The sequence below is a fragment of the Alligator mississippiensis genome, chromosome 15, assembly GCF_030867095.1.
Source record: "Alligator mississippiensis isolate rAllMis1 chromosome 15, rAllMis1, whole genome shotgun sequence".
NCBI lineage: Eukaryota > Metazoa > Chordata > Crocodylia > Alligatoridae > Alligator > Alligator mississippiensis.
This window is the reverse complement of record NC_081838.1, coordinates 17,938,154-18,056,649: the sequence shown is the minus strand read 5'-3', so window position 1 is coordinate 18,056,649 and position 118,496 is coordinate 17,938,154. Positions and strand designations below refer to the sequence as shown.

The 118,496-nt window shown below is 50.5% G+C and overlaps 4 protein-coding genes and 2 long non-coding RNA genes across 9 annotated transcripts; 4 read left to right on the top strand and 2 right to left on the bottom strand.

Moving 5' to 3' along the window:
- Positions 1–10,187: 10,187 nt before the first annotated feature.
- On the top strand, positions 10,188–37,103 carry LOC106737568 (nuclear receptor subfamily 2 group F member 5). 2 transcript variants are annotated; one of them, XM_059719414.1, is made up of 4 exons: positions 10,188–10,292; positions 11,126–11,676; positions 26,583–27,110; positions 35,980–37,103. In XM_059719414.1, the coding sequence occupies exons 2-4, from the start codon at positions 11,298–11,300 to the stop codon at positions 36,252–36,254; spliced, it is 1,182 nt and encodes a 393-aa protein (XP_059575397.1). In that variant the 5' UTR covers positions 10,188–10,292; positions 11,126–11,297; the 3' UTR covers positions 36,255–37,103. The 2 variants fall into 2 exon arrangements, with proteins under 2 accessions (XP_059575397.1, XP_059575398.1); XM_059719415.1 differs by lacking the exon at positions 10,188–10,292 and adding an exon at positions 10,526–10,620.
- A 4,016-nt stretch (positions 37,104–41,119) lies between these two features.
- LOC109282925 (uncharacterized) lies at positions 41,120–48,106 on the top strand. Its single transcript, XR_002089959.2, has 2 exons — positions 41,120–41,310; positions 44,672–48,106. It is a non-coding gene; the product is annotated as an uncharacterized LOC109282925 (long non-coding RNA).
- Positions 48,107–57,565: 9,459 nt separating this feature from the next.
- Positions 57,566–60,348, bottom strand: LOC102558322 (heat shock 70 kDa protein II). Its single transcript, XM_006266479.4, has one exon. It carries the CDS (start codon positions 60,210–60,212, stop codon positions 58,296–58,298), a length of 1,917 nt encoding a protein of 638 aa, XP_006266541.3. The 5' UTR covers positions 60,213–60,348; the 3' UTR covers positions 57,566–58,295.
- Positions 60,349–62,636: 2,288 nt separating this feature from the next.
- On the bottom strand, positions 62,637–78,771 carry LOC109282926 (uncharacterized). The gene is made up of 2 exons (XR_002089960.2): positions 78,455–78,771; positions 62,637–63,663 (listed from the first exon to the last, which is right to left on the bottom strand). It is a non-coding gene; the product is annotated as an uncharacterized LOC109282926 (long non-coding RNA).
- A 4,749-nt stretch (positions 78,772–83,520) lies between these two features.
- Positions 83,521–97,358, top strand: HJV (hemojuvelin BMP co-receptor). Of its 3 annotated transcripts, none has more exons than XM_019486462.2 (4): positions 83,521–83,760; positions 93,335–93,497; positions 94,137–94,639; positions 95,314–97,358. In XM_019486462.2, the coding sequence occupies exons 2-4, from the start codon at positions 93,404–93,406 to the stop codon at positions 95,932–95,934; spliced, it is 1,218 nt and encodes a 405-aa protein (XP_019342007.1). In that variant the 5' UTR covers positions 83,521–83,760; positions 93,335–93,403; the 3' UTR covers positions 95,935–97,358. The 3 variants fall into 3 exon arrangements, with proteins under 3 accessions (XP_019342007.1, XP_006266511.1, XP_014460120.1); XM_006266449.4 differs by lacking the exon at positions 83,521–83,760 and adding an exon at positions 85,526–85,794; XM_014604634.3 differs by lacking the exon at positions 83,521–83,760 and adding an exon at positions 90,870–90,939.
- A 10,732-nt stretch (positions 97,359–108,090) lies between these two features.
- TXNIP (thioredoxin interacting protein) lies at positions 108,091–114,033 on the top strand. The gene is made up of 8 exons (XM_006266450.4): positions 108,091–108,664; positions 109,745–109,817; positions 109,922–110,069; positions 110,459–110,561; positions 110,843–111,099; positions 111,398–111,554; positions 111,780–111,931; positions 112,297–114,033. Exons 1-8 carry the CDS (start codon positions 108,415–108,417, stop codon positions 112,330–112,332), a joined length of 1,176 nt encoding a protein of 391 aa, XP_006266512.2. The 5' UTR covers positions 108,091–108,414; the 3' UTR covers positions 112,333–114,033.
- Positions 114,034–118,496: the final 4,463 nt, after the last annotated feature.

The following is a 118,496-nucleotide window of genomic DNA, read 5'->3' as shown; positions in this document are numbered from 1 at the left end:
GGATCATACCCACCAGCTCCCCGTTTCGCCTTGCTTGACGATCTGCTGATAGGCAGGACACTCTTTGACCACTAGGCAACACTGTCTGATGCATGGGGCTCCCCGGAGTGGTCCCTGGTAAACAGCACAGACTGCAGCTGGGGCTCGAGCTCAGTGGGAACCTGCTTATAGCTCAATTTTTTTGCAAATGCTTCCTGTTGAGGGCAGGGATCCTAGTTACTGCGATGCCCAGGCTTTCATCCTGTCCCTCTACTCCCACTTCGGGGGAAACGTGAACACAATCCCAGTGAAACTGGGTTCTTGGTTGCTGGGGTCCAATCACAAGTCCCTCTGCATCCAACTGTCCCTCCTCCTCTCTATGCCTGGGGGCTATGTCATGTTTCCCCTTCCATGCCTCAGTTTCCCCATATTTCAATGGGCAGCTCCCTCCACCAGCACCCAGATCAGCCCCGGGGAGGCGGATCCGAGTGCCTGGGTGCATTTGCAATGGTACCTCTTCCCCGTGCTGCCTTGGCCTGTGGTCAGACCCGCCGGTGGTAAATACAACTGCCCCCTGGGTTTACCCTGCTCCTCGGGACCCCTGGAAATGGCCCTTCCAGCCGCCCGCACCAGCCGAGGGCTCACCCGTGGTGTCGGCCAGGGCTGTAAATTATAACCGATCCCATTCTCCTGCCTGGGCCTGACCCTGCCATGACACTGCCCTCCCTCTCCCAACACTCGTTGCCGGTGGCTGCTGTCAGGCACGGCCCCCTGTTTTTTGGGGAACAAGCCAAGGGTTTGTTTTTCTTCCACCGGCGCTCTGTCGCCAGGCAGGTCATGGGGGCAGCTGGCTGCAGAGGGGGTCCGTGCCCTGCCCCGCTGTCTCCCCAACCAGCAATCTTCCGGGCATTAAAATACAGGGCACAACATGCCCCATCCATCAGCCCACACATCCGACAGCGCTGCTCAGGCAGGAGTGGGGGGGGGGGGGTCTATTTATAACTGGGTTGGGGGGGCTGAGAAGTCTCACGTGCCTGTGTGCTTGGCAGTGGAGGGGCTGGAGTGGGGCGGAGAGGATTCAGGCACCTCTCTAGTCAGAGGGTCTGGCTGGAAGTTGCTTCTCTCACCTTGAACCCAGGTGCTGAGCTGGGATGGGGGGCAGGTCTCAGCCCAGCTCTTTGGATTCAATGCGATGCACAGCCACGGCAGAGAGGGCGAAACAGCCGTGGAAATGGAGTGGTTGGCTTTGCTAGCCCAGAGTTGGCTCATTGGTGGGGTGGGGAAGCAGACCCAGCCCTTCCCAGGCTGTGACGCTTTCCCCGGGAACAGTGGGGATGGAGCTGAGTGGCTGGCGCATTAGCAGGAGACCTCGGGGCACCTGGGTTCTCTCCCTTGCTCTCCTGCCCAGACCTTTCCACCTCAAATCTATCCCCTCCTCTGAGCTGCAGGACTTGAACCCTGCTGGGCTGCATCTAGACAGCATCAGTACAGAGCGTGGGTGATGCTGGAATGGCACGTGAAGCCTCCATGGCAGGGCGGCCTTCTAGGATGAAATCCAGGACCCACGCAGCTCAAGCTCCAGCTGTAGTCTCTGCTGTTTACCAGGGCCCAGTCCTGGAAGCCCCACACAGCAGAGCACCTGAAAAGCACCCTTGTCTACACCTGGGATCTGCACCTGGGCTGTGATTCAGCTGGGCCCCCCACACCCACAAGCAGCCCCCCAGGATGGGGGTCCAGTCCCGTCTTCCCTCCACCCGCCCGTCCCCATGGGGCTATCAATTTTCTCCTGCACTATGAACGTGTACAAGCGCCCTATGAGTCCCGCGAGGCCCCGCCTGCCCCGAATACATTTGCGTTTCCCATTTGGCAGCTCCCCTCATGCCTATTAGGCTTTGCCGTCGCACGCGCGGCCCGCGCGGTCTTGGAATGAGCCGCGTTCGCCGAGATCAGACATGGTGCCGTTTGCCCGTCAGAAATAATGCAGCCGGATTCGTTGCGCGCTGGCTTTTGAAGCGGACCCAGCCTGTTCGCCGCCGCTCTTTCCCTCGGCTTGGCAAGGCCGAGGTAATAGATTCTCCTGCAAAACCGCGGCGGGAAATACATATGCTGCTTGCTGAATGCCTCTATAAACCGTGAGCACAACAGCTGCGACATGGTACGCCTGCCTGGGTTAGACCCTGGAAAAGCTAATCAGGCATCTCCCCTCGCTGCTCTGACAGGCCTCGGAGGCGCTAGGAGTGCTCAGCTGGCGGAAAAAGTGCTTAAGAGGGGACATGAGAGCAGTCGGCAAGTACCTGAAGGGCTTCTATAAAGAACAGAGAAAGCATCTTCCCTCTCTGGCCGCAGACGAGGGCACGGATCCATGGCTGGAAGTGGCAGCAAAGCAGAGGTTTCCATGGGATCTCAGGAAAAACTTCTTCCCTGTTGGAGCAGGGAGGGAATGAAGACCCAGGGAAGCTGTGGCCTCTCCGTCACTGGAGGGGTGCAAGGAGAGGGTCGGGCATGATCTAGGCGGAGGGATGCCTGTGCTCTGCTATGGGGATGTCCCAGGCTTCTGGGCTTTGCTGGCTGAACCCCCACCTCCTTCTTGCTTCATGTGCCAGGGGGTTTTTAAGGCACTGGGTTCTGGCTGCAGCCCAGGCTGGGGATGGGGACTGGTGCCAGTGCTGGGACCGACCCCACAGGGTCCTGGCTAGAGGGTCTTGCCCCTCCGCTCAGGGTCAGACTGATGCTACATTTGGGGTCAGGAAGGAATTTTACACCCTGGTCAGACTGGGGGTGGTTTTGCCTTCCTCTGTAGCAGGGGCATGGCCTCTATCTGGGATCTAAGTGTATATTAACAGTCTTTAGTTTAATAAACGCAGGACGCCAGTGGCTGCGGTCCCCCTGCTTTCCCTAGAACAGGTTCAGGTGTGATGTCTGGTGCTGTGTCAGGGTTGATGGTCACTTTACTAAGAGGTCCGATTAGGGTTGGTCTGGGATGGTTTGGACAGGGCTGATCCTGCCTCAGGCAGGGGGCTGGACTCCATGTAACCTCTGGATGTCCCACCCAGCCCTGCTTCTCTATGATCCTTTCTGTAATCCAGGCCCTAAACAAGGGCACTTGCACACGAGGTGTGTTGTTTAAATACACATTACAAAATAGCCCATCTTTTAGTTCCCAGAGTGGACTTGGCCATTCTCTACCTGAGAGGAACAACTCCATGGCAAGCCCTGCCTCTTAGCTAAATGCTTTAATGAAGGGCAGGGATCTTCTGCAAACCCATCCCATCAGAGGGGTTAAGTCGCTTGAGCGATTCCCTCCAGCATAATTTACAAGGAAGGGGAACAAAAGATTCCCTTTTAATTGTGACGAGATCCTAGCTGTTCTGACCTCATAGGGTGTTTGTACACACCACATTTTTTGCCCTTTCTTGAGCTGCAACGGCACAAGGCACTCTTCCTGCACCTGCTCACATGCACAGGGAAGTTTCTGCACTTCATCTGCAGCTCTGTGGATTTAAACCCTTGCCTGTCTCCGGGCAAGACTCTCTAGCCAGCAACCTCCAGGTTTCAATCCCAGCAGGAGCACAGGCACAGCCCAGTCAAAATCCCCAGCCTGGGCTCAGCCAACACCCAAAGCCTTGAGGAAAGCTTAAAAACCCCCTGAAACATAACCTCCTTGGGACATGATTTACTGTATTTATGTGCATGCCATGCACGCTCCCCCCAAATAAGACACACACTTTATTTTGGGGAAAGTGGAATGAAGAAAAAAACAATTGTTCCTTTAACCGAACTGTCCCCTCATTTAAGATGTGCAGCCCAATTTCTAATGGCTGATTTTAGGGGGGGGGGAAGGGTGAATGTGATATATGACTAAAAAAGTTAAGTGTAGTCATAACTTTAAGCAAAGTTAACTGCATATTTCAGTGTTTTTGGGGAAGGAGGGGTGGGGCTAACTTTTCGAAAGGGGTCAGAACAAAAGCGAGGTTCATTATTTTGCAGCCAGTAAGTTACTCGTTCAAAATAGTGGTCCATTTGACCTGCAGACAAGGTCAAATTTGACCAAATTAAAAAAAAAGAAAAAAAAGAAAAAGTGAAAATGTAAAAAACTTGACATTTTTGGAACCAATCACTTAAATTTTCCAGGCTTAGTCCTAAGGGGGTGGGAGGGACTGTGAGCACAATGGAGGGGAAAGAGGAACAGCTGGTTTTGTTCACCTTCTGACACATTTTTATGTGGATTCTCCCAAAATTTCCCATTTGCGGCTGATCCACAGACCCGTGTTTTTAGAACGGCCAGCGAATAGAAAGGTCAGTTATCCACGTGGCCCTAAACAGAGCCACACATCAGGGCCTGAAGAGATTCTGTTTATATTTAACCATCAGATGAAGTCCTTAATTTTTCAGGAGAAAGTTATTTGAAAATGCTGGGGAACACTTTGAAAGTGAACCCTGGGATCTCTGGAAAAGCCTGCCCTTTGGAAAGGAGAATGGGATGGGGAGAGACTAGTCCTAAGAAGCAGAATTAGAAAGGCAGTGGGAAAAAATCAGCTTTTGCAAAGTCTCAAGTTCCTTTCCTCCCCAAATTAACTCAAAGTCCAAGTCCCACTTGAGAGAGTGAATAATCCAGAAAGTGGAGATCCCCCTTCACCCCTCCCGACTTCATAAATCACCCAGAAGCTCTTGGACGCTGTGACCTCAATACATGGATTTTGTCCCGTCTCGAGGTAAAAGGTAATGAATTTTTCCTAAAAGGGAACCCAACGCGAATTTATGGGCCTGGCGGACCCTTGGCCCCGCTGGGAATGAATAATGAAATTTCAAGTGAAGGGTTTTATGAGCAATTATAGGAAACAGCTTATTTACGGTCTCCTTTGACCAACCACATAGCTTAAAAGGGTCTGAGATGTGTGTGTATCTTAGAGACATCGCTGGCTAGTGACTTCTAGTCAGTCTCGTGCTTTCTTAAAGGGCTGCACAAACTTCTCAGGGTAAACTGATATAAGTGTGTCAGGGGAGAGTTTTGCAGGTCACGATGTTTGGGCCCAAAGAAGCGGGAGCCATCGTGTACGAGCGCCCTTAGATCCAGGCTGGGTTTGTTTCTTTTAAAGATCTGGAAAAAGCCAATGGGAACAGAAGGGTTTACATGACATGTTCTGTACATAGCAGTGACCCACTCGCTGCAATTGGATCCAGGCAAGGCAGACACCCCCTCTCCCCCCGCCAACCCCGGATGGATACAAAGCCCCCAAGAAATGAGAGAAGATACAGATCAGATCAAAGAACCGAGGCAGTGGTTTGGATCCCTGCCTTCCTGGAAACCTAAACCCCATAGAAACCAGGGGAGAGTTGCAGAAAGCAGCCAGGTTGAGAGGCTCATCCATGAAGGAAGTCCAAGAAACGACCCACTTGGCCCTACAGAATCCATCATCTCAGCATGTTCGCTTGAGCCCAGGTGTGAATCTGGGCGTTTAATCAGTGCTTCTAGCAGACGGCCGAATGATGCCCCTTTCTGTCGAGGGTCTTAGACATGATCTCTCTCAACCGTGCCCCACGTGAATTCATCCACGTATGTGTGGGCTGGGGATGGGGGGAACCGTTGGGCCCGGGTGTCAAACAGTGCAAGGCAACGATAAATTCGGCCTGCAGAACCTTCATGCAAAGAGTTTCCAGTAACTATGGACACAACCCGTATAATTATCAGCCACTTGGAGATGCAATCAAGACATTTAAAGCAGAGCTAAATATATACCGAGCCATATGTGTGTATTATCCGCGTACATTGGCTGGACTGCCAACTCCGAGTTCCTTTTCCCAGCGCTAGGAATGTGGCTGGTTTACCAGGCGAGACCCCTGGATTTCCCGTGACCTGGGAGCACGTATGCGTTGTATCCGGGCTCTGCACCGAAGCGAGAGCTCCGCACTGTGATTTACAGCCGAAAAGGGGAAGGTGAGGGGCAGCTCTAAGTTAAAGGGATAGCATTTCCATTTCAGGCACAAGGGTCAGCATGGAGCAGGAAGGGTCTGATGGGGAGTAGAAGCTGCCTTGCAGCCCTGGGAAATCTGTTTGAAACCTCCTAGGCCAGCCAGCCAGAAATCTTGCATGGATGCTGGTTTCTGCTGTGCCCCTGTGTAATAATACCAGAGTAGCAATGCCCTAATAATACCTCTGGTAGCACTGCTGGTAGCATTGGTATGGGGCGCCTGTACACGCCATGGCATTTCATCCTGGAGATCAGTTCAGAACACCCCAGCATGTTTCCATTTGAAAAAGAAAACCTATTACATAGGTATTTCCAATGTGCCCATCACCATCGTGTCCGGCATCATGGTTACGAAGTTAAACAGAATAAGCCCATCTAGTTCAACAGCCTGTTCCGGATGGTATTTGTTATTATCGATAACAGACAGGGAAGATGGAGATGGGCTTTTCTCTGTGGCCATAAAGGACAGGACTAGGAGCAACAGCCTCAAGCTGCAGCAGGGGAAATGTAGGTTGGTTGGAGATGAGGAGGAACTTTCTGACCATGCGGGTGCTTGAGCATTGGAACAGGCTGTCTAGAGAAGCCATAAAATCTCCAACCTTGGAAGTTTTTAAGAGCCAGTTGCGTATGTACTGGCCTCTGGCTGCTTTACCACATCATCCAGGAAGAGCACAGACCATCTGCAGATGCTCTCTCAGCCTGATGAAGGGTATTTGTATCCAAAAGCTTGCAAAGAAGAATTTTTTCAACTACTTGAGTTGGTCTAATAAAAGATATTGGATTTACCCAAGTTACCTTGTCTGCCTAAAAGCAGGTTGGACAGACACATGGCTAGGATGGTTTAGTTGGAGCTGCTCCCGCCTTGAGCACGGGGCTGGGCTGGACGATTTGTGAAGTCCCTTCTAGCCTGACTTTCCTATGATCCTACGATCAATGGCTTCAGAGCAAGAAGCAAGAAATGACTCATTTTATCAAGCAGGTCGGGTGGCTAAATGATCATGATTACAATGGGTGATTCCTGCTCCATGTAGCTAAAAACTGTCTCCCTTCTACTGAAAAGCACCACATGTGGTGGCCTTGCTGGCTGGTTTCTCACTGGAAAAGAAATACGTAATCTAAAGGCTGGGAATTTTCATAGCGCACATCAATTGCTTTTCAGTCTTGAAACAAGGATGATCACAATTACATACTGGTAAGCCCTTCTCTTGGGAAACCCAGGCCAAAGGATATCATCCAGTTCCCCTAAAGTGACTCTGCTCAAGAACCAACTCTAGCGAATATATTAGAGCGGAGACAGAAAGAGACAGAGAGTGAGGACGAACACTTTGACTGCTTGCAAAAGCTTCTCTTAAAGAATCTGCATCATAATACCAAGAGTGTGAATTTCTTCCACTGCTCACAGTGGCCCATATATAACACCCCCCCTTCTAGCACTTCCCATAGGAACACAACCCTAGAAACAATGAACACAACAGACCCGAGTGGAGTGCAAAGAGCCTTGATGTGATATACTGTGACCTCTGCTTACTACTTACCGAGGAAGAGAAATGGGTGCATCTCCCATTACCTCTAGAACCCCTACTCTTACAGCTGCACCATTTGGTTCACAAATATGTTTCATTCCCTCTTTCTTCCTTCATTCTCAGGAGTTTTCCTCTTGTGTCTTTGCCCCCCATCTCTACCCTTCCCCTTGCAGCCACGTGGCGTTGAAAACAGCACCCGTCTGACCTGTAGCAGCTCAATCACCATGATTTTGGAGAACAATGATTGCTTCACCCCAGTTCTTTCCTGAATCCCATGAGGTCAGGCTAGTTCCTGAGGGTGAGATTTTGGAGGGCCACAAACCGTGTATTAATCCCCAAATTTAACTCCCTATTTGTCCAGGGAAGAGAGACTTGCCCATCCGTTTAGATGCCTTTGAAGGCAGGCTGTGAGTATCGTCCTGGAAAGAAGGAAGGGTGTTTCCCTTTTGTGTGATGTGTGGCTTCAAGAAAGACACTTAAAATCTCACTTGGAATTTTTTTTTTTTCACTCTTTCAAGTTGTCACATCTTGACAGGCTGCGGAGAGAGATTCACGGCAGCTGAACAATGGGTTTTAGCTTATTTTTGTTTTAGGAAGCATGTGGTCAGCCTTTCCCGGCGCCTTAACAATTGATTAGCTTGAATTCGTTTCCTTAGTTAATAACATCTCGCACCTCCATCGCCTGCCACCTTTGCAAAATGTGGAGCCAGCCTCAAGGCTTTTTCTTCTAGCACTGGCATCGCTTTCCCTAGTCTGAGTGTTAAATCTGTGGTTTCAGTCAAGGATACCACTGGTTCGGGCACAGTAGCATGGCTGGAATAGTTCTGGGTTTTATTAATTGTGTATATATGTTTTCGATAGTTCTAGGTTTTTATTAATTGTATATATATGCTTTCCCAGTGCATGGTTTGATTTCTGAATCATGTCTTTATGTTGCCTTTTGCTCCTCTTTCCTTTAAAAAAAAAATCTAAAAATATGAGCCGTGTCACATCACATCACGTCATGTCATGTCATATATCCAACCCAATCTAACAGTAGGACTCATCCAGCGTCCCTGTGAACTCTTATTTTTCATAATCTTGCCTTTAGTGCCGTCAATTAAACAGAATTTCTACCATCCCAGGCATTAAGCATGTATTAGGACAGGCTGGGAATAATCCTGTGGGTAAAAGCATTGGAAGATCTTGTCAAGAGACCCAGAAAGAAACAGCCCTCTGTCTCTAGGGGCAGGGGTGTAGTGACATCTTCCTGCTGGGTTTGTGGATGTAAAAAGGACAGTGGAATTTGGGTGGCAGATTAGTATTACTACCAGCAACAGTAGTGATGACAATGGTAATGATGGTGATGATAGTAATTCTTCAACTAAGCCATCTGTTTTTGGGGAGACTACACACACACACATACTCTCTCTCTCCATATATATACACATACATATATACACATATGTATATACTAATGTATAATGTATGAATATTAATATGGTATTGTAGTAATATTAATGTTTATACAAAATATTTTATGTATGGTATATAATGTGATTGATAGATTCCATTATATATATTGCAATACATATACATATGGAAAAAGTGTAGGTGTACACACACACAAACACACACACACACACACACACTGGTTCCAATATACATAGGAAGGTGTCCGCATGTGTGTATACACACCTACGCCTTCTCCATATGTTTATTAGAACCATTAGAAAATATATAACGGAGAATATGTGCACACACACACACACATGCGTGCACACACACATATATATTACAATGGTTTCAATATACATATGGTGTGTAGCATACACACAGACACACACACACATATGCACATGCACACACACACATATTCTCCATTATATATATATATAATTTCAATGGTTCCAATAGACATACTGAAGTGTAGATGTACACACACACACACACACACACACACACACGTGAACTCACACATATTTTCCACGATATATATTTCAATGGTTCCAATATACATACGGAGGTGCAGGTGTATACACACACACACACGTGCACGCACACACATTCTCCATTATATATAATCCAGTGGTTGCAATATACATACAGAGAAGGTGTAGGTGTGCATATCTACACACGCGCGCGCACATCCCAGCGGTTCCGACGGCCGCGTGACACAGACCCCCGCGCTTGTCTCTGCCCCGCTGCAGCCGGCCGGGCCCATCCCGGCTCGAGCCCCGGCCCCGGCGCCGCAACAGGTGAGCACCCCCCGCCTCCCGGCCGACGCGCCCCTTTGTCCCGCACCCATTGACCAGCGCAAGCCGCGCCCCCTTCCCCCGGCCCCGGCTGCGCCGCACCCAATCAGCGCCCCGCAGCCAGCTGATTGGAGGGGGCGGGCTCCCAGCGTTCTAAAAGTGGCAACACCCCCGCAGCCCTTATATGGGCCGCCGGGCCTTATAAGGCAAGTGTCTCCATGGCCACCTTGTCAATGAGTTCGGGCCGCTGTCAGCGCCGGCCGCGCTCCACGTGATCCGGGGGAGCCGCGGGGGGACCCGGGGCGCGACCCCTGCAGCCCCCCCTGCCCCGGCTGGGGCGCGGGGCCCGGGGGAGCCCGGCGCGGGGTCTTTTCTGCCCCGCGGGACCGAGCCGCAGACACACGCACGGCCCAAGCCCCGGGGGGGGAGGGGGCGGGGAGGGGGAGGGGGCGGGAAGACAAGAAAATCCCGAGAAACGCGCGGGTGATGAATACTCGGAGCCGGGGGGGAAGGACGCGGGCCAGGCGCTCCGCCGCTCCGGGCCGGGCTGGGGGACCGCGAGCCCGCCGCGAGGGACGGGGCTCGGGGTGAGTTGGGGGCCGGCTCCCCCGCTGCATAAGCGGGATTTCTTTTTGCAATCCAACAAGATGTTTCGGGGGGGGGGGGGGGGGGGGGGTCGCTGCTGGAGATCGGCCACTTTTGAGTGTCTTCGTCCTCGGCGGGACCCGGAGCGCGGGGGGAGCCGCCTGGGGGGACAGAGGCAGAGCGGGCGGGATGGCGGGGGGGGGGGGGGTCTAGGCAAGACACACGCGCACATACGGGCACACACATGCACACACTCGGGCACATACACACACACCCATGGACACATGCAGACTCAGAAGTTTAGGGCTGGAAAGGAGCTCGTGAGATCAGGTACATGCACGCACACATACGCGCGGACAGACATGCACACGCTCACACACAAACACGCACACACCTTTACACGCACACACAGACACATGTACACACGCACAGACACATGCATACACCCTTACACACGCACGGACAGACGCACACACACAGACACATGCATGCACCCTTGCACGCACGCACGGACACTTATGCCCGCGCGCGCGCGCGCACACTCACACCCTTACACACGCACGCACAGACATGCACGCTTACACACTCGTGCGCGCGCGCACCGACGCATGCACACACCCTTGCACACACGCGGGCAGACATGCACACTCACACAGACACATGCGCACCCCCTTACACGCGCAGGCCCACGTGCACACACGGGCAGGTGCCCGGGCGGGGCAGCCCCCGCGGCGATGCTCGGCCCGCGCGGGGCCGGGGCCGGGGCCGGGGCGGGAGGCGAGGGGCGCTGCCGGCCGGGCTGACGGATCCTTCCTCTCTCTTTTCTCCCCCGAAGACCCTGGAGCGCCGCTTGGCAGCAGCCGAGCCCGGCGGAGCCGCCGCCCGGCGCGATGGAGCCGCGGAGCGGCTGAAGGACCGCGCGCCGCGCCGCTCCCCGCGCTGAGCGCCCCGGAGATCCAGCCCCGCCGGGTCCCCTTGCCCCGCGGGCCGGAGCCCCGGCGGGGAGCATGGCCATGGTGGTGAGCCAGTGGCAGGAGCAGATCCCGGGGGGGCCCCCGGGAGCCCCGCCGCCGCCCTGCGCCCCGGAGCCGGCGGCGGGCGCGGCCCGGGCGGGCAGCCCCAAGGGCGGGCCGGCGGCGCCCGGCCCCGAGCCGGCGGACAAGGCGCCCAGCGTGGACTGCATGGTGTGCGGGGACAAGTCCAGCGGGAAGCACTACGGGCAGTTCACGTGCGAGGGCTGCAAGAGCTTCTTCAAGCGCTCGGTGCGGCGCAACCTGAGCTACACGTGCCGCAGCAACCGCGACTGCCCCGTGGACCAGCACCACCGCAACCAGTGCCAGTACTGCCGCCTCAAGAAGTGCCTCAAGGTCGGCATGCGCCGCGAAGGTGAGCCCGGCCGGCCCTTCTGCCAGGCTTGCTCTCCTCCTGCTTCTCTTTCTTCTTCCTCCCTCCTGGTTTTTCTTCTATTCCTTTTCTTTCCTCCTTCCCTCCTCCCTTCTTTCTCTTCTTCCCTTCCTCCCTCATTCACTCCTTCCTTCCTTGTCCTTTCTTCTTTTTCTTTCTTCCTTCCCTCCTTTCTTCTTTCCTTTTTTCTTTGCTCCCTCACTTTTCCCTTCATATTCTTCCTACCTTCCTTCCTTCCCTCAGTTCTCTCCCTCTTGGAAAGTCAGAGTGCAAAACAGGAGGGGGGAAAAAGAAGCAGAAGGGGAGAGTACAGAGAGGACTTTTCCTCTCTTCTTTCCGCCCGTCTCGCCCAAGGGAGAGGAATGAGAAGGAGAAGGGCAGAGGGAGCTGCCGGCTTTCTCTTCCTCTGCCTGCTTCCGTTCTTTCCCTTCTTCCTCCTCTTCTCTCTCCTTTCTCACTCTCTCTCACTGGCCCTTCTCTCACCCCTGTCTTTTCTCTCTCCCCTTCATCCCCTGGGTCCAGCCTCTCATTTCCCTTTCTCTCCTCTCTCATCTTTTCTCTCTTTCCTTCTCTGCCTCCCTCCTTCCCTTCCAGCTCTGCTCTTTATTCTCCCCAACTCCGGACCCGACCAAAGGCGACCGAGTCCTGTGCCCGCAGCATCTCCCGCCCTGAGAGTCCTCTGCCTGCTCCGTGTGTCCTCTCCCTGCCCTGCTGCCCCTGAACCAGGCCAGAGACCCCGGTCGCTAGTGGCAGGTGGTGGTAGGGACATGGTGCGCTCTCAGCCTCACCCCCCCCACACGCCCCGTGCATTCCCCCGTAGCCAAGAGAGTCCCAAATCCCACCTCTTAGGGGAGATCAGGAGCAGCGGAAAGCCTGCAGGCTACAAACATGTCAGGGTGTGTTGGGGCATGGGGGTGGGTTCCTGACTCATCTCTTTTATACTTGCTGATCCCTTCCTCTGAGGCAGGTTGGGAGCAGACTGCTTTTTTCAATCCAGGGTTAGCTGTGCAGCGGCGCGGCAGGCCGATATTACCCCGCCGGCCCAGCGCTTTCATGCAGTGCTCAGATCTGCACAGAATCACCCCTCAAATTTGCTCCTTCCTTTTTTTTTCATCCTCATTCCCCCTTCGAACTCCTTGCATGTTGATTTCCCAAAGCTGCCATTTTCACCCCCTAAATACCCCCAGTTGGTTTTTTTTTTTATCTTGCTTTTAACACAAGAAAAAGCAAGATCCACAAAATCCCCCAAACCTCCAAAGTATCCTGTCTCTTTTAGACTGCGTAATAACCCTATTCCGTATTTAACCTGACTGGGAGGGGGGATCGATCAGTGCAATCGATCTTTTGGACCAGTGAAGTTCTAGTTTCTTTTTGGATTTAAAACAGGGTTTGGGTTATAGGGAAATCTCTCTGCTGAGTTGGGAAGGGTTGTTTCCACACACCCCCCCGCTCTTCTCATATAGAAGGTGCTTGGGATGAGTTGGGCCGAACTGTAATAGTAATAATATAATAGTAATAATATAACACTTGGTAACAGGAATCTACCAAAGGGCTGGCATGAATTTTACAGGATTTACCCTCCTTGTATTGCCAGGTTTAAAATCAGGTTAGGATTTAGCCGGGGAGATAACACGCACTGTTATATGAATAGACTGAGTGTGAACTGCAACGTAATCACAGCTTGCAGTTTTCGCAGCCCCTTTTCCCGGCTCCCCGCTCCCTTGAGAAATGTTTCCCTGCCTTCAGCTGTCCGTTTGGGTGCAGGGAGGATTGAAACATGGGCCAAGGGCTCGCTGGTTGGGATTCTGGGTCTCTTTCATGAAGTCAGGTAGACCAGGTTCTTTGGGTAAATGCGGTATCTTTTATTAGATCAAATAAATAGTTGGGAAAATTGTTCTCTGCACGCTTTCGGGCACAAACGCCCTTCTTCTTTCATGAAGTCACGGTGGGCAAAGCACCCCGGTGTGTAGCACACTCTGCACTGCTAACAGTCCCAAGTGCTGATGATACAGAAGTGGAAATACAGTTACCGGTACATTACAAATCATGTCATGGGATTTATATCAGAAAAACCTGTAGTTCTCTCAGGGAAGGAGCAAGTTATAGTGAGTGGCAAAGTTCTGATCTCATTTATGTCCCTTTGGAAACATACCTAGGAAAAAAAACCCCAAGGCAAGCTAATTCCCTGAGCAGGGGCGTTTCTTCTTGAAAACTCTGCCTTGTCTTTCTAGTGAAACGTCCAGCCAGTCGGATGCCGTAATGCGTTTGTGGCTTTAATCTTCTTTTCGTGAAATGCTGACTGCTCTGGATCTTAGTAACGGATCTGGAGGGCATTAGCCGTTCTTACCAGGCTAATTGTAAATATATATATATATTATCCCATGCTGGTGAGATGGAGGTAAGCTTCTAGCAAGTTTATTTGTCACCATTAGTCTCAGCAGGGTAAAATCCTTATTTATAGCAGATCAAGCCGTGCGGTTCAGTCTATTTCCTTCCTTCATTGTTTGCCTTCAGTTGTGTGCATTCGTTCCTTTATTCAAGCCCCCTGTCAGATCTGCTGCTTAATCCTGCTCTGATCCTGGGCCTGACTTGAAGAGAAGGAAGTTGGAAAGGGGGGACTGCTTTACATCTCTTTCTTTCCCCACCACGGAGCTCCTTACCCAGTTCATCCTGAAGCAGGTTAGACAGTTGGATAGGGCCGTATTCACATCTGGAAGCTGCTATCTTAACCGATTAGTCGTGAACGTGAAATAGATGAAACAGCTGCAATTAGCAACCGTCTTTGTAGCATAATTTGACACACGCCCCTTCCAGTAACCAGATCTTCCGCTGCCAAATGGCTCCGGGGAGGTCAAATGAGCACGATGCGGATTTACGCCTTCTCAGACTTGGACAAGGTCTATGCATCATTTAAAAGAAACCAGTTCGTGAACCCCAGATCTGTGTCTCGTCGGGCTGCTGAGTTAAAGCTGGTGTCTTAGCACTGAAGTCAGTGCTGCCAGAGTCTTGCCCTTCAACAAAAAAAACCTGTTGTCCCCCATTCATTGAGAAATACATCTTCATCACGCAGGATGAGCTACCTCAGTGGATTCTGAGATCAGACATGCACAGAGAGGCTACTTTTTTTAGCCCTTCTTCAAAATCTGAAGCAACATCTGTGCTGACAGATTCCAAACAGTTCTCCTCCATGCATTCTCATTTTTTTTTTTTAAATGTCGATTTAACCCGGGATTTTTTTTCTGGGTAAATATTTGTCCTAGCGAGAAAGATTCTACTCTAGGACAAGACCTATCGATTGACTGTATCTCTCAAGTTGGTTCTGATTTTAGAATCAAACATTATATCGTTTCTTCCCAGCAGTTTAGATTTAGGAGCTATCTATCTATCTATCTATCTATCTATCTATCTATCTATCTATCTAGAATTTTATTCAAAGGGCTTCAAATTGAAGATCTACTTAGGTCCCTTCCGACCCTACATCTATGAATCTATGAAATATGGTTCGAATGATTCCCCTCCTCCTAGGCAGAACACAGACATGGTTGAAACTGCCAAGAAAAGGTTTTGAAATGTTATTTTAATTCCCAGCCGTTTATTAGCAATGGGGATTGGGTCCGGAAAAGATAGTCACTGTCCACAAAATCCCATTCATGGAGCGACCTCCCCCCGCCCCCCCCCCACCTAAATCTTCAAATATAATTTACAAAAAGTCTCCCGTGGAAAAATTCCTGAGTGTATGAAAGAAGGACAAACTTTACTGTGAACAGTTTTCTTTCCAGGGGATGTTTCTAATTGCTTCCCATTATCTTGGATCAGGAATATTGAGGGAAGTTTAGTTGCAGATACCTTTCTGCCAGCCTAGTCTGAAGGGTAATCTCGCTTTCAAGACGTGACGTGGGAAAGAGAGGGGAGGTGAAAAGGATCCAGAGTATTTGCTGCTTTCCCGAACTTTCAAACCACTTGATTCTGCTTTTGAGTTGCATCCGTGTTGTTTTGTAGGCGTGAAGGCGCTCGGGGTCTTAACGATACTGCCCGATCTTGAAATACATTCATTCCCCTGACCCGTTTCGCAGCATCCCCCGCAGTCATGGGCTTTTGTTAGTTATTCTAACGATCAGGAGAAATCCCCGTCCTCCACTGAAGCACCTTTGTCCCTTTCCGTGGAAAGGCGGCAAGTAATCTGCTAGCCAGCTCGCTGCTGCTACTCTGTCGTTTAACTGCCCGGTCGAAAGGCTTTGCCGTCAGGGCGCTCAGCGTGTGGAGGTATTACTAAGCTCGTTTCTAAAGCATCCATCATCGTAGACTGTTTTTACGGACTTTAACACTACAGAACCGATGCAAAAATCTACCGCTAACCCCCCTCTTCCTTCAAGGGAGGATGTCAGATAAAGTTGGGCCCCTTATTTCAGGGGTGTTGGTAGTAGCCGCCTTGTTCTAAGGACATAGGCGGACAAGGCTCTTTGGGGAAATGTGATATCTTTTATTAGACCCATAGGCCCCTTATTTAGATTTTATACAGAAAAACAAAGAGGCGTGTCAGAGGGAAAAGTTGTTTTTTTTCCCCCTCCCCAAAAATCAAATGCTTTAATGGGATTTATTTTTTTTGTATTTAATACCGGCGAGGAGAGGGCTCCATTCTTCCACCAAATAAATAGTCTGCCCTGGATTTCTCCAGGAGCGAGGGCCAGAAAGTGAAACTTATTTGAATCAAAAGTGAAATCAGTTATCACTGCCCTGAGAAGGCAGCCAAAAGCCGGCCGTTCTTCCTGGCCTAAGTCCTGGAGCCGCTGGAGTTTGCAAAGCACTCGGCAACCTGCATCTCCCACGGAGAAGCCTTTAGGAAAATCCGGATAGCTTGCTTAAACTATTGCAATGAGGACCACGCTGGTTTGAAAAGCTGGCTCCTAAATCACTTTTAATCACCTTGCGGTCGGTGTCTATTTATTTTTCAAGTTCGCTTGTTTGGGTTTGTTTCCTGTAATTAGACACAGTCCATATAAACCTTTGATTCTCAGAAAGCCACCTATTTTCTAAATAATAAAGCGATTACCGCAGGCGATATAAAAATCCATGTTTTTGTGATAACCGCTATTTGGTTACCAATTGCCAGACATTAGCAGCAGCACCCTCAAGGCCTGTTAGAGAAGTAGCAGAATCTTTTTTTTTTATGGAGATCACATATCTTTTTCAGTTCCCAGATCTGTCTGCGTGCTATTATTACTTATAGTCGCTGTATTCCCCTAAATTTACACGGTATTTCGCTGACAAAGAAGGAAGGCACCTTCCTCCTGATGGAAATTTTGTGATCTAAGCAGAGATACAATGCTGTTTTTGTTCTCAAAAGCCAAAATAAAATCCCCCCCACCCCCCCTGCCCATCACATTACACAGGGCATCAGCACTGATTCTGAGCTCAGAGGCAGCATAAATCTTTTCAAGTCGAGGCAGTTGCTTCAGATTTAGGCTGGGGACCAGGATCAGGATCTGGCCTTCTCCTAATTGGTCCCCAGATTTGTCCCTGCTGGGTTATTGAGTCTAGTGTTTGCTATTGCAGGCATCCATATATTTATTTCTCTCTCCATATTTATTTTTAAAGTGTGCAGTTTCTCAGCCAGTGGCTTGCGACTTGGGCCTGTTATGTGATGGGTTAGCTGTAGGGGATGGGTTAGCTGTTTAAAGCGTTGCTCCAAACAAATGCGCTCGGGGAGACTTTTGGACTTGCGGAAAGTAGATGGTTAATAACAGACCAGAAATTGAACTTGTACGAGTTTGGCAGTGGCAAGCACTGGGTCTAATCAACCTCCCAGGAAGGATGTTAGGCTTAAATCGGTAGTTTTCAACCTGTGGTTTGTGGACCCCTGGGGGCTGCAGACTATGTCTAAGGGGTCTGCAAAAAATGACTGTGATCAATCCAAAGTATGTGAATACCCATACTTAAAATTCAGATGGGTCTGCACCTCTGTTCAAAATTTTTGGGGGGTCTGCAACTGAAAAAAGGTTGAAATCCACTGGCTTAAATTTTTAGTGCTTGTAAGCTGCCTGGAACTGCTTTGAGATGGAAAGTCCCAGGGGTTTTGGCATCTATAGCCACATAAGCACATACATATATGTACATCTGTGTGTGTGTGTGTGTGTGTGTACATATATACCTACATAGACACACATATATATACCCACACACACACACACACACATATATATACAGTCACATAAACACACACACATATAGCCATACACATACACATATGTGACTGTATATATGTGTGTGTGTGTTTATGTGATTGTATATATATGTGTGTGGGTATATATAACCATGCCCACACCTGCGCATACACCCCCCCACACATATATACCCACACACATACAGATATATATACCCACACACCCACACGCACACATATATATCCATACACCCACATGCACATGTATATAACCACACACGTAGACACACACACATATGTACCCACACATACACGCATATATGCCTACACCCACACATAAGTGCATACCCATATATGAATACATGCATATACCCACATACATACATATATCTATATATATCTATATATCTCCATGCCCACACTCACACATACACGCACACCCCCACACATATACCCACACAGGCATACACACACACATATGTGTGTGTGTGTGTGTGTGTGTGTGTGTATTTGTGTATATATATGCAGATCAGCTGGTATGTGGGGCCCCAGCCCTACCGTTTCAGTGGCGCATGAACAAGTGACACCAGCTGTGGTTCTGCTCCGTATAGAAGTGCGCATGGATGTGCACGCAGGGGACTATTTTATGAAATCCCCAATTAGTGAGACTTCAGTAAGGGGGTTGGGTGGGGTGGGGGAGATCTATACACGGAGGGGCAGCAGAAAAACCTGTCATTGCGCCAGCAAAATCAACACGCTTTGGCCGCGATCGGTTCTGCTGGGTCTTGCAGATCGAGAATTTACAAGGCGGTGTCTATGTGTCTGCTTAGCAGGGATCAGAAGACACCCCTCCACCCCTCCTAGCACCAGGGGTCTTTGCATCTGAGTCACCCAAACTTCCTAAGCTGCAGCTTGCCCTGGGAAAGTCACTGCAGTGCTTTGCTCACCCCAGCCTGAGCAATCCCATTGATAGGAGCAGAGTGACTTGCACGAGGAGCTGGGGATGGCAATGGTAGGAGAATCGCTTGTGTTTCCCTTAAACAAAGCCCCACTTTCCCCCCTGCCAAGCTTTTGGGGGTGCCGTGCACAGTGTCACCCGGCTGCACTGCGCGTGGTGGGAGCCCAGAACCATTTACAGCGAAGCAGGAGAAAAGACTCGGGTTGTTTGCAGCCGATTATGATTCCATATTGTCTCGACACCGCTAATTCCATGCCTCGTCTATAGTGTGAATCCTCTATTCCATCCAATTTCAACGGCGTTCAGTGCCTTAGTAACAATGAGCTGGGGGACCGGAGGGGTTGGCTGCAGAGAATCTCTGCTGGGGAAGGGATTTTTGCTGCATACACAGATTTTCTTCTCCCCCCACCTCGGGGACGTGAAAAACAAGGCCAAGGCCTCGCTGCGTTGTTCCCCATCTCATTTCACAGCATTAGGGAGGCGGCTTTAACTCGCGGAAACGCGCGTTCCAAGACAGCATCGTTAGCGCCATCGTCAGCCTGAGAGAGGCACACGGGTCATGTTGCTGATTGAGTCTGTGACTGCCCCTCACCCCCCCACCCTGGGGGGGTAATACCCAGTCTGTGCCTCAGTTTCCCCCATCACACCGGGGTTGGTCTTTTAGAGCGAGTCGTCGGGTTTCAAGGTGGAAGTTCAGGGTAGACTCTTGAGACCGGGGCCCTGTCTAGGCTGGGAAAGCTCGTGATGGAAGACCATCCCTGCCCCTGAGGCTGGGAGGGGGAGACTTAGAGGCAGTGAATGGTGTTGTTTCACTCACGGAGAGCGGCTCTGTGCTAGATCGGGGGTTCGGCTCCAGTCTCTCCAGCCCCAGGTAAAGGCCTCCCCCACAGCCTTGCACCCAGCCCTGTCTGCAGCAGTCCCTCCCACACTGCCGATCAGGATGTGATGGGCTTTCACTTACCCCCATAAAGCCCCCAGACCCGTGGTCTTGGTGACACAGGCAGGGTCTCACCCCCCTGCAGCCCAGGTGGGGGACGATTTCCCTAGAAAAACCTTTGCCGGATACAGACTGGAAGGTCGGGTCTTATATCCCACTGCAAGAATCTCCCGTTGCCCGATCTTCTACGGGTCCCAGGCAAAGCTGGGGGCAAATGAGCCCTGTCTTCATTTACAATGGGCCTTTGCAACGGCTGAGATTCGTGCCCATTCAAGGCTGCTTTCCCACCACCCAAGTGGCCTTTGGGCTTGTCTATAGGAAGGCCCTGCCTGTTACACTGCTCTGGTTATATTGGTGTAGGTAATGCTTTCATGTGAACACCTGAAAGGCCTTGTTTGGGATAACCCATGTGGACATATGCAGATTTTGTCCTGGCATAACTCCAGTGCCACTTCAGGGTGTGATTTTCCTTGTCAGTGCAGCCAAACTGGCACAGACCCTAGTGTAGATGCTGTTATGGGGTAAAGAGGGGCTTTATCCTAGAATTTCCCCTTCCCTTTAGGTTTCATCGGTGTTAGCATCATAACCCCACTCACTGCAGGCTCGCTGGGAAACTAGATCAGCACTGCTCTGTGGGTTGGGGGTGAGCAGAAGTGACCCCTGAATGGATACAGCCATGCCAGCAGAAACCCCCAGGATCAGGGCCATGATACCAGAGAAACTGTGTTTTGACCAGTGCAGCCTGTTTTGCTCGTGAGGATGGGAAAAAGCCACATCAGCAAAAAACTCAGGCTTCTTCCTATAGCTCCCATCTGCACTAGGAGTTTTTGGATGATAGTGCATATTCTATAAGGCAGGGGTGGGCAAAATACAGCCCACAGGCCAGACTCAGCCCGCCAGGCCATTCTGTCTGGCCTGCAGGGCCCCTAACAAAATTAGAAAAGTAATATTTATCTGCTCCTGGCTACCTGTCAAAGATGAGGTGTGTAGCACGGAAGAAAGGGTTTCACTCAGTGATTCTCAACCAAGCGGTGCGAGATCTCTTTAACGGCATCACCAGATCTGCACAGTCTTAGTACCTCCAGCTTGCAGGCCAGATCTAGAGCCACGTCATCCGGCCCCGGGGTCCGGAAATTTAGTGTCAGGGGGGTGACAGCAGCATTCATTGCCACTCCTCTGCTGCCAGTCTCCAGACCTGCCAGCCAGATGACATGGCCTTGCGTGGGCAGGGTCGGGACAGCCCATGGCTGGATCAGGTCAGGCTCGAGGGGACTGTCCGTGTGCTGGATCCAGCCTACAGACCTAAAAAGGTTGAGCACCACTGATTGAAACCAACAGCACTATCCCAGAATAACCCTATGTGCATGCTTGTATTCTGCTAAGACACCCTTTTATTCAGTCTAGTTTATCTCACTCCAAAAGGGAGAAGCTGACCCCCAAATGCCAGTGTACGGGCTTCGCTGCATACAACCCTTGTCATAACCGAACTGGGCCTGTGCATCAGGTTGTTGTATCTGCAGCATCTCCGAGCCTGGCGCCAGCGAGGATGGCTTGGCTAGGACTGATCCTGCCTCAGGCAGGGGTTGGGACTAGATGTAACCTCTGGAAGTCCCATCCCAACTTCTCTAATGCAAGAAAGGGCAAAAAATGTTGTGTGTACAAAAGCCTTAGGATTTCTATGATAAGCCAGCTCTGCACAACCTCTCCTAGAGCAAAACAACTGGTAAGCAGACAGGGCTGCTGGTATAATGAGGTAGTAGCTGGGATCTCAGTGTTGGGAACCAAACCGAGCGTAAAGCCCTAGTGGGAAAAATTTTCCTGCGTGGAAAATACCTTGACATACATGGCAGTCAGGTTCCCCGTTTCTACCTTGTGGGATCACCGCTTTGGCTCAAGCTGCTGGTCAAAGCTCAGGGCTGAGCAGAGAATCAAGTCCCTTGCCCATGGTGCTTGTCCTCCGCATTGGGATAGAAGCAGGGTTCAGCATTTCATGCTGGCTTCCTTACTGGCTAGAACTAGTGTTGATTAACCTGTGTATTCCCAGCTGCAAAACCACCTGGATTTCTTTAGAGCTCAGAAACCTAACCTCTGGGCAAGACAGCTGGCCACCGTCCCTCCATGCCATCTACCCCCCAGCGCGGTGACCGCCGAGTTTGCTAATTCCCTTTGCTGTCTCTCTCTCAGAGATCCGTCGCGATCGCGATCGGAGCTGGGGGGACGACTGATTCCTACTGTCCCCGCCAAACAAATGAAAATGAAAACAGAGAAGGGAAAAGGGTTTATTGCCACCCACCCCACCACCCCTGGAGTCTTGCTTTGGTTTAAAGGAAAAAGCCTTTATAGCCTGGCTTGAATTCCTGGTGTTAACCTTCACATTGGCTGAAAATACACGTAGAGCTGCATTTTGGTCCAGTGCGGTTTGGAAGTGAAAACCCAGAACCTGGTGCAATGCAATGCTGGGACTATTGAGGCATTTTGGGTTCTGGGAGGATTTTGCCCTGCAGTCTTTGTCTTGTTGGCCCCATCTTTGCTGTTCATCCAGTCAATTATAGTTGGTGTTTTCCAACGAACAAAATATTCCCCGCTCCGGCAGGGTCTGCTTTGAGCGAGCCATTCACGGCCCTCCCGGCTCCCCGCTGCATTCCCGACCCCCCCCAGCACTTGCACAGATAAATGGTTCCCTCCCCCCACCCCCGCAGACTAACAGCGGTGATTCTTACCTGGGATTCACAGCACCCTGGGGTACTATGAGATCCTTTTAAGGGTGCCGCAGCAAAAACTGAGAACTGGCCTTCTCAAAGCCGGGTGCGGAGTCTAAATAGGTTGAGAACCACTGGCCTGATTTACCCCATATTTTGTGCAGGTGAGGTTGGGGTCTTGCACTAGCGTGAACGATTGTGCAAGGGGCAAGGCAAGAGGGAGCTCAGCTCTGTGACGTTTCCACGGTCTCAACTCAGGGATTTAATTATCTTACACCCAAAGGTGGGAGAAGACAAACACGGTGGCCTCTCCAACGGCACCTAGTGAAACCCGGCTGGGTCCGGCAGGCTGTATCTTAGCTGGTAGAGATGGCGGCGTGCAGATCTCACTCCTAGCAGGACACAAATGGAACAGGCACAGTAGGATCCCAGTTCTCATCAGAGCCTCTGGGCAAGAGTTTTCCTTGGATATTTTCCTACCCCCGTTATCCAGCGCCCTGCAGCATCTGAGCTCTTCATACTCTTTAGCAGATGGGGGACTCAGTGCCCCACCTTGAGTGCAGATCTGGGCATGGAGCAAAGACAGACACGTGCCCAAATTCCTGAGGAAACTGGTCCCAGTGGAGGGCATTGAACCACCGGGTCCGATTAGGACGCAGAGCAAAGATCTTAACGGTGCAGGAGAGATCGGTGCCACCCGTGAAGAGACAGGGGTCAGGTGGGACTTGTTCACAATTAAGTCTCTGTTAATGAGTGCCCCAAGCCAGACCCCCAGGGCTCATGCCCCCTCTCCCCAGTGATCTGTGCAAGAGGCTGGATCTATTCTATACAGCTCTTATCCTGCCGGAGCCCAGAGTCTTCCAGCCTCTGCAAGACTGATGAACCTCTCGGCTCCCCTTTAGGCGTTGAAAGCAAGCGGCCTGATTCTGCAGAGTGTTTTACTCTTGAGGAGAACAATAGGAGCTGCCAGCTGATGAGTCCTTTTGAAAAATCGGTTTCCCCCATGCTTTCTCCCCTGCTCCCTAATCTCCATCTCTGTCCTACCCCAAGCCTTTGGCCCCACCAGCTCAGAAATGCCTTGGCTGATTTGTCTAGCTCTGGCAGACCGGGAGAGGAAGCGTTTTAGCAGAGCAGGGGAGGGGGAAGGAAAGTAGACAGGGACCAGGTCATGTCCTGGGGCCTTGATTCTGGCAAGGCTGTGAGATGCCTTGCGGTTGTGCTTGCAGAAGCTGTGGCTGTGGGATCGAGCCCACAAGACCCCTACTTGGCCCCCCCGAATATGGGGGCTGGAGGATGGTGCCATCACCCCCCTCCTGTTTCACCACAACGTTGGGTGGAAGTTCGCCAGCTGTGGCCGGGTCCAAAGACCTGCCGATGTGGAGGGTCTCGGGCCTTTAGAGCAGCTTGGGTGGAGGATGCGGTGGACGGGCAAAACCTTACTACAGGGTGCAAGGTGACAGCCGAATTGGAAGGAGCCGTGTCTAGACTGTGCTTGAGATCTCCTCCCCAGCTCAGTGTGGCTTCTGGTCAGCTGTATCCGGGGCTCTGGACAAATGCATGTCAGTGCCTGGCCCCGAGAGCCGCAGGTGCAGGAATGGAGCAAGCCCCCAGGGTCTCAGCCCCTGCTCAGGAGACCAGAGACCCATCCGCAGCTAATGGGGATTTGCTTCAGGGACTGAGGACTGGATTAGGCCCCTTTTTTGGCCCCTTTTTTTCCTCTCTTCCCAAGAAACCAACCAGCTCCTCAAGTCCCTTCCCCTTCCCACTCCAACCCTGTCCAACCCTCTGTGTCTAAGGGGAGCCAATCCTTAGATCAGCAGAGACCCCAAGTGAGATGCCACGGGGCTGAGATGTGGTCCCAGGGAGGCAGGAGAGAAAAGGGTATAAGGCAGGGGAGACCAGGCTGGATAATCCTGTATTGGATGGGGAGAGACCACCCTGCACATGCCCTCAGGCTGGCTGGCACCGGGCACCTGTGCCCCCAAGCTCCTGGCAGGAGTGAGCCCTGTGGGAACCGCGGCTTCGGGTGTGGGCACAGGATGAGTTCCCATGGTCAGGGGCTCCATGCTGTCTGCCGAGGTCTGCTGGGAGCTGTAGGCAAATTGTACTGGGGTCTGGACCAGAGTCTGAGCCCCAGCAAACTCAGCCTACCCACTGGCTGTCCAATGAGCAGTAATGTCAGGGAGACCTTGACCTTGCAAAACGTTCTTGGTCAAAAGAAAGGACCAGGCCCACAAACCACCCTCGAAGCAGTGTGTTAGAGTGCCTTAGGGCAAGGAGGGGTCATTTGTTCTAATGCCACAGGTTTGAGGGGACCGAAGATGGGTGGAGTCTGCTCCCCCACCACCTGCAAAGGTCCCAGGGCAATGGGGAATCAGGGCATCCTGGCTCTGCTTCTAACCCACTGTGGCTTCTTGCAAGGCCTAACAGTGCCCAGCAAATACAGAAGTCCTGAAGTGCAAACTGAACCCTCCAGACAGCTCAAATCAGGAGGGCTGGGAGCGATCAGGAGGAGAATGACTGTCGGGAAGAAGTTAGCCCATGGATGCTCAATGCCAGCATCAAACGTAGCAGCTGCCCATTGCTCGGGGTGGGATGCTAGGTCTAATCTAGTCTGGCCGTTTCTAACTGGACCATGCAGATTGGCTTCTCTAAGTAATATTATGTTCTGGATCCAGTGATACCAGAAGCTCCCAGGAGCTGAGCATGCTCTCAGCTTTGAAAAGGAGAAGCTGTGTCCAGGGCCTGTTAGGTGCAGTGACCTGATGAAGTGACAGGGAGCTCATGAAAACTCCACCTCCTGTTCAGTTAGCCTAGAAGGTGCGTCTCTACCCTGCTTCTGGGCCAGGTTTGTCAGTTTGCTGGTGATTCAACATAAAACACAAATGGGGAGAAAAAACCCCACTCCATTTGTTTCCAGCTGAACCAACCCCGAAACATTCCTGTATTTTTGGCAACTGAAAAATCGGGAGGAAAGAAGACCCATTTTAGATGAAGTCTAAAATGTTTCATTGAATCCAGACCGACATAGTGTCATAGAGCAGTGGGGCTGGGAGGGATCGCCACAGGTTGTCTAGTCTAATGCAGGATCAGCCCTGTCCAAACCATCTTTCTCTATGCATTTAGCACTTTTATTTTTAAATGATTTCATTTCCCTCCTCCCTGAGGATGTTTCTTGGGGAGAAGCTGCTTTGAACGGAAAGACTGAAACATTTTGATTTAAAAAACCCCCCTGCAACAAGACCTTTGATTTCTCCTTCTTTTGCACTGGGTGCCCGTCCCTGTCCCCCCCACTTCCCCCCTGCAAACAAGCAGTTGGGTGAAATGAATGCAACTATGCAAAACAAGACGGTACCGTGAAATTACTATTTCCCACCAGCACAGAAACTAGTTTTCAGTCCACAAAAAATATTCCACCCTGCAGAAGTCTCTGGAATGAGGTGTTTCTGAGGCCAGGGGTGGAATGACTTTCTCCAGAGGCTGTTTCTTCATCGATTCCCTGTCTCTCTCCATTGGTTACTGGCAGCTTTGCCTAGAGATGGAGAATTTCATAGGCCTGATCATGCCAATGCCATCACACCATGGTCACCGTCCACCTGCCTCATTGGTTCCTTCTTTCCCTTGCTTTCGTTCCTATGCTTTCTTTTCCTGAAGGCTGGGGGCATATGTACACGCCACATTTTTTGCCCTGTCATGCACTGCAACTGCATGCCACAAGCACGATTTCCTGATGCTTTAAAAGTCCTTCTTAGATCTGGGTCCTGTTTCTCTGCATTACACATCTTCAGCACAATATTAAAACCAGGGACCTCGGTCTCCCTTGACTTTAGTTCTTCTAGACCCAGGCATGCCAATGAGCTGATCCTTCCCCAGCCCAGGTCTTTCTGGAGGGGTGTCAGAAAGGTGCGTTGGTAGGAGGGCTGATGCCACAAGAGCATCCCTTGGAGCCTGACATCGCTTAAGATAGAAGTCCCAGTTCCATCCATAAGGGGGCAACCTCCTGGGTAGGCCCACCAATGGGAGACAGCCCTGCCTTAGCTCCGCCCCCAGCACACACACCCTCCCATGACTCCATGCTTTCTTTTGACCTGATCCTGTGTGTGTGTCTCTCTCTCTCCTCTCCCCCCGGACCAGCTGTACAGCGGGGCCGCATGGCTCATACACAGAACAGCCCGGGCCAGTACCCGCTGAACAACGGGGACCCCTACAATGGCTACTCCTACCTGACGGGCTTCATCTCCCTGCTGCTGCGGGCTGAGCCCTACCCCACCTCCCGCTACGGGGCCCAGTGCCTGCAGCCCAACAACATCATGGGCATCGAGAACATCTGTGAGCTGGCTGCCCGCCTCCTCTTCAGCGCCATCGAGTGGGCCAAGAACATCCCCTTCTTCCCTGACTTCCAGCTCACCGACCAGGTGTCCCTGCTGCGCATGACCTGGAGCGAGCTTTTCGTCCTCAACGCTGCCCAGTGCTCCATGCCCCTCCACGTGGCCCCTCTCCTGGCAGCCGCCGGCCTCCATGCCTCACCCATGCCGGCCGACCGGGTGGTGGCCTTCATGGACCACATCCGGGTCTTCCAGGAGCAGGTGGAGAAGCTCAAGGCCCTGCACGTCGACTCTGCCGAGTACTCCTGCCTAAAGGCCATTGCCCTCTTCACGCCAGGTGAGGCGGGGTCCGGGGAGCAGAGTGAGGGTGGGCCTGCACCTTATTGGTGGCTCCTGGGTGAGGCCATTGCTTTGTGTAGGGCAGGTGAGTCAGGCTGAGGGGTGGGACTAAAGCAGGGCTGTCCCTCATTGGTGGCTTTTGGTTGAGGTCATTGTTTTGCTCATGTCAAGTGAGTTGGACCACCGGGGTGGGGCTAAAGTAGGTCCATCCTTCATTGGTGGCTTGTGTTTGAAGTCATTGCTTTGCTCATGTCAAGTGAGTTGGGCCAGGGGGCGGGGCTAAAGTAGGGCCGTCCCTCATTAGTGGTTTTTGGTTGAGGTCATTGCTTTGTTCATGTCAAGTGAGTTGGGCCAGGGGGCGGGGCTAAAGTAGGGCTGTCCCTCATTAGTGGTTTTTGGTTGAGGTCATTGCTTTGTTCATGTCAAGTGAGTTTGGCCAGGGGGCAGGGCTAAAGTAGGTCCGTCCCTCATCAGTGGTTTTTGGTTGAGGTCATTGCTTTGCTCATGTCAAGTGAGTTTGGCCAGGGGGTGGGGCTAAAGTAGGTCCATCCCTCATTAGTGGTTTTTGGTTGAGGTCATTGCTTTGTTCATGTCAAGTGAGTTTGGCCAGGGGGCGGGGCTACAGTAGGTCCGTCCCTCATCAGTGGTTTTTGGTTGAGGTCGTTGCTTTGCTCATGTCAAGTGAGTTTGGCCAGGGGGTGGGGCTAAAGTAGGTCCATCCCTCATTGGTGGCTTTTGTTTGAGGTCATTGCTTTGCTCATGTCAAGTGAGTTGGACCAGGGGGCGGGTCTAAAGTAGGTCTGTCCCTCATTGGTGGTTTTTGGTTGAGATCATTGCTGTGCTCATGTCAAGTGAGTCAAGCCAAGGGGCAGAGCTAACGCAGGTCTTTCTTTCATTGGTGGTTCTTTGTGGAAATCATTGCTTCCCTCATACCAGGTGTGTCAGGCTGGGGGCGGGGCTAAGGCAGGCCTGTTTCTCATTGGTGGCTCTTGGTTGAGGTCATCACTCTGCAGGTGAATCATGCCAAGGGGTGGGGCTGGGGGCGGAGCTATGGGCAGGTGTTCCCCTCCCCCCCCATGGCCCAGTCTGGCTCTGAGGCCACTGGGAGGTCGGGCTAAGCTCCTGGGTCCTGAGGACAGGTCAGGAGGGTCAGGGGATGGGGAAGGAGCCTGGCCTTCCCCCCCTCTCTCAGCAGCTCCAAAGCAGAGGCTGGAAACGGAGCAGGGATCCAGCGATTCCACATCCCCGAAAGACCTGGAGACCTCTGATCCCGGCCACCCCACAGATCTGATGGGGCGGGAGTGGGTGACGCTCTCCTTGCCAAGACAGGTAGAGACATTTCCCATTGCAAGGGATCCCAGCGGCACCATCAGTGCTGCAGTGGATCTCTGGGTTGATCTGTTGAGGATCCCCTGTCTTCCCAAGCTCTTATCTGGCCCCCTGAGCCCCACAGAACAGGAGGGAGAGAGGAGGGAAGGACAGACGATCCAGAACGAAGTGCCCCGGCTGCACCCCTCTGAGAATCGCCCAGCGCTTTAAGGCATTAAAGCATCCCTTCACATGCCTAACTGTACACTGCATCCCACCGTTTCCAAAAAAGGCGCCTGATTTTCCAGTAAATTAAAAAAGAAGGGAAAATATTTGATCCTTTTTGTTTTTCATTTGGGAGAATTCTCATTCTCTCCATTCCTTGTTTCGCAGAGAGATGGGGGCAAATACAAGGAACGTGCCCCCCCCCTCCCAAATTATTTTATTTCAGTGAAAAACAGGCAACTGTTCCCATCCCGTCTCATCAAGTGTTCGAAGAAAGCACTGGGAGGGGTTTTTTTTAATCCAATTGTTTCACTTCATGTAGTCAGAGCGGTGGTGTTCGCTTAGACTGGCACAGGCCGGCAGAGGTATCTGTGTCTGGGTGGCATCCTGGCCTATGGCGTGGATACGCCTGCTTAAGAATCACCCCTCTACACTGCTGATTTCCTGCAAAATATCAGTGAATAGACCCAGGTTAGGGGAAAACAGGCACTGCGGCATGTCTGGTGGGAGGTTAACAAGCCCCGGCTGCGAAAGAACAAGGCAGGAAAATCGATTTCTGAACAGAAGGAGTCTTCCATTTCCCACAGCGAGTGGGAAAACTGATCTGGAAGAAGAAGCAGTGCTTGGATTGCGCGTTTTAAAGGTGGTGGTGATTGGGAATGAAGGGTTTCTGCAGGGGTTGGATAATTTAGTGGCATTTCAGCTGGAGCCGATTAGGGAAACTATGGAGGTTTCTCTGCAAAGTTTTGATGTTTTTAGTGGAAGATCAGAACATTTAGACAAGCCTTCCTACTTACTCACATATTCTGTTTTTACCGTAGACAGACTTTTCACACACACACACACACACACACACACTTAATCAAACGCCTGACTTTCAAGAGAAACATTTCTAACCTGTCCGAGCACCAAAAAAGTGCTGTGTACAAATACTCTTTGACTCTTCAAGGAGGGACTCTCTCAAGTGAAACTCCCTGCGCTAAAAGAGGTATAAATCCACATGCCCCCGTCAGGTAGATTTCTCCCATCATACTTCTTGCTGGGTTTCTCTATTGCCAAAGTATTATTAAAGGGAACAGGAATATTAAAAGCCATACGAATGTAACAAAAACACTGTTAAAAACAGACCACCTCGTTTTAGGGGTTACTCATTATACCTGAGCTCATCAGGGCTAAAGGAATTTTTTTCACAGAGCTGCGTGTGTGTGTATGTGTGTGTAATATAAATATGTATGTGTGTGTCTGTATATCTACATACATACACATATAGATAGGTGGTATCTACATACACACACGTATGTGTCTATAGATTATTATAATCTGTGTGTGTGTGTAGATAGATTGATTATATATCTACATACACACACACAATACATAGATGGTATCTACATACACATGTGTATGTAGATAGATTATTATAATCTATCTGTGTGTGTACATAGATTTTATATATATACACATACATATACATACATACATACATACATACATATATATATATATATAAAATCTATCTACATACACACACACACACGTGTTGTGTGTGTGTGTGTGTGTGTGTGTGTGTGTAGACAGATAGATAATATATATTTATATGAAAGAGAGAAAGGTGAATATTTTATTTGCCAAGAGTATATAGTTTTGAAGGATAACATTATTAAACAATTACCTTTGGATGAAAATAAATAATTTCTCAAAAGCCCAAAGGCTTCTTTTCAGTATTTTTAAAAGCACATTTCATTTTGCTATTTCAAAAACAACATTTTTACTAAAAAAAAAAGAAAATCTTCATCATTCATCTTAAAAATAAGGTTAAAAAATGGGGGGGGAAGCCCATTAAAAATTAACAAAAGCATTTATTTATTTATTCATTTATTTATATATTTGGGGGGCGGGGCGTTGATTCGATTCACAACGACTTTTCTTTTTCACTTCATCCAGAAAATGGAAATGTTTTTATTCCCAAGTGAATAAAACTGAAAAGAAAAGGAAAGAAAGAAAAAAAACTTTTGCCATTTTAGTTTTGTTCAATGAAACAAAAGAATAGATTATTCTCCCAGCCCCTTTCTGCAGCTCTTGGCCACGCAGGTAGGAAAAAGAGAATCAGACTTCATTTCGCACTCGAGAGAGAGGCAGGAGTACGAGACATCAGACAAACTGGCAAACTTGCTAATTGCGCTCTTTACCGAGTAATTTGTCTCAGTGTAGGCTACGATGAAGACTTCTCTGCACAGAAAAGTTACACTGTATTTAAATATATATATATATATATAAGGGTTTATATAGGTTATAAAGGTTTACCTTATACAGCTCATACTGTATATATATCTATATTGATATAGATATAGATGTATATAGTACAAGCTATATATGATATATCTATATAGATAATACAGATATAGATATACCTTATATAGATCTAGCTATATAAGGTATATGGATATAGATATAGAGGTATATAGTACAAGCCGTATACGGTATATCTATATAGATAACACAGGTATAGATATACCTTATATAGATACATCTATAGATATACCGTATATAGATATATCTATATAAGGGATATAGATATAGATATAGACAGTACGAGCTGTATAAGGTAAACCTTTGTAACAGCATGTTTTGGAGGGGATTTAGGCTACATTAAATAGAGCCTATTCCTGTAAACAAATTAAGAGCTACAAATTATATCAAATTAAGGCTACAGTGGGGTAATTAGACCAGGATAATTTACCAGTGTGGCTTCTCCTCCAAGGAGGTAACATCACAAGCCATCTGTGGGGTAAAGGAGCGGGTTATAGCTCAAGAGACCCAGTGAGAGATCCCAGCTCTGCTACTTACTCGTTGTTACCCTGAACAAATCTCTGGTGCCTTGTGTGGCTCCTATAGGGCTCATATAGGGCTCTTGTACACAATGTGTATTGTTTAGATACACGTTACGAAACGGTACCAGAAATCGCCATTTTGCTAGGTTAGTTGCATGTGAAAAGACTATATGGTCCTGGAGGCAACGATTCTCTCTCACCGTGTGTCTGTCCAGCGCCTGAGTGCAAGCTCACAGCCCCAGCCTCAAAATGCTACAAATCAACTCAAAACCATTGCTACAATCTGCATTGTCGATTTTGCACAGTAAAGGTAGAGTACTTAGACATGACCAGGCAAACAAAATATATTAGCATCACCAAAAAAACGCCAAGTCCATTGCTTTCTTCCCAGATATTTAAAATCAAGTCCATTTTTTTTTCAATTTATTTTGAAGAAGCATTTGAATAAAAATTAAAGACTTATCAAAATACGAATAAAACGAAACCCCCAGATCTGGGTGATCAACATATTTTGTTAAAGCCTGATACAAATCCAGCTAAAAGATGTCATCGAGAAAAACGTTGCTAGTCCTTTCCAGTGACATTTGTTTTGTACTTTTCAAGAACAATGTCATTACTTATGATTTTCTGGGGGGAAAAAGGGGTGAAGGAGGCAGAACTGGTTGTTTTTTGTCCTTTCGGCTGGAAAATCCCAACTCGCTGAATTAGCAAATGGAAGAAGAAAGTTTTATATATAAAAAAGGAGCTAATTAACCTTTCATCTTCTATGCCATTTTGCTTGTCAAGATTTTCAGTCCAGCCTCATTAGTGAAACTGGCAATAATCCCCCAAAAAACAAAATATGAAAATTTCTCTATAGCTGGTTAACACTTACCCCCCCTCAAATTTTTAGTCTCACAAGAGGATTTTATCAAGTATCAGCAAATATTCCGCCCAGCACTGGATTTTCCTGAAGCTGCCCCTTTTTCCACCTTAACTGTTCAATCCCCAAATTAAAACAACAGCGCAGCAGAGCAGATCTGGGGATCTGATGACGACTCTCAACATTGGTGTCATTTATCCTAACCCTCCAGACCCTGGTTGTTTAAGGAGACCATTAGAAATAAAGCTTTTTATTCTTTTTTTTTTTTAATCTTAGCTCTTCAGGCACCAGGAAAAAAATCCATGAAAACAGGATGCCAAAAGGGCAGGGAAAATAAAGAACCCCAAATGAATTGTTTTAAGACATCTTGATGGTATGCTAATTTCTGGCCATTTTTAACAGGGTGTACTCAGGAATACATAGGCTAGTTGATAGTGTTATGTCTCTGTCATGTACAAGCGCCCTATGTGGATAGCTCTCAGCTTTTTCAGACCCACGTCCTGCCTTAGAAAATCCCAACTCTTAGTTTTCCACTCGTTTTTTGACTCCAGAAGAATAACAGAGTGATTCCTCTGTTGCAAAGCAGAGCAGGGTTTGATGCTCTGAATTGCTACTGGAAATCTCTGGGGTTGTCTCGAGGTTCATTGTAGCTGCTGGCACACCTCACCATGCTAGCAGCGTGCAACACCCCTACAAGGGTCCCGTGGCACTCTGGTTGAGCATCACTGAGCTAGACAGCCGCAGTGCAAAACAAAAGCCACCGAAACGGGTCCAGAGTGCAGACTTCAAAGCCTCGTCTCCACGGATTGGGCAGTGAGCAGTGTCTGGGCCTGAAATTAAAATTTCTTCTTGTCCTTTCCCCGTCTCAGAAACCCGGAGTCTCTTAGGCATCAGGAAATGCTCACAGCACGCTTTGTTCTCAGTGGAAACTGCTGGCTGAGAGTACTAGGGAACGTAGGTACCAGGATGTGCCGCAGACAGTGCCGTGGAGGCGTCCAGCCCTCGCCCTGCTTCTTGGGTCATCATTTGTATTAATTAAAGACCCATTTGTGGAGTGAATGGGCCCCAGCGCTGTTCTGGCTGGCAGGGGTCTGGTGCAATGGGGCAGGTGGGTAGTGACCTGGCAGGGTATTAGGGTACCCCTGCGAGCCACTCTCCTTGCCCTCTGTTCAGGTCAAAGTGCCCTGCTCCGATTCGGGACAGGAAGCTGGCATGGGCCAGGAGAGGCCGGGCCTGGCCGAATGACTGATAGGGCCGTTCTGGTCCGATTCTCCAACAGGAGCTCATGATTCATCACGGCTACAAAGCAGCTTGTTTGAGCAGAGCCCAGACATCCCCCTGCCCCAGGACCCCTGGGTAAAGAGCAGAGAGACCCGCGGGGACTAATATGTCACCTGCAGTGCTTGGCTCCCACAATCTGGGTGTAAAAGGGGCCACTTGCATGTTGGCCTCACCTTTAAATACAGGGAAACTGAGGCACAGCAGAGGAGAATGATTTCTATTATTCCAGGAGAATATGGGATCAGAACCCAGGCGCCCTGGTTTTTAGGCCCCATCAGGCCTTCGCAGTATGTGACCATCCCATGCCAGCTCCAAATCTGGAAGGCAAAGGAGCAGGAACCCCAATTGTATTATTACCATACTCTCTCACAGATAGCATGCACTCCCCCACCCCCAACCCAGCTGCTATAAACTGGGCTGCGCATTATAGGCTGGTAAATACGGTGAAGGCAATTTCTGCCACTTCAGCTTTGGCTGGGGGAGAGCACAGGACTGGGGGAGAGCCCCATGTTTGGGTCACAGGGACCCATGTTTGGGTCACAGACTGGGCTCCCTGGCTGCTGCTCCTCAGTTACGTACTACAAGGAGAGAGATTGTCTTCATGCTGCCTTTCAAAAACCAGGTCCGTGCCTTATTCCAGGGCACGTTGTAGGCAGGAAAATACGGTATTATTATTTTTGAACCCCAAGGGTTTTAAGCCTGGCTCGCAGCTGGAGGAGGGGCAGGCTCAGAGCATCTAGGGACCCGGCTGTGGCTGCCCCAGGGGAGCAAAGACACCTCCGAAAGACGTCACAAAAGGACAGAAAGATCCTGGGAACGGGGAAGCGCTGGAAGGAGCCGGACAGGGAAGGGCAGATCTGGAATTATAAGAGGGGACGTCTGGGACTGTCCTGGACACGACTGCAACCAAGCCTTCATTGAGCTGCGCTGCCATCCCCCGTGGCTGGGAGTCCTCCAGAGCTGCCCTGTACAGTGCCTGGTGCTAGGGAGCCCCAATCCCACATGGGGAGCACCCAAGGCACTGCCCCATGCCCCAGTGTCCCTTCCTTGTTTTTGCTCTAGTTTGTTTAATTGGCAAAGTCCTGCAGAGCGGGGTCTGATTTCCTGGGAGAAAACCCGTAGGAATGAGTTGAGATAGAGAATGGGGCCGATTCTCCTTGCCGTGTCCCAGCCCCCTCGGTGGCCCGGCCTGCTGTATGGGCACAGGAGCTGGCCACGCCAGGCCCATTCTTTGAGCCTGGGGCTAAGTGTTGGTCTAACAGCCCTGCCTTTTCGGTGTTGGTGTAACAACCCTCTTGGATCAACCAGCCGAACGGCTCTGCTCCCCACGAGGTGGCCGCTGCTAGTGTGGAAGGTGGCGGGGTGGTCGCAGCGCAGGAAGCCCCTGCAGAAGGGCAGGGGGAGAGGAGCCCCCCACGTAGCCAGCTGCAGAGAAACAGAGGGGTGAGATGCAGTCAGGTTCGAAACGGGGATTTCTCAGCTCAGCTGATTTGGGGGGGGATCTCCTGGAAAAGAAACAGGGGCCAAAACGTCTGGTTCCCCCAGAACAACACAGGAGAAACCTCATCCGGGGATGCCCCCCAGCCCTGGTGGATGCTGTGGGGACCGAGGGCTGCAGCCGCGGCTGGGGAGGGTTAGCCAGCTGCAGCTCGAGCAGCGGGGCAGACTCCCATGGAAAGGCCAAGTGACCCTGCCGGGCACGGAGGTGGCCGAGGTCAGGAGCGATCGCGTCTGGCATGAAACAAACCTCTTCCCTGATCAAAAGGAAGCTGAGATAGGGAGGCAGAGGAGCCAGGACACCTGGGCTCTATTGCTGGCACTGGGCGTATAGTCAGGGTGGGAGGCTGGGAGCCAGGACAACTGGGTTCTTCTCCTAGTACCAGGTAAGGAGTGTGATCCAGTGGTTAGAGCAGGGAGTCAGGACTCCTGGGTACATTTTCCTAGTAAACCAGCACATTGTTCAGTGGCTAGAGAAGAAGGATGAGGGAGCAGGGTGGATAGGAGTCGGGACTCCCGGGGTCTTTTCCTGGCACCAGGCGGGAGTACAGTCCAGTGGTTAGAGTAGAGAGGCAGGACTCCTGCGTTCTTTTCCTAGCACCCAGCACATGGGTCAGTGGCTGGAGAAGGAGGGCGAGAGGTACCGGCAGGACTCCTGGGTCCTCTTCCGGGTGCCAGGAGGGAGTACAGTGCAGTGGTTAGAGTAGAGGCAGGACTCCTGGGTCCTTTCCTGGTGCCAGGCAGGAACATGCTCTAGTAGCTGGGGGGGTCTTTGGGGACAGTCTCCCGTCTCCTCGTGCAGCCCCAGAGATCCCCCTGCACAAGGCCGCGTCCCCTCACCCCGCTCTGCTGTGCTGTCCCCGCAGACGCCATGGGGCTGGCGGACCTGGGCCACGTGGAGAGCGTCCAGGAGAAGTCGCAGTGCGCGCTGGAGGAGTACGTCCGCACCCAGTACCCGAGCCAGCCCAGCCGCTTCGGCCGCCTGCTGCTGCGCCTGCCCTCCCTGCGCATCGTCTCGGCTCCCGTCATCGAGCAGCTCTTCTTCGTCCGTCTCGTGGGCAAGACCCCCATCGAGACCCTCATCCGGGACATGCTGCTTTCCGGCTCCAGCTTCAACTGGCCGTACATCCCCATGCAGTGAGGGGGAGCCCCGGCCCCTTCTTGATACCCGTTCCCTCCGGCCTGGGGCAGGAGGGGACACAGTGATGCTCTGGCTGGCGGTTGGAGGACTCACAGCCGGACAGTGCCTGGGGCACGGCCTCCGGGGAGCAGAACTGATGCTGGAGAGGAGGGGTGCTGAGTCTTAAAGGACCCCCCTGTCTGGCCCAAGGGGCTGGCATAACCCCCTCGGCCTGCCCAGATCCCCGTCGCGTGGAAACCCTGCCGCCGCCTGCATCCTTCGCTTCTGTTTGCTCTGTGTGCCCAAGCATCTGTTCCCCTCTCCCCTTCCCCATGCAGCCGCCGCATCCGACACCCCCATCTCCGTGCAGCTGAGACCCCCGCGGGGAGCGGGCACCAGCTCCAGCTCCTCCATCCCCCGTCTCTCCTGCCGACTGCATGGTTGGCAGCTGAGAACAGAGAACTCGTTACCCGAGTGGCCTTGATCATGGGACAAAGTTGATTTCTTCTTTTTTTTTTTGTTTGGTTTTGGGGTGTCCATCAACAAAGGGGGAGGGTCTGGACTGGAGAGAAGAGACTCCCCCCTCAATAAACCAGTCGTTGCCTGTGTGTTGGGGCTTGGGGAGGTGGGGGGGGCTGGGACGGACACGGCCCCGGGAGCGTGGACTATTTATAAAATAAAATAAACCTCTATTCTATGCGACTTCTGTTGAAATGAATGTGTATATCCCTTCCCCCCCCCCCCTTTTTTAAGACCCTCCCTTATTGTTTGTGAAGAGCCGTGGCTGTGACTCGTGGATTTTGCAGGGGGAAACAAAGCCCCCCTCTGCCCCCCCTCATTGGCGTTATCATTAAAATGACGATTGTTGAACTGGGTCCAGGTTTCCTTCTTCGCGCTGGAACGCCCCGGGGCTCGGCACGCCGGGCCGTCTGCGCCGGGAGCGGACAGATGGGCCGGAGAACGGGCCCGGCGACGACTGGCAGGGGGCGTCTGGATGGGATGGGTGGGGGGGATGCAGTTGGCAATGAAGCCTCTTATGTGCCTCCGTGTTGTGGCGGGTAGGCTTGAGGCCTGGGTGCGGCGATATGGGGGTCCTCGTGCTCTGCTGAGCCTGGATCCAGCTCCTGCGATGCAGCATCTAGGGGACTTAGGGATTGTTCCTGCTGCACATCCAGATCCATCGGCCCTGCATGTCCACGGCAGGGGCGAAAACACCACGGCTGTGCCACGGATGTCCCATACCAGCAGCACCGTGTAGTACAGGTAACACATGTGAGTGATGGAAGAGCTGCCACAGACTGGGTCAGACCCTAGGTCCACCTTGCCTGGGCTCCAGTGTTACACGGGAGCAGAGAGCGGAGGCTGGAAGGGAGGGTGACCTGGTCTGAGCAGGGTTTACCCCAGGGAGTTCGGATTCACAGGCCATGCCCCTCGCTCCTGTGCTAGCTCCCAGTGCCCCTTTCCTGCAAGAACAGGTCCAGCCCCTTTGTGAATCTGGCTACACGCTCAGCTTCCACCACATCTGGTGGCAACAAGTCCCACCCTTTAATTCCACATCCCTATTAGCCGCATCGCAGTGACCGTGATAATGATATGGGGAGATCAATGTGGCCATAGCACCCAGTGGGGCAGCAGAAGGGATCGGGGGCCTGATTTGCGAAGACACAAAAAGACCAGCTCTATCCTGAAAGATACAGGCTTGATAGACACCAAGGCTGGAGGGGAAACTGAGGCACGCAGTGATTTGCTTGAGGATGCCGGCAGATCAGTGGCGAGAACCCAGGTGGCCCAAGGCTCAGTTCAGTGCCTCCTTCACTGCTAAGCAAATGCAGGGGAACAGCCCCGCTCCCAGTCCCAGCTGGAGAGGCAATGGATTTTACCACAGCAGAGCTCAGGATAGAGCCCAGGGCAGACAGACATGGCTGCATGGCCCTGCCCCCTCCATCCGGCTGCTCACTAGCCATCCTGCTCAGGGCCCCAGGGGCATAGAGAAGCCAGGTGGGAGGGTGCTGGGGTCCATCTAGCCGAGCCCCTGCCCTAGCCCAGCTGCTAGCATAGGTTGGCACTCTCAGGCTTTGACCCCAGTCCTCCAGCCATCCGGTGCTGGTGAGGCAAGACCCCCTCCAGAGCCCACAGCCCTGGGATTCCCTCCCGCCCCTCATCCCCACAGCATCATGTGTCCCCATACGGAGCTCAGAGACCCCCCAGTGGTGGCCAGGCTGACCCAGACCAGCCCTTGAGATGGGACCCAGGATGCCTGGGTTCTTCCTCCTGCCAGACCTCAACTGAGCCCCTGCCCTTCTCCAGACCTCAGCCCTGTCCTGCCTCCGTCCATGAGCTTTCAAACGTCCCTCAACCATCCCGATCGCCACTGGGGCCCCCACATGCTGGGATTTCTGCCTCAAGTCGTCTCTGCCTGTGGAAGCTGCATCCCCATAGAGGTAGGGCTAGTCAGTCTCCCTGTATCAGCAAGCCCTCCTCAGCCACCCCTGGCCTGTCCAAAAGGTTGAAGGGGGAAACTGAGGCATGAAAGGTCACCGGAAGATCAGGGGCATGAACCCAGGTGTACCAGGTCTAACTGCGCCCAGTGCCTCCCTTGCCCTTCGCACACTGCTAAGCAAATGCAGGGTAACAGCACAGCTCCCAGGTTCCCAGTCCCGGCCGAAAGGGCAATAGATCTTACCCCTCAGGGTAAACCTGGGGGCAGCCTGGGCTGGCTGTCGTGGCCCTGCCACCTTCATCTCCCTCCCCACCAGCATCTGAGAATGTGCAGGGATTTGCTAGGATCTCAGGAGGGGTGGAAAGGCCACTAGCCCTCATGCTTTAGGGCAGCACCTCCTAGGAGAGGTCAGGAAGCAACGGCCCTTGCAGGCGGGCTGTTCATTGCCCATTTCGTGGGAAGCAGCTGGCACTGCCTTGTGCCAGGGATGGAAAAGGGACTTGATTGAACCCCCCGGTAATCCAGTCTGGTAGAACAACGGTGCCCTTGCTGCCAAGAAGTCTAATGACAAAATGGGTTGCACTGGTAGACTGAGGGCAGCGATTCTTCCCCTCTATTCAGCACTGGGCCACGCCACGGCTGGAGACCTGTGTCCAGTTTTGGGCCCCCGCTACAGAGAGGATGTGGGCAAGTTGGAGACAGTCCAGTGGAGGGCAACAAAAATGGTTTGGGAGCTAGGGGACATGACTTGTGAGGAGAGGCTGAGGGAACTGGGCTGATTTAGTCTGGAGAAATGAAGACTGAAAGGGGATTTAATAGCAGCCTTCAACTCCCTGCAGGGTGGCTCCAAAGAGGATGGCACTGGACTGTTCTCAGTGGGGGCAGATGACAGAACAAGGAGCAATGGGCTCAAGCTGCAGCAAGGAAAGTTGAGGTTAGATATCAGGAAAAACTTTCTCACTAGGAGGGTGGAAGCACTGGAACAGACCCCCAGAGAGGTGATGGAGTCTCCATCTTTGGAGGTGTTTAAGGCCCAGCTAGACAAAGCCTTGGCGGGATGATGTACTTGGGGCTGGTCCTGCTTTGAGCAGAGGGTTGGACTAGATGTGACCTCCTGAGGTCCCTCCAGCCTGAATTTCTATGATTCTATAACAGGTGAGATAGAAACCTGCTCCATCCCTTTTTTCTTCATCTTTTTCCCAGTGAAGCAGCAGGAGCAAAAGACACAGTTTTCCTTGAAACCCAAGACAGGGGTGTGTGTGAGTGAGTGTGTGTGTGTGTGTGTGTGTGTGTGTGTGTGTGTGTGTGTGTGTGTGAGAGAGAGAGAGAGAGAGAGAGAGAGAGAGAGAGAGAGAGAGGAGGGGGACATTCAGGAGCTGACGATATTTTATTACAGGTTTTTAAAAGCCCATTAGAGAAAAGTCAAAAATGGCCTTTTCAAACCAAAGGACATGGGCCCGGCTTCATTTGACCCTTCTATAAATAATGGCCAAGGGAGGGGGGAATAATTTTAAACAAACATTCAAGGGCTTGAATTATGTACGTTCCTCAGATCAACAGGAAGAGAGGGAGAGAGAGTCAGGCTGGAATGAATTCAAGGACAAGCTGGAAAGGCCACTCGAAAAGTTATCGCCTGCGGAGAGAGAGATCTGATCCCTGAACGCAATCATCATCTGTAAGAAAGAGGGAGAGAAATAAAAGAAAAAAGGGCTTGATACTCAGGGAAGCTACAACTTCTTGACACTTGTTGGAAGTTGTCTTGATGTTTCTTGGCCATGCAGAAGGATCCTGGTATCAATGAGCATCACACCCAGAGAGTCTCAGTGCTGGGAAGTTTGCACCTAGTCCCTCAAGGGACCTGTCCTGTAAAATTAGTTGTCCCTCTCCTTCCCGCTGCCAGAACTCAGATCTAATCCAAGAAACAAGGAAGAGCTCATCCTACCAAAACTAAGTACTCACAACCAGAAAGGTAGATGGATTTTATATTGTTTATTTCACTATTAAATTGGCTATTAACTGAGCAGGAGGAGTAAGGCATGTTGAGCACCTGATGAAACCAGTGGTTCTCAGTCTTTTTTGGACTCAAGGCACCCCTCAGAAAATGCCAGATGGTAGTTTTCCCTTGATTTTTGACTATGGAAAAAATACAGCATGTCTTCTGTTGCAAAAAAACTCAGAAAGGCCACAACAGGTCTGAATACTTTTAACCCTATGGACTCCTCTTTGAAATCTCTGAGTTTATTTTGCGAATCACATTTGCGCGCTTGACCGACCGTGCTAACCTTGTGTGGCATCCTTGAGAGGATCTCATGGCACCCTTGAGAGGGTCACTGGGTTAAACATTTATAAAGTGCACATTTATCTAAATGCATAACATTTCTGATAGCCAATCAGATTAAGATTCATTGGCTTTAAAAAAAAAAAAAAAGGCTCTAACAGGTGGCCCAGCCTGATAGGGTAAAGGATTTGTCTCTTAGCTTTCAAATGAGGCTTTAAAAGAGCTTGTGTCTTAGTTCATCTACAGATGGGCTGCTCGGCAAGGACTGCAGTTGGAAGTTTGAGAGAGAAGATTCCAAGATGATCCCTGATTTTATACTCTGTGGCTTGGCTAAAGTATCAGAAAGCTTCCTAAATAAGGTAAAATATATATTACACACACTATTTCTATCTATACATGCACACACACTATATCTGTCTGTCTATCCATCCATCCTCACACAATATCTATCTATTCTATCTATTCATGCGCACACATTCTATACCTGTCGGTCCATCCATCCATCCTCACACTATATCTATTAATCCATCCATTCATCCATCTGTCCATCCACACACACACACCAGATGTGTCTGCCTATCCATCCATCCTCATGCTATAACTATCTATCTACACACACACACTATATCCATCCATCCATCCATCCATCCATCCATCCTCATGCTATATCTATCTACACACAGTATCTATCTACACATCTACACACACACTATATCCATCCACCCGCACTATATCTTATCCATCTGTAAACATGCTATATCTAGCTATGCACACACACTTTATCTAGCTATAATATTTTGTATGATATATTATAATAACTTTCCTAATAGGTGCTACTCTAATTAGAATTCATCTGCTTCTTCTTATGCCCTATATAAGCTATATCTTATCTAACATTAGCCTTGTCTGGCATCAGACCACTAAATGCACTCAAGGCAACCTTCTAACCTTGACCCTAGTTCTTTTCGATCCATCTTCCTTATGCTATCTAAAAATGGCTCACATCTTGCGACATCCTCTGGCCTAATCACTTCCTTTGCCTCTTCTTCTCTTACTCCAACTTTGGTTCAGCAAATGCTATCCCATATCACTGCTAAGCAACTTAAGGCCTACTGTAGCCTACCCAGGAGTTATCATAGGGGAAGGGACCTCAAGAGGTCCTCTTGTTAGCTGTGTTGATCTGAACTCGGGTAGAGACCTCCAGCAAGGGCCAAAGGTGGCTGATGAGTCTTTATAACAAAAAGATGAACCTCCATCTTTAGACACAAGAAGTTCCTTCAGCTCATGTGTCAGGTAAAGCGATCACATTTCCATCAAAGTCAGCTCCATCAAAGTCAGTGGAACGGAGGTTTTGCCTTGCAAACAAAACAGAGAGCCAAGTGTGGGGGCGGGGGAATTAAGAGATAAAAAAGCCACTTTTAAATATTCAAGTGCCTATTAGTAAAGTAGAAGGGGCTTTTTATTATTATTATTCCTTTAGCGCACATCAAAATGCATTCGGGGTTTGGTTTTTTTCTTCTTAATAGTTGATAATATGTCCAGAGAAAGTATAAAATTGCCGTCTTCTGCTATCCACCTGGGGCTGGTTGAATTGTCAGCTCCCCAGTGTCTCCTCAATTTGCATCTAAAAGCAACCAACCTCTCCCCGTGGCTTGTCAGCTCACGCAAAAAACTTTGCTTCCCTTCGTCCTAATGGTCCCTGTCAGGCTTTTATGGAGCTGGCTCTCGGCGCCAAGCAATAATAGAGTAACCCGCGCTCATAATTAGCACATCTTCAGGACATCAGAAAGGAAGAGAAGGATAGAGAGAGAGAGAAGGGAAAAAATACCCATCAAATAAACACGTGCAATTTCAGGGAGCTTAAAAAGCCTCCATTTGATGCCTTGCAATTGCTCAGGTGATAAAACGCCTGCAGGAAGGCAGCATTATCCATCCCCAGCACTGGGCTGGAGAATTGGGAAGGGGAAGAAGGGCAGCTCTGCTTCGGGATCTGGTCCTGGATATGAAACCGGGAACATGCCAGGGTTCAAGCTGGATGCGGAGGATGTGCAGATCCCCCTGGGTCCTGTACCCAGCACCAACGTGGTGCTTTGACCGTACGTTCTCAGCGTTGCCCGAGTCCGTGTCTTTGCATGTTGTATTTATATCACAGAAGGGGGCTGGATGGGCTCTCCAGAGGTCACAGCTAGTGCAGCCCTCTGCCTGAGGCAGGACCAGCCCTGTCCAAACCATCCTCTACAATCCATCATCTAAAACTCTTCGTAAAGCTGCCGTCAACTGACACAACACAAGCCATCACACCCGAACCTGCCACAGGCAACCAGCAAAGTCTGGACTATCCCCATAGTAGAACATAGGCTTTGCTACACCTATATTGTCCCAGCTGGTGGCTGTTCAACCCCTTGAACCCCTCCAGTGATGGAGAGTCTACAACATCCCTGGGTATGTATTCCCTGCCTCCCTGCTCTAACAGGGAAGAAGTCTTTCCCAAGATCCAACTGCTTCACCACCACTTCAAGCCACTGATCTGCCTCCTGCAAATAATACCAGTGCTATTACCCGCACTATATTGATGGAGAAACCAAGGCATGGAAACCATTAGCAGCATAAATCTGGGAATGCACCTCAGGTGTCCCGACTCCCGGTCATCCACAGCGTGGGCTTCCAGGTCCAATAATAACCAATGCAGCAAGAGACAAAAAGATCTCATGATTTGCTTAAAAAAAAAATCTCAGGATTTTTGCAAGTCCAATACACCATTTTGGAAAGTTTGGGGCTGGCTGCACTGTTAACCCAGCACCTTTCCCCCAGGATCAGCTGCTCATAAGAATCAGGACTCTCAGTGTTGCTGGGAAGATGCTCACAATGAAAAAAAAACCTCCAAACTTATTGAAGCCAACAGTGAGGCAGAAAGAAATAGGCCTGACTGTCATCCCCTCCAAAATCAGCCCAGCTCTTGAGATGTCCAACAGACAATTCAGAAATGGATTGATTCCCCCCCATCCAAGTACACTAATCATCTCATGTCCTTTTGTCCCCAGTCTCTTCTGTTTGTTGCAGGGAATAATAATAATTAATAATAATTCATAACAATGCCATACGACTCCATGAAAGTCCTTGAATCCTCCCAAACTACTGAAGATTTCACTCCAGTCATTAGCACAGAAACTCAGCAGGTTTTAAATCAACCCTGTACCCAATAAATACAGACTTCATAATGTTTCCAACAGCAATTTGAGGCTGCTTTACAGCCATTAGCACGTCTGGGTTTCTAAATGAATTGTAGTGCGGAATGGACATTTACTTCCCATAATGTTGCCGCAGGTTTTAACGCAGTCATTTCACCACTCATTTATTCCTGGAAGACAAGAGACAGGCAGGACTGATACGTACAAAGTTTCCCGACTCTAAGGCAGGGAGATCAGCAATGCCGGAAGCACGTGGGATATCTTTCCCCTCCCAAAAAAATTTGCAAAGACCAAGATCAAATCAGACCCTAAGCATCATCTCTGGTCACGGGCTGCTTAATATTCAAACTCCTGCTTGCAACAGCTGGAGCTGAGCATCTCTGTCAGGGGAAAAAACACCCAATTTTAATTTAAAAAATGGCCAGAGAAGGAGAAAAATCTATTGCCATCCTCACTGGTCAGCTGCCCTGAGTGTTAACGATTTACTTCTTGCCAGTCCAGGTGATCGTCTAGCCTCATCTCTCGTTAGCAGGTGTCACAGCTTCATCTCTGCGCCCGAAAACTTTCTGCATCCATAGAAGCACAGACAAACAAGGCTGGAGGCCATAATTGCCGTGGCAGCCTCTGATGTAACGGCCCCATGCCCCAGCCTTTCCTGGGTGAGCTAATCCGGAGTCCTTTGCCGAGACATATTTTCTGGTCTCTTTGATACTCCAACCCCACAGCCCTTCTCTGAACCCGTCTCTACTTTCCAGGACAGGATACGTCACAGTGCTCTGGGAACCAGACCCTGGTAGATTAATTAATGAAATGGATAAGAGGGGCCAAAACTGGGAGGGGAAACTGAGGCACAGAAGGGATGTGGCTAGAGTCATGGTCAAGCACATAGAACCAGACCCTGGTAGCTTAATGACATGGATAAGAGGGGCCAAGAGTGGAAGGGGAAACTGAGGCATGGAGGGATGGGGCCAGAGTCATGGTCCCAAATACAGGGGCCCTGAATGGCCTCCCTGGGACACCATACCAGGTTGGAGGGGGAGCAGCTGGGATCACACCTGGATTTGGGGCCTCTCAGGTTTGGCAGCAGCCCTTGGGCAACAATCCCATGCGCGGAGCCCCAAGAGACCCTACAATAACAAGTCATTGCATGCAACTGGGCATTTCCCAGAGCCCCTGCAACAAGCAATGCCTCGGGCAGGAACAAGCCAACAAGCATCTCCAACAGGCAGCAATGGAAGCAGAACATGCCCCATGGGCCATCTCTTTCCTTCCTCCCCAGGCTTCCTGCCCTGTTCCTACCAGGCAGGATGCTGAAGCCTCCTGCCCCTTCTGCGGCTCTCCGCATCTCACGTGGCCCTTCAGCTTGGCTTCCTGCTGCATGCACATGGATGAGTGTCTACATTGCTCGGTGCAACCCAGAACAACACCAAAGCGGGGGTTCTCTTGGGACCACGGCGCCAACTGTCCCCAGCTGGGCCTGGGCACAGCACAAGATTAACCGTCCCGTAGCAAAGCCGTGGGCTCACAACAACCCGAAATCACCCAGCACTTTTGCCCCTACAGCTGGGCTCCTGGAAGGGCTGCAGGGGAGGGAGGAGATCTCAGGCCTGGCTGAATTTGCATAGCGACCTCAGGTGCAGCAGTCCCTGGAAAGGAGCCACAGAGCTGAGTTGACCCCTGCACTGGGTACAGAGGGTTTTGGTGCCATCAACAGGAAAGCTCCTAGGCTGGGATCCCCACAATGCACCCCCCGACCCATATCAAAGGGATTTAGGCACCTGGCACCCTGGGGGTGTCTGGCCCCTTCTGGATTAAACCCAAAGCAAAGGCTGGTCCATCCATGATGGGGCCTCTGCACCCTTCTCCAGCAAAGGGGATCTTTATTCAGCCCCCCAAAATCAAGAGATCAGGGTTAAAAGTAATGAGCTTGTTTTCTTGAGCAAAAACTCTGGGGTGTTCTGATTTGTCTGCTGGGGCTGCAGCCGTTCGGGTCCACGCTTTCGGGCTTTTCTCTGCAACGCAGAGGGTGAAAAATTGACTCTTTAAAAATAAAAGCACAGCAGGGAGCAGACAAGGTTCTTTGGGTAAATGTGATATCTTTTATTAAACAAACTAAATAGTAAGAAAAAACTGTTCTTTGCAAACTTTCAGGTACAAACACCCTTTTTCTGCAGGGGATTTCTGCTCTTCCTCAGGAAACGCGGGGTTCGGAGTCCAGGAAGTGTTGATTTCCCTGGGAACATCCTGGTTTTTTCCCCTCAGTCAAAACCCAACAGGTTTAGGTGGAAATACTGTGGTGGGCATGGCAGCTTTCCGATTCTTCTTGCCGCCCCCCCCCCCCAGTCTCCTCCCTAGCCACACTCCATCTCCCATCATGCACCATGGTAGAAGACTCCCATGATGCTCTAGCTGCTGCCATGGTGCATTGTGGGGGATGTAGTTAACCTAGGCCAAGCTGGGGGTGGGGACATGGGGTCCCTGTCCTGGTTGGGGGTGGCGTTCATTTGTATGTGTGATGGAGTTAGCCTACGGAGAGCCTGACCTGGTCCCCGTCCTGGATGGGGGGTGTGCATGGGTGTGTGTGTGTGCGTATGTGCACGTGTGTTTGCACGCACCTTCTGCCGACGCGAACATCAAGGCATTATCATGGGACACAAGTTATCTGCTCAATGCTGGGAGCATGGGGTGGGACGGTTGGGTCTGTGCCAGGCAGGCGTGTCTGGCTTCTCCCATGGTCCCTCCTGCCTTTCAGCTCAGTGGATCCAGGCACAAATTTGGTCCTGACACAGAGATTCAAGCCAGGGCTTCAGGCTCCTAAATAGCCAGGAGCCAACCTGCAGCTTCTCCACCTAGGCTGGAGCTCCAGGGGCAGGGACAGGACCCTCTCTTGCTGTGGGGGGCCTTGGTGACCCTGCGATGGACGTGTGTTGGGAGACCCACGTGGCAACTTGGCTTCTCCTCAGGGATTTTTCTGCACGGCGCACCTCAGCTCCGGCCTCACACACACACGTGCACAATTTGTACCATGCACAGACATTGATGCACCCAACACATCAGATCCTTAGCACCACAACCCCTGCCCTCCGCACTTGCGTGCCATATCCCGCCACCCACCTGACGTATCCCGTTACCCACACTCCCACCCACCAACAACCCCCCCCCCACACAAACACCGTCACCCGCATCAGTCCCAGTGACACCCCCCTGCCTCTCCCGCTCAGGTGCGAGCTCCCTCTCCCCTGCACAAAGCACTCCCCAAAAGCCTTCCACTAATGCATGAGCCATGGGTGTGCACAAAGACATTGCACACACAACACACACGTACGCACAACAGAACCACACCCAGGCATGCCCACGGCACCCCTCCTCCCAAAACACACTTGCAATGCCCACACGATTCCCATTCACCCCCTTAACACGCACACTCCCACACACACACACATGCACCCATGCAGTTGGTCCAAGAAAAGATATCTCCCCCCAAAATCTTTGCCGCTCGCATATTTCCTGGACCATCGCGGCTGCATCAGCACACATACACACACACACACAACACCCACTCGCTCATGCACACGTAAATCAACAACACTGATGGAACATTTCTCCTACGGGCACGAAAGAAAGAGAGGCCCGGAGGGTGTTGGGGATATTTCTAATTTTAGATGCTTTGGAGATGATCCAAAAACCCGTCGGCCATGGGAACACAGCACAGCGGATCGATGAGGCTGACGTTTCGAAGTCAGCGGCCTTCTGCCTGGATCCTAGCAGTGGTCAATCCTGGCTGGTTTCTCCTTGTTCCTCATTTGGGCACAGTGACTCTATACCATCTGCCAGCGAATTTACCGACTGTCAGTGAAATTGAGAAAAAAAAAAAAAAGTGAAAATTGCCTGTCAGTAAAATCTGTTAAATATAAATTTATATGTCAGTAAAAAAAAAAATTAAAAATAATATGGCAAGATTCCCTAACGAGATTGTTATCTCCCCTCCTCCGGATGCTCAAGAGGGAATTCAAAGCGTAGAGATCAGCTCGTTGCTGACCAGGAGTGGCAAGTACCTCTGAACCTGGCGGATGCTGGGTGCGAGAGTGGGGCTGTTGTGTGTTGCTCACGTTGCAGGCCAGAACTGGTCGCATGGGGCGATGGGTGTGATGGTGTGAGGAGCGATGCCTCCTTCCAACCTTGGGCTGTGCCGCTCACTCGGCGCTGGCCCCTCGGTTTATTTTGGGAGCTCCGGCGCGCCGGGGAGGATAATTAACGTTGCCATCTGTGAGCTCCAAAATGGAAAGCCGCCCTCTGGAAAGAAACGTGGTGACGGCATTGCCCAGAGGTACCCGGTGGAGGCGGGAGGGGCCCGGCATTCGCGGGGCAAAGTTTGGGGGAGTTTAAAAATAAAATTCCCTGAAAGTCTCCCGCTGGGCCCGCAGCCAGAGTTGGTGGAGACGGCTTGGATTGTGATCGGCTGGGTGTCTGCATAGGTGGAAAACGCTGCCCATAGGAGTCCCAGGAGACCAGATCCAGATAGCCTGCAACACACAGGGGCAGAGGCCCCGCAGTGCCTCCACCTGGCACTTTCAAGGGGTGTTATATTAGCGTGCAATCCAGACCTGCTCTGGACTCAGCTTCTGGGACAGGATCACACCCTAACCTCTAGCTTTCGAAACCACAAACACGCAGCCCTGCTCCCAGGACATTCACCTTGCAATATTTTCACCCCAGGACCAAGATCTGTTGGCAAAGGACCTAAATGATCCTCTTCCTTGGGGACTTGTTGACCTCAACACCTTTGCTTCGCTGGTCACTGGGGGTTGTGGCGTCTGGCTTTGGCCTGATGGGTGCAGCTTTGCACCCTGGATGGTGAGGATTTTACTTGTGGAAGCTGCCTTGAAGGTCTGTGTTGATGCCCCGTGTCCAGCCAGGCTCCTGGGTATTAACAGGGCAGAGCAGTGCACTGGTGGGAACACCTGGCTTCCCCTGCCGCGCTCTCACGCGCTCCCCAGTATCCCACGGACACGTGGCACCAGTGGGTGCAAAGCACCGTGTCTGTCCAGACACACACCACTCCCACCCCCCACTCACACATGCGTCACACCCACTCACAACGCACCCACAAGAGCACACAACGCCCCATACATCCCACTTATATGCCTAATACCCATGCCCCCAAATCATGCACACAACAGCTGTGTTCACAATGTACCCTCAAAAGACCCAATTGCCCAGACAATGCCCTCGACTAACACACAACACGCACAGGCTCAAATATACAACACTTCCACCCACAACACGCCCCCCCCCCCCGCTCCCCCCCGCTCATCTACATGCTCTTGGGCACACAACATCTGCACAACCTCTCCTCTTCGTGCATGTCCCACCTTCCTAGACACACACATCCTCTGTCTTCAGTCACGCACAAGACACATCTATTAACAGAGGCCCATGGCACACGCAGCCCCCCCAGGGACACACATCAATGGGTACAGTGCATACACAGACACACAACACCCCTCCACACATCAAACATCCTCACACAGACACTCAGCGGGTGGTGCACCACACACACACCCAGACAACATCCTTACACAGATACACACTGCCCAGTGCACCACACAACACTACCATGCAGACACAAATTGACAGGTGTCTTGCATGCCCCCCCAGACACACAATACACTGTTACAGAGGCATACACCAACAAGCACACACACCCCCCCCAGACAAACAACACCGTTGCACGCAACACCTTTCCACAGATACATGCTGCCCAATGCACCACACACACCCAGATGCACAGCACCACCATGTCTACACCAGCAGGTTCACTGCACACCCACCCAGACATACAATGCACAACCCCTTTCCACAAGACACGTACTGGCAGGCACACATCCACACCCCAGACACACAACACCCTTCCACAGATACACACTGCCCAGTGCACCGCACACCCACCCAGGCCCACAACACCACCGTGTAGACACGCACCAGCAGGTTTACTGCACACCCACCCGGACATACCATGCACAACACCTTTACACAGACACACACTAGCAGGCATACACACAACACCCTTACACAGATACATGCTGCCTAGCACACCACACACCCACCCACCCAGACACACAACACCCCTCCATACAATGCACAACACTCCTGTGCAGATGCACACTGGCAGGTGCGCTGCACCTCGCCCCAGGCACACGGTACACAACACCTTTACACAGACACACACTAGCAGGTGCACTGCCTCCCCCCCCAAAATACATGGCACCCCCAGGCCGATGCATAACGCACAACCCGTCTCCCAGGGCTGTCTTCCGCTGTGAGCGCAGGGATTGGGCCCCAGTGCCCCGTGGGGAGCGGGGTGTTGCCAGAGGGGTTGGGGGTGTTGCTGGGGCAGCCGCAGCGGGGGTAACTTTGCGGTCAGTAACTAGATGCTATGTGAAAGGCGGGGGCGAAGCCCCGGTGCTTAACCCTTTGTGAGCTGAGCACGGGAGATGCTTTCCTTTGCCCTTTCCCATCTCCTACACTGTGTCTCCGGCACCGGGGGGGGGGGTGTCCTGGTCCCCTCTGGGCACACAGGGGGGCTCCATCAGGCCCTGGAGGGAGGGAGCGGCTGCAATTGGAGCCCAGGCATGTGGGCCTTGCAATGTGGACCCCCGTCTCCGGCGTCTAACAGGCATTTGCTGTTGCAGACCCAGACCCCAGGCAGGGGCTAGAGCCCTGCCAGGATCAGGTCTAGGGGGTATCCACCAGGATTAGGGCCTGGATCCATCCATGCCCTGCTTCTCAGGCAGCATGAGCACCCTGGTTGCAGCCAGCAAGCTAGGGCAGGGCCCACAGCTCCTTCAGCATTCGCCTACCCCAGCCCAGGAGAGCAAAGTTTCCGCCCCCCCACCACCCCGACCCCAATGCCACGTACCAAGGGGTTGTCTTGGGTGATCAGCTGGGGACGGCACTGATTCCCCAACCTGCCAGCCTGGACCACAACCCTATGACTTGGGAGTCAAGACTGGGGTTCAAACAGCAACAGGCTCATTGCAGAGCAGGCCGGCGTCACTGAGGGAAACCGAGGCACGCCTTGGGACCGTGACCAGCTGGGCCCAGGTGCTCCCTCCCCTGCCTGCTTTGCCCAATCACCACCCCCACCCTGCTAGCATGGGAGCTCCCCGCTGAGCCTCCTTCAAGGTCGCCCAGCAGCCGGGAGCTAATTTACAAGCCTGACATTAAGGAACCAGACGAACGTGGCACCCGCGCGCCAGGTGGCTTATATACGAGGCCGGGATTTATCGCCCTGTGCAGGAGAAGCAAAGACCCCAGCTTCGGGTTGGAGCTGGGCAGAGCAAAGGGTTTTACCTGCTGGGGGAGGGAGCACGAAAGCAGCCAGCTGCTTTGTTCCAATGTTGTCCGAAGGCTCCCTGGACCCGGGTGGCACCGGAGGGGCTGCAGGAGAAGCCCCTCTCCTGGAGCTAACCCTCACCTTGCCCCACCTCCAGAGCCCAGGCTGTGTTGATCCCTGGGCCCAGGGAGGCCGAGGCATGTTAGAGCAGCCACGGAGCTGCTCTAAGTTGATATTTTCCCACAGCTCCTCGAAATTCAGCCCCCCTCCAGGCTCAGGTCTTGGTGGGGGCTGGCCTCAGCTCTTTGGGAAGGGGCAGGACAAAGGGCATGAGGTGGTGTGCCATCCACGACCCCGCTGGCATGGACTTTTAATGGGGGAGGGAAGAATCAACCAGGGCTGGGCTCCATTAGCAGATGAGCGACTCCATCAGGCAGCTTATAAATTACTGCATGTCATGCCCTGAATTAAAGCATGGAGGCATGGACACAGCCCATGACCTCCCCACCCACCCACCCCCATTAACCACTGTCATGTTGTCCAGAAGGTGTGAGGGGTTTGCCAAGCACCACGGGCCCAACCGGGAGCAAAGCACCCTTAAAACCAACCCCCGAGCTATGCAAGAGAGGTGGGTGGTGGTTCCTGGAAGGGGCAGGCAGCTTGGACGCCTGGGCTCCACATCCAGTTACGGGAGGGAAGAAGGGTGCAGCGGGTTAAGCAGATGATTGCAATCCAGGACACCTAGGTTCCCCTTTCAGCTCTGGAAGATGGTCCTTCCCTCCCATGAAAGTGCATGGCACCCTCGGCCCTGGAAAAGTGAACCCACGGTGACCCCCGGAGCCGTGAGTCAGAGGGGGCTTGCGCAGCCCACCTGCTCCTTCGCCGCCCCTCGGCCACTTCCCATCAGCCCAAATCCATCACCTGAGTCACTCGCATTGGACACCGCAGCTTCTTCCATTTGAGACAGGTCGTTGAGCGGCACTAGGCTGCCTTTCTCCAGAGCTCAGCACCAAGCGGTCCCCTCTGCTCCCACAGCGAAGCTGAGAATTAAGAGGCAGCTGTGTCCACACAGGGCCAGAAAGAGGCACAGCTGTGTGCAGACAAGGAGATTTTGGGGGTGGCTTTCTCATGGGAGTGCTTGTTTTTTGACGTGCCAGAGGTATAGCAGTTCTGCAAAGCAGCTCACATCACCCTAAGACTGCAGCCTAAAAGGATTGGTCCACCCTCTGCTAAAATGCAGCCAGCTCTGGGTGGGATACCCTCTGCTAAAATGCAGCCAGCTCTGGGGTGAGTTTCCACGAGGGTGGCTCCCCAGGTGTCATGATGCAGCTGGGCACAAGAGCTGCCACGCAGCCACGTGCAAGGTGGGATCTGGAAGCGCTTTGTGCAGATATTGCATCTCCCAACACAGCCACCTCCAGGGCAGAAGGCAATGGCAGAGACCGCTTGTGAGATACGTCCACCTTTGGGCAGCCGAGAAGTGATCAGCTCTTCAGTTTGCAAACGGCTGGCAGGAACATGCCGAATCCTGCCCTCCCTAGTGAAAAAGGGTCACAGTGATAGTGAGCACCAGTGCATGCGGGGCAGTCAGAATCATGCACTGGGCACAGACTAGTCGCACAGGCCCAGTTTCTCTCCCCTGGATACGTTTGGCTCTGCTCAGATGTGAATATGGAAAGGGGAAGAGGAGCCCTGTGCTGCAAGGGAGGGCCGTAGGGGGGCCTTTGACTTGGTGGGGAGCAGAGCTGCTCCCAGCAAAGCCAGAGAGGAGCTCCCAAGGGGGCTGCCAGACATGCAGCCACAGCAGTGCAGCCCAGCCCTGCCCCAGCATCTCATGGGGTCACAACCTGCACAGGTTATGTTTAAATTGGCTCAGAGCTCTGGACCATCCCAAGAGGGGCAACAGAGATGTAGGCAATGTGAAAAGCAGCCTAAAATCCTCCCTCATCACTCAGAACTCTGTGGGCATCACACAAGTCACCATGTATCCCTCTCTGCTACCTGGCTACTAATGCCCCTGGTCCCCTCTCTGCTACCTGGCTGCAGCAGCATGGGGCAGACAAGTGCAGCACAGGCTGGTTCCCAGAAGGGCTCCAGGTGGCACTTCTTGGTCCTGGACCACAGCACTTTTAGGACTCAGTGAGCGCATTAATGCGCATTAGACTAATTTAATGCACATTACGAGTGTGTGTCTACATGTGCATGCCCTTTACGTGCATTAAAAATGGTGAAATTAAGCTAATCAGGTTAGAAATTAGGCAAATGCAGGTATCAAATTTAGGCGTGATTAGTTAAAGTGTTTTAATCCACGTGTTGACATGACCCAGCTCTAACTTGAGTGCCGGGTCTGCCCAGCCACTAGGAGCACATGGCTGGGCTGCAGGGGCTTGGCACTACCTTCAGTGCCAAGTGCACTAACTTTAGTGCCAAGTCCCTGCATGTGTAGACACCTGCCAAAAACCACTTAATGCACATTAGCTTAAGGTGCATTAAATTTAGTCTCACTTAAATGCATATGTAGATGGGCCCAGTGGGCTCCTACTTGTCTCTCCTCTGGTGTTTACCTCTCACTGCAGGCAGGCAGCTGGGTGAGGGAGGGGGGTGCCTTGTCCAGTAGCGTTGTGGGAATGGGCCGCGGGGGAAGCAGTGCCTACAGCTTCACAGCAGTGAGGTCACTCCCTTGCACATGCACCTACCCCTATCCCTCCATAGTGGTGAGCTCGCTCCCGTGCACATATATCACCCCCTGCGCCCTTGCACGCATGGTCACACATCTGCACAAGCTGCGTTCACATCCAGGGTTTTGATGCCCTCTCAGTCCCACCCAAGACCCTGCATCTTTGCAATCAAGCGGGGCTGGAGTAGGCACCCTGGGAGGCCCCGGAGGGTGAGGGGGTGGAAGAAAGCTGCATCTGGGCCAGGCCTCGGCAGGGAAGGTGTTAACGGCCGGCTCCCAGCTGCCATATTCCCTCCGGCAGCAGTGATCAATGGAGCGGTGACCTCGCCTTGACCTTCACTTTGTGCTGGATCCTGATCTGAGCCAGGCCCAAGGCCGGGGTGGGGGGGTACGGCAGAGAGAGGCAGGGGCCAGAGACACTCACGCTCCAGCATCCTCTCAGTTCTCTTAAGCACGGGCCTCCCCCTCTCCTCCCCATCACCCCACATCCAGCTGGCACGACAGCCCTGGGCCTGGGCAAAACCTTGCACACAGGCCACGTGCTGCCCACACATACATGACCATGTGTGTGTGCCCCTCCGGCGTGCGGGAGCATGTCAGTGCCTTTGCTTCTGACCCTAGAAGCAGGGCAGCATGTGGGGAAACTGAGGCACGGGGTGTCCCAGAGCAGGGCAGCGGCAGAGGTGGCTTCAGCACCCTAGCTGTCCCCAGTCTGAGCCCATCCTGAAGCTCTGTTGAGCTGGGGGGCAGCATATCATCCCTCCATGCAACTCAAGAGGCAGAGGAGGGGGAACTTCGGAGGGTCCCGAGGGTGGAGCTGGCTGGGGGCAGGATTCGGGGCGGTTGGGGGGAGGATCTTGCTGCTTGAACCGCAGGGAAAGGTGAGCTCATTCATTATCAGCGCCGGGGATTTTATTTATTCGCCTATGACTAGCTGTTGTTTTGCAGCTATAAATTATCGCCGGCATAAAAACCACTTGAAGAGTGAACACCAAGACTACAAATTAGCAGCAAATTTTTGTGATCCGCAGCAGCATTGGAAGAGTTCTTTAAAATGCCATTCTGTCTGGCATAATTGTATAGTAGGTATTTCCATTCAAGCAGCGAAAACGCCTCCTGAAAATATGAAGACTTTGTAAAATCTAATTGACAAGGAGAATAATAAGGGTTCAATGCCAAGCTGTTAGAGAGGGGAGGATTAGACAGGGGGCTTCTTCAGAGGGGTAGATTGAGGCACAAAGGGAACAATCACATGCCGGCATTTTACCACATAAACTACAATAAGGCTGAACTGAGGATGAATACAGAAAAGGGGGAGAGAGGAAAGAGATAGAAGGAGAGAGAGAAAGAGAGGGAGAACAAGTGTGGCCAGACGGGGTGGTAGAGAGAGGGATGGATAGACAGAGAGCTGGAGAGAAAAGACAGAGAGTATTATAGATAGATAGATAGATAGATAGATAGATAGATAGATAGATAGATAGATAGATAGATAGATAGATAGATAGATAGATATCAGAGTGAAAGACAGAGTACAAGAAAGTGAAAGCAGAAGCAGGAGAGGGAGTGAAAGGCTGGAGGGAAGAGTCCCTTTTCCCAGTGCGTTCAGGTGGTTTGGGAGCCTGGCTTTGCAGGGACTCAGCTTTACATTTCACCAGAAACCTTGGGATTGTGCAAGTTTGGGGCAGAAACGAAGAACTTTGACATGTCCCGCTGTGAAAGTGCCCATGTCGCTTTGTCTCCATTGAGCTCCATTGAGGCCCGGTCCAGCCCCGACGATGCAGCGCGACGCACTGGACCAATCACAGCCTGTGTTCTGCGTTTGAAAGGCTGGATTTCCACGAGACAGCATTTTCCAGTCTCAAATTTGCTGCTGGCTCTACTTGGGAGCCTAAATCCCATTGACTGGCCTCAGGGCTCCTAAGTGCCTAAGTCACTTGTGCACAGTTGACTGGATCTTCTCAACCAGCAGGTCCAAACACCCTGGATCTGAAGGCCCGGGACACCCGGAGGAATTCTCCCATCGACCTCCTTCGCTCTGAGACATCGGTCACGTGGATCATGGTAGCGCCTTGGAGCCCCATCCCGGACCTGGACACCCAGGTGCAAGGGGCTGTACAACCCCTGCTCAGGGCTCCCAGGCCAGGGCCTCACCCACAGACTCCCTTTCTTCCCGCTTATAAGGCACCACTTCTCTTCCACCCCACCCTGGGCCAGTCTCCCACTGGGGTGCATGCTGATTTACACCCCCAGCCTGGCTCCCTCCCACACCACTCCCTAGGTCCTCTCCCTGGGGGGTTGCATTTGGCCCCTGGTTCAGCTGAAAAGGACAGAGCCAAAGGCAAAGCCTCCTTTTCCCCCAGCCTGAGGATCTCTAATAAGCTTAATTCCCTGTTGACTCAACAGCATGCATGGGTGATCTCAAGGCAGCTCAGCCCTTCTCCCGGGCTTCCTGTCTGGAGGGCTCCCCTCTGCCTGGCTGGGCTGGGGAGGGGGCTGTGAAAGAGCCTGTTAACCCCGCCGGACAGGAAATCCCCTGGCCTTTCTGTTTGTGTTGGAGATGAGAAAATCCCTTTTTCTTCTCCCTGCTTGACACCCATGTCCAGCCCCTGCAGGGCAAGAGGCTACAGAGGAAGGAGGAAGAAGGCACCTGCTGGAGCTGGGGGCTGGGCTTGGAGTCTGGGGTGGAGAGTTGTGGAGGGGTGGGGGGGACGGAGCTGCAGGGGTGAATTGGGGCCTAGGGAGGAGTGTCCGGTGGCCCTGGGTTTGGGGAGATGGGGGGGGGGGGGGGTCGGTCGATGCCCATCTCTGCTACAGACTCCCTTTGTGGCCTTGGGTGCATCACTTAGCCCCCTTCTAGCTCACATCTAACAGGGCTAATGGGTGCACAGTTTCTTAATGTGGTTAAAGGTACGTGGTGGAAAGTTTATGCTAGATGCTGTGTGTATATATAACTATATATACTTCAAAAAACCTCTAACAGGGCTAACAGCACAGCCTGATTGCACAAGGGGAGGCAGGGCCCAGTTGCTGGGGACAGACAGGCACCACCAAGGATCCTGGGGCTCAAGCTGTGGGAGGAAATTAGGGGCCTGAAGATACTGAGGCTCTGTAGGGCCCCTGCCTCTGCTACTGACTTCCCAACCAGCCTTGACCAAGTTGCTCTGTGGCATTATCATCATCACAGTGCCACATGGGAGCCTTGTGGCACCTGGCGCTGTATGAGCAGACAGCAAAGCAGGGCTGGCAGCCTCTGTTTCCCCACTTGCCGCCCAAGGGCTGTGGTGGATCCCAGTGCAAGTGGGATCCACCACAGTGGATCCACCGCCCCGGGCAGGGCCGGGCCAGGCCGTCTTGGCCAGAGCTCTCCGGAGAGATCCATTTTCTGCCCTGTGCCCCCCTGTCCAAACCCTCCCTCTTCCCATATCAATTAGTGGATCACAGGGCTTCAGCGCTCGGCGACTCCCCGGTTTCTGGCCAAGGGAGGGTGATGGGTTAAGTTGTTGCCTGCCTTTAGCAGAAAGCACTGGCCAGGCTTCAGCCCAGTGGTTCCTGCTTCCCCAGCCTCAGCAAGGTGAGCCAGGCTGGAGACGACGGGTGGGAGGAGGTAGCTTATCCCGGGCATCTGGGTTTCACCCTCCCTGCTTGAAGGCAGCCAGCTCTGGGGTGGAACATGGCAGGCATTAACTGAGCAAAGGCAGGTGAGCATTAAGCTCACAGGCAGGTCCCATCCAGGCCCATTTCTGGCCCCTGCTCACATGAGAGGCTTCTAGACATGGCTATTCTTCCTCTGGGCTCCTCTCCCCCTCTCAAGCCTTTGCTGCCTTTCCACGGACAGTTCATGCCCAAACACCCGCAGGGAAGGAGGGGATTGTCTCCTGAAGAAGGCACAAGCCCTGGGGTCTAGTAGCACTTCCAAGGGGAAGTGTTATTGAGTGGGTAGAGCAGAAGCTGGGAGTCTGCACCCCTGGGGTCTATGTCCCCGTCTGCCACCAACTCACGGCTTCACCTTGGCCAAATCACTCCCCCCATCTCCGGGCTCCAGCTTCCCTTCCCATAGCAGCGGCACTAAAATAGGAGGCCACACAGCTGGGATCCATTTCTCCTTTTAATGGGCTCTGAAGCAGGGGGCAGAGCTGGGTCTCCTCAATCCAGGTGTTCCCTGAGCTCCTCCCTAGCAGCCGCCCCCTCCTGCTCCTCTGGCTCCAGCCTGGGCTCCCCTCCCGGGTTCAGTGTGGAGAAGGCTGAATCCCAGGCTTCTTCCAGCTCCCTCCGCCGCTCCTCGTACTCCTCCTTCTGAGCCAGCGGGCTCCCCTCCAGCCACGAGGCCGTCTCCTCGCACAGAGCCAGCACCCTCTTCTTGGCTCGCACGTCCACCCCATGCCCGCCCTCGGCCGCCCGCTTCAGCTGCAGCGCGCACGACTCCAGGGAGTTCATGGCTTCAACGGCCTCCTGCTGCACCCGGTCCTGGGCCTTGCATTCCTCGGCCTCCTGCACCATCCTCTGGACCTCCTCGCGGTCCAGCCGGCCCTGGGTGTCGGCGATGGTGAGCTGGCTGGTGTTGCCTGTGCAGGTGTCCCTGGCGGAGACGGTGAGGACACTGTTGGCGTCGATGGAGAAGGTGACCTCCACCACGGGCTCACCACGGGGCGCCGGGGGAAGGCCACTGAGGAAGAAAGTGCCCAGCAAGTGGTTGTTCTTGCTCAGGGGACGCTCCCCTTCGTACACCTCAAACACCACCGTGTCCTGGTCGTCCTCGGCCGTGGTGAAGCCCATGGTCTCCTTGGTGGGCACTGGGGAATTGCGCCGGATCACGGTGGCCATCACGCCACCCACCGTGTCGATGCCCAGGGACAGCGGGGTCACGTCCAGAAGCAGCAGGTTCTGCAGGCCCCGGGTGCGGTGGCCGGTCAAGACAGCTGCCTGCACAGCCGCGCCGTAAGCCACCGCCTCGTCAGGGTTGATGCCCTTGCTGGGCTCCCGCCCGCTGAAGAAGCCTTCCAGCAGCGCCTGCACCTTGGGGATGCGGGTGGAGCCGCCCACCAGCACCATGGCATGGATCTGGTCCGTGGTGAGGCGGGCATCTTGCAGCGCCTGCTGCAAGGGCTTCAGGGTGGCTTGGAAGAGGTCGGAGCAGAGGTCCTCAAAGCGGGCCCGGGTGAGGGTGGTGTAGAAGTCCAGCCCCTTGTAGAGGGAGTCGATGGAGATGGTGGCGGTGGTACCGGAGGAGAGCGTGCGCTTGGCTCTTTCACAAGCCGACCGGAGCCTCTGCAAGGCTTTCTTGTCCTGGCTGAGGTCCTCCTTGTGCTTCCTCCTGAATTCCCGCACCAAATGCTCCACCAGCCGGCTGTCAAAGTCCTCCCCGCCCAGGTGGGTATCCCCAGCCGTGGCCTTCACCTCGAAGATGCCGTCTTCCACTCGCAGGACAGACACATCGAAGGTGCCACCCCCCAGGTCGAAGACGAGCATGTGGTGCGCCTCACCCCCTGGGCTCCCGGTCTCCAGCCCATAGGCAATGGCAGCCGCCGTGGGTTCGTTGAGGATCTTGAGGACGTGGAGGCCAGCGATGGTGCCCGCGTCGATGGTGGCGCGGCGCTGGGCATCGTTGAAGTAGGCCGGCACGGTGATGACGGCTTGGGTGACCGGGCGGCCGAGGTAGGCTTCGGCCGTCTGCTTCATCTTGGCCAGCACCATGGCAGAGATCTCCTCCGGATAGAAATCCCGCTCCTTCCCTTTGTGGGACACCCGCACCTTCAGCTTCCCCTCCTCGTTCACCACCCGGAAAGGCCAGTGCTTCATGTCTGCCTGCACCCCCGGCTCCTCGAAGCGCCGGCCCAGCAGCCGCTTGGCGTCGAAGACGGTGTTGTGGGGGTTGAGGGCAGCTTGGCTCTTGGCAGGATCCCCGACCAGGCGCTCGGTGGCCGTGAAGGCCACGTAGCTGGGGGTGGTGCGGTTGCCTTGGTCGTTGGCAATGATCTCCACCTTGCCGTGCTGGCAGATGCCGACGCAGGAGTAGGTGGTGCCCAGGTCAATGCCCACGGCGGGTGTCTCGGCCCTTGGCATGGTCGGTGCCGGCGATGTTGGCAAATGAGAGAGATATCAAGCTGCAGCCATGAGCTGGGTCCTGGCCCGGCTCCTCTGCCCCTGCCCTCAGGGGCTGGTCCCCACCTCTGGGCCTTTGTAAGGGCCCCCCTGCCCTCACCATAGCGCGGGTCACAATGGGGCCGAGACAACACCAGTTTACACTGCTGCTGGGCCCATGGATGGTGGCAATACCTGGCTCAGATGCCAGTTGCTTTGGGGCCGGGGTATTTCCAGGAAGGGCATAGGGCATGAGACAAATCTGTCTGGATTGGGGCCGCTAGAAGGGGAAGAGATGACCACAGCTCCTGGCTGTTATGGGAGGGATGTCATCCTTACGAAACCCCCAATCATTTAGGCTGCCTATGCCGATGGGATGTAGAGCAGGTCACTCGCAGGCCTGCTGCCTTCTAGCTGGGGAAACTGAGGCACGGGGGAATGCTGGGCTCCCTTCAGTGGATTTCACTGCCGGCAGTTTCAAGGGAAGGTGGCACCTTCCCGACCCTGTCTATTCCCTTTCTCTGTTTCCATTGCCTCCCATGCCACGGTATCAGCAATAAAGCCCCAGCTCCGGGAGTCCTGTGATTGTAGGAAAGGCTGGGTCTGCTTTTGAAGGGGAAACGCAGCGAGACGTGGTCCCTGCCAGCTATGAAATGGCGAAGAGCCGGTTTTCATCTCGCCTGCAGCCCATTTGGGGTGGCTCTGCCTCCCCGATCCCCACCCAGAGGCTTCCCAGAGCAGAGCTGCAAGCAAGGAGGAGGCTGGGATGGAGGGAGGGGGTTCCCAAACCTTCCTCTCCCCCAGCAGTGAATGAGGAAACTCCAGTTCCAGCCACTCTCATTAAAACCCTCTTCTTTCTCCTTTGATCTCTCTCAACCTTCACTGGGTCACTGGTGAGTTAAGAGACATATTAACTCTCACATGCCCACGCTTCGGGGCGGAGGCGGGGGGAGAACTAGGGTGGGTGGCTGGTGTTAAAAGGAAACTGTTGACGATGGGGGAAAAGAAAAAGCCCCCTTTTTCTCCATGCCCCCCCAGCCAACACAGATGACAGCCCCCCCCCCACCTCTTTCTCAACATGGATCACATTAAAACCCCGAGACCTGGTCAGGTTGGAGAAGGAAAAAGGATACTACAGCTTTACAGTAGCGTGAACTATAGAGCCACTGTTTCGGCAGTGACCCCAGGGGTCAAAGGTGAAGGGTTTCCCAGGAGTGTCTTTGATGAGAGCCATCTTTGATGAGAAAGGAACCTCTATACAGATGTCCCATAATTACCATGAGAATGTGTAACACATGGTAGCGAAACGCAGCCCCGAAAGGGAGGTTTAATGGAATGTAATTAAAACGGGCCTGCGCTGAGTTCTCTCCCTCGCTCCCCGTTAACCTTTTCGGGGCTGGGTGCATGACAAGCGTCGCAGAGAATAGCGCTCCCTCCCTCCCCCCAGCACCGCCAACAAGGACCGGACGGGTCCCAGGCTCCCCCGCGGCCCCGTGCCGCGTGCTAACGCCTCCCCTCGGAGCTGGGCTGGTCCTGGCCCCACCTCCCGTGACCCCTTCCCTGCTTTCCCGGGGCTTTTGCCTAGGCTGGAGGGGCTCTCGGGAGGCTGTCGGGATAGGGGGTGTTTGCAGGGTAGTGGGGGAAGGAGAAATGGGACCTCTCTTGCCTCTAGGGGTCGGAGCAGTGCTGGATTCGCACCCGGGGTCTGTGCCATGGTCAGCGGTCCCTTCTCCTCCCATCCGGCCCTTCCTGAGCGTACAAGGCAGCCTGGCAATGCTGCATGGTGGAGGGATCGGAGCTCCCTTCTCACCCCTGGCAGGGGATCCTATAGCGCCTGGTAGCAGGGCTGTGGGTATGTGGAAGAAGCCTGCTCGGCCTCTTACTTGGGGGATACACAGGCACTGAATTCATCCCCTTTTCCAACCTGCCCTCTCCTTGCTTTGTGTGGGGATACTGGGAGGTTCAGGACCCTCCTTTTCCTTATCTTCGACTTCCTTCCAGCCTCTCTGGCCCCATCTGACGAAGTCTTGCTCCTTGCCAGGCTAATATATCTGTAATCTGCCTTTGATACACTGGCGAAGCAGTGTCCTGGCCCTGAGACGGCCCAAAGACAAGGCGAGGGGTTAATCTCCATGAAATCAGCCCTTCAGCCCTGCTATTATCCCCGTGTCAAGATGTCAGGGGCAGAGAGATGCTAACTTAGCTGGCAGGTGCATTCCTCCCGCTTATTGTGTCCCTGCCGTGGACTCTGGGCTTGGCTGCAATGAAGAGAGGAAGGCAGGGCGCAGCACTTTCTCCCTGCCCTGCCTTCTCACCCAGGAAACCAGGGATTAGCACCCTTCCCAGAACAGGATTTAGGGTGGACAGGTCATGCTGGAGGGGGAATTTAGGTCACTGAGGCAGCTGCATGCTTGGCTTCATTTATTTATTTCATTACAGCAGATCCAAGGTCCTGGAACAGGGGTGGTCACAAACAGCAGGGCAAGTAATTTGATCGAGGTACCACTGGGCATCTGCATCTCAGTTCAGTGCTTCAGAAAGATTGCAGGCCCCAGAAGCTACTTTCTGGAGCCTTTATTCTCAAAGATGCTGAAGGAGTAACCACTTAATGGCCCCATGTCCTCTCCAGCCCCATACTTCTCGCCTAGGAAGCCCCTGGTGCCGAGATCCTGCTAAGGGGTGGGGGTCTGGCACAGCTGACTAGGTCTAACAAGGAGCTGGAGAGGAGTCTCAAGGCTGTTTCTATGTTTTTAATGCCTTCAAAGAAGACTTTGGCCCTGCCCCTTCAATAACCATGAGGAATGTGGATCAAGGTGATGAGCAGGGTGGGTACAGGGACCTGTCATCTGGTGGGAGAGCAGGAGACTGGGGAGCCAGGACTCCTGGCTTTTCTTTTTTTCAGGACTGGGAGAGAAGGGCAGGCTCGGGGTTAGAGTCGGGGACTAGGAGTCAGGACTCCTGGGTCCGGGAAGGAGTGAGGTCTTGGTGATCTGCGACACTGGGGCACTTTTGGAGTCTGTTTCTGGCTCTGAGAAAGGGGTGGGGGCTGGTGGAGGGCACTTGTGGGTGCTCCAGGTGGAAAGTGAAGACGGCTGAATCCCAAACCCAGCTCAGAGGCTGTGGGGCTGAGGAAAAATCCTTTCCCTTGACCTCTCTGGGCCTCATTTTCCCGATCAATAAAATAGGGATAAACCTCCCTGCTCCCCGAGGCATTTGTGAGCTTGAGCATTGGGGAAGTCTCCATCAGAGTGAACCACATGCTCCACCATAACTCTTGTTGCACAGCAGAGATCAGGGCCCCGCAGTCCTGCTCCCAGGAACCGATGTCCCCTCCTCCAAGGTACATTGGTGCCTAAGCCCCATGTCCACAGGGGCTGTCTTCCTTCTGGCACCAGGCGCTGGTTTTGAGAGCTGTTTTCAAGATGCTGCAGCTCTGCTAGAGACAAGAGAAAGGAGAGTGGTGGGCAATATGCTCAAAAAGAAACTAGAGCTAAGATCCCCTTTACCCTTAACTCTGACCTCTTTTGGTCTCTCAATACCAGTGGTTTGCAGACTTTTTGGACTCAAGGCACCCTTTGATAGCCTTGAGGACCCCTCGGAAAATGCCAGCTCTCTTGTTTTCACTCTTTTTTTTTTTGACTACAGAAAAATAATAAAGCAATCCTTGCATTGTAAAAAAGTCAGAAAGATCACGACAAGGCAGAATGCTTTTAACTCTGGTTTCTCTTGTCTCCTGTCTCTCCCCTGTTCCCCAGGAGCTTTATGCTGTTCCCTTCAATGTTGCTAATCCCCAGAGCTGGCGGAGAAACAGATCTTTTCCTCTAGCAAATGCTGAGTTCATTTTGTTTTTCCATCTCCAATTTCTTGCCAAATTGGGAAGAAAAAAGGCAAAATTTTGATTTTTTTTCACACAGCCCAATACAGAGGAGGGGAAAAAAATCCCAACTTCGGATCACTAGAAACCTGTTATTTTAACACATTCACATGTTTTAGTTTTGCTTTTTATCCTGTTTTAATTTTGAAACAGCTGAGGACGAGGTTCACCCCTTGGGAAACAAATTTTAAAACAAAAACCCTCTTTAGCATGTTAATAATGTTTCACCCTAACTCTAACCTTAGCCCATTTATTTCTCCCCCCAAAAATAAATTTCATCCAAACGTTGAAGCTATTTCACCAAACTATTCCATCCTTGGAGGTTTTTAAGCCCTGGCTGGGATGATGTAGTTGGGGCTGGTCCTGCTTTGAGCAGGGGTTTGGACTAGATGTGACCTCCCAAGGTCCCTTCCAACCCTCAATTTTTATGATCCTATGATTCAAAACGATGTCGTCAAAGAAGAGTTTTGCACTGCAAAATACATCAACAAGTTTCCCCCTGGTATTAACACCCACAGGTGAAATTCCACAGATGCTCAAGGATTTGGAGGAAAGAGACTGGAAATATCAGTGCAACAGGCACAGTGTGGGCATATGATCTAGGGAGGCAACATCCAGACAGTCCAGCATGTAATGATGACCCAGGCTAACAGGGAATGTAATTCTCCCACCACTGATATCCCCTTCCCCCTCAAAAGATCCCCCACAGAATAATGTCACCCTGAAATGAATCACTCGAAAAGGGGGAAATGGATGGAATTAAAAAAAAAAATTCCAAACTGCAGAGATTTTACCCCGCAAAGGAGAAATGGGCTAAAGATACTGAAATCCACTATGATCTTCATTGTGGCTATTGATTCTACGATGTGGAAGATGCCCAGAAGCCGTGGGCAGCCTTATAAAACCCTCAGGCCTTGTCAGACAAGGTTCTTTGGGTAAATCTGATCTCTTTTATTAGACCAGCTCAAATAGTTGGAAAAAAAATCTTCTTTGCAAGCTTTCAGGCCTTGTCAACACATAAAGGTGATGTTGTTTAACCATCCAGTGTAATAACAGTGGTACCTTCCACTGGTTGGAGACTCAGTTTTCCCAATGCCTTATACTGGTATAGCTATAACAGGGTGGGAAAGGGGATATACTGGTCTGGTACAGTGCATAGAGCTGCACCCAGACCAGGGATTATCCTGGTATTATTATAAGGAGGGGACAAAAATCACACCCCTAATGCACATAGTTATAGGGTTAAAAAGCTTTACGTTGATCTAATCTAAGATTACACAGATTGGCTCGGACTGATGCTGGATGGAGATACACAGGGACGGACGGGTGATCTATATGAGGAGAGATACGCAGTCTTACAACATGCCCTTTGAAGAAAAAGATTCTCATACTACAGTCCGACAGCTTGCAAAGAGGCTTGCAAAAAATCATTTTTCCAACTATATGAGTTGGTCTAGTAAAAGATATTAGATTTACCCAGAGAACCTTGTCTGCCTGTGTTAAACCAACACGGCTACAAGCTACATGCCACAGCGAACACTTTGAAACTCATGTGCATAACTTAACAGTCCATGGTCCATCTTGAGGTGTCTAGACAAGGATCCTTGTTTTTAGAAGTGAAATCACAGCGGAAGCGATGGCCGCTGCCTACACTAAGCATGCGGCAATGTCCAGCTCCGCTTATTTGAAAAGCATTGGCCTGCATTTTTCCTGGGTTTATCCATGCTGATAGGACTGCTCTTGAGAACAGTCCTATATGACAAGCAAATACAGGGCTTGATTCTTGTTCCCATTACAGCCCATTGCTTGAGCCTTTGTGTGGGCCTCTGTGCTACCCTTGATAGACGTCCCAGCAAAATGCAACTCTCCCCATTGCACAGACTAGATGGAAGAGATGATGTAACTCAGAGTCATTCAGGACAGGGACTTGAACTGTGCTCCCTCCAGCTGTGGGCTGGTGTCTGACCGCTGGCCCAGCCTTCCTTCAGGCCCACGGCGCTGCGGGTCCTCGAGGGGGGTGCGAATCACAGCAGGTGGCTGCAGCACCGCTGAGAATCGCACCTCACACGTATTTGTTCAGGACCCACTATCGCTTCCCTCAACAAGACGCCTTGCCCTTTGCGCTAAATCCCGGGTCGGGCATCTCATCCATTGAAATGTGAGCAGGCATTAGGAAGGGGAGAAGAATATTTGCTTTTAAAAAGCCTCCCCAAAAACGGGCGATTTCCTTGTTAACGAAGTTCCTGGTTTGGAGGTGCTCACACACACACATGCACGCACATGCGGCGTGCCTCCTGGCCCCTTTCCATTGTCAGAGAAAGGTCAGCCCCTGCCTAGTTAGTTATCATTAGCTAAGGCCAATTAAATTGCAGCAATTGCACATAAATCACTCAGGACAGACACAGCACTTTAGTCCCCCCACCCCACCCCCCTGGTCTAAAAGGTTGACGAATCCCTCCTTCATCTCCCTCCCCCTCCGGATGAAAATGCACCCAGGCCTGGTGCCCGCTCGGCCCCCTCTTTCAATTGCTGTAGGGCCTTGTCTGCTTCTCCAAATATTAAAGGACGTCATAAATCACCAGGCTGTGACCATCCATCAGCCTGTCAGGCTGAAGATCAGGGTCACGGGTAAGAAAGATCAGAGGTCGTGCGGGAATAGAGCGGGTCAGGAGTGGAACAGCCGCGCATTTGCTTAGAACAACTTATTTTATGTCGCTCCGCCGGCCAGGCGGGGGGCGGGGAGGAGGGGCTGAAGGATGCTTTTAGCCGGCATGGAGGCTGCCGCATGAAAGGCTCTGCCCCTGACGTCCGAGATGTTTGGCAGGGACGTGGGGTCTGAGCTGTACTGAGGTTGCTGGGGCTCGAGCACACTCCACAGCCTACTCCTCGTCCACTGGCCTCCGCGTATCACCATGGGCATCTGGGACTGGGCTAGTGCAGCTTGCCAGCCCCGTACTCTGGCAAGATAGGGTCAAATCCTCTACTGGTGCACGTGAGCCATGTGCCGCTGAAGTCAAGGCACTAAGTACCAGCTGTCTCCCAGCACCGATCTCCTGGCACTCCAGCCTTGAAAGCTGGCTGTGATGGTGATCATGATGCTGGGAGATGAGCTCTGGGGGTTGTTAGACCAGAAGGCAGAGAGGGGTTTTTTTCTTCTCCGTGGGAGGACAGAGTTCAGCTGACAGTGCAAGGGAAGCCTGGAAAGTGGGATCATTTGCAATAACCAGGAGAGAAATACTGGGGCCTGGGGAAGTAGAAGCATCGCAGCGGCCTGGGCAGTGTCGTGGGACCCACCAGGCTGGTGATAAGATCCAAGGATTTGGCAGAAAGCGGATCCCATCCCATGCTCCCCAGTGCCTTGATCTGAGATCGACCTGCATGAAGTCCACCTGCCCCACAAGGACATGTAGGGTTGCGGGGTAAACCCAGATGGCTAAGGGCAGCTCATGATTGCGGTGGATCCCACGGCGCTGACGCCTTTTTCTTCTGCAGCAGTCAGCACTCATTTTTTTTAGAGACAACTCATGGTTGGTGCGATGCCCCCAAGCCCTCCTGACCCCGGCCCTTGGGGCTGTACATGCACAGCACCGAGGTGGTGCCTAAATCCAGGGCAAGAGATGATGCCCGTGGCACGGGACGGTGAGGAGCGGCCGTCATGGCACGATGCATGGCTGTCCCTCGGGGGACTCAGCCGAGGAGGCCAAGATGAGCCCCGTACATATCCATACAAAAATTGCAAAGAAGAGACAGCTGCCTGTCAGGAGGGCCAAAGATGTCTCCAAGCCTCCGCGGGTCTGCAGAAGCCCGCAGCCCGCGCCAATCGCCCGCTTCGGGCGTTTGTACACGTTATGCGCCTAGACAGCTTTTGGGCAAAGGCACAGTGTTAAGGCTAGAGATTAGCATAACCCGCTGCCCCCCCAGTGGAACAAGGATCCCACTGCTCCGGTTCCCCGGGGTCCCCAATCCTCCAGCCCAAGCACAAAGGGCCGCGCAGGCGGCTGGCAAACTTTTTTCTTTATTTCCCCTCCTTTTTCTCCTTCTTTCTTTTCTGCTCTTTTCTTTCACCCTCTTTTTTTTTTTTTTTTATTTAAATCTAATTGAAACGGGGTGGTGGCAGCGAAGGGAGGGGTATGTGGGGGGGGGAGTTTGAAAGATAAAAGCTGCCAGGGCTAATTACACCTCATTATTCCCAAAGATCTCTCACGCCTCACTTCTCCTCAAACGCCAGCAAAACTGCGGGGGAGGGGACGAGGCTATTAAGGGAAGGGCCTGGTGGAAAACAAAGTTAGTTAATTCACACGGCGCGGAGAAAAAAGCCTGGTGTGTGGGGGGCTTTTTTTTTCCCCTTCTCCTCTTCCCCTTGACCGGGGAGGGTTTTTTTAACTCGGGCTCCGCGAGTTCCCGGCCAGAGCGAGCGGCCCCAGGAAGGCTTTCCTGCATGCCCAGGGGCAGAGGGGACCTTGACCCTGCAGTCTCGGTGCCAACGTGGCCCAACGGGGTCTTCGGTTTGATCAGCCCGGTGCTGCACGCCACAAAGTGCCCGTCCTAAGCAAGGGGTGCGTGGGTCGGGGGGCAGAGCAGGATCCCAAACCAGATCGGAGACCCCCTGCGTCCCAGCTCCTCTCCCCCATGGGTGGTGCAGAGCTGTGAAGAGTGGGGTGCAGGCGTCCCTTGGGTGCAACTCCGGGGGGAGCCCGGCCCTGGCTTGCCCCGCTTGGCTGGACATCACAGGGCGCTTGTCTTGCCAAGGCCAGAGATGCTTAGCTGGCACGGGATAGCCCCACTAATGGCTCGCAAAGGCATTGGGGTCTCATGGATCCTGGGCTTTTTCCCCCACTGGCCTGTGAGGTGATCGCAAGCCCCGATTCGTGCCTCAGTTTCCCCAGGGGGCTGCCCTCTCTAGTGAAATGCTGCAGGACGCAGCCAGGAGACCTCGCCGTCCTCCAGGCGAGTGGTCCCTGAGCCTCTCCCTCCATCATGGTGCGGTACCCTCGGGTCCAATCCTGCACCTCTGCTAGAGGCACTGAGGGAAGGGTCCCCATGCTGGGTGAAGACTGAAGTGCCCCAGAGGGGACTGGGAACGTGGCCTTTTCGAACCCCCGTGGGGCTCAGTCAGGTGCATGGCCAACCGGGAAACACTCATCGCGGCCCAGAGAGGGGACTGGGTAGAGCTGGGTCCTATTCTCAGCTCATTAAGGTGCAACAGGCAGGAAATCCCAGTCCATCTCTGTGCTTTGGTTTCCCCATTTAAAAACAGGGGAAGAAACGCACCCATGTGGCAAAGGGTCATTGCTGTCTGCTTTGAGAGCCTCAGGGACGGGCAGTGTGAAGGGGCGAAGGTTTGATGCTTGATCCAAAATAATTTCAACAGATCTGGTCAGAGAGACATACATCCATACAAAGCCCATGCCACTGGCACACTACATTGCTTTTATAGCAAGGAGTATTTTTCACAGGGAAATCTGCAAAAAAACCCCACCAGGATTTGTCATACTTCTTCCCCAAACAGGATACATCCCCAAGGCATTTATTGAGCCGGGACTGGGATGGGTAAGACCCCAACCAGTAGCCGTGGGATGCTTTATGAACACAGTATATTACCCATGGAGATTTCTGATAGCAAGTGGGGGAAAAAAAGACACTAAGCGCAAATCAAACTTTTTAAGGAACAAAGATTTAGCTTTCCTGCAAAATATCCCTGGCTGTGATATTGGGGGGGGGAGCATGGTGAATATCCAAGCACAGCAAGAAGGTTGATTATTTCTGAGTCAAATGTTTTGCAAAGGTTTCCACGCAATTTCAACATTTCTTTAAAGCTGTCATGTCGGGGTGGGCTTTTTCTTTTTTTTTTTTTTTTAAATCGTTGAGAAAAAAAATTGCAAAGAGGAGACAGCTGCCTGTAGATTTCAATTATGATGTGTTTGGTTTTGATGTTCTGACAATTAACATGTTTCTCTGGAGCAGTTTAATACGGAAAGAAACCTCACCTGTTCTAATCCACCTACCAGCTCATCATAACCACACTGAAAAGACGCTCGGAAAGTTTGAACACTTTGACAGAGTTCAGAGATCCGTCACACGCTCTGAAATAAAGCATTTGTGGGGCATTTTTGCTGTTTGGCCCCTGGGTTGTTACCCTCCAAGAAATGGAAAGTCTTATCCAGCTGGGATAAAATGTCTTGCAATTTATGTATTTTTTAAAGTGAAAAATGAGAGTCTGCTTTCTGTCTGGATAGCATCGCACATCTTTACAAACCTAATACACTGACTATATTAAAAGACAGCTCAAAGGTATAACGCAACTTCCGAACTCTGCAAAAAGCAAACTCGCCTAGAAATGACATTATGATTTTGCTGTACGTTTAGACATGAATATGAGCAGTTTTATACTCCAGACAAAGAAAAATGACCTGCCATAGTCCGTGGCTTCTAAAGATCCACTGCGTTGTTGCTATTGCAAGGGATTTTCCTACGTTCACAGGAAAATAGAGGTTATCATTCATGCTGTGTCCGTGAGGAAATGCGGGATCTTTAAGGCAGTTTTGGTCCCCGGTGATCTTGTGTGGTTTTGCTTTTGGAAAATGTTCTATCTTTGCTGTTTCTTTGACAGCTCGGCTGTGAAGCAGTTTACAACCACACAACGTGCGTGTGCAAAATGCTGTGGCCTGCACACCCCTTTTTCCATTTTTTTTTGCATATAACTGAATCTTGTTTTAGCACCTGGCAAATTGGAACAATTTAAAAATGTATACTCCAATTCTGTGACGTAGAGGGAAAAGTACATATTTTGTCTACAAAATCCCACCTCACACCCCCCAATTTGCTCGCTGCTGCTAAATTACCTCTTATATTTTATGCATTTTTTTTTTAGAGAGAAAAATTCTCTTGGAAGGAAATATATCAAATGGTTCTGTATCGCCCAACTTATTTAAATCCAATAACAATTGATCCATTGACAGCAACAGGACTTAGATTGAAGCCCCACTAATAGTTTTGGATGAGGCATATATAACCATGAAATCATTTCGGGAGACTAGGTACCAGTCAGTTAAACGCTGAAGTTAAAAACATGGATCAGTCTTTCTTTATGGATTATTCTATTGGGCCATGGGGAAGAAACTAACACTTTTGGAAGGACCCTGTGAATGTTAAGGAAACAAAATTAAACCAGAAACGCAGAAGAGCACCATCTGCCGTATAGTCACACCTTGCTTTGGAAGATGACCGCAGATCTTCTTGCTAAAAACTGAGCTGCTCCACAGAAAACTACTTTGTTTGGCACCTTTACATGCTGACATACGTACACAGATTTTCTGACCTTTCTCCCATCCAACTATGCACCTATGGATCTATCTATAGATCGCCAAACAGACTGATAGATTAGAGATATAATTTAATTATTGGTTGCCTAGGTACCATGGCGTCAATGCACTAGGAATACCTAGGCAGATAGATTTAATTTGCCTTAACATTTAGTTCTTTAATATAACTACTACAAACAGGGTTACTTAAACACTTTTTTAGGCGATGCTACAGAAAGTGAGATCATATAGCCTGTTCTAAGGAAGATATAGGCACCCATAACAAAGGGCTAAAATACTTCAGCAAAGGTTCATTTTAAAATACCTCCGGGAAGAAAATTCTCCTGATCAACCTTATCTATTCATTGTCCAAAGCCATAGGATAAAATTGTACCAGCTTTACAGGCACAGCCAGCAAACCTGCCAAAACCTTACAAAAGTTTTTCTTCCCTTTGTAAATATATTGATTTGCATTTTGCACAGCCAGATCCATCCTTATATATTTGTGTCCTTATCCATTCCCGTATCTCGATATATTATGCCGAGAAATGTTGACATAATTGTTGCTTATACATAAAGCCGAAGGAATTCCAGTTTGAAACTAAATAGCATCACAAAAGCTCATTCTTTGGTTCTTGTTTAAAAGGATTCAAAAGTCCCTGCAGCTTTCTATAAATCAGGAGGCTGCTAAATGAATGTTTGTGTGTACTATTTGTACCAGTGAAAAATAACATTAACAAGACCCATAAGAAGAACTGATGGAAGATAATTTAACTGCAGACTGGTTAAAGTATATACCTGTAAAAAAGAATGATAAAAAAAAAATGACTGCCTTATAAGGTGGGAGAAACAGCTTTCATCTAAGTTTAAAAAGGATGTGTAGCTCCTCTGGTGACTTAGTAAAAAAGGAAATTATTGCTAAGGGTCAGAGGCATTTAACAACTATACTTCTCCCTGAATATTTTTTATGCTGCTGCTCTTAAAGTAACCCCTGAGACAGCTGTACTACAAAACTGGAGACTAAACATTTTTTTTCTTTAATTAATTTATTTTCTTATTTTGCTTATCTGACAGCACTCTGAGTGGATCCCTTTTTAACTTTTCCCGTGGGTAATCCATACATTATTAGGATTTTTTTACATACCAACATGGCTACGGAAAAAATAAGAATAGGAAAATGTAATCATAACATCTCGACTTTGACACAGACCAAAGGGTCGTGTCAGAGGGACACACAATTAGTCTGAATTCATTTCTTTTTTCTTTTTGGGGGAATTGCCTAGGTCTGAAGTTCATGGCGTGTGTGGAGGGGAATTGAGATGCATGGCTGTGGAACAAACAGAACAAGTCAAATTTTGGAGGAAGGGGGTTATTTGTATAGTTAGCAACACAGTTTTCCTTTTAAGCAATCTTTTCTTTGCTCAGAAAATAAGGACTAATTTTAAACATCTGATCTTTAATATCTGAATTTCCCCTTTCCCTACCAAGAAAACCCTGTTTTTTTCCCCTTCCCCCTTAGATAGTCCAAGGGACTGGCTACCTTCTTTCTAAAATTGTTGGCATGAAATTATTTAAAAGTGATCTTGCAAAATTGTTAACCTTTCCCCCTTCTTAGCCTGCACAGATCTTCAAGCCGGGCAAGCAGTGAGCGGAAGAAAAAAAGAAAGCGCTGGAAAGCAAACGAGAAAGGAAAGATTACCGTCAATATTACGTGGGGCTCGGCTTCATTAATTTGGGTTTTTAAAAGGCTTTGAGGGGTCTTAAGCAAATCTCATCTGGGTCATTATTCGTACACCTTTACAAGTCCCCTGCCACGTAGGGGAAATTCTTTTTATCCCCAGCGATCCCTTCCATCATGTTGCAGAACAAACCAAATTAGAACAATAATCCAATAAACACGGGCACGCCTATTCTGGAAAACTTTGCCGGCTGCTTTTAGCTTTAAAGCTCACTTGCAAAAGTGAACAAAGCCTGTTTGAGGCGCGGAGGGTTTGAAACACGGTGCCTAGACTCCTGCTTCCTCATTAAACAAGGTTTTGTACCTTGTATTTTCTCCCTCTCGTGAGGGGGTTTATATAGTCATCGCAATTATTACCAAAGGTTCTTATGTTCTGTATTTTCCCAACAGCATGTAGTTTAAGTTGCAATCGCTATTAATTGACAATTACCTTATGCGGCTCAAAAACTTTGGTCCTCTACTTGCGACAATCCCAAGTTTTTTTGTTGGTGGGGGTTTTTTTTGTTTTGTTTTTTTTTGCAAAGATTGAGGCAACTTTCTGGAAGGTAAAAAGTAGCAAATTCTTCAGCATGAGCGCGGCGTGTCTGCGCCGCTATCTTGCAAAAGAGCATAAAAGACCCCTTGCTCATAAATACTATTAAGTAGGATTTAAAAAATCAAGCAATTGAAGCCAGATAATGCCCGACATAATCAACTGGCTCTATTCTCCCCATCATGGAAGGTCCTTGTGTGCCTGGGGTATTTAGCATGTCCTTTAACAAAGCTGAAAGATTTGTATTTAAATCGGACTTCGGGAGCCTCATTCTCCGCCTGCCCTGGATTTTGTTTGCGCTTATTTACACCTTAGCCAAGCCGCAGGGGGGGAACGCGGCTGATTTGGCTTACGCCTTCCTCTCCTTGGTGTAAATGACCACACAGGTACAAATCAGCAGAGAAGCAGGCCCAATATTGCAGGATTTGGGGATAAAACGCCTTGAAGTGAATGTGCTTCGCTGGGAAAGTCCAGTTCATTTCAGGGCCAAATTCTTAGCTACCTCAATGCCTCTTTGCACTTTGGCAAGACCAAGGGACCCCAAAGCAGGTCTGAATACATCAGTTATGCCTATTTCAAGCCTTCTGTTGCACCGGTATAAATGGGTTTTAATCTAAATTAGAATCAGGCCTTAAACGTCCACTGAGCAACATGGATTTAGGTGAGTTCCTCTTTTATCAACAAATTGGCCTATTAAAGCAATGATGTTCGCAGTATGGAGAGCAGATGTGCCGTGTATATAGTAGATCCCCTGAAAAATTCACCTAGATCTTCATTTGCTGTGTTTTTTCAAAATTGGCAATCTTTGCCTAAACTTTCCTCACCTCTCCGGAGGCAATATCTCAAGCTTAGCGTTAGTAAAATCATCGAAGAAATTAGAAGGACTCTAAAGCTGGCCATGGCAAAGTGCAGTAATATCTTTAGCTAGAGAAACCCGGTAACATGTACAAGTGCCCCAAATGGGCTTTCTGCAGTGGTGTGTCTCTGGAACAAGGTGTATTTTTGGTGCTCAAAGGATTTGGATGAAATAGGGTCAAAAACAGCGTTTGATTCTGTGTCTGGACATGTGTCTGAATTGGCTAAAATGGACAGATAAGACCCAAAATGAAAGATGCACATGCACAAATTATTCCTGAAAGAAGTTGCAAGTGCTTTGATGTCTCTCTCCTTTGGGAGAAAACATCTCTTGAAAACCTCCTTTTCACAACTGGGGATTTCTCATTGCGATTAGCTTCTGCAATAAAAGGGAGGGGATCTTAATAGATGTGGAATGTACTTTTGGGACTGAACTGAACAAAATGAAACCCACTTGGGTGATATAGGTCCATGCCAGGCGTATACAGGAACGGGACTAGGTTAAGAATAATTAAATAACAAGCCTGAGCATTATCAAACCAAAGGCAAGAAGTTGGTGCAAGGGTGTACATGGATTTGAGAAACAAATGGATGTATTTTCTACTGAATTACTACGAAAATATATTCATGTCCTGAGAAATGCTACGAACTTTTGAGGACCAGCCGCTTTCCAAAGGGATTTTGGAGTTAAGCTATTTATTCCTCTCTAGAACAGTATTTCAGAAGCACAGATACTGCAGAGCCTTTTCCCACATTCAAGGAAGTTTGGATCTGATCCGGTTTAAGCAAGTATCACTTCATCAATCTGCAAATAAAGTTCTCTCAGCAAATAAAGGCTGTTGTTATTGCCATTGTTATTACACCCTGGGCAATATTTTCCTTTTCTTGCTAAATCACTTTTTTATCCCTTCGTTCCATTTCTTCGAACGGAATCTGTTTCCCTGTCAAGACAATATATTTGCAAAGCTACTTAATTGAGCGTTATCCAGAAGAAATGATTGCCTTAGAAACTCTCACAGAGGGGGGAAAAGAAAATGATGAATCCAGACGTAATGCAACCTATTTGGTTTTGCTTATTTTTAAAGATGACTTTTCTCTTTTGACTGTGAAAGCCTGCCAGCAGCTGAAATGAAAACCATTCAGCCCTGAGAAAGATGCTACCTGGCTCAACATAATTTATTTTGTATAATGTCTTTTCCTGCTAAAGTACCTTTATGGAGCGCTAGACGAGAGTGCTTGGGACGTGGCATAAATTACAGAAAGCTGAGATTCCTTTTCACAAGGAAATTGTCACAAAATCAGTACATCTGGTCCAATTTTAGGATCAGTTGCACGAGTGATATTTCCCCAATGTATTTAGTTGCCTGAAGTGCATGTTTCTTGTAAAAGGAAATATTCCCCTTTATCTTAAGGATAGTGTTTTAAGGAAGCAGGATGTTCACAGCTGGGGATGTTGTGGTTCTTTGGACCACTCTGTGGCGTGCCCTTTACAAATCAGATGTGCTCTGTGCTGCCTTTGAATCTGGAAAATATGGCTTGGCGGAAAACCGAAACTCAGAGTGAAAGCCAGTGAGAGAGGGTGAGACATCATCCAGCAGCCTCGGGAAAATATGTCAGACTGGGTGAAGCATGAAGCGAACGTTAGCGCTTGGTGCTAGGGAACTCAGCACCTTTATTCCCATGTAATCATAATGACATGTCAGCACCTGCAGGATCCGGCCCTTCTTTCTGCATGTGGCTCCAGCAAGCTGCTGCCTGGATATGTTATGTATGTCATGGGCTGAGTTCCCCCATGATACAGCTTGACTAGCTTTGTTGAGGTTAAGAGGCATGAATCTGGGTGTTCGGTGCCTTCCTTTCCTTTTCCCCTTGGCTGCGCAGCCAGATCTGTGGGTTTTCTGCCCTGCTGTCATGGAGGCCCCAATCCTGAAAGCATGCGAGTCATCTTGGTGGAGTCCGTAGGACCAGTCTCAGGGTCAAATTTCTGAAGATTGGGCCTGTGCATGGAGTGACTAGAGCAGCCTTGCCACAAGTCAGGCACAGGTCTCACCCATCTTTCACCCTCCCATTGACATATATATTTTTTTTACTCATACATCAAAAGCTCTTATTCCACACAGGTGCATTGGATTTTGCAACTCTCGTATAAACAGTGCATCTCTCTTCTCTGCAGCATCTCCTCTCGCACGTAAATACACCGTGGCGTGGATTCACACTGACTTATCACACTTAAATACACTGCTATTAAGGCAACCCACTGCGTTCTTGCTATCAAACATACCTCTGTGCAGGGAATATGCGGCCTTAATATAAATGCCCCTCCGCACCAATCCCCTCAAGACGGCTTTGTATGGCTCTGTAATAGTTAGACTGGTATTTGTTTAACTCGAGAGAGAGAGGGTGTCTCTGTCTCCACTGCCCCAGTTGCCTCTGCACTTTTAAAAAGCAACTAAACCCACTTACTGGCTAAAGAGCATCCCGGCATTTTCCCCTTTGCAGAAGCGCCTGTTGCTTTTTGCTTATATGCGAGTCTCCTATTTTAATTTAAAATGCCCACGATCATTCATTCTTTGCAGACCGGCTCAGACCAGCTCCCATTTCTACGGCTGCCTTGGTGATTTTAGAGTCACTCTGATACAGATTTTATACCTCTGACTGTCAGGTTCTCCCTCTTTAATTTGTTTTTCATCTCTATAATGGTCCTTAAAACAGGAGATGTCAACACAGCCCCTGGAAACCCCCACTTCCCCATGGCTTAAATTAAACTCAGCTAAGATACAGCTTCGTCCTCGGGGTAGGAGAGCTCCACAAACGGACCCATGAAAGAGAGATTATAAACAGCTGAAAACAAACCCAATAATGAGCCTGGTATTTTTTTTCCCCCTAATGTGCAATACATTCTTCTTGGCTTTGAAAATTGCCATTGCAGTTTATCTTTTTGTTTCTCTCTCGCTGCCTATCGATATATCTTATGTGCAGTGCTAGAATGACTCCTGTATAAGGTATGATGCACGGTTTGGCTTGGCAAAGGAGGACTTCTACAAGAGTTTGCAGGTGGAAGGGCCCAGAAACATGACGTGATTGACAAGTCTATTAAATTAAAAAACCATCCATCACGAGGAAGGGCTAGATATTTGATGGATGTGCTGTGTCTCGCTGATCATTTCCATATTAACTCTTTGCTGTCCTAGTGCCATGAGAAACCAGCATTAAAAAAAATAAATAAATCTGCTGTTTGCGTAGGTTTTTAGCCCAAGAAAAAGAGTAGCCAGAAAAAAAGCACAGCTGAAAAATCCCCTCCGAGCGATTCAGTTAAAAGTTTCGCGAGGCAGCCAGCAACTTGCTACAGCACAAAGCAACCGTGGCAATGCGGGAATGATACAGCCTCTTCCCATTGTTGCACTCGGTCTGTTGTGAGACAGTGATTTGTTAACTGATAAATGTGTCTTTCAAAAGCCGAGCGTGTAATTTGCACCACTGTGTTTATCATAAGGCGCGTATGAATATGAGCTCGTGAGCATCACTGTTCCCTAGCGCCGGGGATGGCGTATTTTTTGCGGCAGTGATACCCCTGTATCCCATCCCCTTCTCTTCAAAAGGCAGTTTCATCTGCGAGCGATAGCCCAGTTTTGGAGAAGATACAAAGCTCCATTTCTTTAAGGATCAAGCAAGGCAGGTTCAAAATAAATTCCTAGCTTAAAGAGTAGCTGGGAAGGGACTCTGTTCCAGCTGGAAATATTCAGAAGCAGAAAAACAGCCCCTTTCCCCCCCCCCGACACATTTTTGACTACCAAACGAACCCCAACACCAGGAAGATAAAATCCAAACCATGCCAGGGTCCAACTGGGAGCTGCCGGCGACTTAATATAAATTCATCAATTCTCATTCTTAAAATACCCGGGAACTGCAAAGCAAGTGTCTTACCCCAACAGATCCTGCTCATCGAAGTCTTAGTGTGGCTTGCAAAAGGAATGACCAATTTGCATAGCAGGGCTCCAGAGATGGACTGGATGAAGGGGACAGTCTGCCTTTGCAGACCTTGAATGGCATTGTAGGAAAAAAAAAAAAGAAAGAAAGCCCTTTCTAAGCTCACTGAATTCACGCGCTTTTGCAGCCGTCCCTGTGGCCAGGCCGGGTTCATATTTACTCCTAGGTGCCCCTTGCGAACTCTGACATGGGGAAATGCTGGAGGGAGGGAAAGGAGCTTGAAATGCCTGGGATGATTTTGGTGCAACTGGTCATTCCAGTGAAATGGATTCACGTGCAAAATATTTGTTCTTGGATCCTAATAGAGGAATATGTTCTAAACATAGCCGGGGAGAGGTCTTGCTCGGTTAATAGGAAGCCTGCGGTGATGAGCTGATTTCCCATAGGGATCTCAGAACAACAGCTCTTTTGCACGTGTGTTTGGAACAAATGTCCGTCTCCCCAAAAAGACTTGGTGGATGAATTATGCTTTTAAATGCTGGCAGCAGAGAAGCTTCCAGGTGGAGAAGTGTCTCTATGGAGATGGAGATGTCTGCAGCCCTGATCCTATAGGCACTTTGCACTTGCTGAACTTGAAACATGGGAGCAACCACATTAAAGGGACTGATCTGCAACCATGAAGTGAAGCAGGTGCTTGTCAGATTGAGGCCTGTACCTCCACACACGCATGCACATCTGCCTATCTGCACACACTTAATGTACACACAAGCCCACATTCCCCTTGACATGCGAAGGGCATACACATGCATCCTGCATGCACGTTGTACACATGTATATGCACCCTAGATACCATGCACAGACATGCATCTGTGTACCTGCCTATATGCACACAACATAGGTGTACAATTATTTGTTACGTATACGCACCCCCTCTACTGTATACACACAGAATACATATGTACCACACAGTTCATGTATTTCTAGATGCACAAAAAAATACATATATGCACTTATGCTTATCTCTGGACACTTTAAATGTTATCGTCACACACACGACAGACACATATGTACACACAGACACTGCTTTTATACATGTGTACCCTGCTTTGTATGCACATCCCATGACAAAAAGCCCAGATACACTCAAATATTTGCATACAATAGCTATATTTGATAAGTGTATATTATATCACAGTATGTATGTGTATATTATTTCACAGTGTGTGTGTGTATGTGTGTGTGTGTGTGTGTGTATAAAATATATATATATATATTACATATGTATTGTGATATAATGTGTCTTGCACTGTGGAGTGAACCAGGTGAAGATGAGAAAACTAATTTCCCCATAAACTCCTAAAGCCAGACCTCTACATAGTCTAAACCACCCAGCAGCGGAGACATGGAGACTCTTGTGTCCCCTACATGTGGTTAGATTTGACTGAAAGGGGAAGATGTCAGAATTTCTTATGACTTCCAGTCTTCCCTGCTCCCCACTGTGTATGTATCTTTATCATTTTTAGGACAACAGGGATGCATGCTGTGGTATAGCAAGGCACTGTGTGTTATATTCAGAGCTGCTGTTCTCAAGATCCAACAGTCCAAGCTCCTGAGAGTGGCTTTAAAAATCCCCAAATCTCCTGATTTATGAAATGAGGCCTTGAGAAAATCCTTCCAGCTATCAAGAGACTTGCAAAATATCATGTCAACTGGTGATAATGTTGATGTCAGGGCACATCTATACCACATGTAGGTGTGTTCTTGACTTGGGTTAGTGAAGCAGTCAGCTAACTCCAGTTCAAATAGCCATGAAGACAGGGCATCTTGGGTTTTAGCTCTGTTTAACAGCTCAGGTTCAAGCCCTGTTGTGCCTCTACTGACTTGAACTTGACCTGCCAGCCTGGGCTGAAGATCAAGTTACCCTATCATTATTGCTTTTGTAACCCAAGGTAAGCATGTGCTTATCTTGGGTGTCAATGCATCCCGGTTATACCAGCAGAAATCTGGAGTGACACCACTTGCATGGGCTAGCCCCGTAGCTACTATGAGCCAAGCGCTTGGTGAATCCATCTGCTGTGCTGCAATGCGCCAGCGTGCTTATGGGCACCCAGCCGCCATCACCATCAGAGCATAGGACCCTGAGCTGAAAGCAAATGCCCTGTCTTCCAGTGCCCCTGCAAGGTCAGGCACGGCCCCATCACCCCTCAGCATCACGGCTCTGCACATGTGCCCACGATCCATCATCGTAACCTGCTGCCGAAACCGAGACCTCACAAGCAACCCTGTTGCATAATGGGCGATGACATCGCGGGCTTTGCCATTCTGATATTAATGGATCCTCCGTGCATTTTCATGCTAATTGCCATGTCTCCAGCATGCCGGCCACTCCCGCCCCCTCGTCCCCTGGCGGTCCCCAAGTTCCAATCCTTTTTCCCTTTTTCTCTGGGTAATTATCAACAGTTCCTTATCTCTAATTGCAGCCCAATGGTTTTGTCTTAATTCACAGAGGACAAATGGGGAGGGTCGGAGCTGAAGACAGCTTTTCTGTGCGAAAGGTCTGGGAATAAGACCTGCCAATCAATCACGACTTGAAACCCCTCTCCGATGCTCCTGCTTCTGGATGAAAGAGCGGCTGGTGGGGAGGGAAGGGGGGGCTGTGGGTTCTGGGGAAAGCCAGGTGGCCCCGGCAAACTTCTGCATCAGGGACGGGATGGGGATGGGGTTGCTTTGCTGTTGACTGGGTGTATTTTCCTTGGTTGCTTTCTTTAGAGTGGGAAAATCTGAGGCTAGCTTGCTCAGACCAGACCCCATGGTGCCAGGTGCTGTATATGAGAAGGGGCAGTCTCTGCCTGTGGGTGCTTAGAAGGGCAAAGACAGACTAAGTCAGGGAGGGGAAACTGAGGCAGGACGAGGCAGAAATGCAGAGCTCTGTTCTGGACAAAGGGAGAACAGCCTCCTGGAGCATAGTCAGCCTCCGGTAAAGTAACTGCCTCCAGCCTGGCCCAGAGGTTTGGCTTTTAGGCACAGCTACCCAGTAGCCGGGGGTTCCTGCAGGATTTGAGCCTGAATCTTATGTGCTGGAGATGCTTTGGGGGGCACCAGGGCCCTTTGCCTCTCCCCACAACTTCTTCTCACAACGTGGAGACACCAGGCATCCCATCCCCTGCCTGCTGAGGTGCAGCTGGTCCAAGCAGTGCCCCCTGGGACCGTGTCTGACCTAGGGGTCCGGGTGCTGGGGGGTCTTGCCAAGCTCGTGGCTCCACTTTTTGAGTGCTGCTGCCACCTCGTGGGGGTGCGCACGCATGGCACGTGGCTACTGGCTTCCCCAACCCAAGTGGCAGACTCCTGGCTTCTCCAGATGGAAGGTCCCAGCGGGTCCCCCATGCACCCAGGTCCCATTGAGGGGCAGGTTGCCCCACATCCACCCTGGTGATAGTCCAGCCTGTGGAGGGATGGAGCCTTCCCTATTTCCAGCCAAGCTGCCTGCCGGGATGGGGGGAGAAAGCAGGGAGGAAAATTCCCAGCGAAGGCCTCAGCGTGGGAAGGGAGATGGATCCAGCTGTGGCTGAGCCAGGGAGTGTGAAGAGCCCCCAAATTGTCCCCCCTGCAACAGGAGTCCAGGGGTGTGGCTTTCCAACCATTCCCAACAGCTGGGCCCAGTGCAGGGCACGGCCCTTTTGTGTGCTTGGCATGTTGTAAAAAGCCACAGGAAGGGGGGCATTTTATGCCCCCTTTGCATGAGTGCGATGGTGCCCTCTGGACAGGCCCCAGAGCACCAGGCATTCCCAGCCCCGGGGGTCAGGCTGCTCCGAACAGAGGGGCTGGATGATTTCCAGGCCTGCCAAGACCCCGCTTTAGCTTGGGGGCCAGTCCCCTCATGGTGTAACTCAGTGCAGTCACAGGGTGCAACCCTGCTTTCCAGCTGCACGGCAGCTCCCAGCTCTCCCACCGGGGGGGTGCATGACAGCTCAGGCTGTTTGGCTCCCCTACAACTGCTTCAGGCTTTATTTAGCCAGATCCACTCCCTTGACTTGCATTTCCCCCCGCCCCTGCCTCCCACCCTGGGTTATGTTTTAAACACATGGAACAACCCAGCCCAAGCACAGGGACAGTTGCTCACCCCGGAGCAGGTGCTTCTGTCTATTGATTTATCTGTACTCTGGCCTTTCGGGAGCTTTTCTGTGAAAATCTGCCCCCCACCCTCACGTAGGAGTGGGTTACGGGTGGGGGGCAATGGGACAGCTGGATTAACAGCTTCCTGCGTCTGCTGTCCCCAGGGATGCAGCCCAGAGGATTTCAGCTCTCCCCACATCTGGAGTGGAAATGCAAAGAGGAGTCTGGGTCTCTCATGTCTACACTCCTAACACCCTCTTTTCCACTCGAGATGGGCCCCTGGGCTGGGAGGATTGAAGGAAGGAGGAGGAGGCAGTGAGACGCAGAGGTGTCCTGATGTTCTCCAGAACTTCCCGTTGCAGAGCTGGGACGGGGAGTCCGTGGCTTCCCTGAACCACTGAAGCCATCCCCTGAAGCCCCTGCAGCTTCTGATGTAGAAGAGAAAGCACCCCAGCTTCTCCAAGGGGGTTTGTGCACTCTAGGAGGTGCCCAGAGCTGCCCTCCACGTCCACCCAGGTGGACCCTCCAAGAAGCAGGACAAGACACAGGCCTCTGGGCACGAGACCCATTGTGGCAACATATATCTTGATCCTTCCTGTGCCAAAACCAGCGCTGGGAGTTGTTGAAACCTGGATTCTGCCCAAGCCCTTCCCGGCTTGGCTGCTTTTCGTAGATCCACTGAGTTGGTTTAAAGACCGATCATCTTCTCGGCTGCAGAAACTCAGCTCCGGGGCGTGGGGAGCCCCAAATCCATCGCCCTAAGAAGAGAGCAAGGAGAGGTCCAGTGCAGTCAGGCGTGAGCAGGGCTGTCAGATCCTGACGAGGTCTCACCAGCATCACCTGGGGGGTCTCTAAGTTTTCAGACAAGAAAGCGGGTGTAAACCAGAACGTCCTCGGCCCTCTGGAGTCTCCAGCCTCCCCCCCTGGAATCCTGCTTTAGGGATCAAAAATACTGCTGGCTATTTTTAAAGTGGTAACTTAGAGCTTCTGTTGGGCTCCCAGGGACGGATCAGGTTGTCGTAAAGTTCAGCTGTTTTCGGCTCGCACCATAGCCAGTCCCCCGGCGTTAGCAGACTCGGTTCCCTTTTTTTTTTCTCTCCTGTCTCCTTCCACCAATGCTTCTAGCTGGCAGGTGAGACCGGGAAGTCGGGACCAGAGCAGCACAAATGGCAGGGCTGAGGTTCACCAAGGTAAGCATGAGCTCTGGCTCCTTTGGGTTTTCTCTTCAGAGGGCGAGCAGTTGAGGTTTGCTATGCCAGCACTCCTCCAGCCTTTGCTAGTGCATCACAGTCTGGAGCTGCCACTGCAGTTCCCCTTGCTGCTGTTCCACCCGGCTCTGGGGGCTTTGCCTCTGTCCTTGTACTGCATCAATCCTGGCTTCCCCATTAATCCTGACTATCCCAGTCCTAGCACCCTGCATGGCTCAGCCCATGGACTTCCATCCCCATGTCCGCTGCTCTGGACCTCGTCCTCTCTTGAGCATCTTCTTGCAGGATGGTGAAGGGTTTCCTAGGGGAACCAGCAAGGCAGGCCGAGCCTGTCTGCACAAAGATTTAAATCAGATCACTTTAGTTGAATTAGGGCTGGTGGAATTGCCGGGGAGGCTGGACAAACTGCCTGGGAGGGTGCGGACAGGGATTTATAGATGCATAGATGCTAGGGTCGGAAGGGACCTCAATAGATCATCGAGTCCGACCCCCTGCATAGGCAGGAAAGAGTGCTGGGTTTAGATGACCCCAGCTGATGATCCTGTCTTGGGTGGGGGGTCAGATGAGATGGACCTTGAAGCCCTACCTGTCCATGCATAGTGTTGCACCGAACCAACTAAGCAGCTATAAAGCTGCACCTTTGGTAAAACCTGGACCATGCTCTGTGTGGTCCAGGCCTGGCTGAACGCACTGCATCATCCCCCAGGCACAACCTAGGGCTGAGATTCATGTGCCAGTGCCTCAGAGGTGTCCTCATAGGATGAATCATCACTAAACCAGAACCCTGGCATCTCATCTGCTTTTGGAGAGTCACTGTTACCCCATCCATGTCATGGCTCTGGCAGGAGAGGATTAATCAGCCGGGCTTTAATTAGAGCAGAACTCCTCCACTTGGGGTTTGGTACTAGACTGGCATAGAGAAGGGAAGGGGGTATATCTGTTTGGGATCCAACCAAACCTCCAGGACCGTCTGGATCTTTTTCTCCCTGTTCCCCATCACCTCTTTTTTAAGGTCTCCCTCTGCCCTACTGGCCCGCGGCAGGGATGACACAGCAGTGCCAGAGCCGTGGCATTTCTAGGCAGGGCCAGGAAGCAGAGATGATCCCAGGTCCTTTGAACCCAGGCTCCGAATGGATCCGGAGGGGCTGGAGGTTGTGCCAGCACAGCTGTCTTCTCTGCTTCCTCCTCCTCCTTCCAAACTGCAGCTCTGCCGTGTCCTGCCAACTCCAGCCTGCAAAATTCCCAGCCTCTGTGCGCTGAACGCATGCATCCCACCTAACGCCTGGTTACATCTGCTGCAAGTCCCCTTGTTAAGGCTCCAGACGGCCTTGTGGGCCTGGCAGCACATTCCTGATTATGGGAGCTGGCAAATTCGCTCCGTGACCTGCGTGATGGCTCTGCGTGACCCATGTGATGGCTGGGGGGGACCTGCTGCAGAAGAGCAGTGGTTAAGAGGTTAAAGTCAGGGGTTCCCATAAGGGGGTCTGTTTGAAAGGTCTGAATAGTTCCCTATCCAAACCCCTTTGTGGGGCCCGGATGGGACCTTCTGCTCTTCTGGGAAGAATGTTCAGCTGCCCCCACTTCTGCCCTCCCTGTAACACATTCCCACGTGGGGCATCCATGCCCTGGCACAGCTGGCAGCTGGTTTCCAACAGATGGTGCTCATCCCCTGCAGTCCAAGTCCAAGCCCTGGCCGGGGTGGAGCCTCATGGGAAAAACCAACCCCGAGGCCATGACACGATGCCCTCGGGACTCAGGAGAGGGGCAGATAGAGCGGGGAGGAGTGGGGAGCCTGATGGGAGCTGCAAAGAAGGCTCTTGCAGTTCACAAGGAGGGGTCAGGTCTTGATTCCACCCAAAAAAGCAGGAGCTGCAATTTTATTGAGTTTATGGTATCTGAGCCCCTTTTGGGTGAATTATGGTATCCAGGGACTGAGTAACAGTTGCTCCTGGGTGGAGGAATTAAAGCTATGTGGTCTCTCCCTCCACCTGCTTCTCTTTCCCTTGGAAGGCTCAGGTAAGGCATGAGGGGCTGGGTGGATGGATTTATGGAAGGAAAGAAAGAAGGCAGGGAGGATGGATGGATGGATGGATGGAGGGATGGATGGATGGATGGAAGGAAGGGGCTTAGTGCCAGGGATGCAGACCTTTCTCTGCATTTAGCAGTGGGAAAGTAACTCTTCTCTCCAAAGCTGATAGGAAAAGACACTCTGCCAGCAGCAGTTTGCTGCTTCTCTGAGGCCAAGCCAGACTCCAGCAATTTGAGGCATGCTCTTTGCAAAGCAAACCCCACTGCATGCTTTTGGCAGAGCTGCTTATCTCTTTCACAGGTGGACTTGTTAATTAATCCGTCTTGCTTGGGTTTAACGAGGGGGCCTGCAATCTGTCTCCTCTCCAAACAGGCTGGTTTTCAGGCAGGACTGGAGATTTGCATTGTCTGCAAAGGCAGGGGAACAGATAGGAGCTGGTGTTTTAGTCTTTTATGTTATTACTTGTGAAAAATCATGAGATCTGCTTAGAATTTATGGATTTTTTTTTTAATCAAACCTTTTCCAAGAGGCTTCTTTGCATTCTGGTTTGGGATTTTTTGAGGGGTCTCGTTTTCAGCTGTGTTTTCTAGACAGCTTTGGAAACCTGGTTTATGGAAGCTGAGATTTTCCTGCCGTCACCTTCTTGAGGACAGGAGCTGGACTTGATAACCCACCTCTGGGCTGGTGTGCGATCAGTTAGCAAGAGTTGCCAACACTGTTGAACCACTTTGAATGCTACAAGAGGAGGTTTTGGGGTATTTGGGGTTGCATTGTTTTATCTGTGAAAAGCCGCCCTTCTTAGAGTCAGAATGTGACCATAGAGGTAAAAACTATCCAGGGGGAGGGTTGCATCTTCTTCTTGGCCGAGGGAACTGCTGGAGGTCCCTTCTAGCCTTGCTTCTCAATGCTTCTCAAACATTAAGTACCAGCTACAATCCACAAGAGTGGATCTGATGGGCTAAAGATCTGATTTGGGGATGTACTATTAAAACCTTGCCACCCACTTGGAGAGCAAAAATGGTTTCAAAGCAGTGGGTAAAGTCCAGAGTTCGAGCCCTGGTACAATGTCAGGCACGAAACATAACCATTTCTCCAGGGCTTGGTTGCATCTTGTTGCCCTGTGCTTGGGAGAAAGCTGCATTGGGAACAACCTCTCCACCTCTTCTCTCTGCTCGGAGTCGGGGTTGATCACAGTCTGAGGGGTTCGTACTGCTGCTTGTCATTTTGGTGTCTAAGTACCTTTCATGGGAGATAGATTGGCAATGGCAAATTCTCTTCTGCGCTTAATGCAAGCTCTGGCTGTCCTCCCTTAAGGGAGACGGACCTTTATTAACAAGATGAGTCATTAATTGCAAGTGTTCACTTTGGAGCCCAGCAGGCTCTTGGCAACATCTAAAGCCTCTATGCTAAACTGCCTTTGGATTAGACCAGTGGTTTTTAATGTTTTTAGACTCAAGGCCACTCTTGTTAGACCCAAAAGCCCCCCTCAGAAAATGCCAGTTCTTAGTTTTCACTTCTTTTTTGACTACAGAAAAATATTTAATCAACTCTTCTGTTGCGAAGAACTCAGGAAGACCATAACCGCTCAGGATGCTTGAACACCATGAATCCCTGGTTGCAATCTCTGGGTTTGTCTTGTGAATCAGGTTTGCGCACCCAACTGCGCTAATGTAATGTGGTGTCCCATAGCACCCTTGAAAGGATCGATCCCAAGGCACCTTGTTGAGAATCGCTAGCTTAGACCCCTAAAATACCCCCGCCAGCCCCAGCAAAGTGCCGTCCATCATCATGCAGCTTGCTCTCTTTGTGACAGAGGCATGAAAATGTCCCAGCTAAAAGCAGGACTACATCGTGGCAGGTGCTGCACAACTGCACCCATCAAAGGAGAAGCCCTTTTCCCTTTAGCACTTGCAGGCCTGATGGACCAGAGGGGATGGGGTCAGGGGGAAAGGGACTTGCCCACGGTCACACAGCAAGACAATGGCAAGTCCCCTGGTCCCCATCCAGTGCTGTATCCACTAGACCTCGATGACCAAGTTATAGGGTCCTTCCCCACGATGCACTGCCATGTAAATCCCCAGGAAAGTAGCTTAGAGGCTTGACCACAGGGACTCGAGAGACCTGGGTTCTAGCCCTAGCTCTGTCTCTACTCTGCTGGGTGACTTCACCTTCTCCGTGCCTCAGTTTCTCCATCTATAAAATGAGGATAATGAACCTGACTTTGGCTATGTAGCACTGCTGCCTTGTGAACCAGTCTGGAGCAGGGTGAGGAGTGTGTCTCTGTTCCTTGGTTAATCGTTTTGTGGTAAGTGGGGGAAGCAGCAGTTTGTTGGGGAGGGGGCAGCGTGGAACGTGGCAGTTTGCCACCAGAAGCAGCCGTGGCCACTTGGTGGACCTTGACCTGGACCTGCCTGACCAGCAGCACCCCCTGGCAAGTCTCTGCAGTGCCTGGTAGCTCTGCACAGCCGTAGTTCAGAGCAAGCTCTCCTGTCTGCTGCCTGGAGTTAGCTACTATTTCTGGGGCTCCTCTTTCCGCACCATGTGCTTGTTTTTCTTGGCTGGGTTTTCCTCGGTCTAAATTTAGTCAGATCTATTTCAGCGCCTGTCCCCTGCTCCCCGCGTCGCAGCTCCCAGCCACCCTGCAAGCCGGAGGGGGAAGGTTGCCGGAGAAGGTGGCCGCAAGGTGAGATGGAGGCTTGAGTCTCCTTGTGGGTGCCCTGCAAGGGCCATGGAAGCAACATGGCTCCTCTTGGTGTTAAACATGTCGTCTTAGTCTGCCTCCTGGACTGGGCCTTTGGGTGAGCCCGCCGAGGGGACTGGGCCTGGGGGCTGCAGGTGGATGGGACGCTTCGTTTGGAGGATAATGAGGGGCCTGGCTGGATTTTTGTTGCTGAAGTTTGGCTGATAAGCATGACAGGCCGGTCTTGTGTATCCACCTGGAGGAGTGTCTGTCTGTGGCTGCTTGGAAGGTGGTATTCAGCCCTCTTTCTCTGCTTGTTAAACCCATTGTTGGCTGGGGAGAGGAGTCTCCAGGGGAGGGACAAGGTGTGGTGCGCTCATGGTAGGGGAAGGAAGTGAGGGAGGTGGCTTGTGCCTGGGCTCTCATCAGCACGGAGAGGAATCAGCTGGATGTCCAAAGCAGCCGAGCTGCTGACCACGGCTGTTTCGTGCAGGGAAGGAGCGTGGGGTCTGTATGTGTCCGCTTCCCTGGCCTCCGCACCAGTCAGGGCTGTCCAGCTGTGGCATGAGATGGGTGCCAGGGTGATTACAGGATGGTTGTGTTTGCAACAAGAAGAGTCGAAACAATGAACTATGCTGGAAACTACTGATCGGCTCTGGCCAGTGGAGATAGAAGAGACCTGGAAGAGCAGACTGCAGGGGAGATCTGACTGCTGTGGACTTGCCTGTCTCCACACTCCTCTAGCCGCTCTCTGTGAAATCCAGGCGTCTGTTCCCCATCCTGCAGGTGCTGTGAAGCCACAGAAGCCTTGTGTGATGGGCAGGGAGAAGGGGGCTGAGAGTCCTGCTCCTTGCTGTGGTTTCTCATGGGCAGAGAGTGGCCCAGGCATGGTGTCCCTTATCCCCTCACCCGCCTCAGACAGAGTGCATCCTAGTTGAGGGACACAGGTGGCTGCTCCTGTTCACCATTTCCCCTTCCTCCTCCTCAGAATCATAGAGGAGGGCTGGAAGGGACCTTAGGAGGTCACATCTAGTCCAGCCCCCTGCTCAAAGCAGGACCATCCCAGCCAAAGCTTTGTCATCCCAGCCAAGGATGGAGACTCCACCACCTCTCTGGGGAACCTGTTCCAGTGCTTTACTGCTCTTCTAGTAAGAAAGTTTTTCCTAAGATCCAACCGCAACTTCCTTTGCTGCAACTGGAGCCCATTGCTCCTTGTTCTGTCATCTGCCACCACTGAGAACAGTCCAGCTCCATCCTCTTTGGAGCCACCCTGCAGGGAGCTGAAGGCTGCTATTAAATCCCCCTTCAGTCTTCTCTTCTGCTGACTAACTCAGCCCAGTTCCCTCAGCTTCTCCTCACAAGTCATCTGCCCCAGCCCCAAACCATTTGCATTGCCCTGCGCTGGAGTGTCTCCAGTGTGTCCACATCCTTTCTGTAGTGAGGGGCCCAAAACGACACAGGACTCCAGATGTGGTCTCACCAGTGCCGAATAGAGGGGAAGAATCACTGCCCTCTATCTGCTGGCAACGCTCCTACCAATGCAGCCCAGGATGCCGTTAGCCTACTTAGCTCCTTCCCCAGGCCTTCCGGTGCATTTACATCTGGACCTGCCTGGAGCTTTATTGTTATAAATTAACCAGCTGTTTTCTGTGCAAGCCTGGCAGTGGGGACAGGACTGTACCCGGCTTCTTCATGAGCTTGCATACTGCAAAGTGTGGAGGCGTGGCCTTGCTGAAGTCACACAGCTTTGGGCAGCTTGGACTTTGTGATCATGATCAGCCTGCAAAAGGGTTCTCTCTGTGTGGCTTTTCTGTAGCTCTCGGCACAAGGAGACTTCACTGAGTATCTCATAGCATCTGATGAAGTGAGCTTGCTCGTGCAAGCTTGCAGATCTCTGATTTAATTTGGAAGATGAGCACCAAAGAGTTAAATTTCCTAGACTTTCTGATGGTAAAGGAATATATTTATCCCCATGTCGTGGATGGGGGAACTGAGGCCCAGGAGAGGTTCAATTGCCCCCTCTTGAAGCATGCATGCCCACCTTGATGCTCTTCTGAAAGTGTCTTAGTGAAACACAATTTATTGGGCTCGATACAGGATAACAGTGAAATTTTTTCTCAGAGTTGTACAGGGATTCAGGCTGGTCGTCCCTGCTGCACTTCACAGCAATGGCCCCTCTTTAGTGGGAGCTTCTGGCGGGGAGATGGAGGTGACTGTGAGAACTGGGGCCCATCTCATGGCCAGATCATTTGTTCATTGGCTACTTTTTGGTAGGGAGCGATGGGTTGATTATTAGCTTCCACTGGGAGCCCAAAGGTAGCTGGCAGATGCCCCTGTTTTGTTTATCAGCTTAGTCAAACAGCCCAAGAGTTCAAGCGCCACTGTGACACAAGCTCGCAAATGATAGCTGTTGGTTCACTGAAGGAGCAAGTGCCCACTCTGAACGACAGAGGTAGGAAGGGAGGAAACTTTCTCAGGGTTGCTAATGGAACATGGGCAGGAATTTCTGAAAGGCCAAAAAATTCACCCAACCAAGACAGGCGATTCCTACGGAGCCCCAGTGCTGGGGCACAGATGTGAGAGCAGTGCTGCTTCACGGAGAGGGGTTTCTATCTCTCCGCTGGGTTGGAAGGCATCCTGCCATGGCAGCGCCAGCAATTCATAAATCAAGGCTGCAGGTTGCGTGTGTGGGTCGGGTGGCGAAGCTTGAGTGCCAAGCTGTGCTGCACTCAGAGGTGTGACTGCTGTCAAGCCTCCGGAGTGGGTATCTGGAGCCCTTGCTGAGGTCCCAGGCACATTTCAGAGGACAGGGACGACATGTCTATAGCTGGATTGGATTAGCCCTGGTTTCATGTGCCCAGCTGAGCTCCTCAAGCTAGCATAGGTGTATGCTATTAAGGTGCATGGGGCTTCTCCCAGCAGCCTGTTCCTGACATCTGGGAGTAAGGCAGAGGGGAGGGTTGATTCTGTACCCAGCTGTTTGCCAAATAACCTGTCACAGGGGTCTTTTCCAGTGGGCCGCTTGAAGAAGAGCCTATATGCATAACCTATAAGAATCTGAAGCCCAAGAACAAGTGAGGACAGACTTCCTACAGCTGCCTCCTGTCCCCCACAGCTCCCTTCCTTGAGGGACTGAGGGCTGCTAGGCTGCTCCTGCTCACATCCATCCAGGCCTTCAAGCCTTATGGAGCTCCAGAGCCCAGCCCAGTGAATGGGTAGAAGGCTATTGTGGGGGTAGCGGGGTTTAAGTGAAATTAGACTCAGCGAAGAGGACTGTCTGTTAGATCTGCTGCTGCTGGGTCCTTATATTAGCATCCATCATGACCCAACTGCAGGTTAGCACATAGCAACTGGCTTTTCATTTTTTCGGGAAGGCTGGTACTGGTCTGCAAAGAGAGAACTGATGATACCCCCAGTGATTCTCTAAAGAAATTCACCCCTTAATTTTTACCAGTATTTGGGAATGTGTGTTTCCACTGGCTTTGTCTGACCTATCACGCATTTCTGCACCGAGGGGGCAGGGAGAAGTGCTGCAGCTTCTAGCCTGCTTATTGCTATGAGTCATTCCAGCACAGAGGTCAGCTACATGACATTTATATAACAGATGCCTGCCTATTGATTAATGGGTAATTAGCCATCCAAACAATTTACCCATTAGAAACCCATCACTTGAAATCAAATCTAGGCCTTTCTGCACGGTTGCTTGCAGAGAAGTTATAGGTTGGGTGCCCACATTGGGGGATGAGGGTCTTCGGGCTGCATTTTGCTTTGATGAGGATCCCTTCGAATTTATGTTTCTGTGTTTCATCCCTGCTCTTTCAGTTTTCTCTTTTCCCCAGCTGGGATCACAGCTGAAGGCACTTAGCAACACATTCCTCTGTGCACCAGGAAACATGGCAGAGGCGTCTGTAGCATAAGGGATGGCTGCAAACAGCTGGTTGCTTTGGGAAGGGGTACAGCCAGGCTGGCTCTCTGGTTGAAAGCAGCGGGTATACACGACAGCTTGAATGGCTGGGATGGCTGAGGGATTTGGTAACAGAGCAGAGACTCTTTCCCATTAGCTGAGTATTTGAGCTTAGCCCAAATGACTGCTGAGCCAAAGCTGTTACCCTCTGGTGTCTTGTTTTAGCGGCTTATGTGAAATGAGTTTGGCAGGTCTCAGTCTGCTTTCCAGTCTGCACTGAAATAGCCATTGTCTGCTTTAGTTGGTGTTTCTTAACGTTCACATAGGCCGAGGGCTGAAGGGGCTACAGAGACTGAATTTCTTTCTCAGCCGTGGTCCCTCCAGGTGAATTCACGTATACGGGTGAGGCAGCGTGAGGTGGGCCTTTGTACACACCACGTTTTTTGCCCTTTCTTGTGCTGCAACTGCGTGACTGTTTGCACAAGCAGGATTTCCGGACACTTTAAAAGCCTTTCTCTCCATCTTGCCCTGTAACACTCTACCAGCAATTCTCTTTGATTCCCAGTTTGGCTCATTTTGCCACATTTCTATTTCATTTCGAAACTGAGTCCGAGGAATGACTGTGTCTTGCATTTTGATAGCAGAGTTTCCAGTGAAGACTCCCAAGGTATTTTGGGCTTTATGAACACAGACACGTCTGAGATGGGAATTCAAAAGCTGAGTATACAGACTGCTGTAGTGAGGGGAGGCAGTTTAGACCGTGAGGGACACCTGACTGTGGACTTGTACACGATGTAGGACTGCTAATGTTTGCTCACAACAGACAGGGTATTAATAGTTCGCACATAAGTTTATTTGTCTAATAGGAAAGATGACTCGCCCACAAAGCCCTAGCCTCCAGTAGCTTATTGACCCCTGATTCCCATCTCTGCTTCACTTCCAGGTGAGCTGGTGAGAGGGGCAAGAAGAAACAGCAGGTGACTGCCCCGTCACTTGTTCTGGATGGATTGGAATGGGGAAATCGGCCCGTAGCATGAGCCCATGGTACCTGGGAAGCACCTGCTTCATCCTTAGGGCACTTTTCCTCCTCCTCTTCTGCCGATATGGTATGAAACAGAGCAGGCCAACCTAGCAAGGCCGTTGTGTGCCAATGGCAGGGGTGGCAATAGCTTTTCTAGGAACAAAACAAGCGCATGGGTATGGTTAGCTTGAGGGATGGGTGTCTACCTGTGCAGCTGAGGTGGGAGGGTTTAGGAGAGGTGGCATCTGGCCCTGGCCTCATTGCATTGGTGACAGAGCAACAGTCTGGCAGCACAGCTCTGATGTGCATATATATACATGATATGTCTACGACTTATGTAGACATTCTTGAGCTAGTTTTAAACCAGCTTGCTGCAGTACTACTAGCAGGGTACATCTCAGGGTGAGTTAGTGGCCTGGGTGCATAGCCAGCTTCTCAGGCAGGTTTTGCAGCTATACTGAACCTTGTGCTACCATGGCTGGATTGTTAGCACTGCCCTAGCTAGCAGTTTTTAGAGCTAGTTCCAGTATGTCAGGCACAGACACTGCAGAGAGGTTTCTAGCCGCTCAGGGAGAGGGTTTGGTGCTACTATGGGCTATGATTGCTGGAGAAAACCCAACTGATAACAAGGCAGCTGTGCTCAAACTTGGAGCTGACAGCAGGAACAGGGTATGGGGTGGATGCTGTAACCCTGATTTCTCCCTCGGTGTCTCTGGCCACACAGTGTCATCCCAGTGCAAGATCCTGCGATGCAACTCGGAGTACGTGGCTGCCACTCTCAACCTACGTGGCTCCAACAAGAATGCAGCCTACTGCAACGCCCTACGCTCCTACTCCCACTGCACTCGCAAGACGGCTCGCACCTGCCGGGGTGACCTGGCCTACCACTCCGCTGTCCATGGCATCGAGGACCTCATGATCCAAAACAACTGCTCCAAGGAAGGACCCACCTCGCCACCTCGGCCTCGCCTGCCAGCCCCCAACCACCAGGGTTTCGAGTCTCTGGATATCTGCAACTACGAGAAGAATTTCTTCCACAAGAATGGCCGGCCCCCAGCTTATCAGCACTGTGCAGCATTCGGGGACCCTCACATCAGGACTTTCCATGATGACTTCCACACCTGCCGGGTAGAGGGCTCCTGGCCTCTCCTGGACAATAACTACCTGTTTGTGCAGGCAACAAGCTATCCAGTGGCCAAGGGGTCCAATGCCACTGTTACTAGCAAGGTAACCTCGTGACCTGTGGTTGGCTTCATGATTTTGGTGGCCACATTTGGATTAGTGTTCCAAGGGGGTTGGCGGCTCACAAACCAGTGTGATGAACATCCACGCAGTGCCAAGATAGCAGGTGTCCAAACTGGGTAGGTGGGAGCTCCCTTTCCCTAGAGACCTACTGCTGTGAATTCAAAGCAGGACAGAGCACAGCTTTCTATCTGGGATGATTTTGCTGGAAAGCCCTGGAGACTGCAACTGAGTTCAGGGTCTCATTGTTCTAGGTGCCGTTTACTTGACTAGTCTGGGACAGCCAAACTGAAAAGAAATGATAAGATTGGCAGTGGGTGGGAGCGGGGCAGAGAGGGCAAGTGAGTTACCCAGAGCCATGTGGCAGGTCCAAAAACACCCTGAATTTCACCCCCGTGCCTGGAAAACTGAATCACCTGTTCTCAGTGATGCCTTTCTGTATTGTGACCTTCCTATTTTGCTAGGAGCCCCCCTCCCTGATATCAATGTGGGGCTCTCAAATTGTTCAGGTCTCCCAAGATCCCCACAGCTATCATTTCAGGCTCTCAGACAGGGGGTTGGACTGGTTGACTTCTGGAAGTCCACTCCAACCCTAAACATAAATGCAGTAGGTCAGGTTACCCATGATTTGAACTGGCTGCTTTCTTTCCGTCTTGCAGCTCACCATCATCTTTAAGAACATGAAGGAGTGCATTGACCAGAAGGTTTACCAGGCTGAGATAGACAACCTGCCTGCAGCCTTCGAGGATGGCTCGGTGAATGGTGGTGAGAGGCCTGGAGGGAGCAGCCTGACCATCCAGGAGCGACTGCCTGGCCAGCACGTAGAGATCCGTGCCGTCTATATTGGCACCACCATTGCCGTGCGCCAGGCAGGTAGGCAGCTCTCATTCTCCATCCGCACAGCGGAGCAGGTGGCACGCTCCTTCACAGAGGAGCAGGACCTGCAGCTCTGTGTCAGCGGCTGCCCGCCCAGCCAGCGCCTCTCCCGCAGCGAATGTCGGCGTGGCAGTATTGCTGTGGAGATGGCACGAGTGCTGTGCAAGGAAAAGTTGCCGGTGGAGGACGTTTATTTCCAGTCGTGCGTCTTTGACGTGGTGACCTCGGGGGACATCAACTTCACCTTGGCCGCACATGGTGCTTTGGAGGATGCCAGGGTGTTCCATCCAGATGCTGAGAAACTGCACATCTTCCAGACTGGGGCAGGCTGCCATCACCTCTCCTTACCCTTCCTCTTCCTCAGCATCACATCTAGCCTCTTGGCTATTCAGTTGCACTTTTAACTCCCTGTCCAGCATTCACCCAGCCTACATATAACACAAGGGTCCTATTCTTCCATCTCAATGCAATTGCTAGAGCATTGCTGATCCACGAATCTATAGGTGCTCTATAACAAACCGGTGGTGGGACAGACGTCAACCAGAAGGGAATGGTGCCCCAGAATCTGCCATCCCTGAAGGGATGTATTCAGTTTAAGTGGATGCTGGATTGGTCAACGATTCAGGTCTGTAGAAATGCATCAGAGAGAAGGGTCCTGGGGGTACCAGTTTGTATCTCCTCGTGTTGAGGTCTGAATTAGTTGAGTCCTACTCCTCCCCCAAACAATTCCCTGCCAGGAGTTCCGGTATATTTTATTTTTTGATGCAAGTGAGGAAATCGCTGTCATGTGAAGGGAAAAAAAAATACCTGCAGTGTCACTGTCAGGCTTATTGTGAGGCATTGCAAGATATCAGTCCTTTACTTGCCTTGTTGTTGTTTTTTTGTAGGAAAAGCAGCAAGAGGGTAACCAGAATTACTTGATCAATGTGTGGGGTTTCTTGAACCACTGGAGCTAGAAGCAGATGTTATCTACTATATTTTCGTTTTATGGAGCAGTGGGATAGCATACTAAGTTCTAGCATTTTCTTATGTTGCTATATTTTTCCGACTTAGACAGCAGTCTTGGACTGAATATTGCAAGTCCCAGACTTTGGACCAGCATTGAGTTTCAGTTAGACAGTGTAGAGAAAAGTCACCTAATGTTGGGGCGCAAGCTGCTCATTGTCTTGTCCCTGTCCACCCCGTGGAAGCTCAACCATGAACACTAGAATGACTTGAGGAGTCAGATTAGTGATGTCCCGAACCGTAGAAGCTGTGATGGCCAAGAATGAGCGGATTCTTTCAGTGAGAAGGTAAAATGTTAAGGAATGTACATAAATATTGCTGTGAAGCTGAAGTTAAATGTTTAATATATTTAAGAGGTTTAAAGAGATGTGGATAGAGTTCTGTTTGTTAACACATATTTTCCATATATTTTTTATAAAGAGGGCTTGTCTATTGAAAAAATTGCAATTTTTTGTCTTGCTGAGCTATTGAGATTATCCTACAAAGACAGGATTTGTAGAAGATACCTAAGCCAGCAGTCATTCAAGATGTGTAGGAAGATTTGGTTATCCTGTTCAGTGAAAGAGAGTGAAAGTGCGTGTGGGGTTTTATCAAAGAGCAAAAACAAGTTTCATTTTACATGATTCATGTTTCAAGCCACGTTAAGTTTGTTTGAACCACAGTAAAAGGTGTAGTACGAAAGAGTTTTGATAATCCATCAGCATATCACCCCCTCCACATACACACATGCACACTGTATAGTGTCCTTTATATGACAGTTTCTCTGTTTCTTGTATGTTGGCATTGTTAATCCACAAGTGTTTAATATTAAAGGTGTCTATTTTTGAAGTCCTCATTTCCTGCTGTCCGTCTCTCATTTTCCTGGTTGATGTGTGACAGGTGAAGAAAATTATATTGTCTACATCTACTACATTGTTTCTTTCATTCTGAAGCACTTCAGGGTCTAAATATACTGTGGGATGGAATAAAAGTGGTTACTCTCCCCAAACTCTACCCGGTCACGACACCAAAATGGGATGCCACTTGCAAGACATTGCATGAATTTCCATAGTACAATTCTCCAAGTCAGTGTTGAAATATTCAACAGACATAGTATCACCAGAAATCATCCAGAAATCCCACTCGTGCAAACAGTCAAGCTGTTGCAGCGTAAAAAAGGACAAAAAAAGTGACGTGTACAAACGCCCATAGGCAAGTAGGGCTGGAAGGGAGGTCATTGAGTCCAGCCCCCTGCTCAAGGCAGGATTATAATTAGGCTTGAGAGTTAACATTTCCTGAGGTATCATTTTCAGGCTTTCAGATTTAGGTAGAATCCCCAGGTTTGTTTTAGGCTTGGTTCACATTTTATAGGTTGTTTGTGCAACACTAAGAGCCAGAATTGTAACTTTAAAAGTGCAATGAAGGCTTAGATTCTGGAATACAGAATAGCCACCGCAATGAACAAGTTCTAGCTCGCTAAGCCACTCTGACCCAGCCCAATTTTGTCCCTATGGAAACAAAATTTGGTTCAGCCGTTCTTAAAATGCACCCACCTCTGGAGTGAAACACAACAACTGCTTAATAGCAGACAGCAGTGTTACGTAATTGCCAGGGACAATACTGAGGTAACATGCCAAAGGCAGTTTTACAGATGCAGAAAATAAACCAGTAGAATTTGACATGGATACAGCAGGTAATAGACCTAGTAATGGACCAGGGATTCTTTTAAAGACCTCAGATGATCAGGATCTCAGCTAAACATCTGTGCTGAAAGATGGTTTCTCCACACAGTCTGGGTCATCATCAGATTCTCTCCCTGCTCTGGATCTTTTATACCTGTCCTTTGCTGTAATAGGAGTGGAATGGGCCACTAAGAAATGTCACCAATACGGTCACAGCCAGAGGTGACTCTGTGTTAGCCCTTGGAACGTAGCCCAGGAGGGAGAAAGACATACATTAAGTCTGGCCCACTCCATGTCCATGCACCATGCTAGCAGATCAAACTCCTGAGGACACTATGTGCCTGCTTGCTGGTGCCAGGTATTTAGTCTGGTACTCAATGACTTCATAACATACCCCAAGGTATAGTGGTGCTGCCAGTTCTCACCCATCTAGGGCTTAATCTGTACCATTCACATCCCTAGGAGGTGAGCAAATGTCACCTGAATTCTACAGTTATGCCCAAGGCACAGAGAAGTGAAGCGATGTGCCTAAGGTTATACAGGAAGTTAGTGGCAGAGCTGGAAACAAAACCCAGGAGTCCTGACCACAAACTCTCCACCTGCTTCCTGGAGAAGGAAATAGATCCCAGGAGTCTATTCACTAGACTGTGTTCTCCCAGTTCATATCTATTCTAACCATTTCTTCCTCTTTCTCAAATGAAGCATAAAATCGGGAAATAAATATATGGCAAAATATGGCAGGCATGTAAACGGCAGCTGGGACATTTTCTCTGTGCCAAGAACATCTAAATGGAGAGGCAGACAGACAAAAAGAATGGGAACATAGTGGATCTAGTTAAGTGATAACACTGGGATTGCGTCGTCTTCTTTTTAGGATTAATTTGCATTTTAGCAGCACCTTGAAGGCCTTGCCAAAGGCCAGGGCCCTGTTGTGCCAGGCATACAGTAAAATACCTTGGTGTTATCATTTTGTTTGTTCTGGTTGTCCATTACTTTATGGGAAATCCCTGGTTCCTAAGCCTCATAGGATTGAATGAGTTCTCAGGTGTGAATAAAAAGGAGGAAGGAAGTGGACAGATTTAAGGAGTAAATTCCCAAAGCGTGTTGGAAGAAGAGGAGGACTTTGGTAATGGAGGAAATTATATAGCAAAGTGCAGTCATACCATCCAGGAGTGATGCAGTGAGTTGGACTCTGAAGGCTGTTCCCATTGAAACAAATGTCAAATCTCCCAGTGACTTCAGTGGACACAGAATCAGGCTCTTCCAGGTACGCTTGCATTGGTACCCAGAGGAGAAAAGGACCTTTTACATCCAGCCAATTTTGCTCTATGTCAAAGAACTTGGGCCCTCATCCAAAGCCCACTGAAGTCAAGGGAGTTTTTCCATTGACGTCAACCAGCTTTGGATCAAACCCTGAGATTCCCAGCTTATGCCACCTGTTAAAAAAAAAAAAGAGGACAGATGTGTCAGCCAGTGTTTTCTAAAGAAGGCCCAATTTTGGGCACCCTCAGTTTGTAAATGTTTCATAGATTCATAGGTGTTAGGGTAGAAAGGGACCTTGGTAGATCATTGAGTCCAACCCCCTGCCCTGGGCAGGAAAGACTGCTGGGGTCAAATGACCCCAGCTAGATGCTTGTCCAGTCTCCCCTTGAAGCCCCCCAGGGTAGGGGAGAGCACCACCTCCCTAGGAAGCCCATTCCAGATTCTGGCAACCCTTACTGTGAAGAAGTTCTTTCTAATGTCCAACCTAAATCTGCTCTCTGACAATTTGTGGCCATTGTTCCTAGTTATTCCAGGGGGTGCCCTAGTAAATAGAGCATCTCTTAGTAGGGATACTTCCCTCCCCTGATGAATTTGTAGGCAGCCACAAGATCACCTCTCAGCCTTCTCTTGAGAAGGCTGAAGAGATCCAGGTCTCTCAGTCTCTCCTCGTAGGGCCTTGCCTGCAGGCCTCTGACCATACGAGTGGCCTCCTCTGAACCCTCTCATGATTCTCTGCATCCCCCTTAAAGTGCGGTGCCCAAACCTGGACGCAGTACTGCAACTGCGGCCTGACCAGTGCTGCATAGAGGGAAAGCATCACCTCCCCGGACCTGTTCATCATGCATCTGCTAATGCATGATAAAGTGCAGTTAGCTTTGTTGAACACTTTGTCACATTGACAACTCATGTTCATCTTGGAGTCAACAATGACTCCAAGATCCCTTTCTGCTGCTGCTGAGAAGGTCCTCCCCCAGCCTGTAAGTGTGTTGATGGTTCTTTTTGCCCAGGTGCAGCACTTCGCACTTGTCTTTGTTGAACTGCATCCTATTTCGTTCTGCCCATTTTTCCAATCTGTCCAGATCCACCTGGATCCATTCCCCACCCTCTGCTGTGTTAACTTTGCCCCATAATTTGGTATCATCTGCGAACTTGGACAGAGTGCTCTCTGTGCCCTTGTCCAAGTCACTGCTGAGGACATTGAATAGCACCAGTCCAAAGACCAAGCCTTGCGGGACTCCCCTGCCCACACTTTTCAGGTTGATATTGGCCCATCCACCACCACTCTCTGGGTGCGACCCCTAAGCCAATTTGCCACCCATCTGACCTACTGAAAGATGGGTGGAGGCATCCCGTTGTTCAACAACATGCTATCCCTAAACAGGTCGCTAGATGTCCGTATGCACCAAGAAATAAGAGCCAGCTCTCACTAGTCTCAAAAGAATCAAAGCTGACTGTCTTGCTTCTTCTGTCCAAAACACTTACATCCTCACACCAGGCATCACAAAACCCTTATGGAAAGTTTATTTTCAGGTTTTTTGCCCCAGCCTCAAAAGAATCTTCAGCAGCATAAGCAGATGCAACATTTAGTAGAGGCTGCCTTTCTCTCTGGCTGTTCGTAACATCCCCAAAACTGGCCCTTTTCTGCCTCCCACTCATTAGTGAGACTGTTGCTCTTGGTCTCACAGAAGTTGTGTAAAACAGCAGCTTGCCATGCTTCCCTGGCAGTGTCCCACATGCAACTTCCACACTCCTGCAACAGCTACTGAAGGGGAAAGCTCCTTTTCTTTCCTTTCTCTTTGAACGCCTAGGAAGATGACTGCCTCCATCTCCTGTTTATTCTTCTAACCAGAACAGTCTATGAGACCCTGAATTTTTGTCTCACTACTCAAGTCAAAAGAGGAACTACTTCATTATTGTTAAGAGTCTTGGACGTCAGGTCATTTCTCATGGCCCTAAATACAAACACCAACACCTTCCATATCTGACTTGGTGACCACTTGATTTGAGGGGAGGGAGGGGAACTTGTTATTCCTGCCTGTTATTGTTGCTGCATCTTTCTTTGAAGTCTTCCTTTCTTGCCATCTTGAAATGGTCTATGTGAGATATTTTATAAATGGTTCAGGCATATCTGTCCTGTGCCACTTTGATCTGTGCTTTCTTGGGTCAGTCAGTAGGTTTCCTGGAGATAGATTACTGCACTACATGATTCCCAGTACAAGGCATAATTGCTACTGGCTGCCTGGATAGAGTCCTGCTAGCTAGACCACGCTGTCTCTTTGGCACTGAGGTCCAGAAGCTCCTGGTGACATACTGAATATATCCAGCAGATGTCATCCACTTCAAGCCAATAAATGGATTCTAGCCATATCCCTCAAAGGCTGCTTCTCTAATGGGGTGGGACTAGCTCTTAGTTTGTTATGGGTGATGGAGATGTGACTTTTCACAAACTCTATAATTACATCTGTTCTTCCTTACAAACAACTAGGTTAGATCTCAATCACAGGTCGTTTGTATTCAGCTCTGCCTTTTACCCATTTCATTGTAAAAACCACGTCTAGTCCAGGATCTGGGTGAGAAACAGATTGACTCAGGAAAAAAAAAATCTATCCACTTGAAAAAGTCTTTGAATTGGGAAGAGCATGACATTTGTGGAGCTGGCAGATACAGTGATTCTTCCTGCACTGCTGGGATAAACTGGGAGGGAGATGGGTTCCACTGGGTGGCAGAAAAGATGAAATCTGTGTGTCCCCTTTATAAACATCATGGGCCATATTGCAGGAGTTGTGATGTGGACTTGTACTAGGATCTGGACTGAGAAACACCAAACTCTTGTCACAAAGATCCCCAAGGATGGTAACAATCATAGACTCATAGAAATTGAGGGTTGAAAGGGACATCACGAGGTCATCTAATCCAGTGTTTCTCAACCCAAAAGTGGGTCGCAAGAAAATATGAAAGGGGTTGCAAACAACCTTTAAAAAGGATCAACAAGCTTTAAAAATGGATTTTCCTTTAAAGGAGAAAAATGTGGGAAACTATGGCTTTTCCCAGTTCCAGCCTGAAAGGGGCTGCTTGGGGCTCCCCATGCCCTGCACACCCCTCCTTGCCCCACACACCCTGTGGGGGGCTGGGGCCTGGATGCAGCAGGTCAGGAGTGAGGGGCACTGTCTCGGGACTGGCCACCTATTTTTACAAATGGATCCTGGTACAAAAAGGGTTGAGAACCACTGATCTAGTCCAATCTCCTGCTCAAAGCATGACTGTTCCCAGCTAGATCATTCCAGCCAGGACTTAGTTGAGCTGGGCCTTAAAAGCCTCCAAGGAAGGAGATGCCACCACTTTTCTAGGTAGCCCATTCCAGTGCTGCACCGCTCTTCCTGTGATAAAGTTTTTCCTAATATCCAACCTAAACTTCCCTTGCTGTAACTGGAGCCCATTGCTCCTTGTTGACCTCTGCCACCACTGGGAACAGTCCAGCTCCATCCTCTTTGGATCCACCCTGTAGGGAGTTAAAGGCTGCTTCCAAATCCCCCCTCAGCCTTTTTTTCTGCAAACTAAATAAGCCCATTTCCCTCAGCTTCTCCTCACCAGTCCTGTCCCCCAGCCTCACAACCATTTTCATTGCCCTTCGCTGGACTCTCTGTCCACCTTGTCCACATCCAATTTTCAGCAGCTACCAAACTGCTGAATTCAAAATAGTGACCTAAGGGACACTGCCTCGTTCCCAGTTCCCCGAGCCCTACAATTTTCATGAAGCTTTTTAAATTGAGTCCTAGCTTGGAGTTTGGAGCAATCGCACCCTTAGTCTAGAAATCTTCTCTGACTGTTCTCAGCCTGCACAGCTGTGACGTGCTACTAGAGGCTTGGTGAGCAGGGGCAGGACCTGCAGCTGTAGCTGTGAGTGGTCACTAGAGGGCTGGTGATCCAGGACAGGATTCGGTCCCTGCCCTAGGGACAGGAGTGGGAGATATCCTGGGATCCTGGAGGACTTTTAGGGGCTGGCCACATCGCAATGGAACGGGAGCTGGGTAGTGCAGTTGAGAGAGACCCCTGTCCTAGAGTGGTGTAACTTTAACCCACATAACAAGTACTTAAAACCATTTAAGAAACGCCAAACTCTAAAATTCTTGATTCAGAGATGATACCTTTTATTAGACCAACTAAGAAATCGCAAAAAAAAAGTTATCTTTATAATTTTTTTGCAGGGTTTTTTTTTTTTTGTGATTTCTTAGTTGGTCTAATAAAAGGTATCATCTCTGCACCAAGAGTTTTAGAGCTTTGCATTTCTTTTGGCTCAGACCCGCACAACTACCAAATATATCCCTAAAAACTTTTAAGGTGTTAATGTGCACACAGTCCAGGGGTTAAGAGCTCTAAGAGCTACCCCAAGTTACCATGCAACAAGGCTCTTACAATGAGAAATGTCTCATTTCTGTTCATAGGCAGACAAGGTTCCTTGGGTGAATTTGATATCTTTTATTAGACCAACCCAAATGGTTGGAGAATAGTTATTAAGCAAGCTTTCGGGTTCAGAAACCCTTCGTCAGGCTAAGGAAGCTTCAGCAGTTGGTGTGTGCTCTTCCTGTTCAGGAAGGCGAAGCAGAATATGTCTATCTCTGCTATATTTTGAGCCCAGGCAGTCATTGCTCCTAATACCCCATTGCTGGAGAAGAATGGGGCTCTGGGCTGGGCTCTGAATCATCCCAGGGTTTGTGTGATGATGAGGAAAGACAGCCAGGGTCAGTGATGAATAGAAAAGAGATGTCCCTGCAGGAACCAGCTTCCTTTAGGCACTTATCATGTAGTGGTGACAAGAAACAAGCAATGCCACGCATGTGGGGCTTGCAAAACTCAGCTCCCTGCTCATGCTGTGAAAATGTATGTCTTCTGTGCTTCTTTTACTCTCTTACTCCCAGTCCTGTCAGAGGAAGTGGTTTTTTCAGTATTCCTTCTCAACCCCGCCCTGTGCATGACAGTCGAGTTTTGTTCTTGGGCCATTGTGAGTGGCTTGTTAGTCCCCTTCCTGACCTTCCTGGAGGAAACCTTATATGGCTAAAATATATCTCATGGAAACATCATCATCAAAACTCCTTGGAGTTCTGCGCATGGTAACAGCCACTTGCAACCAAGTCACAGGCTGCTTCTAGCAACAGTCAAAGACGGGAGCCACACCATCTGCAGTGAAACAAAGGACACACTGGGTGCATCTACACATGCATTTACTGCGCAGTAATTTACCGCACAGTAAATTACTCCACAGTAAGTGGTTTTTAGGCCAGCGTCTACACACGCAGGCATTACAGAGCAGTAATGCTGTGTGTGGACTGACTTGGGCCTAAAGTTAGTCCCAAGTCCATCTACACACGCAGTGTTAATGCATAGTAAGGCATCTACACATGCCTTACTGTGCAGTAACTAATCGGGCATAAATTTGCTACCTGTATCATGCAGGTAGCAAATTTACACCCGAGTAAGCGTAAGTCACTATAGTTGCTGCGCAGTATAGATGTGCACCTGTACTGTGCAGTGATTTTGGTTACCTAATTACTGTACAGTAATTGTGCACCTGTAGACATGCCCACTGAAGAGACATGCCACTGATTTCTGCCTGTGACACGGACAATAGCTTTTTCTGACTGTGATCAATGTCAAGGTTTTTAGACCAGGTAATAAAGATTTCATGAGTAATCTTGTGCATCCAATCTTGATTATAGTAAGGACTCAGAGCAGCAAGGAGCAGAAAGCAGCTCCAGAGGACCAGGAATAGTATGTGGTTTTGAAATGTGCTTTCAGTGGCTCTATCCCTACTGTGTTTGAGCTGCATTAGCTGATTTGAACCGTGTTCAAAATCAGCTTAGTTAGCAAAGCACAGAGCAGACAGAGCCGTAAAGCACTGTCCAACAGAGGTGTTACCGTAGTCGGGCAGTTTATTGGCACTGATCTCCCTTCAGTGATTTCACTAGGCTTCTGTCTGGCATCTTCTCTTTGGAAATGATGTGATAAACTAACGACTGTATTTTACAAGCCAAAATAGCTTGGTAAAGAAGAAAATGCTAGACTTCCCAAACTATATAGGCCACCTTGAACCTTTGTTATCTGAGAAGCTCTAATATACTGTCCATAATGGAAAACTTTTGAATACAGAGTCCCATCCTGAGATGCTCCCCTACCCGTGTGATAGTGAGGCATCTTCAGTCAGATTAGGGTCAGGGGAGCTAAAGGTCAAAAACAGGTTGGCAGAAAAGCAAGGCTGGACAGGATTCAGTTTTGGGAACGTGCCTTGGATCGCCGCACTGGCTGGCTGCCTGGCCCAGAGTTAAAATGTCCTTTGACATCTGTGGTATGTGCAGTGTCGCAGTCTGAGAGAAAGCAGCAACACACTGCAGTTTTGCAAGGGCCTGACTGTACTGCCAAAAAGCAGTACGTCGTTGGGCCGACACCTGCACTAAAGGGAGCCAAAGAAGCTGGATTTAATGCACTTAAAGGAATGCAGCGTATTCTGATAAGGAACATGGCATTTTATCCAGACCAACAGTCCATCTAATCCCTTATCCTACAGCCTGCCGCTATCCAGCCTATTGGCTATTTATCTCCATATTCCACCACCTGCCAAATTAGATCAGGTCTATGGCCCCCATAGCTCAATATCCCTCTTCTTATCGTACTGATGCAGAGCCCTAGTATGCTTGGCTGACACTAGAGGTTTCAGGAAAAGGTGCAGTCCTTCCTCTATTGGTCGACTGTAATCGCACAGTGCTCTGTCATCAAGAGGAAATTCCTTCTTTAAAAGAGCAGGTGATCAGTTTATGCCCTAACACATGAAGATGGCCAGGGGTGGATACATACACCGAATTGCAGCGTAAGGCAGAAGACAGAAATGCCAGCTTCATTACTGCAATGCACAGACACAGGGGGCAAAAGGCAGCAAAACAGCATAACTATCCTGGTGACTTACGCTACTTCTCCTAGGGAAGGGGCACAAGTTTAGATGCAAAAGGAAGTTTCTTGATTTCCCCTAATCCTGCTCCTAAAATGTGCGTTTTGCTACTTACAACCCATTTTTAACATGGCTTTTTGTGTGAACTCAGTTACTGCGAGAAGAAAACCGCTTTTCAAACTATCCCAAAACGGGCCACAGCGGTTTAGAAACGGGGTGAAAGCCTGGCAAAACCCTGAGAGGTGCTGCGTAGGCAGAACGACATGAGCCCTACATTCGCTCCTTCCCTAAAGGCGGGGGGGAGGTTTTTATTTTGTGCCGAATGTCGCATGAAGCACGTTCTTCAGGGAGCTGGGACCTGATCGGGCAAAAAGCCCATTTCCCAAGGATTCGCCCAGCCCGAGAGCTAAACATCGTGCTCCTAACAAATAAGCAATTGTCTCCTGTTTTTCACATCGCTGCCTTTGATTTCCTGCGCAGCAAGCAGTCACCCTCGTACGGCGCGTGGCAACATGGTGTAACACAAGCAAAGGGCTGGGGGGGAGGGGGGGGACTTGTGCAAATCTCAGATAGTCCCAACGTGATTAAAGGAGAAATGGGGTTTTTTGGAGGGGAAGTCTAGCGATGCCCCTTTTTGCAATCAATGCGGGTGTCCAGGGTGGTATCTTTTGGAGCATGGGGGAGGATTTGGAGTTCAATTGAAGAGTTACAGAGGATTGACCCCCCCCAAATCCAGTCATGGTGTGCGGTATAGATTTGGGGGGACTGACTACCCAGCCCCAGCACTGTGTGAGGGGAGGCCGGGGGGGCAATATGTGTGTGGGGGGATATTATGGGGGGCTATGGGCTGCCATGTAGCATTTGAAGGGAGACGCTGGAGGCCTCAAATGGTGCCTAAACCGCGTGAGGAGCAGAGGGAAAGAGGACCTGCCTTCCCACAGCCACGGTGGAGATAGTGGGGGGCTTCAGACAGCCGGCACAGCGCGTGTAAGGGGGTGGGCCGCCCTCCCGCGCTGGGTGGAAGGGATGGCGCTGAGGGGCTGTCAAACCACCCCTATCGGGGACCCTGCGCCGAGGGGGCTGAGCTATTGGCCTGCATGGAGCCATTGAAGGGAATGGGGGGCTGCGTATTGCACCCCCATAGCAGCTCTGAGGGGCAGGGGGTCTGTACTGCTCCCCCATAGCAGCTATAAGGGAGGGGGGGTGTACTGCTCCCCCCACAGCAGCTGTGAGGGGGAAGGACACGTGATTTTGGGCTGCCTCTATTATCAGTACAGGATTTGGGGGGTCGGGGCTGGGAGCAGCCACCCCCACAGGGGAACCCCTGGCAAGGAACCCCCCCCGTGACGTGACACTCCCGAGTCACAGAAGAAAAGAAAAAAAAAAAAAATCCCCTCACAGCCCAGGAGCCTGATTGGCTCCGAGAGCCTCTCAGCTTCGCCTCTCATTGGCCTCCCGCTGCGTCACTCCGCGCATCACCCCACCCCCTTCAGAACCCTGCATCTCTTCACACACTGTCCACGCTCCGCGGCCGGCGCGCCGATTGGCCGGCGAGCACGTAAACAAGGCAGCGGCAGCCAATGGGAGCGCTGATCACGCGAGCAGCACGCTTCCACGCGCCCTCAGCGTGGCATGGAGGTGATCAACAACCGAAGTGCGGGGAGGCTGAGAGTATAAAAGCGCCGCATCCGGCGCGTCTTGGCGCAAAGCCTGGCAGGCTCCGAGCAGAGCGGAGCTCCTTGCTGCTGAGCTGCGGCCAGAATACCACAGACGGCATCTCTGCTCCCTTCCCTCGGATTCCAGCGCCCAGGCCAAAAACTAAAAAGGGGCTTAATTTTTCAGCCAGCAATCTAAAAAAAAAATAGCTTTTTTCTTTTTTTCTGCACGATTTTTGATACCATTCAATTCCAAGCCCCAGGCTTTTGGGGTTTTTTCCCTTGTATTTTGGCCATTCCAGTTGAGCCTTAGCCCCCTTCCTCTCCTAGTCCCGTCTAAACCAAGCCAACTTTCCTGCCACCATGGTGATGTTCAAGAAGATCAAGACTTTCGAGCTGGTTTTCAGCGAGCCCGGCAAGGTCTACTTCAGCGGGGAGAAAGTGGCCGGCCGTGTGCTGGTGGAAGTGACCGACGTCACCCGAGTCACAGCCATGAAGGTGTTGGCCTGTGGCGTGGCCAAGGTCAACTGGGCCAAGGGCCCCCACCACTGCAAGCAGGAGATGGAGTACCTCCGCTACGAGGACGTCCTGACCCTGGATGACAAACCCACTGGTGAGAACCCGAGACCTAAATAATACGACCTAAATTGTAGGGCTCTTCTGCCCCCAAAAAAGCCTCTTTTTTGCCCAAAAATGCTTTTAAAGCAGGGTTAGATCAAAAATGAAAGGTTGGATTGAGTAATATTGGAGGTGCTGGGGTGTTTTAACACAATAGGATACTTGGCAGCCAAGTAGGGCTTTATCTGTGGTTGTTTTTGGCACTTGGCTCTGCTAGCGGCTCTTTTTTTTACTCCAGTATTTTGAGGTTTTGTGGTTATGTCCTGGCAAAAAGGTCCTAGAAGTATCTTAATGATTCATTTGGACCTGGATAAACTAGCAGAGAGCCTTAGTTGGTCTGCTGTAGGAAGCGTGTCTAAAGTTTGAGACAGAGGAGTAACAAAACTCGGGGGGTGTAGTGACAATTGGGAGATTGCAGCCGGCAGCGAAGACCTTAAAGAGGTTGATGCGGCAGGAGTAGCATCCCCAAAGGATGGGAGCGAATGTTATTGGCAGGGTAGCTGTATTGTGAACAAGCTTCCTGAGCTGCATGGAGAGGCGAAGTAATTACAGTGTGCGAGTACAGTATGCAGGACAGGTGTTACAGCTGGGGAGCCGCTCCTCTCTTGGCACAGGGAGTGATGGGCGCTGTGATTTCCTGGCTCTCTGGCACAGGGAGTTACTCCCGCCCCCGAGGCAGGTTGGAAGAAGGCACAGCTTCCCCGCTTGGCAGGGTTGTGTGTAAAAGAGTGACAGGCAAGACCAGGGATGATGTGAAATGCCTTGGATAGTTTTCCAACTTCTTTATTGGCCCAGATAGAGATTTGCAGTGGATTATTTGGTGGGAGGGAGGATGTAGAGGCCAGCTCTGAGTCCTTACTTAAGAGGATGATTAAGAAGCACGAAAAGATTGCAATGGCAATATAGCAGAAGTTTTTCAGAACGTTTCTAAGTAACAGCATAGATTATACCCAGCACAGCAAACTTTGGCACTTGTGTTGTTTCTGCTGAGACAGGATGTTGTGACAAAGCTGAGAACATGCAGCAAGACTTGAGGTTTTTAACTTCCTCTCTCTTTTTTTTTCCCCCATTGCAGATGAGGATGGCTCTGTGATCTTGAGACCTGGGAACAAATACGAATACAAGTTTGGATTTGAGCTTCCTCAAGGGTAGGTATTGATCAAACACGGCATCAGAAATGCTAGCCTTGTGACAAAATTCCCTCGGTTGTTATTTGTGCGTGTGTTTTTAATGAGCTCCTCTTGTATTGCAGACCCCTTGGTACTACCTTCAAAGGGAAGTACGGCTGTGTAGATTACTGGGTGAAGGCTTTCTTGGAGCGCCCATCAGTCCCACCTCAGGAGACAAAGAAGCATTTTGAGGTCCAGGACCCTGTTGACATCAACACTCCAGATCTACTGGTAATTGTTATATTCTTGGGTGTTGTTGGGGCAATGGTGGGGCTGTTTGCTAGAGGTGGTTCAGAGGGATATTTGCTATGTATGTAAATTTTACAGTTCCAGGGCAGATTAAGTATTGTCTCCTAAGGAGATGAGTGCTCCATATTGCTCAAAGCCCTAATGGAAGTCTAGGTTAGTTGTTTGAGATGGGTTACCTTTCTCTTGAGCTATGTACATCAGTGAGTGTCCATGAAACAGGACACTGGAATCTACCTGGAGATGCAAATTAAACCGCATGGAATACAAAATGTTATGGCAGCAGTCTGGCAGGATATGGACAGGATAGAATAGGGCGCACACAACAGGCTGTCTTCATTTGTTGTAACCAAATCCCTCTGAATCTTTTCCAGTCTCCCGTCTCTGCCAAGAAGGAGAAGAAGGTGTCCTGCATGTTCTTTCCTGATGGCCATGTGTCTGTCAGTGCCAGGATTGACAGGAAGGGGTTCTGCGAAGGTGAGCCTGGCTTCCCAGGAGGACTGGGAGATGAGGGGGCTGAATGGGACAGTGCTTGAAAAGAGCATTGCTCTGAGCAAGAGGGGAGGAGAAGGGCATGACATTGAACCATGTGATACTACTGAGCAAGGGAAGTGGGCTGTGAATCAGAGAAACTTCCCAATTAGATTGGGCTTCTCTGCTTTAACCAGTGTAGACTTCGCCATGAATAAGCTGTAAGAGAATCATCTCCACCGTGGGTAAGACCTTCCCTGTAACTAAACAATCCTGTCTTCTTTCAGGGGATGAAATCTGCATCAATGCAGACTTTGAGAACACATGCTCCCGCATCGTGGTACCCAAGGCAGCCATCGTTTCCAAGCACACCTACCTAGCAAATGGCGAGACCAAAGTTTTCGTTCAGAAACTCTCCTGTGTGCGTGGCAACCACATCATCTCGGGCATGTCTGACACCTGGCGGGGCAAAACAATCCGTGTCAGGAAGATCAAACCCTCTATCCTGGGCTGCAACATCTTGCGCGTGGAGTACTTCCTGCAGGTAAGGGTCGTGGGTACTGAAGGATCTCTCTTCCACACCAGGCCCATCATCGGGGAACATAGCATGTGCAGTTGTCCTGCCAGGGACCCCTCTCCTCCCTTAGATTTGCTCTTTGGAGTTTCTTTCAGGGCTTTGATACCTGCAGTGGTCTCACAAGCCAGTGGAATAGACATGGCATTGCACTAAATTTACAGTTTAGCCATGTCACTCCCTTTCCATTAGGAATCTTATACAGGCTTTAATGCAACAGAGGAAGGGTGATGTCATTCCTAACCATCTCTTCATCTCATTTTTGCAGATCTATGTGAGTGTCCCTGGCTCCAAGAAGATCATCCTGGAACTGCCTCTCGTCATTGGCAGCAGATCTGGGATTGGCAGCCGCAGTTCCAGCATGGCCAGTCAGACAAGCTCTGAAATGAGCTGGGTGGACCTGAACCTCCCTGATGCTCCAGAAGGTGAGCTGGGTGCGCTGTTCAGGGGAACATTTTTTGTTTGGCAAAGAAGGGCAGAGGGTGGCTGGTCCAACCTTCCAGGAAGACCCTGGTAGGAACAGTTACGGTGTTGCATAGCAGGGATTCAGGACAAGGCCTAGGGGTGGGGGAGAGAACTTGGATTGGTTTATTTGTAGTAGGAATAAAGCTGAAACTTGTATCACAGCTCACAAGTGTCTCCTCTTCCAGCACCCCCATGCTACCTAGACATTGTGTCTGAAGATCACCGCCTGGAGAGCCCCACCACTCCCCTTCTGGATGACATGGACAGTTCCTTCGACAGCCCTATCTTCATGTATGCTCCTGAGTTCAAGTTCATGCCTCCACCTACTTACACCGAGGTGAGTGAGGCTGAGTTTCTGGTGCTGAAGGCAACCTGAGCAGGGAGAACCATGGAGAAAAGGAGCATTAGGGTTTTTTTCTTGCTGGGGAAGTGGGCTTCTAATTCATACCAATGCCCTGGCAGCTTAGATAGACTCCTACATAACTTCCATGAGCAGGTCAGCAGTAGGGAAGGCAGGAGTAATCATAAGCCTCTCTGCCACTTCCAAAGCTGCTCTGATGGGATCTAGAGCTTTAGCTTTGAAGTAAGCTTAGAGAAAACTAGTCTTTCTTGCCATTGGGGTGAGTCTCAGTTGGGTTTAATGGGCTTGCCTTAATCTTTTTTCAGCAGACGTCTAAATTGCTTCTCCCTTTCCTTTTCCAGGTGGATCCTTGCACTGTCAACAACAGCGTGCAGTGAGCGCTGAGCGAAGAAACAGCCGTTGCTCTGTTTCTCCGACTTTCCATGAACTCTTAATCTGCACTGATTATACCCAGCTGCAGCAGAGTGGGTAGTAAAGCCCTGATGCAGAAAAAGCATCGCAAGAAGGATGCATTTGACGTGTCCAAGAGATGCAGCGCAAAAAGCGTCCTGCTGCTTCTACCTGCTGTGCCGAGAAACGTTGTTCAGTTCCAAGGGGGCTCCAAGCCTTGCCCTCATCCTAAAGTCTTAGGACCTCCAAGAGAGAGATGCGTAGAGGGGGGCAGTGATTGGGGGGGTGGGGCTCATGTAATGTGGGGAAGGTATCTTCTCCTTGATGAGCACTTGACTTGATTTGAATCATTATGAAGGAGAGAGACTTGAGGGAGAAAGTTATTGGATTCTAGCTCCTAAAGACTCAGAAGCCGTTCCTGTAGCAGAACGGTCACCATCACAATGCCTTGAATCTGATCTAGCAAAGACAGGCTGAACATGTCATACATTCATACACACGTTTCACCGAGTGTCTGGAGATGTAAGTGGGGACTCTGCGTAGGATTATGAACACAGCAGGGTTGTTGCTTTTGCTTAAGCCTGTGCCTTACATCTAAGAGCTTAAAATTCTTAAATTGTCCAGCAAAGTTTTGGGGCTTTGGTAAAAATACTTGGTGAAGGAAAGACTTCTGATTCCGGAGTGATAACATCCTTTCAGAGTCTCAAGAAAGAAAGCAACAGCCCTGTAAAAGGGAAAGTATTTGCTTTTTCATGCAGTAGGCAAGAGATTTATTTTTTCCTGCATGTTTGTTTCTTTTTGTTCTAACAAGCAAATGGGACATTAAAGTCCAAGCATCTTTCAGGTGCTCAATTTTGAAACCGAATCAGTTAAAACCAGTGCTGTAACTGGTAGGTTGTTTGTTTTTTTTTTTAAGTTTTATCCTATTTACATTATCTGAATCTACTCAACAAATGTAAGCTATACCTCTACAATGCTGATGGGAAGAATCACTGACAGTCTTGGGTTTGATATACTCAGATTTCACTTTTCCATCCTTTTCTGTGGATACAGCCAAGGTATTAAAAAAACCATCCCAGTCTGCACTGCTTGGGTCTGTGAGCCTCTGCAGATGACACAGAGGCTTCCTTGATGGCATTGTACAGCCTGAAGAATGTTAAACCCCTTGAGACCCTGAATCTTGTCATGCATTCCCTTTCCTGGCTATCAAAGGACAAAGTCTCAAAAGACACTGACCAAAGCTTCGTCTAATGGTGCCAAATAATTTTAAATTGTGTGTTGTCCAGAGGCATCTGGGGAGAAAAAGCCTCACTCCTCAGCCATACATGCCATGACGGAGCAAAAGCGACTGGGAAGGTTTTTAAGAGGAGGGGGCTGCTGGCTTTAATGCCATCAGCTAGTTTGCCCTCTCCCGACATGGAAGACCAGCACTTTTATGATTTTTTCATTCTTTATTGCGTATTAACCCAGCACTGTATATACTAAGTGTTACTAGGCAGAGCCGAACTCTGGCATGCCGCAGCTGCTGCCACCAAAAGCTGAGACATGAATTGGGTGTACTGCATTTTTTTTTTTTCCAATGTGTTTTTATTTTGTATTTGTTTGAAAAGGTTTTTATATTTTGTACTAAGATCCCATAAGCCCCTATGGGGCTCTTTTATTTTTAATAAAGGTCTTGAAAATCCAAATGACTGGAGTCTCCATTGCTTCTTTGCACTGAGAACCCCTCGTCAGGGAGGGGCAGAAAATGGGGAAGCTTTTAAGTTGACGGTGTGAGAATGAAATGCCACTTCTGCTGATGCAGTTGATAAGGGGCTCAACACTTAGGGACTTATGGAGGAGGGGATGAATGCAAAGGCTGGATCAAAGCCAAGAGGCTGAACCTTGGGTGCTTGGGGACACTTTTTCCAAAAGGGATCTGAGGCCTTTGCTTTAAAGGGCTGAACAATTGCGGGTTTGGCATCCATGGGTATCTGCATCAATCCCTTCTGAAACCGGCATCACTCAAGTGAAATGACTCCATCCACTGGAAAGGGCAGAGCCTGGCATCCCCTAGCTGGCGGTCTTGTCTGTGACCTCGGGTAGGCCACTTGGATACCCGTGGGGTTGTTTGCTGCTGCAGTTTAGAAAGTAGCATTCATCTCTGGGCATATTTGGCAAGATTTGATGTGAAGATGGAGGTAGGAGCTGAAAGTCTGGATGTCGGCTGCATTCAGTACCCAACTGATCCAGCATGATTGAGCTCAACAGAGATGGTGGAAATAGAGGCACCAAGAAAGAGGTTGCCCAAAGGGTCCAGGAGAGGATCTGGCTCTCAGGCCTGTGCCCTAGGCAGTAGATTACCCAGACTTCTGCCCTGGGAAGTTGGGTGCAGCTAGCTTATGATCCTACAAGCTAAGATGCTCATGGTAAGGATCCTGGACCATGAGAGACCTTTCTTTTCTGCAATGAGCTTCCCTCCCACGCTATCTATGTGCAGACCAGGTGGATATTAATGGAAAGTCTCTTCTACCTGCTACAGGGCAGTGCCTTACACCTCACTCTGCTCTGAGCTTAGAGAATGGGGTTGGTCACTTCCTGGCTTTGTCCCCCCCACCCCAGTTCATCTACAAGCTGCATTGGGGGAGGTGTGATTTTGATCAGGGGGCAAAAGGCTGCTTTTGCCTGGGTTTGATCCAGGCCTGTGGGGATTAGGTAAGTGCATCAGAAAGAAAAGCAGTGTTTTCTCATCAGTGCTCGCCGGTTTGGAAAGACGTCCCCTTCCTTTCTGGTTGTCACTGCACAGCTGGGGGGTTCTCTTCATTCTCATTCCATAGGGCCGAGCGATCGGCCCACAAGACTAGGAGCCGGGGCTCCAGGCTTCTCCGTGAGTTGCTGTTTCTACTCACCTGCTCCATGCCTCTCTGCAAATCCCCCTTTTCCCCTCTGCCTCGGTTTCCCTGCTTGTAACATCAGGCTGAGGCTATTGCTGGGCATTTTGCAAGGGTTGGTGGAGTTGCAGCAGAGGAAGGGACAACAGCTGGAGCAGATAGCTGGAAAGGGAACTGGAACAAAGCTGCCCTTGTCTCGCAGCTGCTTTGAAAGGCCACTTCTCAGCATATACCTGCCTTCAGCTGGGGACCCTGCAGCTGCCCGAACAACCCCAGCAAGTTTCATCCCTCAGGCTAAGACTCATTACTGCCTGTGACTCTGACCCTGCAGTTTCTGCCCCTTATGTCCTAGCCCCTGGTATTAGATCATTGTGTTTTTCTTCCATATCAGGCCGCACACCGTGCCCAGAATTACAGATCTGCACAAACAGACAACAGAGAAGTTGCACCTTTTGTTTAACTCACAACTTGTTATTCCCCATGAATTTTACAGGTCTAAATGCATTTGAAATGAGCCTCAGACAAGTTTTCCTTCCTTCCTTTGGCTTCCACCTTGTAGGTTGTTATGACAAGTCACTGGTTTTCCACTGAAATGGTACTTTTCTGCAAAAAGTGGTGTTTTTTGGGCAAAGCAGAAATAATGATCAAAAAGGCCATAGAAAACAAAATGGTGTTCGATTTCAGGCAAAGCCTGATTTATTTTTCCCCCTGGGCATGGAAAAATATAATTCTCAGCTCTCTCTTATGATAAGGGGTTAGTTAGAAAGGGCGGCTATCTTCAGAAAGCAGGCTGCGTGGGAACAGCACCTGCTTACTCAACAGATTGTCTGTTTTTGCAGCCTGCTATCTGTGTAGTGTAGCAACCATAGCATGTTGTCACAGCTTTCCTGAGGTCTGCAGGGACAGATGAGATCTGGGAAGGGGCGGCTGTATCATAGTTCATGAACTGTCACTGGAATTTAATGACGTTCTAATTGCAAGGTCCAGGTCTCATCTTCGGCAGCAGATTTTTTTTCCTGATAGAGAACTGAGTTGGGATTGTGGCACATGAGCCACCGAGAGATTGTTGGAGGACTCTGACTTCTAGGAAGGGCTACGCACGTAGCAGTGATGGAGATGTCCCATTTCCAGCCATGCTAGCTAGGCATCACTCAGTAATCCCACAATCTGCACATTGTCATTTGTGTTAGCCCCAGCTTAAAACTAAAGTAGCCAGCCCTGTGTGGACAGAAAAGGATCTGGAAGCCAGGACTCCGGAGACCTGCCTACACTAGGGCAGCAAAACAGCTGCAGGGATGTGGACAGCCAGCAACAGCTTGGTTGCATCCCCCGGCTTTACAGCAATTCAGTGAAGGCTACACATCAGAGCTGGTTCTGCAGCATCTGTTTTCATACAGCTGCCCCAGTGCACTCCAGGGTGAATGGTGCAAACCATTTTAGAGTCTTGGAGTAGGGGCTTGTGGGTAATTTATGGAACTGCATTGTGGGAAGTGGTTAGGAGGACCCACTGACCTGATACAGCTGCGCTTACACTGTCAGCTGCCCTTGTTCAACTAGACCTACTGCATTTTCTTGCATACAACACGCACCATTTTCTCAAAAACCAGCTGGTGGGAATGGAGGTGAGCGCTATGAATGAGGAAATACGGTAACAGCAGTTTCTGCTGCTATAGGGCCGCAGAGTAACTTTGCACATAATCTATAGGAAGCAGAACGAGGTGAGCAGGCTCAGTTAATTACTACAAGAAAGGATCTTTTTTTCTTCGTGCCACCTTTCCAAAGCAAGGTTGTATCTTATTCCAGACTGTGTTGTATGTGAGAAAATACGGGAATAATAATAATAATAATAATAATAAAATCTCTCCTAGAAGGCTTCAGCCAGCCAGAACAACTAGAGCTGAATTCAGGACAAGCAGCTCCAAGCTATGGGGTTTGCTCCAGGTCCTGATTGTATTTCCCCTTGTCCATGTGACCTTGGTGTCCCCTTCACCTCGGTGCCTCAGTTTCCCCCTGGCCTTTTGGGGGCACTGGAAAGTTTCGTTAGTAATTGCATTGGGGTGGAGCATTGACGTGGTCCACAGTGCAGACGCAAGGGAGGATGCTGTGAACTTTGCACAGCATGCTCTGCAGGCATGGAGAATGGCTCACCCAGCTGGTAGCTGATACCCCTGCATAGCAGAGCTGAATGGGCTGAGCCTCAGCTGGCATGCCCACTGCATCCAGCTCTCAGTCTGGTTGCATGGAGGCTAGAGTAGGCAAGACAGGTGTCCCCGGTGTCACAGCCAACTGGGGCAAAGGGGAGTCCAGGGATGTGGCCAAGTATGGGCAGAAAGGGCAGTTCATGCCCTGAAGGGGCCCAGGAACACTTCTGGGTGGGTTTGAGGGTGGGTCACAGGGGTCTTCCTGGGCAGAACATGGCTGGGGTTTCAACGTACTGTCTGCTCATACCCTGTAGTTGTTCTGTACATGCAATGAGTCTGCTGAGACTCAGGGCCCCCCCTTGGCAGCAGCTTGGGTGAGGGGATCTTGTGGTTATAAAGGGTTCAAGCTTGGGGTAAATCACAAAAGGTTGGGAAGCGTCTGCAGAGCCTCTGTCCCGCTGCCAAAGGGGACTGGATCTCTGTGCAGCTCTGACTGCTCATTGCAGGATTTTCATAGATTTCATAGACATTAGGGCTGGAAGGGACCTCGTAAGATCATCGGGTCCAGCCCCCTGCCCCAGAGGCAGGAAGTCAGCTAGGGTCAAAGGATCCCAGCAAGATAAGCATCCAATTTTTTCTTAAAAGTATCTAGAGTAGGTGCTTGCACCACCTCTGGGCAGAGTCTATTCGAGGCCTTGGGGGCTTGGACAGTAAAGCAGTTTTTCCTTATGTCCAGCCTAAAACAGTCTTACATGAGTTTGTGACCCTTGGATCTTGTCATCCTTTGGTGTGCTCTGGTAACCCAGATCCTGATGCACACCCCTGACGTACTTATAGGCTGCCACCAAGTTGCCCCTGAGCCTGCGCTTCTCCAGGCTGAAGAGTCCCATAGCTTGCAGCCTCTCTTCATAAGCCCTGTTCTCTTGCCCTCTGATCATGCATGTGGCTCTCCTCTGGACTCTTTTTAAAAGCACTCGGTTGCCTAAGGGCCACTGGACACGTGCCTACGGTCACGCAGGAGCAGCAGAGCAGAGAGTGATCTCAGTAGCTTCAGACCCCCCCAGACCAGCCTTCCTTGCTCAGTCCAGGATGGTGTGAAAGGCCCAAATCCAATGATTCAGCCAAGGAGATGGGGGGACA

What these genes read in the sequence shown, in the direction of transcription:
- LOC102558322 (XM_006266479.4), bottom strand. Translation starts at nt 60,212, where the DNA reads ATGCCAAGGGCCGAGACACCCGCCGTGGGCATTGACCTGGGCACCACC.
- LOC106737568 (XM_059719414.1), top strand. Translation starts at nt 11,298, where the DNA reads ATGGCCATGGTGGTGAGCCAGTGGCAGGAGCAGATCCCGGGGGGGCCC. An exon ending in GGTCGGCATGCGCCGCGAAG is followed by an intron (nt 11,677 to 26,582) that starts GTGAGCCCGGCC and finishes CCCCCGGACCAG; the next exon opens with CTGTACAGCGGGGCCGCATG. An exon ending in CATTGCCCTCTTCACGCCAG is followed by an intron (nt 27,111 to 35,979) that starts GTGAGGCGGGGT and finishes CTGTCCCCGCAG; the next exon opens with ACGCCATGGGGCTGGCGGAC.
- TXNIP (XM_006266450.4), top strand. Translation starts at nt 108,415, where the DNA reads ATGGTGATGTTCAAGAAGATCAAGACTTTCGAGCTGGTTTTCAGCGAG. An exon ending in CAGGAAGGGGTTCTGCGAAG is followed by an intron (nt 110,562 to 110,842) that starts GTGAGCCTGGCT and finishes GTCTTCTTTCAG; the next exon opens with GGGATGAAATCTGCATCAAT. An exon ending in CTCCACCTACTTACACCGAG is followed by an intron (nt 111,932 to 112,296) that starts GTGAGTGAGGCT and finishes TTCCTTTTCCAG; the next exon opens with GTGGATCCTTGCACTGTCAA.
- HJV (XM_019486462.2), top strand. Translation starts at nt 93,404, where the DNA reads ATGGGGAAATCGGCCCGTAGCATGAGCCCATGGTACCTGGGAAGCACC. An exon ending in CCTCCTCTTCTGCCGATATG is followed by an intron (nt 93,498 to 94,136) that starts GTATGAAACAGA and finishes CTGGCCACACAG; the next exon opens with TGTCATCCCAGTGCAAGATC. An exon ending in ATGCCACTGTTACTAGCAAG is followed by an intron (nt 94,640 to 95,313) that starts GTAACCTCGTGA and finishes TCCGTCTTGCAG; the next exon opens with CTCACCATCATCTTTAAGAA.